We start from the raw sequence: 144,179 nt of genomic DNA, 5'->3' as shown, positions 1-144,179 counted from the left end.
CAAACACATACTTTGTTTTCTTTCCAATCCTGGCAAAAAACGTGCAGTGCAAGAGACCAAATACATGCACTACTTTTTATCTCCATAACTGGCAGCAAGGACAAGATTTTCTTTCCAAGAAAAGGTCCACATGAAGAAAAGGGACAAGACTTGCAGAAGAGAGACACGTGAGTTATGTTTGCACCAATCAGCAACCATAAGATTTCCTTAATAAGGAAATAGCATCTGGACGCATGATCTGTCCACACTTGGCAGCACCAAAAAGAGAGACACGCTCCTTCCATAAACAAGTAGCACCGAATTGAGTCTTCCCTTTTCAGTTCTCTTGCAATCATGTACGTGAGAGGGGTGCCGTGACATTGAGTGCAAGAAATCCGGAAATCATAAAGGAAAGAAATAAGGGTCAAATGTGGACGTGTGGAGCAGGCACCGTGGCGCATTCCTTTTAAAAATCTAGGAGTCATGCGTCTTGCAATATATTTATAGAGCGGTGTTCAGTGCATAAAAAGAGAAGGGAGAAGAGCCAAGGAGCACAGAAGAGCATAGAAGCGCAAAGTTTGAATTTTTATTTTCTTTGTTTTCAATTTGTGTTTAGTACTTTGATTATGAAATTTATTTTCATAAACATGAGTGGCTGAACCTCTAGCTAGGACTAGAGGTGAAGCCTAGTATTTTTATTATGTATTCTTGAGACTATGTTATTTGTTTTTCATAGATAAATGATTAAATTTTGGGGATGATTTTTATTTGAGAGTAATTTAATGAGACGAGTTTATTTTGATTCCTTATGATTTTTGTTTATATCAAATGCTTACTTTGTTTGATTTGATATGATTCAAAAATATATTGAATGCTTAATTTATTGTTTCATGTTTTTTGAAATCAAATTCTCAATCAACCCATGTTTGATTTATTTTATAATTTTTGTCTCATGAATATGTAATAAAATACTAGGTGGATCCTTGAAACCCTAGTCCTTTCCAATATTATCTTCCAAATCAAATTTATTTATTTTAGTTTCATAATTTACTTTTTGATTTAAATTATATTCCGTTGCTCTACTTTTGAGTGGAAACCAAAAGCAAAATTCCTATTTTTTTTTTCTTTTCTGCATAATAATAAAAATTATTCTCTCGTGTCTAATCATTCCTTGTGGATCGACCTCGGACTTACCATGATTTATTACTTGCGAAAACCTACACTTGGGTTTGCACCCTTTTTGGTCCAACACCAATGAATTGCAAATCACAATTCAAGTTCAACTTTGTTATTAGAAATAACATGATGCAAAATGCAATTGTTTCTCTATTTTTTTATATATATTTTAAACAATAGAAAATAGAAAAAACATAAAGGCAAAAAAACATTGTGCGCTTAAGCCTAATGGATATGTGCTCGAGCCCACTGTTACGGAAACAGAAAACAAAAGCCAAAAAGAAAAATTTTGCAAACAAACCTAAAAATCTTAAAAAACATTAAACAAATAAACATAAAAGCAGACAAACATGGTAATCCATACCCCCAAACATAAATTGCACATTATCCCCAATGTATGGGCATACAAGTATACCTGGAGGTGTTGGAGGGAGACTGTGCTAAATGTGCTCGAGCCCGTCTGGTGGTGCACTCGAGCTCACTGGCGATGTAAAGCCTATCTGCAAACAGAAACTAAAGAAAAAAGTAAATGGGACAAGGTGGGTTGCTGTCACGCCCCAACCACCGGCTGGGTCTCTCTCTCTCTCTCTTGCTCTTCTCTTTCTCTTCTTCTCTCTTTCTTTCTCTCTTTCGATCTCTACCTCTCTTGTTTCCTTAGACTGAAGGGAAAAGAAAAGAATGAAAAAGGAGGAGGAAAGGTAGGGGAGAAAGAAGAAGAAGAAGAAAAGGCGCACCTTGGCTGTGCAACTTTGAGAAGGCTAGTGCATGGCAGCAACGTGTGAAGAAAGGGTTGAAACGTAGCAATGGGAAAAAAATATTTTGAGGCACGTGTTGATGGCTAGATGAACACTTGTCCTAATGCTTAAAAAAGACTTTCTGATTCATTGTTCTAGAATCTCCACTACCACGTGTCTCTCTCTCTCTCTCTCTCTCTCTCTCTCTCTCTCTCACTCTCTCTCTCTCTCTCTCTTTATTATATATATATTGAAATTTGAAATTTGACTTCAAATATAAAGTGTGTGCATAAGTGTCAACAAAAATTAAAACACAGCGGAAAGTAAATGACACAGATATTTTTGTTGACGAAGTAGAAACTCAGTTAAGAGAAAAACCACTCCGGGGCAGCCAAACCCAGAAATTCCACTATTCAGAAGACAAAGCTAGATACAAGATAGTAACACTCACATGTACCGATGCAGTGGTCGTACCTTGATCTCTAACGTGTAACCCAACAAGAACGCTTCCCAACCAGGTTCACCTACCTGAAGGGGTCTTCAATGGAACTCCTTACCTGAGCCGACCTCTAAGATAGACTTCGGTTTACAGCACAGCACACTTGAAAAACGGCTTCAGAGGAAATATCACGTCTCTGAGCTCTAATGGAATTCACACCGAATTCTTGCAGCTCTAAGTGCCCAGAGGCCCCTATTTATAGGCTGGGGGTCAGAATGGGCGTCAGACAAAATAAGCCTATGAGCCGTCCGGACGGTGGACCATGATCGGTCCACCGTCCGGACGGACAACTGTGCGACAGGATTTTCCAAAATTTTCGCGGAGAAATCTTTCTTGTATAAGAACATCGTCCGGACGAGATGGGTCGATCGTCCAGACGGACGTACGTCCGCTGCAAGTAATTTCCATAACAGGCTTCGCGGGTCCGGACCAAGGGGCAGGAGCGTCCGGACGGCTAAACTTCAACACGCAATTTCCATATCTGATACGCGTGCGTCCGGACCATAAGGAGGAGACGTCCGGACAGTTGAAGTCGAATCGTCAGTTACCATATACGATGCACCAGCGTCCGGACCACAGCGTCCGGACGGTTGATTGATCTTCCCTTTCTTGAACTTGGAAAGAATCAGTGAACCGTTCGAGAACTGATAGGCGTCTGGACGTGCTGCTGAAACATTCGGACGGAGCAAGCTGGCACAGAAGCTTCTCGATACGATGTAGGTGTCCGGACGGAAGAAACACGTCGTCCGGACAAATGATGCTTGTCTGTCTGACGTCCGGACGAAAAGACACGTCGTCCGGACAGATGGAACAGTAGACAGATGGGTGTCAGGACGGGATGACACATCGTCCGGACGGCTGACAGGGAACTTTGAAATTCTTCTGACTTCACTCTGAATAGTGGAATCCCTGTTTGCAGCATCCTTACATATAAGTGATTTTGTCCAAACACAGAATGAGGCCAAAATACTAACAAACTCCCCCTTTGGCCATTCTGGGACAAAACTCACTTGACCGGTTTGGAAATACATTCCCGGTCCAAAATAAAAATTACTCCCCCTAACGGTCTCAGAAGGACCCAGGAAACAGAGTAATATATATCCAAAGCGTTTTAACCAAAAACAGAAATTGTCTCAAAATAACAAAAGAAAACAAATCTACAAAAACATAAGAGGGAATCAAACATCCTCAGTCATGGGTAAAATCCCATCTGCACCATCCTCATCATCACTGCTGCTAGGATGATGATACTTCAGGCACTCCTGAAGGTCCAACTGGTTCTGCTCTACGCTCCTGTTGATGGAGTGCACAACAAGCTGCATGGAACTCATAGACTGCTACATGGAGGACATAGACACCTGCAAGCTGCTCATCCCTCCCTGAAGTGCAGCAAGAACCTCCATAATCTGAGCATAATTGACCTCTGGCTCAGATGGCAGTACAGTATGTGAGGATGAAGCCATATCTGGAAAGCTGACTGCCATAGCAGCAGGTGGAGGCTCCTCATCATCGGAGTCATCTCTCCGCAGCTGCGCATTAGACTTCACCAAAGTCTGCTTGCTGATGGGCTGCTGAATTTTCATCTTCGGTTCGCCATTGACATTGATGCCCGACTGAAGAATAATCTGAGTAAGGAGGCAGCCAAAAGGGAGACCAGCAGTGCTCTCATCACTGGTTTCTAATATAACCCCCAAAATGTGCTTGCATAGGCAGAAAGGCAAGCGGAGGTGGATAGCATAGACAAACTGGGCCCGTTTCAGGATCAGATCACTGCGCCGGGCAATCAGCCAAATATTCTGCTGAACGATCTTGGCCAACATGCGGTGGGAGGATGATAGGGCACCAATCCTGATGGCAGTAGAGCGCTCCTCACCTTGGGGAACGGCACGAAAGAATTCCTTGAGACCATCCAGGGATGGAGGAAGCACCACCTCATTGTAAGGGCTGGCTGAAATCTCGAGCACTGGGACTCGGATGATGTGACTGATGACCTGAGGATCAATAGTGATGAGATGGCCTGCAACAGAGGACTGAAGTACTACTCCATGATCATCATCCTGCACCACCTCCAGGTTGGCATAGAACAACTTGACCAATCTGGTGTACACCACACAAGCACAGCTGTGGAGATATCCCCAGTTGTACGTCTGAATGATGTCAAGTTGTCCAGTGGTTTCACCATGATATCAGCCCGAAGCACGTTCCGCTCAGCAATGACGGAGCGGTCCATAATTTTGGCCTGGATTGCAGCCCTATCTTCCACAAGCCTCTGACGGACCCTACGGGGTGGACTGCCGGCAGACATGATTCTGTAAAAGATCCAACAAGAATTTCCAAAGAAAAATATTCCAAAAAATATTCTTGTTAGGATAACACAAATTTGGCAGAATAACAGTAGTAAAAGGACTTCAAAAATAATATCAACTAAGTCCAAGAAATTTTAGCATGGCAGACATATGCATCTCATATTCCAAAAATAAATAACATTCTAACAGCTTTAAAGAAAACTGAAGAGAGAAAGACTAGAAAAATACCTGAAATATGAGAGATATATGCAAAAAGCCAAAAACTTAAAGCCAACCTTACTCACAAACAGCCAAAAATTCTGATTTTGTGGGGTATGAAGAGAAATCGGCGATCTGGGCATTTTATAGCCGCTATGGAGTCCCCGTCCGGACGGTGGATTGATGACGTCCAGATGCTCGCTACCTCGGAAAGGAGCAGAAAGGTCGCACGCGTCCGGACGATATAAAGAGACCGTTCGGACGATGATGACAGAGCGCGTCCGGACTCCGTCAGGTCCTGTCCGGACATGTGGGCTCCATCTCCGTCCGGACTCCAAGGGAGAACCGTCCGGACCACCAGTCCGTCTGGACGTCAATGTAGACCGTCTGGACACTCCACACTGAAACACCAGAAAAGCTGAGAAGAATTTACAGAGATCAAATTTTCTCAAGTCAGTGTTAGAATACGCATGCATAATCAACTGATAACACAATCAGAGAGCATCTCAGAAATACACAGAGATATAAAAGGAAGTTGAGATTTCAATTAGCACACATAATTTTTCCTGATCATATAAAAATCAAATAGGCAACTCAACTCAAGCAATGCGTGTGTGTGTGTGGAGACTCTTTTCCCACAAGGTAAGACTATCCAAGACATGAGAAAATGCAACTAGATTTTCTAGACATGAGAGAAAATCCAAGACAGATTAGCCAAAAGTCAAACCTTATAGCTTGCTAGGGCCTAGACACCCTCATCTGATACACTCCCCCTAAGATACAACACATATAATATTTTACTTGCTCATAGAGGGCAAGGAAAGTTTAAGCACACAAGCAGTGATTAAGCAAATTTAAAGCACATAACGTTTTATGAATTACTGCTCGAATCTTATGGTGTTGCAAAAAGTAAGGAGTGCCAGAGTTTATAGATGCTAGGTTCAACTAGCCTGTGGTCAATTTGGCCATCCTAACAAGGACTTCTTCTCTTATCCAAATTTTCCAAAAGCAAAGAGTCAAAGAAGGAAAGATGTACCTTTAGGGGAGCCCGGGATAGTGCACATTTTCATCGCAAGAGGAAAGAAGCTATCCTACTTTTTGCATAAACAAGAAAAACACTTGGCTAGTATAGTCAAAAACTCTCAATTATATCTAGGCATATTTAATCAATGCAAACCAAATTGAGATATCAGGCAAGAATGCATGCAATATCTAATAAGCCAAGAGAAATAAAATCCTGCAAATTCTCCCCAAATTTTTATTTATTTTTTATTTTTTATTATTTAATAAAAGAAATAAACAGCATAACTAGCAATATGGAAAGCAACATCATATGCTAAGGTACAATCAAACCTGTGTGCGCTCAATGATGCCACTACAGAAAAACAGTCGCTCGACCTGCTTTTTCTGTCTTCCCTAAAAATGAACACTTGCAAAGTTTTCTCAAGAAAACACAAGGGGGCACAACAAACTGGTTCCTAGATAACTAGCACATAAATATGACAAGGGAAATATGCTAGCAATCAAACCTGATGCCTTAGGATTAGGAACCAAATCCTAGGCATGAACACCTGAATCCGATAGGTGCGCCTATTCCCCCTCCTGGGGTAACCGTCCTTCTCAGCCCAAGTTTGCCTTTTAGTGGGTGGTGGCTGACAAGAGTGCATCATCCACTCCATCATGTTTTGCATCCAAACAGGAGGCTCACCGATGTATTGCTCTTGAGGCCTTCTCAAATGCCTGGGTTTGCTCTTGTAAGTGCCACTCTGATTGGCTGGTACAAACCGCTGTTGAGGCCGCTGATGCTGAGGAGCATGAGACCAAGGGGCTTGGAACTGATGTCTTGGTGCTTGTCCCCATAGTGCCTGATGCCAAGGAGTCTGATGCTGAGCTGCAGGTACAGTGCCATAATGAGCTTGTCTTGGCACTTCTTTCTTGGCTTTGGCCTTTTGTACTTTCAAGAGGGAGCATTGAGGCCGTACATGCATACGGAGACCGCAGTGATGGCAAATAGGAGGTCTTCTGATGGAATGAGGCTGCTGGGTGCCTGGAACATCATCATTGACCTTTTCCTTCTGTTTTTCTTCAATAACTGGAGGAAGCTCTGGGACTGTAGGAGACACAAACACTGTCTTCGAGGAATAAGGAATATCAGAAGAGAAAGCTACATACCCGAGACCAATCTTGTCATGTGGGCTCTTCTGGATGGACAGCAAACGAGTCAACTTCTCATCAGTGACTCCCTCTAGCTGGAGCTGTGTCTCAAGTAGCTTTTCCTAGAGCTCCTGTATCTCGACCAGTAGTGAGCTTTTCTCAGTATGCAGACTGTTCAGATCATTAACTTGCTGCTTTCGGCCTTCCCTCAGCTTCTCAAACTCTTTGTAGAGAGTTTTGTATGCTTCCTTGAGCTCTACCTCATTCTCACTATGCTCTAAATAATATGAGTCTTCTTCTTCAACATAAGGGGCCACAAAAGCCAAAAATTTGTCAGACTCTGGACCATCTTCTTCGGACTCATCACTGAGAGTCACATTGTAAGCCTTCCCTTTGCCCTTCTTGAGATTCCCGCAATCGGCCCGGATATGCCCATAGCCTGAGCATTCAAAACATCGGGGTCCTCTGGGATCTTTCTCATCCTCTGGTTCAGCTTCTCTGAGAGGTTTCTTGGCTTTTTCAGAAAACTTCTTCTTGAACCGATCATCTTTCATTAGTCTTCTGAAATTTTTGGCAAGCATTGCCACAGCCTTTTCTTCATCCTCAGATTCTTCTTCAGAGGAGGCTTCTACCTTCTTCTTGGAAGCCTTAAGAGCAATGGTCTTTAATTTCTTGATCGGGGGTAGAGACAGCTCGTATGTCTGAAGAGATCCAACCAGCTCTTCAATCTTCATTTCTTCAAGATCCTTGCTTTCCTCAATAGACGTTACCTTAATCCTGAAACGCTCAGGCAAAGATCTGAGAATTTTTCGGATGAGTTTTACATCCGAGATAGGTTTCCCAAGACTCACCAAGGAGTTCCTTAGGTCACTTATTTTGGAGTAAAACTCTCCAAATGTCTCTTCCTCTAACATCTTAATTTCTTCAAATTTTGAAATCAACATCTGAAGTTTGGCAGATTTTACAAGTTTTGTGCCTTCATATGTTGTTTCCAAAATTTGCCATGCTGCTTTGGCTGATTCGCAATTTGAAATTTTGGTGAATTCAGATGGAGAAAGTGCTTGGCATAGAGCATGGAGGGCTTTGTCATTTGAAAGACGAGCGTTCTTTTGAGGGACTAGTTCAGATGTTGTGTCCTCTGGTTTAGTCCAACCAGTCTCAACAATACCCCAACAGTCAATAGATTTTAAAAAGAAACGCATACATGCCTTCCAATAGCCATAGTTCGAGCCATCAAAGGCAAGAACAGAATTAAGAGTTTAAGACATAATAAAGATAGAAGTCAAATATAAAAACACTCAAGAAATTAATCTTCTCAGAGTGTACCAAGCTCTGATACCAATTGAAAATTGAAATTTTACTTCAAATATAAAGTGTGTGCATAAGTGTCAACAAAAATTAAAACATAGCGGAAAGTAAATGACACAGATATTTTTGTTGACGAAGTGGAAACTCAGTTAAGAGAAAAACCACTCCGAGGCAGCCAAACCCAGGAATTTCACTATTCAGAAGACAAAGCTAGATACAAGATAGTAACACTCACATGTACCGATGCAGTGGTCGTACCTTGATCTCTGACGTGTAACCTAACAAGAACACTTCCCAACCAGGTTCACCTACCTGAAGGGGTCTTCAATGGAACTCCTTACCTTAGAGCCGACCTCTAAGATAGACTTCGGTTTACAGCACAGCACACTTGAAAAACGGCTTCAGAGGAAATATCACGTCTCTGAGCTCTAATGGAATTCACACCGAATTCTTGCAGCTCTAAGTGCCCAGAGGCCCCTATTTATAGGCTGGGGGTCAGAATGGGCGTTAGGCAAAATAAGCCTGTGAGCCGTCCGGACGGTGGACCATGACCGTCCGGACGGACAACTGTGCGACAGGATTTTCCAAAATTTTCGTGGAGAAATCTTTCCTGTATAAGAACATCGTCCGGACGGGATGGCTCGATCGTCCAGATGGACTCACGTCCGCTGCAAGTAATTTCCATAACAGGCTTCGCGCGTCCGGACCAAGGGGCAGAAGCGTCCGGACGACTAAACTTCATCACGCAATTTCCATATCTGATACGCGTGCGTCCGGACCATAAGGAGGAGACGTCCGGACGGTTGAAGTCGAATCGTCAGTTACCATATACGATGCACCAGCGTCCGGACCACAGCTGTAAGATGTCCGGACGGTTCATTTTGAACTGCGATTCTTGCCTTACGAAGATACGCGTTCGGACGGGATACCACATCGTCCGGACGGTTGATTGATCTTCCCTTTCTTGAACTTGGAAAGAATCAGTGAACCGTTCGAGAACTGATAGGCGTCCGGACGTGCTGCTGAAACGTTCGGACGAAGCAAGCTGGCACAGAAGCTTCTCGATACGATTTAGGTGTCCGGACGGAAGAAACACGTCCTCCGAACAAATGATGCTTGTCTGTCTAACGTCCAGACGGAAAGACACGTCGTCCGGACGGATGGAACAGTAGACAGATGGGCGTCCGGACGGAATGACACATCGTCCGGACGGCTGACGGGGAACTTTGAAATTCTTCTGACTTCACTTTGAACAGTGGAATTCCTGTTTGCAGCATCCTTACATATAAGTGATTTTGTCCAAACACAGAATGAGGCCAAAATATTAACATATATGATACAAATATTTTATACAATAGTTTTATAAAGTACCTAATATTATAACAAAAATCTTTCTATTCTCTTTTAATCTCTTCTAATCTCTTTTATTATTACTTAATCTTATAACAATTTTCTTTGGGTTATCATATAATAAAAGAAAATGCTAAATTTTTTGGGGTGTTATATCCTTCATTTCTTATAAAAATTTTGTCCTCAAAATTTGTCTATCTAATCACACAATATATATTCCTATAAAAACAAGAAGGATCATATATCTTTGTAATTATAGATCTCTGCAACGTGTATATGCATAACTTTTTAGTCAATCTAGAGCCACTGGCATTCTATTCTTAGCCTCAAAATCATAACTAGTCTTTACCCTTGGTTAACTCATATATCATTCATTCAAAGTCTACATCATCCTCTACAAGCCTACTCATAAGTTACTTTGTCAACTACGACCTTATAGGCATCACTTGTGTTTCTCTATATCTATCTTAAGTTCAAACCAATTTACTAAGTCTTCTCTCCTTAGTTCAAGACTCATTAGTTAGACTAATGACTTAGGACGGATCATACCTATTCCCTTCTACCATATACTTTAGCTTATCCTTAGCACCTCAAACATTTAGATAACTCAAAAATATATCTCCAAAAACTGCGGGCATGAAATTTATTCCTTAAGCAACCTCAATAGCATTTGATCGTATTATTTGTACGACTATGGAAAGTAACCTTCTCTTCTTTATGTGAATCGATCATTCCATATAAGTTCTACATATCATTTATTTTATCAACTCCTAGCATAACGAATGAGCCCTATAAATGTCCTCAATTGTGGTCTTCACAACATCAAAGCTCTTGTGTGGCCTTACTTAATGTCTCCAATGTATACCACTCAACCTATCCTTATATGGTACCATGACCTATTTCTTGATTAAACATAGGCATCACAATCCCCAAAGGATACATCATTTAGACCTACATTTTTAATCCAGCTTAACCCTGCTTTTACTTGTATCCTATTCATGATTTTTAGCTTATCTCCATAAATACTTGTCATTTAGATCTACTATCTCCTCACCTTTATCCCAACCGTCAATATTCTAATAACCTAAACTTTTCTAAACACATAATACGAAATCGGGAGCATACTATAACTCTGTTACTCCCCATAGATATCACAACTACTATTTACTTTCATAACTTATGTAGTATTTGTAGAACTCTTCAAGTACCAAATCCCATTTCTTCAAATTATTCCATCATATATCATGGAACAACAACAATCTTACATTAAGAGACATAAAATTATTAGCTATATCCATTTGAACAACTTCTACATGACAAAACCCATTGATGAAATACACCTGCTCTACTAAAATCCTATATTGCATATAGTATGATCATGAATTAGACCTTAACAAAATGTGTTCTCTCTCTTTATGTATATACCAACTATAGCCTCATCAACAAGTATACAATTCAATAGTTACTTAGAACCAATCAACTCTTTATTAATTTACCAATATGCTAGAGTGATCATAAAAAATTTTAAACTTTTCACACGGTCAAATATCAAACTCCAAATCCCCAAAATTAGTACTAACAATCCAACTTTTTAACAAAGCAACTCCCAAATACAATAGTCATCAACATCAAGACCAAGCCAGCAACTAGGAAATTAACATACTTACAAGTTCTTAGTCAAGAAACCAAACATCAACAATCACACCTCAATTGGTTAACCTCCATAATCATAACAAAATTTTCTAAATAACACACATCCACCCAAATCAAAGACTAATCACCCATCTGCAATTATTTATAGCAAAACAAAAATATAGTATACTCAAAACCTTCTCATATCAACCCAGTTTCTTCAATCCTTTAAACTCAAAAACTTCATGCTCTATTAGCAACTACCTCAAAATCTTCCAACCAAAATTTTAATTTCTTAATCACAATTTGGTCTTCTAACTACCAAAAGAAAACATTAATTTGCTTCAACTCTTGAAAACACTTCTTACACTCTTTGGTCCAGTCAACAGCATCAATGGACCGCTATATTGAAAAATCTTTTCACTATAATACTCAGCAAGACCTAAGAAACTTATAACCTTAATCACACTAGTTGGCATCGCGCAAAGAACCATAACATTCACCTCTATAGAAATTCGATCCATATCCCTAAAAGGTAACTTGATTGTGTTAAAATCTATATTTCTTAAAACTCGGCATTCAACTTCTTTTCTCTCAAGATTTGTTATTCCACCCTCAAATGATATCCATGCTTCTCTAAACCTTTAGACTACATCAATATATCATTTATAATCACTATTAAAAAAAAAATCACAGTATACTTTATTCATCAAATCCATAAATGTAGCTAGAGTGTTAGTAAATCAAATTTCATAACCAATCTATTCCCATCAAAACCAAACATATCCAATTGAATTCGCACATAACTCTTTACCATCAATGTTTATAGTACTAAATATAAGCACCAATTCCATTCCAGTATAATCCCCTATGGGAGTCAACACAAAGAATTCACAATTTCTAGCTAGTTGACCAAATCAAACAAACTTAGCACTAAAACAGAATTCTAGCAAGATTTACTCTTAAATTAAAAACGTACTGCTCTGGTTAAGATCAATATCGCTTGATATTACAATTGGCAAAAGGTAAACTGATTAAATCTCTATATTTACTTCAATTTGATTATGCCTTTACTTGTGCCTCAATTTCGGTGGATAATTAGGATTCTAGGTCATTACCAATCCCTTCGGTATACTACTGAAACTATACTATCTAACCTCAAAGTAGAGATCCATCCTAAGAAAGGAGTTTCAAGTCCATTACATCTCTAAACTCGTCACATTATTTTGTTTGTAATTTTGACGCACTTTGGAACTTCCAGCAATTTAATTGATCTGATACACTAGATCCTCAAAATATATCTTTCCAAATACTCCGAAGTTTATCGAGTGCGTATTAAACTTTAGTATTCACCCCTTTGAATCCTAAAGTTTCTTCCACTATGTGATATCAAAGAGTCAATAATTTCTATAAATTGATTTAGTCAGTTCATTATTCCTACACTCCATAAGTCTGCAAAAGTAATATGCACCAAAAGTCTACGATTAAATATATACTCCCAGAAAGTGAAAGTATCATTCTTGATTATACCTCAAAACATGGCACTAGATACCAATCCATCCTAGACAAGTTGGCCTATGACCGGCAGAATCTAAACCATTTGTTAGACTCTTTGGTAAGAAAAAAAAAAAGAAAAAAAAGAAGAAGAAGAAGCAATTTAACACTTAGACATACAGATCTTGAAACCTATCTCATTTTCATACTAACCATAGCCTATGTTCTTGTATTAATTCCAACTTCTAACTTAGATCCAAGAGGCTTCAACTTTAATAAGATTAATCTTGTGGTCCACAAACTCGATCCGCTTTGATACCATGTTGTCACGCCCCAACCACCGGCCGGGTCTCTCTCTCTCTCTTTCTCTTCTTCTCTCTTTCGGTCTATCCCTCTAATCTCTCTCTCTTGTTTGCTCACACCGAAGGGAAAAGAATAGAAAGAAAAAGGGGGAGGAAAGGTAGGGGAGAAAGAACAGAAGAAAAAGAAGAATAAGAAGAAGAAGAAAAAAAGGTGTGCGTTGTGCAACTCTGAGAAGGCTGGTGCATGGCAGCAATGTGTGAAGAGAGGGTTGAAACATGGTGATGGGAAAAATTTTCTTTGAGATACAGGTTGATGGCTAGATGAACACTTGTCCTAATGCTTCATTGTTCTAGAGTCTCCACTGCCATGTCTCTCTCTGTCTCTTCGTCTCTCTCTCTCTCTTTATATGTGTGTGTGTATATATATATATATATATGTGTGTGTGTGTGTGTGTGTGTGTGTGATACAAATATTTTATACAATAGTTTTATAAAACACCTAATATTATTCAAAAATCTTTCTATTCTCTTTTAATCTCTCTTAATATTACTTAATATTATAACAATTTTCTTTGGGTTCTCATATAATAAAAGAAAATGCTAAATTTTCTAGGGTGTTATAGTTGCCTCCTACGAGAGCTAAGTTTAACGTCTTCAATCAGACAAGTTAGAAAAGAAGAAATAAAAATAAAAGAGATAAAAAATGCGAACGACTCCTTTAGTCTACGTAGATGGGGTCCGTCAAGTCGACGAATTCTACATCTTCATTCCATGCAATGCCCTCTATGTAGGGCTTCAATTGTTACCCTTAGTAAATCTGTTTTTTACCTTCTTGGACCATTTTGAGAGAGTGTTACCTGAAAGCAACAGTTGAGACGTTCTTGGTATGGCCAGAGGAGGAACGTCTATTCTCACAGCAATATCACTGTTTTGTTGTGTATCAAAGTTTCCTAACATGAAATTAGTGACATCGGCCTTGAAGGAGTCCTTGTCTAGAATGCAAGGAGGTGACTCTGGTGCATATTTTTCTATGTTGTCCAGGAAGAAACACTATGTCTTATCCGGTGGTTGCTAGCAGGTATTGAAGATAGTCATCTTCACCTTCATATTCCTGAATGTGATCTTCATTATCCCGGTCCTACTATTGATGCATGAATTGGTTGTAGCTAAGAAGGGTTGATCGAGGATAACCAAAATTATCTTGGTAGGATTGGCAATTGGTTCAGTATCTTGAACATTGAAGTCTACGAGGAAGTAGAATTTTTCCACCTGAATGATAACATTCTCAATGATTTCCCACGGTTTCTTTACAAATCTATCGGCTAATTGCAAGATGATTGGTGTGGGCTTCAATTCTCCCAAACCAAGCTGCAGATAGACTAAATACGGCAGCCGATTCACTCCAGCCCCCAAATCAAGGAGGGCTTTCTCAATCTTGTGGTCCCCAGTGATGCAGGAGATGGTGGGAGCATCAGGGTTCTTGAACTTTGGAGGGAGACTATGTTGAAGGATAGAACTGATCTGCTCTGTGAAAAATACCTTATTCGAAGTGTGGGCCCTTGTTCTTAGCTTTTGAGTACATAGATCTTTAAGAAACATAGCATAGAATGGGATCTGTCTGATGGCATCTACAAGAGTGATGTTGATTGTAGTGCCCCAGCTTTCTAAGCAAGTTGTAAGTGTAATTATCTAAAATTACACGTAACACTACTACATAAAATAGCAATAGACTGATATTTTTTTTTTAAAGATCATATTTTTCCTCAAAAGTATAATTGTACCAAAGACTCTAATTAAAGTTTTCTAAAACTACCACAGGCAGCAGGCTACATCTTTTACAAGGTTATTAACAACAAACAATAGATCAAAAGTTGCCATAAGTGACATAGTAAAATACACACATTTAATATGGCTACTAGGAAACCATATGATAGACAATTTGTTACATAGTAATAAAACATAAATATATATCTTTCTTTGCATTTTCTTACTACATAATTAACTCCACATACATAATATGAAGCAATAAAAGAGTTCCTAACATGATGAGTAAAACATCAATTAAAATCAACAAACTTTAAGCACATAACATTGCAGAACATAACATATCATCATAACAATAAGTGAACTTATACTCCCACTTATCCTCAGGAGTTTGTTAAGTACAACCCCACTTAACCGCAAGGTTGCTAATAATTTATCCCTCTTATAGTTTAAAGGTGTTAAGCGTGTGACTCCACTTAACCGCTAGGCTATTAGGCAACTTTGTTTCCCCCTTCCTAACATCGGAGTGTTAGGGGCATAATCCCCAACTAACCGCTGGGCCTTTGCATGCATTCATACATAATTTCATATAATATTATCATTTTCACAAATCACATTTTTTTCTTCCAAAACTCAATCTCTTTTCATTTGAAAATACATTTTCATTCAATACATGTAAAACATCTCAAAATATGTTCATACGTGTAATCAAAATGACAGGGCTCAAGAAACATATAGAACATGCTCTTGTAAAATAATACAGGGTCAGTAAGTTTGAACTTACCATTTAGGCTTAAACTCTTAGATGATTTTCTGCATCTTCGAATACTTTCTACATTAATATTGTATCTTCATATTAGCGTATATTATTTGTTTCTCATTCCTAAGCCTTATTTTAAATCCTAAAAATTCGGGCAGCATAATGACATGTTTATAATGTCATAATACAACTTGGGCATCATAACGACATATCTAAAATATCTTAGTATTATTTGGGCATCATAATGACATATCTAAAATATCTTAGTATTATTTGGGCATCATAACGACTATGTAACATTTCCACGTATTATTCATATGGGCATTACTACGATATTAATATAATATTTTTTTAAACTTCTAGCATTACTTGGACATTACAATGGCACTATTGTAGAATAACTAATAATATTTAGACAGCACAATGACGCATTAGTAATTTTTAAAAGAATGATTGAATATAATATCCTTCCTTGAGATATTCAAAAATCACACTTTCCCCCAGCAATTTAGGCATTATATCGACATAATTTAAATTCTAATAATTATAATAGACATAAACTAAGGATAAAAGAATTATACCTAGCACTCTCACTTCAAGTAGCTCCAAAGCTTAATTTTTATTCTTAAATATTTTTCACTCTTTTTTTTTTTTTAATTTTTTAACTCATCGTACAAGAGAGAGAGAGAGAGTGTGAATTTTTGAGTAATTTTTTTTTACTATACTGTCGTGGGTGTTTATAGGCAATTGTTTTTTTCTTCGGACATAACTGAAATTTTTGAAATTGTTTAATCAGTGTTGTAGGCGCCATTTTCTAAATTTGTATCCGCTTGTTTTCACACTTTGCTTCAGACTGTATCTCACCTTTTAAAACACTAGAACTTTTACGTGATTCTCAGACTTTTTACCATGCACTAAACATAGAGAGTATTCTTTGTTTAAATAGTCCAATGTTTGAAAAGTCAAGAAAGTATTATTTTTCGGTTCTTTTTTTTTTTTTTTTTTGTTAATTAAAAACCTATTAGTTCATCTTTGTATAAGCTACATACAAATTTCACACTATATTAATTAATCTATTTTAAGTCAAAGTATTTAAATCTTTAAATGTAATGTTAAACTATCCATAATACGAATCAGAGCCTAGTTCGAACTATCCACTTCTCAGTTTAAATTGAGAATATAAAATTAGACATCAAATATATTTTCCAAATATATTAGATCCACCTTAAAACTAATATTTATACCAAAGAATTTTTAGTCAACCTAATAAACTCCTTGGGTGTTACATTGATCTTTACTTAATTGAAGACCTCCAGGATGTCGTAGATCTTCTCTCCTTGCTTCTTAGATTGAATTGAGCTTTTGAGGCGTTCAAGGAATGGAGCCTTCCGTTCATATGGCTGCTAAAGTGGTAGAGTGGTTGAAGCTAGCTCATCTTGTACTGCACCCTTGTCTTTTGCCAAAATACATTCTTTTGGCAGAACTGTTTCCTAATACTTCTTTTCCATAACTTGGTTGTCAATTTGTTTATCGCTCTGAAGTACAGTGATGGATTGGACCTACTCAAGATGAGAGCTTCAACCTGTATTTCCATCAACCAAATAGTGTCCCTTCGGATTGGCCACTGGTTGGCTTGGGAGCTTCCCCTCTTCTCTCCTGTTGAGTGTATTAGCTAGCTTGCCCGATTTGGGTTTCTTGCTTTGTAATGGACTGTGCCATAGAATTCAGTATCTGCAGCAACTTATCATCACTTGAAGAATTCCGAGGAGGAGGAGGGTCTAATTGATACTGCTGCTGAAAGGTTCTAAAATTGGAGGTTGAATTAAAGGCTCGATTGGTGGGTTGTTGTTGTTCTTGATTTTGCATTCCTTGAGGTGGTTCTGAATTTCCAGCAACTTGATTTCTCCATGAGAAGTTTGAATGATTCCTCCAGCTTGGGTTGTAAGAATTTGAGTATGGATCATTACCCGGTCGGATGAATGTTGCATTAACCTGTTCATGAGAGTTCTGAGAAAAGTGGTTACCTAAGGGGCAATCATTCGCATGATCGAAGGATTGGAACAGAATGCCCAGGCCTTAGGCTGATGGTGAGCCGGTAGTGGTTATATCTAATCAACCATGTGACATTACTACATCAGAGACGATAAATCTCGCAGCGGAAAATATGTATATCTTTTTTTTAAAAAAGAGAGGGACAATTTCCTTATAACATATCAGAGCTGACTGAATTAGCTTAATATAAATAAATATGATCAGGATGTTCTTACTTAATAAATACACACTAACGCAGTAACATATGTGCCAAATACGACACTGGTACTACGTTACTATAGTGTCTATACATTACAAACCTCAAGTAAGAATATTACATATTAAAGTAATGTGTAATAGTTAAGTTCAGCATATATAAAAGATAAACTAAGATAAATAGTCTATCATACAAAAGAGGCAGTAGATAACCTTATCCATAAATATTAGGATCGGCATAATGATCCTGACAGTTCTGTCCTTCCTCATTCATTCTTGCACAATCATCTATAAGACTGTAGGAATTACCACAATCCCATATACACATAAGTGAGTCAACTATTTCAATAATATAATAATTACTGATTTCTTTAGAGCACACATAATGCAAAGATGAGATGCAATGACAGTTTTATATGCAAAATCTTAATTATTTTCTTTCTTTCACTCCAGTAGTTAAGAGCCATTACTTGGTTAGCGACTGTTTACTGGAGTCATTACTCCCCTCCATTTGTCGTGGGACTTGAACCCCTGGTCATTATTAATTTACCTTGGGACTTGAACCCCTGGTCTTATTAATTTGAAAATAATTATTGACTTCTAATTTTAACCAAGTGTGTGTGTTTGTGTGCAAACAAATATCTTAAATGCGGAATTTAAATAAGACAAGATATTTGTTATGAAGTGGAAACTTTGTGAAGAGAAAAACCACTCCGGGGCAGCCAAACCCAGGAAATCCACTATCCAAAAACAAAGCTAGTTACAAGACGCTTGTACTCACATACCCTTATGCAGTAGTCATACCTCTAACTTTGACGCGAAGCCCATCTTGAACGCTTCCCAACCAGATCTTCCACCTGAAGAGGTTTTTGATGGATTCCTTTACCTTAGGGCCGACCCTTAAGATAGACTTCACATGAACAGTTGAGCACACACCGGCAACGGCTTGAGAGCTAGCAGATCTTTGATTCTCCCTAAACACCCTCTCAAAGCACTACGGAATTCACTGTCAAATTCTATACAAAACACAAGCCTAGGGCCCTCTATTTATAGGCTTACAGGAAACCTAAAACTGCTGAGATTCAAACGCTGGCTGGCGAGTGTCCAGATGGAAGTTAGCCACGTCTGGACGGTTTTCTACGATATCCTTTCAGAAACAGAGTAATTTTATCTTTATTAGGTTCAAGTCCGAACGGCTTGGTCGAGCGTCCGGATGGTCTTCGCTAAAATCCTTTCCGTGTTTGAATAGAAGTCTGGAATATTTTGAAATACTAGACATCGTCCGAACGTGTTGCCATGTCATCTGAACGGCTTGCAGAGACTTCCCAAACAGTGTCGACTTCTGAAATCCAACTCCTTGTTGAATACTCATTGACCTAGCATCCGGACGGTGTTGCTCTGACGTCCGGACGTCTTCATCGTTAACTGCTGGACACTGAGGGGTGTCCGGACGCCTTCAAAGGCCCGTCCGGACGGTTGCACAGGAACTAGCTATTTTGTCTTGAATTTCACAAGGACTCTTCATGGACATCTTCTAGAAGCTTGTGATCAGATACTTTCTTTGATTTGAACATTGTCTGAATACATGAAGATTCTGAAATGAAAACCAACCATCCTATTAAATTGCAACCATTACTTAAACTCTAGAAATGACCAAATTGCCCTTGATGTATTTTCAGGTCTAATTCAAGTGTTTTGAACTAGATTTCAACTAAGACTTGCAAATAAGACAAAACACTAAAACACAACAATACATTATATTTACAACACAAACTAGGTAATGTAAATTAAGGGGTCTTGAATCGAATAGTTTAAGACTTATCATTTATCCAGAATGTAGCCAATATAAAATACTAACAAACTCCTATTTTGGCCATTTTGGGACAAAAACACTTGATCGGTTTGGAAATACATTCCCGGTCTAAATACCAAAAATACTCCCCCTTTTTGTCACACAATGACAAAGGGTAAACAGAGTATTAATTAAAAACTATAAGTGTTTAATAACTACACCAAAATGTCAGCACAAGTTTAAAATTGTTCAACAACCAAAACAAGACAAAACATAACATAAAAAAACTCAATCATCATCATCATGCGGCTTTGGATGATGATATTTCAGGCACTCCCTTATGTCGATCTGGCTCTGCTTGACACGCTCTCCTATTAGATTGACTTCCCGTTGGAGAGCTGACATAGAAGTCATAAGCTGTGCAAAAGCAGCTTCAATGTCAAAAGAGGGAGGCACAACCTGTGATGATGATGCAGCTGCTGTGGGGAGATCTGGTGGAGGCTGAGGAACAGTGCCTTGAGCCTCATGCCACAACTGAGCATTAGACTTCATGAGAGTCTGTATGCCAAGGGGATCTAGGATCCGTGAGCGGGGCTTCGAGTCTGAAATATTTGTCACGACCTGAAGGCAAATTTGAGTGATCAAACACCCAAAAGACAGAATGGTGTTCTTCTCATCTCAAACCTCGAGTATAGTGTGCAAGATGTGCTTGCACAGGCAAAAAAGAGTCTGCAACACGATGGCATAGAGAAGGGTGGCCTTCTTGAGGGTAAGCTCACTCCGACGAGCTTGAGGCCAAAGGTTAGTCACCGCAATCTTTGCTAAAAATATTTGCATAGGAGAAAAAGCACTGATGTTGATCTAGAAGTGGGACTTGTCTTCTCTCTAGGGTCTCATCCCAAAGAAGTCATGCAAGAAATCAATGCTGGTCATCAGGAAAAGGAACTCCGAAGACTGGTAACACAGGCACTCCGATCACAGCACTGATAAGCTGTGGATCAATCTGTATCTACTGTCATCTAACCATGGTCTGCATAATGAGTCCTCTATCATTCTCCTGGAAGATGATTATGTTGCCATAGAACTCCTGTACCAGTCTGGAAAAGGCCGGGCAGGCACAATTGTACAAGTACTCCCAGTGGTTCTCCATGAGCATCTGAGCGATGGGGAGCAGAATTGGATCTCTCACATTTGCGCGAAGAAGATTTCGCTATGATAGGACCTGTCGTGATCGCATGCGATGCAATCTGTCAGCAACTGACTCTTCAATTCTTTGCTTGACACGGGGAGGAGAGTCATCTGAAGACATAATTTCAGGACTAAAAAAAATCACAGACACGAATTCATGAAAGCATTAATTCCTGTTAGTCCAAAAAAAAATTGGGCATTATAATGGCTGTAAAATGGACTATCCAGAAATTACAACATCAAGAAACACAACCCAAACAATATTGAGAACCAAATATGCAGAATCTCAACCCATATAATAAACAATTTTGAGCAATAATACATATTAAACTCAAATAATAGAAACCCAAAAACAACCTATTTTAAGCATAGAAACTTAAGATAAATTAGTAAAAGTGTATTAAAAACATACCTGGGGTGGAGATAAATTGCAAAGATGACACGTGCACTTGAGAATTACGCATAAAAAGCACAGAATAAATGCACAACATGACAAAAAGAACCAAAAGAGGCGAATGAGAAGGCTACAGCACGGGGAGAATGCGATTTAACCCTACAGGGTTTATCGTCCAAACGGAGTGCCACGTAGGAGATTGCAAAAACACATTCGTCCGGACGAATCAACCGTATCGTCCGGACAACCAGAATCACCGTTCGAACATACAGGAGCATCATCTAGACGTCCTAAAACACACCGTTCGGACGCTTCACACAAAAAATCTGAAAAAGAATGGAAAAAGAGCAGAGAAATATTTCCCAAGTAATTTCCAGAGAACGCATGTATATAACACTGATATCTCAGTTCAATTAGCATTTCAAAAATATCCCAAGATATAATTGAGAGTTAAGTTTTAATAAGCACAAGAATTTCCCTATAGAAAGACATTTTTCAATAGAAAACTTAACTCAAGCAATGTGTGTGTGTGTGTGTGAATGTTTTCTCAATAAGGTATGAAGTTCACTGATGACTTAAATCACCCGAATTTTTCAAAGAATAGGGAAAATCAATGTTAGATCAGTCAAAAGTCAAACCTTATTATGCTAGGGCCTAGTTACCTTCATCTGATACACTCCCTCTAAGCTTCAGCACTTTTCTTTTACTATGTCCTTTAGTGACCGTCTATTCACGCAATGATGTGGTCACTGACTATTTCTTTAAGGACAAGATCAAGAACAAATTTATAGCATAAGCAGTGGATCTTTTTATTTATCCATTTTTATTCAGTTTTGAATGCCATTTTTGGTGCTGCAACCTAGAAAGAATGCCATAATTTTTGGGTTCTAGGTTCAACTAGCGAGTTGGTCAGTTTGACCATCTTAGAAAAAAAAAATCTCTCTCATTTAAAATTTCCAGAAGCTAAAAGTCAGAAGAGAGAAAAAAATACCTTAAGGGAGCCTTTGGAAAGTGCACAATTTTTCATCGCATGAGAAAAGCACCTATCTATTATGGATGCCACTGGGAAACTTTGCAGATATCAAGAGAAACTCTCTGTTATATAAAGGCAAAAGAACAAACGGATCAAAAACTGAGACATCAGTTAAACATACATAAGATATTTGGAAGCTATATAATAGGACAATAAAACTCTTCAACCTTTAACCCCTTTTTTTATTATTATATTTTTTTAAAACAACAACCATGCTTCACAATATAGAGGATAATATAGACCTAGCATGTAAGGTAAAAACAAACCTGTCCTCAGGGAGAAAGGTTTAATAGTACCAAGATAAGAAAACAGCCGCTTGACGTGCTTTTACTGTCATCCCTATTTAATACCTACAGAGTTTCCTCAAGACAGCCCAAGAGGGAATATAGGGATAGAAACAATGGTTCCAAAACAACATGCAAAGTTTTTATAAGATGATAAAATAAAATAAACTATGCAAGTGTACCTGTCATGCTCTAGGATTTAGGAACCAAAATCCGGCATGTGTGACCTTACCTACTAGGTAGGTCTGCTCCCCCTCGGGGAGTGGGTGTCCTCGTCCTTGTCCTGTCCTTTCTTCTTAAGCTGTAGTGCCAGAAATCTGATCAAATCTTGCATGAAGGAACTAACAAAAGATGTTCCTTCATAGGAGATTTCCCTTCCTACAATCTTATATTCTTCCATATACAGCTTCTTGGGGACCCAAGTCTTTTTTGATTGAGTAGGCTTCTGCAGTTTGGAACATGATTTCTAGGCGGAGATCTATGCTGCCTGAGAGACTTAGGTGGAGGACACTTAGGTCTTATATGACTGCTAACTCCACATTGGTGACATATGGGAGTTTTAGGAGCCTACCACTTTTTCTTCCTTTCAACTTGCCAATGTGGGTAGTTAGGTCTGATGTGCCTTGGCTTGCCACAGTGATGGCATGTGAGAGGCTTTCTTCTGATAGGAAGCTTGGCAGGAGGCTGAGGGATGATAGGAACTTCCCCTTCCATAACAGCTTTTCCCTTATCCATTCTTGGGGGTGAACATTCGGGAATAACTGGCTTCACGAAAATGGTATTGGAGGTAGAAGGAGTATCAGAAATGGGAGGAACATACCCGAGTCCGGTCTTGTTAGTTGGACACTTCTAAATGGAGAGCATGTGAGTGAGCTTCTAGTCTGAAACTCTCTCTAGTTGCAACTGTGTCTCCAGTAGCCTCTCTTCTAAATCATTGATCTTTATGAACATAGAGGTCTTCTCTGTCCTGAGGCTGTTAAGCTCTAGTACCTGTTGTTTGTATTTCTCCCTCAGCTTTAGAAATTCAACATATTGAAGTTGATAGGCAGACTGCATATCTTCTTCTTCACTATTCTCAGAGTAGTAGGACTGAGAATCCTCCTTATCTTCATTTAGGGCTACGAAGGCCAGGAATTTTTCTTTATCAAGAGTTTCTTCTTCCTTCTTAGACTCATCACTGATAGTTGCATTAAAGGCTTTCCCTCTTTGTTTCTTCAGATTTGCACATTTAGTCCTGATGTGCCCAAAGTCTGAACATTCGAAGCACTGGGGACCCCTCGGATCTTTCTTCTCTGCTTCTTCTATATCAGTTGTGTGGGGAGCCTTTCTTAATCTATCAAAGAACTTCTTCTTGAATTTATTATTCTTCATAAAATGCTCAAAGTTCTTGGCTAACATTGCCATTGCATCTTCATCAATAACGGAGTCTTCGTCAGATGAGACTCTTGATTTCTTCTTGTATGCCTTAGATGCCTTGAGGGCAATTGTTTTTACCTTTCTAACTGGAGGTAAGGAGTATTCATATGTCTGAAGAGATCCTACCAGCTCTTCAATCTTCATCTCCTCCAGATCTTTGCTTTCTTCTATTGTTGGCACCTTAATCCTGAAAGACTCAAGGAAAGATCTTAGTATCTTTCCGATGAGTTTTACATCCGAGATTTGCTTCCCAAGACTCACCATCGAGTTTCTTTGGTCGCTAATCTTAGTGTAAAACTCTCCAAAGGTCTCTTCTTCTAGCATCTTAATTTCTTCAAATTTAGAAATCAACATTTGAAGTTTGGCAGATTTTACCAGTTTTGTGCCTTCATATGTTGTTTCTAGAATTTACCATGCATCTTTAGCAATTTCACAATTTGAAATTCTTGCGAATTCAGATGGTGAAAATGCTTGACATTGTACATGGAGGGCTTTATCATTGGAAAGCCTTGCACTTGTTTGAATAACAGTAATTTTTTCTGTTTCTTCTGGTTTAATCCAACCAGTTTCAACAATTTTCCAGACGTCAATAGATTTTAAAAAGAAGCGCATTCGGGCTTTCCAATATCCATAGTTCATCCCATCAAAAGGCGAAACAGAATAAAGATTTTGAGACAAAATAATCAGAAACAGAAGTTAAAAGGATACACTCAAGAAATAAATTTAAAACAGAGTGTACCAAGCTCTGATACCAATTGAAAATAATTATTGACTTCTAATTTTAACCAAGTGTGTGTGTTTGTGTGCAAACAATTATCTTAAATGCTGAATTTAAATAAGACAAGATATTTGTTACGAAGTGGAAACTCTGTGAAGAGAAAAACCAATCTAGGGCAGCCAAACCCAAAAAATCTACTATCCAAAAACAAAGCTAGTTACAAGACACTCGTACTCACATACCCTTATGTAGTAGTCATACCTCTAACTCTGACACGAAGCCCATCGTGAACACTTCCAAACCAGATCTTCCACCTGAAGGGGTTTTCGATGGATTCCTTTACCTTAGGGCCGACCCTTAAGATAGACTTCACACAAACAAATGAGCACACACCGGCAACGGCTTGAGAGCTAGCGGATCTTTGATTCTCCCTAAACTCCCTCTCAAAGCACTATGGAATTCACTGTCGAATTCTATACAAAACACAAGCCTAGGCCCTCTATTTATAGGTTTACAGGAAACCTAAAACTGCTGAGATTCGGGCTCTGGCTGGCGAGCGTCCGGACGGAAGTTAGCCACGTCCAAACGGTTTTCTACGATATCCTTTCAGAAACAACGTAATTTTATCTTTATTAGGTTCACGTCTGGACGGCTTGACCGAGCGTCCAGATGGTCTTAACTAAAATCATTTCCTCTTTCGAACGAAACTCTGAAATATTCTGAAATACTGGACATCGTTCGGACTTGTTGCCACGTCATCCGGAAGGCTTGCAGAGACTTCCCAAACAGTGTCGACTTCTGAAATCCAACTCCTTGTTGAATGCTGATTGACTTAGCGTCCGGACGGTGTTGCTCTGACGTCCAGACTTCTTCATCGTTAATTGTTGGACACTGAGGGGCATCCGAACGCCTTCAAAGGCCTGTCCGGACAGTTGCACAGGAACCGGCTGTTTTGTCTTGGATTTCGCAAGGACTCTTCATGGACATCTTCTATAAGCTTGTGATCAAATACTTTCTTTGATTTGAACATTGTCTGAATATATGAAGATTCTAAACTAAAAACCGACCATCATATTAAATTGCAACCATTACATAAAGTGCTTTTGTTTATCCAGAATGTAGCCAATATAAAATACTAACAAATTTGCATTAGGACTTGAACCTCAGGTCTTCTTAATTTGCCATGGGACTTGAACCCCCTGTCTTCTTAATTTGCCGTGGGACTTTAACCCCCAGTCTATCGGCAGCTGTTACTTCCAACTTTGTTATTAGAAAATTCATTAATCACAATAGTATGCACAATATGCAATGTTCCATTCACACACATACAATTAAACAAATCTGCAATCAATATATTATGGAAATCAGTATCACACTCAGTAATTAATTTATACTTACAGTCATTTCCTGCTTCAGAAAACCTTCACACAAGTGATCACTGCAATACAGTTTTGTACAGGTGATAGTGAATTACTACAAATTGCTAAAAACCTAGTTTAACATTTTCGTTACTTCTGACATCTAAATAACTTAACATAGTTTCCTAACATCGCTTAGATATTATAACGGCATATACAAATAGGCCGGTTACATGACCACATATTTTCATGTGGGTCTTATTACGGTATTAATATAGTTAATGCCTCAAATACCTATAAAGTAAAACAAACATTATAATAGCATTAGCTATGCTAAAAATGTAATATTCCTTTTATAAAAAAAGACATAACAATCCCATTAGTATAAATAAATGGGTAGGATATTTTAAAAACATATGAGTGGCATAATGGCATAAATATAGATAATTTCTTTTATAACCTTATAAAATTTGGCATAACAACGACATTGGTATAACTAATGCTTAAAAAACATTTTTATAATTTTGTGCAGCGTAACGATGCTTTTATAAAATATCCAATTTTATTTGGCCATTATAACGGCGTATTTGGTAAATAAATACACCACTTTGAAAAATAATCTTTTAAGCTTAATAAACATTTAAACAACCCAATAAACTTTAAAATTCATAAAACAAAAACCATGTTTTAGAAACTTACCAAATATATCTCCAAATGATTTTGGGATATATTTTTGAATAGAACTTCAAATTTAAACCAAGCTGGCCGAGAGATAGAAATTGAAAGTTGAGAGAGGGCTTCTATTTTCTTTTTCTGTTGAGCTGGCTGCGTCGGGTGAGAGATAAGAGAATTTTCTCCTCTTCTTTGAGCTACTAGCCACGTGAGAAGAAACATAGGAAGAGAGAGAGAGAGAGAGAGAGAGAGAGAGAGAGAGAGAGAGAGAGAGAGAGACTTTTTCTTGTTTTTTGCTACTAGCCGAAATAAAGATAGAGAAAATGAGTGTTTTTTATGCTTTTCTTTTTTGTTTTTGGGTTGTTGGCAGAGAGAAATAGAGAAAGAGAGGAAGAGCTTTCTTTTCATTCTAAAATACCTTTGCTATTCCAATTGGTCGAGAGAAAAGCAAAAAGGAAACTTGCTGCTGTTGATGTGAGAAAGAGAGAGGATTGCTTTCTTTCTGTTTTTCCTTCTTGTTGCTACACGGAATCTAGAAAGATATGTAGAGAAAGAGAAACAGAGAGACTGTTAGTATTTTATATTGGCAACATTATGGTTGACAAAAACACATTATGTAACGGTTGCTTTTAACAGGATTATCGGTTCTATCTAGAGTCTTCAAGTAATATGGACAATGTATCATTTCATGCCATGTGCATGGTCACAAGTTTCTAAGAAGAGGTCCATGAAGATTCTGTGAAATTTCCAAGTCAGAACAACCGGTTCCTATGCAACCGTCCCGACAAGCCTTTAAAGGCGTCTGGACGCCCCGCAGTGTCTAGAAGCTTTAGCGTTGAAGACGTCCAGACGTCAGAGCAACACCGTCCGGATGCTAGGTCGAGCTTCTCCAAATTCTACACGGAGTTGGATTTCAAAAGTCGACACTATTTGGGAAGTTTCTGCAAGTCGTCCGGACGACGTGGCAACACGTCCGAACTCTGTCCAGTATTTCAGAATATTCCGGGCTTCCTTTTCGAATGCGGAAAGGAGTTATGGCGAAGACCGTTCAGATGCTCGGCCAAGCTGTCCGGACATGAACCTTGTTATGGAAGATTTCAGTGCTATTTTGGAAAGGCGGTTGCAGTTGACCGTCCGGACGCTCGGTCAAGCCTTCCGGACACCCTTCAATATTTTGATCATAACTTGCTTCTCATATATCGGATTGGGATGAAATTTGTGTCATTGGAAAGCTAACAAAAAATGATACAACTTGACTATCTGGACGGCCAAGAGAAACATCCGGACACACGTCCAAAAATGTCCTGACGCGCGCCCAGAGTCTGAATCCTTGTTGGTATAGGCCTCCTTATTTGAATTGAAATAGGATTTGTAAAGCCTATAAATAGAGGGCTCTAAGCTTGTAAATTGTATGTATTCAGTATCGAATTCCATAGTGCTTTGAAAGGGTGTTTAGGGAGAATTGAAGATCCGCTAGCTCTCAAGCCGTTGTCGGTGTGTGCTTGTTCATGTGAAGTCTATCTTAGGGGTCGGCCCTAAGGTAAAGGAATCCATCAAAAACCCCTTCAGGTAGAAGATCTAGTTGGGAAGTGTTCACGATGGGCTTTATGTCAGAGTTAAAGGTATGACTACTGCATAAGGGTATGTGAGTACGAGTGTCTTGTAACTAGCTTTGTTTTTGGATAGTAGATTTCTTGGGTTTGGCTGCCCCGGAGTGGTTTTTCTCTTCACAGAGTTTCCACTTCATAACAAATATCTTGTCTTCTTTAAATTTCTCATTTAAGGTATTTGTTTGCTCACAAACACACACACTTGGTTAAATTAGAAGTCAACATTTAAATTAACAATTGGTATCAGAGCGGGTTCACTTGTGTTTGGATTTATTTCCTTAGTGTGATCCATGACTTGTTCTAACATAAATCATCCTGAGTTCTTTGAAGATAATTTTTATGATTTCTCTGAAGATAACATTTTGATAGGTAAACTCTTTAAGAAATCCAATAAATAACTCAAGAAGATTAAGGAAGAAAAAGAGTCTTTGATTTTACAATTATCTAAATCACATGTTTTGATTGACTCTTTGAAATGTGAGAATACCATGATTTTTGATACTATTGATGCACTAGAGAATATATTAAAAGAATCAGAGGATTTCTTGGAAAAATTCTCTAGTAATAATTTGAAAAGCATGCTTTGTATTCATACAGATATTTCTAGCAAGCCTGATTTAATTGTTAAAGATTTAAGTACTTCTACTTCACATGCTTCTGATTCTGAATTAGATTCTATTGATATTAAGCCTGTGATAGAAGATACAGCTTATTTAGATAATTCTTGCTTAACTATCATGTGATGCCTAACTCCAAGCAATCAGGAATACAAGGTAAGTTTATTCCTAGGTGTCATAATTGTCGGAAGATTGATCATATTAGGCCAAATTGTTATTTTGTTGAAATCCCACTGGCCTTGGATTAAGCAGGATGCTCTGAGGAAAAGTGAAGTTAAAGATTCTTCCTCATCAAAATATGTCCCTCCGCATAGGAGACATATAAAAGGTAAGGGCAATATTGTTTGTAAGAATGCTAACCATATTTCTGTAGAGAAAGTCAAGCAGCATTCCAACAAAAGAAGCCTGTCCACCTGTCATCACTGCGGCATCACCGGTCACATCCGACCCAAATGTCCACAGCTCCAAGCTCAAAAGAAGAAGGCTTAGAGGAAGTTGCCTACTAAGACCACATCAGGTACTCTACCTTCGGCGGGACATCAGGTTCCATGGCATCACTGGCAACAACAATGGTCTGTTCCAAAGAACACATCAAGACGCTACAAGAGAAAGCCGCAAAAGCCCATTAGTAACCATGGCTATGAAGGTTGCTGAGCCTAATGCAATGTATGCTAAGAAGAATGGACAACAAGAACAAGACCTGCAAACTACCGCCACGGGTCAAGCAGGTATGGGTCAGGAATGATGAGACCATTCACCCCTTGAGGGTGAGTGGACTCACCTAGTATAGGTGCAGTCTCACCATGCCTAGGATTTTGGTTCCTAAATCCTAGTGCATACCAGGTATGTTTGCATTGTATTGATTGTCATATCTTATATATCCTATTTTTGCCTTGCATTCTGTTTGAGGAACCACCTTTTCTATCCCTAGATTTTCTCTTGGTTGCTTTGAGAATTTTCTACAGGTACATTCTAGGGATGGCAGAGAAAGCACGTCACTGCTTTACTATCTTGATATAGTCAAACCTTTCTCCCTGATGTCAGGTATGCTCTTATCTTACATGCTTGGACTAAACTGTCTTCTTCTCTATGTAAGCATATTTTTGTTGTCTTTCTATCTTATTGTTTTCAACAAAAAATAAAAATAAAAAATAAAATAAAATTGGGGGAGAAGATGCATAATTTTTATTTTTTTTTAGATTTGCTTTTCAGATATTGTATGTTTTTTTGCCTAATATCTCAGTTCATTGTGCATTAATTGAGCATGCTTATATATGATTGAGAGTTTATGTCTGATATCTACTAAGTTTTCCTATGCATCTTAATACTAGATAGTTGCTTTTCTGATGCAATGAAAAATTGTGCACTATCCAAAGCTCCCCTAAGGTACATTTTTTCTCTCTAACTTTTAGCTTCTGAAAATTCTAATGAGAGAGATTTTTTTTGCTAAAATGGTCAAATTGACCAACTCGCTAGTTGAACCTAGAACCTATAAATTCTGGTATTCTTTTTAGGTTGCAACACCAAGTGATAAAAAGCATTCAAAATTGAATAAATATTGATAAATAAAAAGATCCATTACTTTTGTGCTATAAATCTGTTCTTGAACTTGTCCCTATAGAAATAGTCAGTGACCAAATCATTGTGGAAATAGACGGTCACTAAAGGACGAAGTAAAAGAAAAGTGTTGCAGCTTAGGGGGAGTGTATCAAATGAGAGTGGCTAGGCCCTAGTAAAATAAGGTTTGACTTTTGACTGATTTAACATTGATTTTCTCTGTTATTTAGAAAATCGGGTTGCTTTAAGTCATATCAGTGAAGTTCATACCTTATTGAGAAAGCTTTCATACACACACGTATTGCATGAGTTAAGTTTACTATTGAAAAATTTCTATCTGCAGAGAAATTTTTGTGCTTATTGACTCTTAACTCTCAATTATATCTTGGTATATTTTTGAAATGCTATTTGACTGTTTTATTAGTTATTTATACATGCGTGTTCTGAAGCTAACATTAGGAAATTTTTGTTCTGCATATTTCCCTCTGCTTTTCAGCTTCTAGTGTGAAGCATCCGGACGGACATGTTCTTGCGTCCGGATGTGCTCTGCTCCGTCGATCTCTTATCTGACAGCATGCCTTCCGGACGAGTATGCACCTCGTCTGGACGCAAGCTTTTTACTTTCTCTGCCAAACACACACACACTACTTTTTTCCTGTTCTATCATGTTGTGTTGTGTGTTTTCTCTCGGACTAATCCCGAAATATTGGTATTCTCTGCACATTTTTTCTCATTCCCAGGTATTTCCTTTGACTTTCCTTATTCTCTTAATCTTTGGTTCTTTTTAGAATATTGGAATCTTTAATTGATTATAATTTGAGAGATTATGCATGAATATCTTTTTCTGTCTTTATGCTGGATGGATATTACTAATCTGTGTCTTTTGGATTGCTATATCTACTTTCATATTTCTTTATGCATCCACTTGATAGCCATCATAATACCACATTATTTTTGAAACTAACAGGATCTAATATTTCCTTGTGGTGTTATTTTTGGATAGATTTCTGTTTAAATATTTTCAGGAATATGTTGTCTGGCGGCTTCCAACATAGTGTCAGACAGAGGGCTCTTTGAAAAATAGACCAGTGTTGAAATCATATGTTCCGGAGATCTCAAATTTTAGATGAGTTCATTCCCCCTGCTCATACAGAGTCTTCCGTAACCTTTTCCTCTAAGATCTGCACCAACTAGAGATTCAGTGGTGAATCTTCTTGCAAACCACTTGTCTAGAGGATTTCTTTCTACGGATGATCAGTTTCGGGCTAGAAGACTCAAGTGACTGAAAATTTTCAGTCTATGGTTTCCCGACTTCAGGAGCAAGAAGCCGAAGTGGCTCAAATTCAGAAAATGTGATATCTTGAGGTTTTTTGGTTTCCTCTTATGATAATTTGAGTTTTTGATGAGACACTTTACTATTATTCTTGTTGTTATGAATTTCAGTAATTATGGTTTTTCTCTTATACTCTGTTTACCCTTTGTCCTTTTGAGACAAAAAGGGGGAGTATTTTTTGTTTTGGACCGGGAATGTATTTCCAAACTGGTCAAGTGTTTTTTGTCCCAGAATTGCCAAAGGGGGAGTTTGTTAGTATTTTATATTGGTAACATTTTGGTTGACAAAAATACTTTATCTAACGGTTGCTTTTAACAGGATTATTGGTTCTATTCAGAGTCTTCAAGTAATATGGACAGTGTCTCATTTCATGCCATGTGCATGGTTACAAGTTTCTAAGAAGAGGTCCATGAAGATTCCATGCAATTTTCAAGTCAGAACAACTGGTTCCTGTGCAACCGTCCGGACGAGCCTTTGAAGGCGTCCAGACGCCCCGCAGTGTTTAGAAGCTTCAGCGTTGAAGACGTCCGGACGTCATAGCAACACCGTCCGGACACCAAGTCAAGCTTCTCCAAATACTACATGGAGTTGGATTTCAGAAGTCGACACTATTTGGGAAGTTTCTGCAAGTCATCCGGACGACGTGGCAACACGTCCGGATGCTGTCCAGCATTTCAGAATATTTCGGGCTTCCTTTTTGAATTCGAAAAAGAGTTATGGCGAAGACCGTCCGGACGCTCGCCCAATCCGTCCGGACATGGACCTTGTTATGGAAGCTTTCAGCACTATTTTGGAAAGGGGGTTGCAGTTGACCGTTCGGACGCTCTGTCAAGTTGTCCGGACGCCCTTCAGTATTTTGATCATAACTTTCTACTCAAATATCGAATTGGGATGAAATTTATGTCATTGGAAAGCTAACGAAAAATGCTTCAACTAATTGTCCGGATGGCCAAGATAAACGTCCAGACGCATGCCCAAAAATGTCCAGACGCGCGCCCAGAGTCTAAATCCTTGGTAGTATAGGCCTCCTTATTTGAGTTGAAATAGGATTTGTAAAGCTTATAAATAGAGGGCTCTAGGCTTGTAAATTGTATGAATTCAGTATCAAATTCCATAGTACTTTAAGAGGGTTTTTAGGGAGAATCGAAGATCCACTAGCTCTCAAGCCTTTGTCGGTGTGTGCTTGTTGTTCGTGTGAAGTCTATCTTAGGGGTCGGCCCTAAGGTAAAGGAATCCATCGAAAACCCCTTCAGGTGGAAGATCTGGTTCGGAAGTGTTCACGATGGGCTTCGTGTTAGAGTTAAAGGTATGACTACTATATAAGGGTATGTGAGTACGAGTGTCTTGTAACTAGCTTTGTTTTTGGATATTGGATTTCCTGGGTTTGGCTGCCCCGGAGTGGTTTTTCTCTTCACAGAGTTTCCACTTCGTAACAAATATCTTGTCTTCTTTAAATTCCACATTTAAGATATTTGTTTGCACACAAACACACACACTTGGTTAAATTAGAAGTCAATATTTAAATTAACAAAGACCAAGAGAGAGTTTCTATTCTGAAAATGAACGTAGAGGCTATCTCCCTTGTATAGAAACTTGAATGGTTGAGATGGCTTTAAGTCATACTGATCAATGGCTAGGAAGGATCCATCTAGTTATTGAGTCATCGTAGGTAATCATTAGTTACAAAATATCATAGGACAGTTGTTCGGTGATATCTGCACTCTGCAATTCTTTGGTGATCAAGTGTAAGGTAATGGGGGATCGAGCACAACATTCTATGGATCAAGTGCAACTGCAATCAAGCACTAGATTTTTGGGGATTGAGCGCACCTCAACAGACTAGGGTTTGTGTAATCAACAAATGTTTTCGCATCTTAGACGAAGTCCAAAAATCATACAATTCGAAGAGAAGATAGGGAACTACGAGTAGAGTTTTCTAGTTTTTGAATCAACTAAATCGGAGCTTGTTTGATCCTATTTCCGTCATTCTAAAGTTTACAGTCCGATAAACTTATCTAATGAATTTGGAACTATAAACATACTTCAAATATTAATGAATATTTAATCCTATAAATATTCATATAGACCTTATATTATTTGGATTTACCATTATTTATTTTTTCTGTCGTGTATATATATATATACTCGGGTATTATAGGTGGTGCTGAGATAGGTGCGAAGCCGGCTGCCATTAGTTGGTCCAGCTTCCTTGATAAGGCATCCACGTTGATAGAAACCTCTAGAGGATTACTTACAACAAACATACCTTCCGCTTGGGGGTCTTTGTGGCAAGTGTCAAACGACTTTATGAGGCATTTTTTTAGCATGAATGTACCTCCACTCTACCATTTGTCGTTGAGGTTGGGATGAGCTTCCACTTGGGGATAACATGGTGTGGGCACTTCCAGAGTAGACCGTTCATTCGCTCTTATGTCTCATAGAACAACTCACCTTTAGCTTGGGAGAAACTACTGATAGCTCTCTATAATTGATTGGTCTTTCAATGAGAAAGTACTTCTTTAGGAAAGACTGTTGAAGCTGACTCCATGATGTGACTGAGTTTGCCTCTAGGGAGTTGAACCAATACTTGACCTTCTCCTTGAGGGAGAAGGGGAAAAGCCGCATCCGTAAGGCATCCTCAGTGAAGCCTTGCATCTTGATGGTGGAGCAAATCTCCAGAAACTCATCGAGATGCTTGTACGGATCCTTGTTGTTAAGTCCATGAAAGGATGGCATCATTTGAATAATGCTGGACTTAATGTCATAATGGGTTGCCATAGTTTGCAGCAACTGGAGTCGTGATGGAGAGATGTATGTGGTCAGGATGTACTGATCCCGCAAAAACATTTGTGGCAATTCTTCCTTAGCCATGATCTCAGTAATATTTTCTTCAAACGTTCGCTCAATGTCTAGATCGCTAGATATGGTTGGTAATGATAATGATCGGTGACCAAACATTCACTGCATAAACATAGAGAACAAAACTAAATTAAAAAGGAAAAGAAATTTCAAGATTTTGCTGGCTCCAGTCAGTGCAGTAGCTTCAGTACTACTGCTCTGGGTAGGTGCGCTCGAGCTCACTACTGTAACAGAGATGTGCTCGAGTGTATTTGACAGTGAGTGCGGAACCTGACAGTGAGTGCGCTCGAGCGTATTTGCATCCACATCATTAACCACTTTATTGTAGGTATTTGGATCCGATTCAAGTTCATCAAGTATAGCCTCATGAGCTTCTCTTAAGAACATGAATATGTCAGGCGTCTTGACAATCCTCTTACTGCGACGTGGTATGATGGTACTTGGTATCTCAACAGTAGTAAGTTGTAGTGTCTTTGATACAACTACCTCATCTTCAGTAGCTTTTGAAGATGTATTATTTCTTGCATCTAGCATATCTTCTAGAACTACCTTACTCTTTTGTTTAAAATTGTTTATATAGTCCACCTCAAGAAACCTAGCATTTGTAGTAACAAACACTCTTTTATCCTCAAGACTATAAAACGAATAACCCCTTGTCCCTTCTGGATATCCAACAAACATCCGTGTATGATGGTTTAAGCATCACACAAAAAACCTATAAAAATTCTCTTGTAATCGAAATCATGCTTTAAAAACCAAAACTAATTTTAGGTCATTGAGCATCAACAAAAGATTTTCAAAACAATTATGCAAACATTTCATGCTCTTTACACCTAAACTTGAAAGAAGTATTTAAGGTTATCAAAACCTTATGAAAATGTCTTGTAAAATCTATCTTTTGTGTCATCAATATGTAGCAACAAGGCTACAACATATTCCATAATCAAACCAATGAATTCTCTTTGATTATGACACAAAACAAGATTTAATTTACAACTTAAACAAACTGCTAAAATTCAGGATTCCAAATTCGTTAACAAATGGTAACTGTATCAAAACTATTTCGGAATAAATCCAAAAAACTGATCCAAGCTTACCACTGCATCAACCGCGATCTTTACATGCAAAAACAAGTGCTTAAACAATTTTAGGACTTGTGTAACAGATCACAAAAAATCGGATTCCAAGCAGCTCTTGCTGTAAAGTTAAAACACTGTTTTGAATGCAAAATTCAATTAAAATAGCAAACGACCTCCAAACGACTTGAAATTGTCCAGTTAAGATCCAAACATGTTAAAGAACATGTTCCAGGTTTTGAACCAATTTTTTAGTCTCTGGAGTTGCTCAGAAAAATTTCGAATTTTAGCAATAGAAACACAGTAAAACGGAATTTCTACATTGCTACTATCTTTACTATGTTTTCTATAAGCTCGCTCTGATGCTACTTGTAGGGAATATTGCATAAACTAAAAATGAGTAGGAGAAAATAAAGATTCCCAAGCCATGATCGAACTTTATGAAGAACGTGTGAAGAACTGTGTTATTTTAATATAAACAATAAGAAAATGATTACCTACTTGTTGTACGGCCACTCCTTGGCTATATAGGGCAAAAAACATTTCTTCTTGCTCTTTCTCAGAAAATCGCGATTTGTCTCAAGGATCTTAAGGCCTTCAAATCTTCTCACTAATTAATAAATATAACCGAGAGAGTATGGGCTCTGAACTCACTCCCCACAATACTTTTTCTTATTCTTGAGAATACTTCAAGAATATTAAGTTCATGGTAAACAATGAAGAACTACAATGAATTGGTGATTTGTGAAAGCGACAGAGCTATCTATTTATAGGCTTAGTATACTGAGAGAAAAGCAATTCCAACTCATGTAGGACTAGGAGAAAAATGTACCCTAGCCGCACCCCAACTGTAAATCAAGGCCTAGGCTAGGTTTTTAATCCCAGCCCATGCGCCTACTCCTCTGTACTAGGCTTTGGTTTTATCCTCTAGCCCAAACTACTCCTTATACATCTCTATGCATTAATTCTCTCTAACCCAAATAAACGCTTGTACTGGGTCAATTTACATTAGCTTGGTGAGGGACCCAAAGGGAAACATAAAACTAGCTTAAGAGCATTCTCAATAGCCTAACCAGATTTTACTAACCAAAAATAGCTAAAAATCACATTTCTCTACTTTAGCTATCAACTTTTTTAAATCACCCCCAGTAGCCTTCCCATTTTAGCTATTCCATTTAAAGATTATTTTCAAAGATTGCTTTATTCTTTCTCTAACATTTTTATTTTGAATGTTTTTTTTTTTCCTAACGATCATATTCTAAATATTTGACTTATTCTAACGGTCATATTTTTGAATATTTCTCTTTTTCTAACGGTCATATTATTCAAAATGTGTCTTTTTATTTATTTATTTATTTTAACCTCCAGCTATTGTATGAATCTCGGGGAGGTCTTCTCGATTCGCCTGCTGCCCCTAGCTTCGACTTCTTTCATGCCAATCTCGGTCATCCAGCAAAAGGCTGGGCTCCCTCTCTCAGTCTCGGGGTCTTTCCTCTCCATCTATACGAGCTTCCTAATACCTCCGGGGTCGGTCTCGCCTTTCTCTATGCTGGAGATTCCGAACCGGTTCTTGCTGACCCCTTTGGTCTGTAAGAAACCAGACTAACTTCCCATTCTCAATAAACTTCTCAATTAGCACCCTCAGGTCTATACAAGTCTCGGTGCTATGGCCTCTTGAATCATGAAAGGCACAGTACCGATGTGTTGTTCTGGCCGGCAGAGTTCTGGATATCTTTTTGGGCTTCTCGTACATTGGGTCCTTCTTGATCGCTGTAAGGACCTCCTCGATCGGGGCATTAAGGGGAGTCAGTTGTAATCCTGGAATCTCTTCGTTGGTGGGTGCTCTGCAACACTCTGCCCTCCTCGAAAATCTTTATTTTTTTTCTTTCTTTCTTTTCTTTTCTTTTCTTCTTCTTCTTTTTTTTTTTTTTCTTTTTTTTTTTTGAAATCTTCTTTTTCTTCTTCTTAATTTCAGAACTTCACGTCCAAGCTGGGTCAGACCCCAGGAGTGCTCGGAGTGTCTCTTCCCAATTTTATAAACTCTTCAGCTCTTTCCGTAAATCCATGGAGATTATGCGGTAGCTTCCCCGCCGAATTTGCCATTAGTGGCCCATCCTTCTTGATTCCCTGAAACAGGGCACAGTACAACAAACTCCTCCGTCGGGTTTTTGGTAGCAATCTTCTCTTGGTTGAAACGCATGAGAAAATCCTTCAGCAACTCATCTGGGCCCTGATGTAGGGACATTAAGGACCCTACAGGCCTTTTCTTCACTATCCCAGCCATGAATTGGGTCAAGAACATCTTCCCAAGGTCATCAAAATTGCCGATAGACCTCAATGGGAGCATCCTGAACCAATCCCAAGCACTCACTGACAGCGTGAAAGGGAAGGCTCGGCATGCCACTTCATCTGGCGTCCCATGTAGATCCAGATGAGCTCAAAAATTATCCAAATGCTCAACTTGGTCTTCTAGTCCGATGTAAACCAAGATAACTGGGACCTTAAACCTTTCGGGAAGACAAAAGACGGCCATTTCATCGGTAAACAGGGAAGTTGTTTTCTGCAACAACTGGTCAAGTTTGGAACTCCTCCCATTATGTTGTTGGACTTTGTTGGACAGAAGGTCACATCGCTGCTACAGCTTCACAATCAAGTCCTTTAACTTCTTCTCCTCCCTTTTCACCTCTTTACAAGAAGGGACCTTTTGAGAGCCTACATCTCGACAATCATTCTTCTCATTAGAGCCCTCCTAGTTTTGGGTCGGACTCCCATCTTCCCTGTGTCGCCCTCCAGTGTGGCTATTGTGAGCCTCTTCATCTTCAAGTGGTGCTATCATTGAATAAGAAGATTCCGGCATGCGATCCTGCAAGGCATCATTCTTATTTGCTAAGTCTACCATATCTTTTTCCATTTGAGCAATCTTTTTTGTTGAGGAGAGCCATCATCCTTCTAACAGTTGGCTCGGGCTGTTCCTTCGGTGGTCCTCGTCTTCGGGTACTCTGCAAAATAGCGAGAACACGCCGAGGGTTCGCCAATGTTCCCCCTCCGATGCTTAAATCAGGGGAGTAGGTAAGAACAAAAGTAGAGAAATCAAAATCGATCAAATACCTGGGGAGTCATGTATTTATAGGCATTTCGGAGTGAGTGGAGGAACTATTCAAAAGACTGTGCATCCTGAATTTCTTGGGACCCCTACGTCCATCCCGGAATGGGGATGGGGCAGGAATCTGGATTTTCAAGGATCCAAGGATATCCGTCAAGTCTGACACCACGTGGTGTGGTCTGCAAATCTGGGGGGTTGGTAGACGGTATGGCTCCCTGTCCCTGCAGATCTTTGCCGTGTTAGAGTGGGTGTACTTTAATCCTAGGCGTCTCGGCAAGGCGATCGGGGTAAGAATCCCACATATCTTCCTTACATCCTTTCGTGGCGTCCTCGAGACATCCAATCACCGAACCGGAAGAGTGGAATATTCGAAGGCCTTTCTTGTGCTTGTTGGGGCAGAATCTTTTGAGTGGCAACACATTCTTGAACCGAAGGTAGGGCATTAATTGATTAAAGTAGTTCCTACCTTAACTTTAGATGTCCGACCAGATCGCATCAGGGTGGCCTATTTGACCCGACCATGGCTCGGTTACTGACCCAATTGCTCTGGGGGAATGGTAATTCCCCAACAATTTTGCTGAGGCTATCAGAGAAGGTTTTTTTTTTTTTTTTTTTTTTTTTTTTTTTTTTTGTAGTTTTTAGTGATTTGGTTTACCAAAATAGCTAAAAAAAAAAAAAACTATTTTGGTGAATAATAGGAATGCTCTAATAGGCCTATGACCCAGTTTTGTAGGCTACTATTTTTTTTTTTTTTTTAATACAATTAATCTCTTAGACATTCTTAGTATTGACATTTAATTCCTACATGAAATCTTCCATAACAGAAGTAAAGTCCATGACACTGTCACTTTAATTCTCTACCTCTTTATACTTGAGTAACTGATTTTATTTATTATTCTCGTATTTGAGAAAACCTTTTCACCATGTATATCAATATGTTTGTATTCCTTACCAAAATGCCTTGGCTAGGGACTGAGAATAATTCAATTTATAAAATCTATTTCAAGAGGAAATTTCTTATCTTTTCAATAAAAGACTTGGATTCATTCTTGAAAAAATATGTTCTCGCAATGTTACATGTGATCAGGGGCGGAACCGCGGGGCGGGTGGTGGGGGGGGGGGGGGGGTTGAGAGGAGGCAAGTGCACCCCCTCACCTCCCAATTTTATTTTTAGTACCCTATAATTTTTTTTTTTTTTTGAATATCCTTTTACCCCCCCCTCCTCAACCACTCATTAAGGGGCAAATTATTTTTCACAAGTACTAAGATTTATAATCAAGCCATTGAAGCTTAGCCAACGATTTATAGCGTTTTATTAAATTAGGCCGCTCAAGTATACGTTCAGATATCAGAATATCTCAAGGTTGAAGATGAACAATGCATTTAATTGTAAAACGCAATGTTTAAGCGTGTGGAAGGGTTTGCAAAACAAAAGTTTTGATTCAAAACACAACGTTTCATTTATTTGCTGGAGGCTAGAGTTGCATTTCGTCAAAAGGTGAACTTTTGTTTTGTTTTGTTTTTTTTTGTTTTTTTTGTTTTTTTATCTTTAATTTGTGAGAGGTGAGAGGTAACTAGTGAGAGGGTCTCGATGTTACTTTTTTATTATTATATATTATTATTAAAGTAATTTGTCATTTGAGTCTATTATGACTCGTACGGTGAGAGAGTGAAGGGTCAGCCTAAAAAAACAAATTGATTATTGAAGGGTGAACCTCTTTGTTTGTGAAAGGACAATATTTTTTTTTTTTTTTTTTAAAAAAAATCTGAACATAAAGTATTTTTTTTTTTTTTTTGTTTTTTTGAACATCCAGGTTAGTCCACGCAGGTACACCTACTTTTTAAAAATTAATTATTTATAAATATATCTAATTTTGTTCCATATTTTGATTGAATGAAATATATAATTGTAGTTGCTTGCAATTATGGAGAACAACAATGATTCTATTGAATTTCAAGCCTCCATTTAAATTCTGAACGAGCTCGTACTGAGGTAGATTTAGCGAATTTGCCAGCAAATCCTTGCTTAAGATAAAAAATTTTGATTATCGTTCTAGTGATAGAGATCAAATCCGAAGAACATATCTACAAAAAAGACCTTGTCAACCAATTGATCATGATTTTCTAAAAACACAAATGGAAAAACATGTCATTTTAATCCAGCATGGTTCATAGAATATGTTGATTAATTGGAATACAACATTTTAGAAGATGCTGTGTAATGCCTATATTGTTAATTTGTTATCTTTTCAGACTAGACACTGAACATCAAGTAGGAGGAGACTCGTTTGTTACTGAAGGGTTTAAAAATTGAAAAAAGAAAGAACTTACAGAACCATGTGGAGGCTCTCTATATTGTGTTAGCTATATTTTTTAATAATTTTTAATTAATTTTTTATGAACTTTAGATTCTTTTTCATTTATCAAAAATAAAAAATCTTCCCCCCCCCCCCCCCCCCCGAACCAAAATCCTGGCTCCGCCACTGCATGTGATCACCCAATACATCGAGAATTTTGACCGTAGTAAAGGTCTCACTCCTAAATGCATTATAGTGACTTCCACTTGACATTTGAGTTCCCAATTCTCTCAAGATTTAGAATCAATATCATAAGAAGTATCGGGAGTTACAGTCATTCCTTTTGACGCTATTTTTAAGGAAAAACAACTCCTATGATCCGTTCAATGCATTACACCTACACATCAATCCAAAGTTTCTAACTTCGCTTGATCAAGATAAATCACCATGATTGATGTGTAACAATCTTCGCAAATAGAATGCACAATTTCCTTACCGACTGCGAACAAGAATGGATTTAATACTACAAGGTTTATGGCTAAGACCTTGTATGATAACCCCTTTATTCACACCATTGACCATATTCAATGTAACAAAAGGACCATTCACATGCACAATATAAGTAACATAATAAGCATGTAAAAGAATCATATGCTAGATGCTCAATAAAATATATCAGTGCATAATAACTTTATTCATTACAAACTATAATGTCATTCATAAAATATTGAAATTTAGGGCATAATTCCCAACATGTTAGGGCTTGTAATTTTGCCTCATGGTTGGAAAGAAGATGGGGTCTATTTTAAAAGGTTGTACAAAAGATATGAATAAAATAAGAATAAAAAAAAAGTAAAAAATAATGTTTCGATGATATACGGCAAGATAATGGAATATATTATGAAGTGTGTTTGAATCGAGAAGAAAAACTTAGCTTGGTTCCCTAAATTGAAAGAAAATCTAAAAGAAACGGCTACTAGTGCTCTAAGAAGTCCCTAGGCCTGGCGTTAGTAACTTAGTGTACTGAGTAAAGATAAGGAAAGATCCAAATTGGAAGTTTGTTGTTCAAGTGTAAGCTAATGGGTTAGCAAGTGCCCTTAGAGGTCCTCTAAGGACATTGGATCAAAGTAACAGCCTTGATTCGACGTCATAGCTACGGAGAATCAAGACAAGCCTAACATATAAGACACAAATTCATAGTTTTTAGTTTTTTTTTTAATTATTATTGTTATTATTAATTTTTTTTTTATAAGTACGACACCAATTCATAGTTATTTCAACGTAATAGCATAATGTACATCTATTTTTCTCAAGAGCAACAAATTGTACCAAGTAGATTTTCTTAAATCCCAACCACTATTTTCAAACTAAATTCTACTCCAGTATTAAGAGTACCCTAGTAATAATTGTTGAAGATTTCGATATGGAGATAGAGGACTTATAAGTTACAATACGAATTATATTATAACATAGTAGAGAATTAACTTACCAAATAATGTGGTTAGTGGGATGTAAAATATTTTCACTATTATCTCAATATAATGAGTTATAATATTTCATTAAAAAATTAAAAATTAAAAAAAAAAAAAAAAAAACAAAAAACAAAAAAAAACAGTAACATCGAATGTAACGCAGTTGGAGGTCTTACGTATAATCTAAGTACTATTAATTTAGGGAATTGCGATATTTTGTTTAGACAGTTATAATTCAAGTATATCTCATATTAACTAAATTTCAAAAACTCAAAAAAAAAAATAAAATAAAATAAAATTGTAGCCTCAAATAGGAAGTGTTGGTTCTTTTGATTTATCAATGAATAAGACATTGGATGATCATTATACCTTGATATTTTGGGTAACTAATATTGAGAATTGTTGAAACATTTAATTATCAATATAGAATCTACAATTTTCACATATATATATATATATATATATATATATATATATATATATATATATATATAGATATCCAATTTGGGGAGTGAAGGGATAAAATTAAGAGGAAAGTAGAATATCATCTTATTTAATCTATATGTATAGATGATATCTAATGAAAATGATTCACGCTTTAATGTGACAAATAAACCACGAAAAAAATGGTTTGTAGTGGAAGTCAAGCATTGCGAGCAGTTGTGCATCGCTGGAAGCAGTTGCCAAACGGAGTCTCGGGAACAGGAATGAGCTTACCAATCATGGCTAGAGGCCAGCTGTCACAAAAGGAAAAGTGAATTTCAGTAGCTACACATTATTTATGGGATATGATAAATAGAGGAGAATATAGAATTTCAATACCTCAAAACACCGATAGCAATGGTTATAAGCCATTGCTTCCAATTGAGTTTTACTGTTGATGCAAATTTCCCCAGGAACTCAATGATGATTATCTACGTAATAATCGTTACAACTAGCATTTATTAGTACCAAGTAAAAAAAAAAAAAAAAATTAAAAAGTTGGTTGGCTGCTCTCACCTGTAGTACGAAGGTGATTCCAACTATTCCCATGAACAAGTAGTTTCTGGTAACTCCAGTGAAAACATTTATTTCATCTGGCTTGCGAGCATTGAACTCGTTGAATATCTGTATTTGACAACATTACCAAACAATATTTTCCATATCATAAAAATACTTCAAATTAGGATATTACAATTTACAACAGATATTGAGATAGTGATCATGAAATCTATGAAGCTCTCGCACTGAATCATGAAGTTGTTGAATCAATTACTTACTTGGCAGAGGACAAATGCATTGAATATCATAGTATTCTTCACCTCAACTGCATGTGCCCTATTGTCATGATTCAGATGAAGAATATTCCTGCCCCAGAAGTTGAGGACAAGGAGGACAATAACTTGATACAAAGCCTGCAATGACAAGTATACAGATAATATTACGAAAGCAACACAGAGAGATATTACCCATTTTCTGTGGTGATCTCTTCCACTAAAATAAACCTCCAACTTTTACTTTTAGTACAGGGTACCTGCACGAGTATGTTCCTCCACATGATATTTGTTACAAGAGGTTCCCTAAGAAAACAGACACGGGATCATCACTCCACATCATAAATTTACATATAAAGCATTCAAATCTATACACAAAGCTCTTCAATTTCAATTTACCAAAATGGCCCTAAACCCCATGGTTCTAAGGCAAGCATGAATTACGAGAATGAAGAAAGGGAAATATAAATGTGCAATGAACAACAGGTCATGACTCTGCACCCCCTCCCATCCTTTCCTAAAATAAAAAGCACTCGACTTAACAAGCCGCTAAATAGAGAATGATGAAAAGTGCGCATTTCTCAGAGTGGTTGAGAAAAACAAGTCAACATCATCAAAACAGCAGAAGTTTGTCGTATCGAACATTTTTCATGTCAATTCAGCCATAACGTCAGTTTCTAAAGAAAAGTGACTAAAATCCCTGTTCCTCTTTACTCCAGAGTACAGATATCCCCAGAATCCAGATTAAGTTCTTTTATCATATAGTTCAAAACAAAGATAATATCAACCCAGATAACAGAAGAAATTACAGTAACCAACATTATGTGTCGACCCATCTGTCTACAAATATTTGAAAGAAAGGAATCATTCTAGTATTTAACAAGCACAAGCAAAAAACGGTATAAAGTGACAAAAAGATGAACAAACATTATAAACAATAATGGCAACAGCCATAATATGTACAATAGCATGAGACAATCATTACATATAACTTCATAAGTACTGAATCCATAGCTATACTACAGCATAATCAGCAAAGACCACTAGTGCAAACCTTCTGCCGACGGGTGATCTATGCATAAGGTGGTCCGTTGGTGGTTCTGTAGCCAAAGCAAGTGCTCCAAGAGTGTCCATTATAAGGTTTACCCATAGAAGCTGCAACAAGAAGACTACGTGACAAATCCGTACTTGGTAACTTAAAGGGACAGTTGAATGCTATATTCTTAAAACTGGCCAACTGCAAGGAAATAATTAATCCTACATCCTGAATTGAGTATCATTGTATGTGTGATAGCATCTACTATACCAGGAATATCATGAACCCATTAAGTGCCAAATGTTGCACTCTTCGAAACTCTACCAGAAACAGATAAACAAATCAAAACCTGTTTTTTTTTTTTTTTTTTCTCGAAACATACAACATTTGATGCTTCAATTTTTACCTAGAAAGATCAAGAAACATTAGTTTTACTCTAGGACGGGCCTAGGTATATCGTATGTGTATCTCCTAAAAATTCAAGATAAATTTAAAACATCGATTCTTCCATCTCTTTAGAGAGAGAGAGAGAGAGACATCCAAATTTTAAATCTATTGCATGAATAATTAGCCACAGGCGCTACAATTTATGGACATCCCAAAGATCCTAGTCCCTAATAGACAAGGATTTAGTCAATTGCAAACAAAACTACTTGCCTTTAATGCACAAGGATTCTAAATATTGCAATTATGAACTTTCTAGTCCATAATGGGCAAGGATTTCATTTATAACAAATAAAGGCTCCTAATCAATGGATAAGGATTCCTAATTCCTAATTAATAAAGATAATATTAATTTTCGAAACGAAAATTCCTAAACAAGGATTTATATCGTCCCCCCACCCTCAATTTTGGCCTTATCCTCAAGTATCAGCATAAATAGACTCCAGAAATTTCTCTTTGAGTGTCTGATATGGTTTCATAGTCGCATCTTCAACTGATAGATTAACCCATTGAATAAGTTCAGTTACTATTTGATTATTAGGCTTAATGGGTTAACAATCCGAAATAGCTTCAAGCTGAAATCGAATTTCTCCTGTAGAGGAAACAACCGGTAAATGATGTTGGGTTGAAACATGTTCGCCTAACTTCAACTTCAAGCAAGACACACAAAGAACTGGATGTATTTTGGATCCTACTGGGAGATTGAGGCAGTAAGCAATAGGACCAATACGTTCTAACACAGCTTCAAAGGGAGTAGTAAGCTTGGTCAATGAGTGGTAATACTAGACCACCATTCAGCCTAAGGGAACCAGTGCACCCACTCCTTTGATCAATCACCAGTGAAGCACCGAAGATAATTTTCTAGGCAATGGTTGATTTGTTATGATTTGTCTGATTTTGTTGATTTATGTTGTCAATCTGATCTGTCTAACTCTGATTTGTTTGATTTATGTTGTGGATCTGGTATGTTTGATCCAATCAACTAAGCCGATCAATTGCAGACCAAAGCTGCCAGTGTTGGAGTCAGCCGGTTTCAGCTTGAGGTCGGCTGAGTTTTTTGACTTCCAATCCACTTTGGTCCGGACATCAGGGGTATCCCATTTCCAATCCTGGTCAGTTACACCCCTAGCAAGTACTGCAGTGGTTGTCATGGCATCCTTCAAAATATTTAAAACTCCTGCAGCCTCTGCAGTTGATTGAAAAGCATCCTTCCATAACAAGGCAATGAGAGGTGCACTGACTCTAACATAGTCCTATATAAACACAGTAGAAACCAATCAATCCAAGAAAACCTCGCAATGTCTTTATCATCTTTTGTATAAGCCACTCTACCATTGCTCTGCAACTCATTTTCTAGAAACATTATGGCCAACATGCTCAACCTTAGGCCTTGCAAAACTACACCTAGACTTCCTCACAAATAAAAACTGCTCTCATAGGAGGGTGAGAACATGTCATAAATGACACACATGATCTTCGGAGGACAAGCTATAAACAAGAATATCTTCAATTTTTTTTTTTTACAAACTTACACAAGGTTGGAAGATATCATTCATGAAACTCTGAAAAGTGGATGGTGCATTAGTTAACCAAAAGGCATTACCAAGAATTCATAATGACTCATGAGTCCTCAATGTTGTTTTTTGTGTATCTTCTTCATAAAAATGAATATGATGGTACTCGGAGTGTAGGTCAAGTTTAGGGAATTGTTGTGCCCCACCAAGCTCGTCTAGTAGCTCATCTATGACTGGAATAGGATATTTATCTTTGATAGTAATGCAATTAAAAGCCTTGTATCAACAAAAATCCACCAAGAACCATCCTCTTTTGGAACAACAAGAGTAGAGAAAAATAAAGACTTATGCCAGGTCTGATAATACCTGAATTTAGCATCTCCAGGACTATTTTCCCAATTTTTGTCTTTCGAATAGAGGGATAACAGTATGGTTGAACATTAGTTGGCGCACTACCTTGCAATAAGGGAATACAGTGCTCATGTGACAGTTTTGGAGGCAATCCTTTAGGCTTAACAAAGATATCTGAAAATTTACACAAAACAGACTCGAACTCCTGAGTTTGCATATATGGAGTTTGGCTCCTCACTCCTAATCTGCACTAAATACCATTGATGCTCCTTAACAATTTGCAGGGTCTGATGCCACGTCGGCGATAGCTCTAATGACGTTGACCGGCAATGCTATGATTGGACCGAAAGTGACTCCATATTTCGTATGCTGATAGAAACCTGAGGATTTGGGTCTTACGTCATTGGTCCACGGAGCTGATTTCTGCGATTACATTTTTGTATACTTATTTTACTCAATTTTACTTGCTAAAAAAAAGAATTGCTTCATAAGATGATTACTAACTGTAGTAATATTACCGCAATGCTTCCCTTAAGATTCACCTTTTTCCCATTCAGCATAAGCTTCATAACCTTTCCAGCAGTAGAAAAAAAAAAAAAAAAACAATTTTTAATTCTTGATCTTGCACAAAAAATTTTATATTGGAACACTTTCCTTGACAGATAAAGACCCTATCATCTGCAAGCTTCACCTCAAACTTCTCACATTTTTCTGCTGGATAAATAATGTTTGCTTACTTGTTCAGGGGTTCTCCTCGCCAAGTCTTTCCTTTTGCATCCATGAAAATAGTAGCTGTCGTAGTACACAGTCTATATGCTTTGACTTCACATCAAATGTCAGTACAAAGACCCTCAATAAGTGTTCCCACAAACTGCCGTTCCATCCAATCACAAGCTTGATTAGATAGCAACTGAGCGAATTTGATACTTGTTGTAGGGTTTGCATGGGAAGAAACTAGAGGAAGAAGAGGCTGTGTTTCCAACGTTGCCTCTCTCACCCAATAATATATATATATATATATTGTAAAATTAAATACAACGACCAAAATACCCCTGTAACAAATTCCTATCACCAAGATACTCCTTTAACCCTAGAAGCTCTATTAATACTCCCCCTCAAGCTGGAGCATATATATCATTTAAACACAGCTTGGACAAATATACTCTAACCTCTTTCAACACAAGAATTTTGAAAGCATATTAGCTAACTGGTCTCCAAACTTTATGAATAGTGTAGATATACACCAACTAAGTATCTTGTCTCGAATAAAATGACAATCAACCTTAATATGCTTGGTCCTTTCATGAAAAAATGGGTTAGACGCAATATGTAAAGCAGCCTGGTTGAGGATCCAATCTCCAGGAGAAAATTTTGTAACCACGTCAACTCACTGGCAGTATAAGCCATTGCCCTGTATTCTGCTTTGGCACTAGATCATGCCACTACTATATGTTTCTCACTTTTCCAAGTAACCAGAGTATCGCCAAAGAATGTACAATATCCTGTAGTAGATCGTCTATCTAAAGGAGAACCTACCCAATCTGCATCAGTAAAACCTTCTACCCAGAGGTGTCCATTCGACCTATACAATATCCCAAGACCAAGAGCTATTTTCAAATATCGTAATACGAGTAACAACTTCCCAATGTGAAACCCTATGAGCCTTCAAGAACTAGAGGTATATTCTTTGGCATTATAATAACGCAAGATATGGATTTTCTGAGCAAATTGAGTGGAGTGGCTGATACATGTTTTTCTCCATACAGATGGCCACAACTTGATTGTAGTATTCGTCCACGATCTATGCACCGCGCTCAAGCCCCAAATATTGTTTACATACCTCATAAGTCCAAAAGATATTCTTGATACCAGAGTACATATGAGTGAGATGATTCCAAATATAAGATAAATACACGATGATCCAATGCGAGGCTCAATAACATTCAACATAAGAGAAATAATTTAATTATCTTCTTGTTCCCAAAGGCTAGTGGAAATAATTTAATACCATTTCCTTTAAGAAATACTTTGACAGATCGTGACCTATAAACATAATTCTTCCCGTTCAGCTCAAAGAAGTCATAAGACCATTAACTAGGGAAGCCGAAGGAACAATATCTGATTTAGTAGTCATAATGTTGACTGAACTCACCAATCAATGTAACAACAACAAGAAATAAGCTAAATAATCCATCACATTAATGCAACAAACAATTACCCACAAAAACCAATCAAAATAATCAGAAACCCCCACAAACATTACTGGAATAGGCCAAAAATAGCTCCAACCGAAGAAAATCAGCCAAAATATTGTAGAAAGAGAGAGGAACCGGTTGAAATACTGATAAACCGGCCTGAACCGGCCACCAATCAAGGAAAACCGGTCTTGAACTGGACTAGAAACAATGCAAACCTCTTGAACCGGCCGAAAACTTGAGGAACCTGAGAACAAATTTAAACCGGTCGAGAAACACAGAAAACCAGCTGAAGAACACTAAAAATTAAACCAAACAAAAGCTATCCTTATCCTCAATAAGGATATCCTTCAGGAACAGCGAGCACCAGAAACCAAACAAGGATCTTCATCTCCAACAACTCGCGCGGAAACTTGCTAGCGACGATCAGACCTTGCTGGACCGGACTGAACTTGCTAGAGACACCAACTACGACCGCCACAGAGCCAACCGAAAACGATGAAGCAACTTTTCAACGACAACCCAACCTACCGCCGAAGTACATTAGCCACTACAACACAGCCATCATTAACGTCACCGAGCACCACTGAAACAACCATACACCCTGATTGATTGTTTCTCTATAGGGTAGAAATCATACCACAGCAGCCACAATACCGGTTCTGTCGTTTACACTAAAACTACTGAAGATGACGAAGCTAACGGCGGGGATGACAACGACATCACACAACTGAAGACGGGGATATCAGCGCCATCTACCCTGAATCACTGGCATGAAGCCTAAAGTTCAAAAGTCTTTGATCAGTAGCAAAAAAAAGGAAGAAGCATAGAGGAACGGAAATAGTGAGAGGGTGTTGGATGTAATCAAACCCCAGGGTCTGATACCATGTTGTAGGGTACTAGGGTTTGTATGGGAAGAAACTAGAGGAAGAAGAGGCAATGTGTTTCCAACGTAGCCTCTCTCGCCCCATAATATATATATATATAATATAAAATTCAATTAACCCGAAAGGGTTGGCTCAAGTGGTAAGGGCCTTGGTTTTAGTGGCATTTCCATCAAGTTTAAGGTTCAAATCCCCCTATATGCAAACAATTCCTTGGGGCCAGCCCACTAATGAAGCATAAGTATTATTTGATCTGTGTGGAGATGGCTCTTTGCACGGATCCGAGGTACCCGACAAAGGTTGGTACACGAAGTAACCATGCCTTTGAGCGGTTTCTCATCATTCAAAAAAAAAAAAAGAGTAAAATTCAATACAAAAACGAAAGTAACCCTTGTAACAAATTCCTATCACCAACATACTCTTATAACCCTAGAAGCTCTTCTAACAATACTCAAGGATTGTTCTTGTTCGCCGAATTTTGGAATGATCACCATCTATATTCTCGTATTCGGAAGGGCCAAAGCGAATACAAGATCGTTAACAATCTCCCCCCATTGGTACTCCACAACAAAATTGGAACGAATCATGCCATTGAATTACATCCCCATAGAGGTGAATAGCTATTTCAGCTTTTGAAGCCTCTAGTATTTGATACAAACGAAAAGAAAAAATTCTGTTCGTGAAATCGAACATGCTGGATCTCCTCCTTCCTACTAGGGAAACTCCACCTATATGCCAAGGAAACCTTGATCATGATCAGCAGGAGGACATCATTTTTGCTGGTTTTGAGAACCACGCCCAAGTTGTTGAAAATGGTTAGTAAGAACTCCAGAACTGATTTTCTTGACAACTTTTGGCAAAAATTGGGTGATCGAATCTTGAATAAATCCTTGAATTTGCTCCAACTTCTTATCAATCTGTGCTGTAAGCCTTGCCTCAATCTTTGACTCGAACCGAGTCTCATCATCAATTTGGGAATTGTTGCCAAGAGCCATTGCATATCCATCAAATAAAAAATGACACACATAATGGTTCAATTAATTATAAACAAAGACTCTCAGTATCTAATGGACAATAATTTCAGATATTACAAGTATGGACTCCCTACTCTCTAACGGACAAGGATTTCATTTATTACAAAAAAGGATTTGTAACCCTTAATCAACAAGGATTCTAATTATTATTTAACACAGACAATAATAATTTTATTTTTCAAAACAAAAATTCCTAAATGACCATAGTTTGTATTAGTTTTGAAATGTACAAGGTAGAAAACATCAGAAGCAGAAACCATATTAAACTGCTCAGGCCTAAAGTAGTGATAATAGTGGATATTTTGGACTTTCTATCGCATGAATCTGCATCCTGCCTACATATTCAAAATTTGAGAATGTTCCAACGTATGCAACGTTAAGGTTCGAAACAAGTTCATACCCAACTATATATAATAACATTCAACATCTGCCGCAAAAGAGAGAGAGAGACAGAGAGAGGAACCTGCACTGCATTTAAGGGAACATCACCAGATGATACTGCTGCCACAACATTAATCACAAGAGCTGCAACATTAACTGTAAGCTGGAATTGGATAAATTTCTGAATATTTGCATAGACAGAACGTCCCCAGCGGACAACCTACAAGGAGTAAACAACAGAAATCCTCAGAAACAAATTACAATATGATTATAGGGGACTCAATATCAGTTTCTACACCATATTCAATCACAAATGAGGAGATGATGAATTATTAACAAACTATTCATTCAAAAAACAAAAAAAAAAATTAAAAACAAACTGTATCTACCACAACCTATTATTAGTCCTATAGAACTACATGGATATTTGTACTGGAATAACTTCTAGTCATATATAACATTAAACAGCTTGCCTGTGAGAGGTGTACAGATCTTCCTGTCAAAGTGGCAGCTAGTTATTCCTTAACAGGAAAATATATACCCATCAAACTCAACTAAGCCTTAATCCAGATGCTTAGTCTGCTACATTTTCCGCACAACCACTCCAATGACCAGACAAGGGGTCCAATAGGTTGATGGTCAAATGTAAAACCGTCTTAACCTGGATGCTTTATATAAAGGAATTGATAGGAGAATTTCATTTTGAAAAACAATAGTGAATAACTTTCAAGCTTAGTTATTGAAAGTGGAAGGTCAGGCTGATCGAACGAATAAAGCAAGGTTTTGAGTTCTCCGGCAACTTTTGTGGTGTTCTGAGGTGTCTTTGGCAAGGTTTGGTCGTCGCCGGCGAGTTTCCGGCATCTTGTGTGGAAAAAAGACCCCTGTTTGGTTCAGTCTATTGTCGTTCCCGATCCTAGATAAGGATAGCTGGAGCGGTGTTTGGTGTTCCCTATCCAATAGCTAGGGGTAGTGTTTCGGCTCTGTTGGTTCAGCCCTAACGGTTGGGCTTCTCTATATTGGGCTCCTCATAATTTGATGGGCTGTCACTTGACTTGTGGGTTGTGTTCTTTGAAAAAAGAAAAAAAGAGGCCTAGATTTAATCCAACCTAACCCGATTTGCTGGATCTCGGCCGGTTCAGATGGTTTTCTTCTGGTCTAGTACATATTTTACCCGGTTCGGTGGTTTCACATCCGGTTCACTTTATTTTTGGTCCGGTTCAGAGTCTTTTCTTAACGGTTCACTGGGTTTCTTCCCGATTCAGAGTATATTCTGACCAGTTCAGGAATTTTTTATCTAGTTCAACAGATTTCAGGTCTGGTTTAGTGGTTTTATTACTGGTTCAATGCCTTTTAGAGCCAGTTCAAGTGTTTTTTGTCGTTCAATGAGTTTCCTGCCAGTTCAGAGCATATGCCGGTTGGTTTGTATTAGTTCAGGTGGTTTATCGCTCAATTGGGCTACATGGAACAACCATCAGGTTTGTTGCTCAGGGGGAGTACTAGAGTAGTGCTTACAAGTTGTCGTTGTTAGGGTATTGATGATAAATAATTTCTTTTTAATCTCCCTTGAGCTTGAGCCCAAGTGCTTTTGTATTGGAGCTATTTAGTTGGATGTTTGAACTCACACGAAGATGGGGATAGAGAGTTAGGTGACCATAGTAAAAATCCGACCCTCCACACAAGAATGAGCTATTTAGTTGGATGTTTGAAACTCACAAAAATGGGGATAGAGAATCAGGTGACCTCCCATAGTGAGAATCTAACTCTACACACATGAGGTTCAAGATGTCTGGAGACTTGTTAGAGATTCCGTTGCCGTCCTACAAGTTGAGGGGGTCATTCGAAAGATATCATCTTGACATATATGAAGACATGAGAACAACTTGCAGATATCTTAAAATGGAGCGTCTAGCAGTGTTTTATGCAAGCTGAGCAGACATCCATGACCCAACTTGAGGGGGAGTGTTGGAGATGGAAACAATGTATACGATTTGGTCCTCCTTGATTTATGCCTATTATTATTCTGATTTTATTCTGATTTGATCTTATTGTAATATGTCATTATTTCTTTTCATATTAGTTCGTAAGTCTCTTCTATTTAACCTATGTAACCGTATGGAAAATATCAAGGAATAATAATATCATTCTCTAATTCTCTCTCTCCTTCGTTATTATTCTCTATTTTTCTACTTATGTAAACAGTACACTAGTTCCGATATGTATCTGACACAGATATGGGGACCCTTTTGAATTATCCTCACTTCCTAGGTGCAAAGAATTTTTCAAACTATACAATATATGTTAAGAGTAACATAATCTCCAAAAAGCCACATGCAATAAAAACAACAGCATATACATTGAATAGATAACTGAAGTATTAAGAGATGTTCAGTTTACAATTGCAGAAAGGAGAAAACGTATTCACTATAAAGATGGTAATGCTGAAAAAACCAACAAAACTCAACCACCTCTCCCCAAACCCCTATATAATACCCTAACAAAACACAGAGACACACACAAAGGCTTTTATAATATGCTCATATAATTGGATAACATGCTTACTGACCTTTACAACTGAAGCAAAGTCATCATCCAAGATAATAATATCCGAGCTTTCTTTCGCAACTTCAGTTCCTTGAATGCCCATAGAAAGACCAATATCTGCCTAAAGTACAAATGGTAAAAATGCGATCAACTATGACTAGGAAATTCTAGAAAATAGAGGTGTTCAACAAAGACCAATATCTGCCTAAAGTATAAATGGTAAAAATGCGATCAACTATGACTAGAAAATCATTGTTAAGAGGACCAAAATTCTAGAAAATAAAGGTGTTCAACATAGAAGAGGCAGAAAAGAAATTGTTCTCACATAGGCACATAATGCAAAAACACAAAGCATAATTCCTCACGCACTTTGATTAGTCTTTAGAATTATATCAATCTCAAGTTTATTTATCATCTATGTTTGCGGATGCACCAGGACATTTTCGCCAATAACTATTAACTGGTATACCATACACACTAAGGTTCTCCCATTCACAGAGAACAATATGTATTTATAAACATAAAACTTTAAGTGCAAGCACAGGCAGAAAAGTGCATGTAAAAAATCATTTACTTGGCATATATCTCGGTATCCACGTCCATAGGACATAAATATTTGAAAGTCTCCAATTGAAACACATCCGAAGGACCCTAACACAACCATGTAATATGCATTAAGACACGTATATGTCAGACTAGCAGACTCTTCCTGAACCATTCTGGTGCATGTATCTTTAAAGTTTTAACCCAAAAAATAAAAAATAAAAATAAAAAAAATAAAAATCCAAAGCTTCTGAATTCAATATATTGATAAAGAAAACAAACCTCGTGAAGTGCAGGAGCATCATTAGTGCCATCTCCTGTTACAGCAACAACTTCTCCACCCGTACGAAGTGCTTGGACGAGCAAGAGCTTGTCGTTAGGAGAAGACCTCCCCATCACCTATACACCAGTCATAAATTAACCATTAATAGATATTATATCCAAGCAAAACATGTACATATTTCTATAAATTCATACTTAATGAAGATCCATAGTAAACACATATAGACCTAAAAAATTATGCTGTTTGAAGCATACCGTGACTTTCTTGGCAACTTGTTCTCTTTCTTTCTCAGATAATTCACGAAATGCTCTTCCCTCAATGATTGTAGGCTCAGTAGCCTCTTCACTTGTAGCAAGTATCCCACACTCCAAAGCTATTGCTTTTGCTGTTCGAAGATTGTCTCCTGTGACCATTCTTACCTATATATGTTAAGAAAAAATATGGTTGCCAAAGGTCATTTTTTAAATATTATCATGAAAAATAATCTCATGGAAATACATAAGAACCCTAACCGTAAAACAGGAATCATAGACACATATGCAGTGCATATTCTTAACATACAGCTTAGGCCATGCAAATGGATGCCTTATAGATAAGTCATTAAGATTAATTTCAAGTTGGATAGATACAGGAAGCACAATATTTTTCTAATTTAACAGCCTTGTATCCACTTTATCATATCTTTTAGGGCATTGGATTGTGGAAGGTGGAGGCTATTACAGGAACATGTATACAGTAGTTCAAAAGACACCAACTTTCTTGTACATTAGAAGTTACTCAGGAATGAAGTCCAGTTCGCGTACAGGAGCAAGATTAAGATCAGTGGTAGCAAAATGACAAATCATATGCCATAAGAAGTCAAATAATTGATGCTCAGGTTTTCTGAGATTCCAGAACTTCATGTAAACCACCTAGTATCCTAGGGCTGAACATTTTTATTTACCCTTCAGCAGTTGCACTGCACATGTCCCTTTCCTTAATTGGAAACATATCACTACAAAATAGAGCTATTAACATATAGAACCATTTAGTCAATCAAACCTCAGGCTTAGAAGCAACTTGCTCCATTAACATCGATCCTGAAACAGAAGATGTCCTTACACTGACCATAGATTGAATATCAAAGTAATAGAGAAGCAGCTAGATGATAAATAAATAAAGATTGGGGAGATTACCACCAAAGAATAGAACAATAGCAATTCTAGCACACATGAAAAGCAGGGAAGAGTCCACAATGGTTATCCAATAGTTCATGGAAATTTAAGTCCTTCAATTACAACAAATGTAGTACTCAGCAGATGGTCTAACGCCAAAAGTCATTCTCCAATCTATCTAGGCTATACAGAATTAGCCTTTACTCTTATAGGAACTTTTATGGTTCTAAAAATGGGAAGTGATTGACTAACATATTTTAGAGAAAGATCAAACTTTTCTATTCAAACAAAAACCAACATTTTGCACACTTTCAGGATAGAAAGACTAACTACAACAGTCTTATTGTCTCGATCTTAACAGATAGAAGGTGTTGAAAGTTTAGTGCCGCATACCACGTCCCCTATTCTATACAGAGAAAAATGAAAAGCCCTACTTCTTTCATTATGCTATGGGGTGCCTCAAACACAAGGCAAGCCTTAACCCCAAATTTTCTAACTGTGTGTAACAGTGCTGCATGAACCTCATACATTTTGTTTTGTGGTCGGAGGAAAAAGCATTCCATGTCGTTCAAGACTTAACAGCTGTAGTTCCCCATTTTTTATGAAGAACAAATGAAGAAAGTATCATGAGAGCCAGCCAAGACCATAACAATAGAAGATATTTGAGAAAGGGTATTTCATATTGCTTCAAAATAGCGTGCACCGTTTCGTTTGTTATTACCAGCAATACACATATGTTACCATCAAGGGACTTTTTTATGCAAAACAAAAGTAGGGGTGGGCAAAAAGCTGCCCACCCTACTTCTGATATAGCACTGACCCGCTTCTGATCCGAGCAGCTCGGTTTCCGACAAAAGCAGCTCGGATGTCGGAGGTCTTTTTTTTTCTGTTTTCTTTTTTCTTTTTTCTTTTTTTTTTGATAAAAAAACTATTATAAGCACCATCTTATCTTCCTTTTGCCTCCATGGGTCTCTCTAACTCTCTCTCCCCTCTCTTGAATCTACAATCTCCCTTCTGCCTCCATAGGTTCCCTTCAATATCGCTTCATCTTCATTCGTCTGAAAGTTCATCTTCGGAAGCCTAACTCTTGAAGGAAGTGTTGTAACCAGGTTAGCTCACTAGCAGTATGAGTCATCGCTTCGTATTCTACATCTGCACCCGACCGAGCAACTACACTTTGCTTCTTACTTTTCCATGTAACAAGATTTCCTCTCAAAAAGATGCAACACCCCATGGAGGACGTTCTATCTGAAGGCAATCCTGCCCAGTTTGCACCAGTGAAGCCTTCTATCTTGAGATGACCACTATTTCTAAACAATATGCATTGACCTGAAGCTCTCTCCAGGCATCCAAAGATATGAATAGCAGCATCCCAATGTGACAGTCTTAGGGCTACTAAGAACCAACTCACCATACTAATTGCATATAAGATATCCGACCTTGTGATAATGAGATAGCTGAGCTTGCCAACTAATCGACAATATGTGCTAGGATTTGGAAATAAGTCTCCTTTGTCTCTCAAGAGTTTCTGATTTGGATCCGTAAGAGTGTCAACAGGAGACCATCCAGCAATCTAGTCTCCTCGAGGATATCAAGTACATAATTCCTCTGAAATAAATTGATGTCTAACTTAGATCTTGCAACTTCAATTCCCAAGAAGTATCAAACTTTGCCAAGATCTTTGTTGGAAAGTGTTGAGGTAAGAATTGTTTCAATCTGGTGATGCCTCCAGTAATCACAATGTTATCCAAATAAACAACTAGTATGAATCCAACGTCAGTGTGTAAGTGGAAAACTAAGTGATCCGCCTAACAACGATCGAAACCAAAATCCATTACAACCTCAGAAAACTTCCCAAACCACACTCTCAATGACTGCTTGAGACCATATCACGCTTTCTACAGCTTGTAGACACTGCCCCGATACTACCCTTGAACAACAAACCCAGGTGGTTGCTCCGTATATACCTCTGCAAGTAGATCAACATGAAGAAATGCATTCTTGACATCCAAGTGCCAAGATTGGCTGCAAGTGATATCAAGACTCGAACTAAGAGATCTTGACCACAAGAAAATGCCCTCTGCAACAAATTGAGCCTTGAGGAAGTCAATAGAACCATCAGGATGGAACTTAACAGTATACACCCATGTACAACAAACAATATGTATCCCAGGTGGTAGGGGAACAAGATCCTAAGTCCCATTCTCATGTATAGCGGCCATCTCCAACTCCATGGCCTGCCTCCAACCCAAGTCAAAGAGTGCATCCTAAATAGTTTTAGGGATGGAAACACCTGAAAGTGTGGAAATAAAACAAGAAAGAGAAGGAGACAAACGACTGACAAGAAAGAAAGTTACCAATGGGATACTTAGCAATGCAGGAATGTGGACTTTTCTGAAGAGAAATGGGAAGTAAATCATAACCATTACATGATGGAGGAACGACAGACTATGGGGATGATGGAGGGGGCACTGAAGCTATAGGCCATGGACGTCTGGTATATACATGTTATTGAAGATACGCAGCTGATCTGTGTCAAAGATATGCAGTTGATCTGATTTTATTTCCACATATTTATCATTAATTGTGTTTACATATTAGTATGTATCGTTCTTTTATATAAACGCATGAAATTGTATCCATGGATCATCAAGACAAATAAGACTATATTTTCAACTCCTCTTTCTCCATTTTTTCCTTCTTCTCTATCAAATTGGTCTCATAGCTACTTTGTTTTTCCCATTTCAAGGTTGTTTTGGTTCGCATTGATGTTTGGCATCCTTCACGAGTGGTCTCTTTATCTGGTCATCAGTCATTTGTATCTTTTAGTATTGATTTTTCTCGAACCACCTAGGTCTATTTGCTAAAAGAAAAAAGTGAGGTGTCCTCTATTTTCAGATATTTCACCACATGATTCAAACCTAATTTAATGCCTCTATCAAAATTGTTTGTTTTGATAATGGGGGTAAGTATCTGTCTAGTAGTCTAAGTGCTTTTTTCCGTGAACATGATATTATCCATCAAACCACTTGTGTTGATACTCCCCAATAGAATGGGGCTGCTAAGCACAAAAATCACCATCTTCTTGAGGTAACTTGGTCCTTAATGATTGATATGCATGTCCCTAAATCTTATTGGGGTGATGCATTACTCACTATAGCTCATCAATAGGATGCCCTCATGTGTCTTAGAGTTCAAAACACCTCTTGAAGTATTGTCCCCACCTTTCTCCACTTCCAAACGCCTTCGGTTGTGTCTATTTTGTTCACATTCATGGTCAGACTCGGGGTACATTAGATTCCCACGCTCTCAAATGTATTTTTGTGGGCTAATCCCCTACTCAAAAGGGGTATAAATGTTATCATCCCCCTTCTCGGAAGCGTCTTGTCTCAATGAATGTTACATTTTTTGAGTCATAACCATATTTTTCATCCACCCAAACTTCACTTCAGGGGAGAGTCCGAGTGAAGAGTATAGAATTACATGATATTTGTGATAATCTGCATGCCTGAATGTATTGCAGTATGTACATATATATAGAGAACCGAATCATCTAGATAAACTCTAGATGTGATTTACATGAAGTTGACTAAAACGGAAACTCTCTAAGTTATCTTATAACTCTAGAGACCTAGTTTATCACAACTCAACTAGTCTAGAGTTTATCAAATAGAGAAAGACTCCAACTCTAACTCTGATACTTCGGTGTTATCACTAGCCGATAAGTCTTATACATTATCTAATCCAATACGCCCCCTCAAACTCAACATGGGAAGTTGCACATTGAGGTTGGATCGAAGCATGTTGAATCTAGCAGCAGCAAGGGACTTTGTAAGGATGTCGGCTAACTGATCTTTCCCAGAGATGAAGCAGACTTTTAGAATCTTCTTGGCAACCATATCCTGGACGAAATGATAGTCAATTTTTATATGCTTTGTGCGAGCATGATAGATAGGATTTGAAGCTAGGTACGTGGCACCAATGTCGTCACAATACAATACTGGTTGCGTTGGAGACGTAACACCAAGTTCATGAAGTAGAGTTTGAATCCATGTTAATTCAGCAGCTGCATTGGCAATCGCTTTGTGCTCAGATTCAGTACTGGAGCGTGAAACCGTTGGTTGATTCTTGGAGCTGCATGAAAGAATATTTTTACTAAGAAGAACACAATAGCCGGAGGTGGAGCGCCTGTCATCCGGACAGCTGGCCCAATCTGAATCTGAGTAGGCAGTGAGTTGCTTGGAGGAGTTCTTGTGGATGCAGAATGTATGAGAGACTGTGGACTTCAAGTAGCACAGGATATGCTTTACTGCAGACCAGTGAGAGTACCTAGGATCTTGCATAAATTGTGAGACCTTGTTTACGGCGAAAGCAATGTCAAGTCGAGTGAAAGATAGATATTGAAGAGATCCTACTGTGCTCCAGTATGAGGTCGGGTCTGTGATGGTTGAGCCTTCAAACCTACTAAGAGTGGTGGAGGCCGACAAGGGAGTAGATATCGGCTTGGCAAGGAGCATACTTGTCTTTGTGAGAAGATCATGGATGTATCTTTGTTGTGAAAGATGAAGACCATCCAGGTGCCATGTAGCTTCAACACCAAGAAAGAAATTGAGACAACCGAGATCCTTGAGAGCAAAGGAGTCGTGAAGATCATTGATGAGCTGAGATATGGTGTCTTGATGTGAACCGGTAATGATGATGTCGTCAACATATATGAGCACAAAGATGGTGATCCCTTTAGCTTTGTAGATAAACAATGATGAATCTGACTTGGAGCTTGTGAATTTCAGATCAATCAACCGAGCACCTAAGCGCGAAAACCATGCACACGGTGCCTGTTTTAAGCCATAGATGGCTTTACGTAGCTTGCAAACAGCTGCTGGATATTGAGGATGCTGAAATCCAGGGGGTTGAGCGATATATACAGTCTCTTGAAGAAGACCATGGAGAAAGGCATTGCTGACATTTACTTGTCGAATCTCCCAATCTACAAAACAGCTATGGACAGCACAGTACGAATAGTGATAAGTTTAACGGACTATATGTTTCTGCAAAGTCAATCCCGGGTTGTTGATGAAACCCTTTGGCTATTAGACGAGCCTTGTAGCGTTCAATATCCCCATTAGCTTTCCTTTTAATCCTAAAAACCCATTTAGAACCAACGACATTCATTTGTGGGGAGAATGGAACAAGGGACCATGTTCCATTTTTGAGAAGAACATCAAATTCGTTGTTCATTGCTGCACGCCATTCAGGATTTTTGCTTGCTTGAGTATAGCAAGTGGGTTCATCTTCATGTGCTGCTATAGTGGCTGTAAAAGCTTGAGGAGGTGGATACTTCACTCTGCCATCAGTGAATGTGTAAGGTTTATGAATCAAATTCTGAGACCGTGTGGTCATGCCGTGGACTCGAGCTGGAAGGATAGGCAGGGGTTCAAGTGAAGGAGCCGACTCAGAACTAGAGGGAGATTCATAATTGACTGTAGGTGTAAGAGTGGGGGAGGTAGTGATAGGATCTGTGGGAGACGATGCAGAGGGTGATGAAGGTGGAGGAGTAATACTGGGTGTATTATGAAAGGACCCAGAATCTTGAGGAGTTGATGAAGGGAAATAAGGAACCGATAGAGATGAAGGTATTTGAGGAGAGGAGGAGGAGTTATTTAACTTTGAAGTTAAGAACAGAAAGTTATTTTCATTGAAGACAACGTGTCTTGCAATGTAAACTTTACCGGAAGGGATATGAAGGCATTTATAGCCAAGATGGTTTTTGCTATATCCAATAAACACGCAAGAAGAGGAACGAAAGGAAAGTTTGGAGGAGTTATATGGTCGAAGAAATGGCCAGCATTCACAACAAAAAATTTTCAAGTATTTGTAATCGGGAATGCTGTGAAAAAGGCACTCATAAGGAGACATTTTCTTTGTGACTTTAGAAGGTAGTCGATTGATGAGGTAGGTTGCTGTTTCAAAGGCTGTGTCCCAAAAGGTAAATGGAACACTAGCCGTACCAAGAAGAGATAATCCAGTTTCAACTATGTGGCGATGTTTCCTTTCGACGGTTCCCATTTGATGATGGGTGTAAGGACAGCTTAGCCTATAAGAGACTCCCATGGAATTGAGGGATTTTTGAAGTGGGAGAAATTCACCACCATTATCACTTTGAACAGATTTGATTGTGGTGTTAAAGAACGTTTCAACAAATTGTTTGAAACAGAGAAAAGTAGCACAAACTTCAGATTTAGATGCAAGGGGTAAAAGCCATGTATATTTGCTGAAATCATCAACCACACTTAAATAAAAACGGTTGTTATTTACAGAAGTTACAGAGGCAAGGCCCCAAACGTCAAGAAACAACAATTGGAGAGGACTATTTGAAATTGAAAGAGAATAACTAAAATGGAGACAGTGAATTTTGCCCTGTTGACATGAGAGCATACGGAGGAAGACTTTGATGGAGACACGGGTAGCTTGTGGAACTGAACTACTTGATTGACAATGGGAGATGCAGGATGACCAAGCCTGAGATGCCACTGATCCAAGGGAACCTTTTCACCAATGAAGGCAGCAAGACTCCTGGAAAGGGAAAGAGAAGAGGATGGCCATGGATAGAGGCCGAGTTTACTCGGGCCTTGGAGGAGGAGCTGCCGAGTTCGAAGGTCCTTAACATAGAAAAAAGTAGGATGGAATTCAATGAAGACATTAGTATCACGTGTAAATTGATTAACAAAGATAAGGCTTTTCTATATTTGAGGAACATGAAAGAGAGAAAATAAATGAAAGTTACGTGATGGAGTGGGTAAGAGTCCACAGCCAAAATTTGAAATGTGCAAACCTTGTCCATTGCCTACTCGAATATAGTCATCGCCATTGTACTCCTCCATATGCATGTTGAGATTGGAGAAATCATTAGTGTAATACCCCGTATTTTTTTTAAATATGAATATAAATATTTATTTACTAAAGAACTACTAATATGTATATGTTCTTATAATGAAATATAGCCATGCGCTATTCCTGGGAAATTGTGTACATGTTTTAAATTATAGAGATGTTTTATAGCTCAAGTTTGCGTTCCCCTTATATCCCAAAACGGGGGCGTGACAATTAGTGAGGTGGACATTGGAGCCAGTGTCATGATACCATTGAGAATTTGATGCAGATGAGACAACAGCCAACTTGCCATTCATTGGGGGATTTTCTGCCTGATTTCCTTGCTCAAATTGATACCAACAGGTTGCAGCCGTTTGGCCTTGCTTGTGGCATACCTAACAGATCGGACGTTGGAACTGGCCAGGACCAAAAAAATGTTGCTGAGGTGGTCCATGACCACGGCCACGCCCCCTGCCCCGAGAGAAGTTGAAGTTGCGATAGCCCGAATTGAGGCCACAATTGTTCAGTGGATAGGATGGGCTCTGCCGTTGAGCCATGTTGGCAGTAGAGATGTTGACTTCAAGTGCTGATTTGTGTGCCTCAAGACGCTGCTCATAGGACAGCATGTAGCCATAAAAATCAGTTAGAGGGATCGAGTCTTGCCTTGTAGTGACAGAGGTAACAAGTGGGTCATAGTCGACACCTAGGCCAGCAAGGATGTGAGAGATGAGTTTAGAATTGTCAATTGGCTTGCCAATAGCGGCCAAGAGGTTGGCAAAACCTTGAGCTTTCTAGAAATAGGCGGAGACAGATTGAGCACCTTTCTTCAGATTTGAGAGTTGCTGCTTGAGTTGGAGAATACGAGATTGAGACTGAGCAGCAAATAATGTTTCCAATGTAGGCCAAACATCACGAGATGTAGTGAGGCCGATTACATGGGGTAGGGTTTCTACGGACAAGGTGGAGATAATTGCACCAAGGATCATTCGATCTTGATGATACCAGGATAAGTAAGCAGGATTTGTAATGAGAAGGCCAGAGGTACTATCGGGAATAAGCTTGGGAGGCTGCGGAATTTTGCCATCAACATAACCGAACAAGTTTTCGCCTCGAGGAAAGGAACCATAAGGAATTGCCATAGGATATAGTTTTCTTGGGTGAGTTTTTCTGAGATATGATGGTGAACATTTTGGATATGTGGTGATGATGCAGGAGGGGTAACAATGATGGAGATAGGAGGTGGGGTTGAGATTTGGGTGGATTCGGTTTCAGAAATTGGGATAGCCATAGACGTTTGTCTTTCAATGGCTCTGATACCATATAGCATTACATGATATTTGTGATAATCTGCATACCTGAATGTATTGCAGTATGTATGTATATATAGAGAACCGAATCATCTAGATAAACTCTAGATGTGATTTACATGAAGTTGACTAAAACAAAAACTCTCTAAGTTATCTTATAACTCTAGAGACCTAGTTTATCACAACTCAACTAGTCTAGAGTTTATCAAATAGAGAAAGACTCCTACTCTTAACTTTGATACTTCAATGTTATCACTAGCCGATAAGTCTTATACATTATCTAATCCAATAAAGAGAAGTCTTCTATGAGTAGCCCTTTACCTGTCCCTGCTCCTATGTCAGCCAATGAGTCTCCTACTGATAAGCCGTGTGAGCTACCGCTAGCGACAAAGCTAAGAGTTTACAGCAAGCGCCAGAAAAGTAAGACTATTCATGATGCTACTTGTTGAACATCTAACCCAAACTCAAGTAATAGTACCCCTACGTCAAATTTAAATTCAATACCTGTTGTTGACGATATGAATCTGCCTATTGCTCAACATAAAGGGGTGAGATCTACTCAACACCCTATATCTAACTTTGTATCCTATTACAATATTTCACCATCATATCGTTCCTTTTGTATCTAAATTTGTGTCTATCCTCGAGATTTACAGGAGGCAATTAGTGATCCAATTTGGAGGGGAAGCAATGCAAGAGATGAGAGCTCTACACAAAAATAACACATGAGAGCTAGTTGAGTTGCCTAGTGGAAAAAGGACGGTTGGATGCAAATGGGTGTTTACAATGAAGCATAAGGCCGATGGGTCAGTGGAAAGTATAAGGTCAGATTGGTTGCTAAAGGCTTTACACAAACATATGGTATAGACTATGAGGAGGCCTTTGCCCCGATAGCAAAGATGAATTCCATTCGAGTCCTCCTTTACTTGGCATCAAATTTAGATTGGCCGCTTCAATAGCTTCATGTAAAAAATGCATTTCATCATGGAGATTAAGAGGAACAGGTTTACATGGAAAATTCTATTCAGCTAAAGGTAAAGTTTGCAATTGAAGGCCTTATGTGGGCTAAAACAATCTCCAATTGATTGGTTTGAGATATTGATTTGGCTATAACCAAAGTTAGACGAATCATACACTATTCATCAAACATTCTATACAGGAAAAGGTAACTGCCATGATTGTTTATGTAGATGATGTCCTACTAACTAGCAATGATAATGAGGAAATACAGAGATTGAAAAACATCTGGCCAACGAATTTTGGATAAAAGACTTAGGCAATTTGAAATATTTTTTGGGCATTGAAAGTAACGAGGATGCTCAACTGAGATCAGGACATGGTATCATCCTCCCCCAGCAGAAATATGTTCTTGACCTACGAAAGGAAACAGGGATGCTCAATTGTAAACCTGTTGGCAATCCAGTAGAGCAGAATAAAAAGTTAAAAGAAACTGATGAGAGTTCTCTAGTGGCTAACTGCAGGTAAAAACGATTGGTTGGCAGGTTAAGTCACACACTCGTCCAGACATTGCCTGTGCTACAGTAGTTATGAGCTAGTTTATGCATTTGCCCAGGGAGTCTCATACGGAAGCAGTTTATAGAATACTTCGATATTTGAAGTTTTCACCAGGAAAAAATTTGTTGTTTGCCCGACATGATCATCTAAAAGTATAAGGTTATAAATACGCGGATTAGGTTGGGTCAGTCACGGATTGAAGAACTATCTCTGGATATTGCACTCTTGTGGGAGGAAATCTTGTTACTAGGCGTAGTAAGAAACAATCAATGGTTGGTAGATCTAGTGTAGAAGTTGAATTGCGAGCTATGGCCCATGGTATGTTATTATGGTTGAAAATTCGACTAAAAGAACTTGGGTATGATTGCAAGGACTCTATTAGCCTATACTGTGACAATAAGGCCGCGATCAATATTGCTCATAATCTAGTTTAGCACAATCAAACTAAATACATTGAAATTGATAGAGATTTTATCATGGAAAAATTGCGTGCAAGATTGGTTTGTATACCCTATGAGAAGTCAGAGGAACAACTTGGGGATATTTTAATAGAGGGAGTGTCCAGTAATTTTTTCATTCAACATTGTGCAAGCTGGGCATGCGAGATATCTTCGCCTCAACTTGTGGGGGACTGTTGAAGATATGCAATTGATATGATTTGATTTCCTTTCCATATTTATTCTCATTTATTGTAATTCCATATTAATGTGTGTTGCTTCTTTATATAAACAAGCTTAGATGTATCATTTGAGTATTGAGAAATAATAAGAAGCTTGATTCGTGGTGAGGGTGGATGGTCCTAATGCTGGGGTGGAATCATTCTTGGAGAAGGCCTGATTGCAAACCTCTGGGTTCGCCATAGAGGTCCCAATAATAATCTACCAATGATTGTTGCGGCCGCAATGCATGCACTTCTTAGATTCCCGGTTTCAATTGCGCTCGCTTGCCCTCAAATCACGTCTACCATGCGTACTACAGCTACCTCAACTATTATAGCCTCCTCGTGATCCACCAGAAACACCACGTGAGGCAACAGGAGCAGAGTGATCACTAGTACCAGTGTCTATATCCCAAAAAGTAGTGTTGAAGTCAGGGAATAAACCCATAGTGAGAGGGATGATCAAAGCTACACAAGATTTGTGCACGGACGGGCTCATACTTGGACTTCAAACCACCGAGAAATCGAAAGACATCCCTATCCTGACATTGCTTCTCCATACACGTGATATCAATCTTGAATGGTTGATACATGTTCCTCTCCTCAAGGACACCCATGACCTGAGAATAATACTCCACCAAACTTTGATTGCCTTGCTCAAGAAAAAAATATTGCTTTCATACGTCATGCAAGCGAGTGACATTCTCTGATCCAAGTAGATGTGGCAAACGCTCCCAAATAGCCATCGCAGATTGAAAATGCATCAAAGTGATCCATCCAATGCTTGGTTTTATACTGAAAATCATGCGAGACATGATCAGTTTACCTCCCGATCCCAAAGACTTGCTGACACAGTTGAGGTAACAGAAATAGTTGTGCCATCGAAACTAGTCAAATCACTTCCAGTTGTAGTAGTAGTTGAAGAGGATTTTGGCTTGTCAAATAAGAGGTGATCAGATAATCCCTTTCCCTAAGAATATTGTTGGAACAATTTCCGGTATGGTGACGTGTCAGCTCTGATTGGCCCTTGCAAAGGATTGATATGCTTCTTCTCTGGCGGGTCGAACTCCCGAGTAACCTACAAAACAACAAGGAAACACTGGGGGTTGGCCGGCAATCTTCCCTTCGATGCTTAAGTCAAGCCGATAGTAGGTTAGAGTAAGAGTTCAAAAAAAAAAGATCCTTTCAATACCTGGTGACCTGCTATTTATAGGGTTCTTGGAGTGGTTGAAGAGCATGGAGGTTATGACCTGATTTGACCCCACTAAGTATTTGCTTCGATGGAGATTATAGGATTTGACCACCAACCGTGCACCATATCTGATCTAGTAGCCCGACCACTGAATCCAGCAAGTTTTCAATTGATATCCGAATGGTATGTATCTGACTTGACCGACCGTTCAGGTATGTGTCAACTGTGGGTCCACTCAGGTCGGGGAATGATAATTCCCCAACAAATATTTCTATTGATCAAGCCCAATAAAAGTAGTTCTTACCATTAAATTTAACATATGTCATTGGAGAATTTGAAGTAGACATAGAGGAGATGAGCTCACGTCTAGTAGCCATTGTCCACTAAGAGCATTCCCAGCAACTTCCCAACCATTTTCCCTAAATATAGGGAACAAAACTACTTTTTACTTTCCTATCAAAAAATACCCCACAGCAGCTTTCCTTCATCTTTCCCTATATCATTAAAATATTATTTTTTTTTACTTTTACTTTAATTAAAAGTAGGAAAAAGAAGATAAAATAGGAGAGAGATAATATATTTTTGGATTAAACAATTGAATGGGAAGTGAATAGTGCTTCCCAATCCCAGGGAAACGAAAATTTTAGGGAAGCTGCTGTGGAGGGGTTTTTGTAACTTTCTTGAAATTTTTACTAAAACTTAGGGAACAGATCCCCTTTAGGGAAGCTGCTGTGAATAAGTAGAAAACTCAAAATTTCACGCAAAGCAGAAAAAGTCAAGAAACGAGCTCAAAATGCCTCTGAATGGACTACATAATTCCTAAAAAATGGTTGGAACCGGCAGAAAATGCCATGGAACTGGCCGAAATCTTGCTAATTGGCCAGAAAATGCACTATACCGACCGAAACACCACTGAATTGGGTGAAACTCAATACATACCAGCCGAAAAATGATTGAACCGACCAAAAAAGTAACTGAAGTGGCCACCAGGATCCTGAACCGGCCAGAAAACCAACAAATCAAATTGTATTGGCCAAAACGTACCGCGACGTGCCACTGACGATGAGTCGGGTTAGATGTATTGGTTTGACCCAAGAGGGAATGGCTTGGATCCAACTTGACCCAAGTTGGTTTCAGGTTGAATGAACGATCCAATTGAAACTAGATCGAGTTGGGCTACGTCTAATCTTGACTGAAATTTTAGAACACGAACCAAGTTGATGATCATGACTGGGCCGATACTTTGGAACCATAATGAAAGTTCTGGAAATGCCAAAACTGATCGGAAACCGCGGTGAACCTCCATAAATCAACCAAAAAACCCCACAGACAACGCCGACCAACTATGAACAACACCCTGAGTAGTATGTTCTCATTAGGAAGCAACAAACGCACCAGCCGAGGACATGGTTCTGCTGTTCCACAACCAACAAACTGTGACAGTGATAATGGTGAAGAAGACAGCAGTGCTCTCTAACGTATTCATACACCTCACAACATCATTTAAATGCCAAAAAAAAAAAAAAAAAAAAATCAACCTAAATCGACCAAACAGAGTAGTCAGAAAATGAAAGATGGGGGAAACTAAAAAATAAAAAAAGAAAAAAGAAAAGGAGGATGACAGAAATGAGAAGAACCAGAGGCAAGAGAACAATTCAAATTCCAAGCTCTGATACCATGTCAATGAAAATAAGAAGAGAACGTATGAACAGGAAGAGTTGTTTCTATTCTATATCAGCTCTCACTCTATCCATTTTCCATTCCATATATATAGGAGAAGCATTTACAATATGACAGAATACTCTGGAAAGAGACAGCTGGTAGGGACACCTCATCGGCTATCTACCAGAAGAGTACAACAAAGCATAGCATTCTCTCTCTAACAACCTGAGACTAGAGAACAGATACGCCAAATAATATACAAGGATACATGTCCAAACATTCTAATTACAGTAAGCATAAAATAAATTAAGATTTATTGACTGTATTAGACAAAATATAAATCAGTTATTGAAAAAATGTGACAGACTACCTTTACACCAGCTTCTGTGCAGACTTTCACTGCTTCTTTGACACCAGGGCGACAGGGATCCTACGTGCAGTAAAAATGGGAAAGTTCAAGGTCAAATTAAAACATTTGATGAAAACACAGAGCCTGAGAGTATGATATTACTCCCGCATGCAGTCAAAAGAATTGTTTGAACCAGAAAGTAAAAAGTTAATATGAATAAACAATAACAATAATAATAATAAGAAAAAGTATCCATCTTGCAAGGATTTTAGCATTATATACGCAGATTTAAGGGCTGGGAAGCATGCTGCATATTCCCAATTTTCTTTGCATGACTATCTCTTTAGGGAAATCTCTACGTGATGACGTAATTCGTGAATTATATTCCAGAGGAGCAACAGGTCATTTTGAAAGAGAGAAGATTATTATTATTATTATTATCCAGGATTGAAGCAAGATGTCGTAAGAGTTGTCTCCCGATGTCGCACTTGTCAAACATCACAGGGAATGAAGAAAAATATAAGCTTATACATGCCATTACCATTCCTCCCTCATGAATCATGGAGAGACATATATAATTATTGAATGTCCTTGGGTTCCCAAAAATCCGCTGGCATCATGACTATCTTTGTGATTGTGGATCAATATTCAAAGATGACTCACTTTATTCCTTGTTTGAAGGCATCTGATGCTGTCCATAACTAAGCTCCTCTTTAAAGAAGTCGTTCAACTTAATGGGCTGCCTTAGACCATCATCTCGGACCATGATGTTAAATTATGAGTAACTTTTAGAGAACTTTACGGAAATTGCTAAATATAAAACTGAAGTTATCTTCTTCTTTTCATTCCCAAAATGATGGAAAAACGGAATTATTAATCGAAATTGGGAGATCTCCTTTGATGCTTTGTTGGCAATCACGCTGCAAGATGGGACCAAATACTTCCTATAGCTGAATTTGCTTATAATAGGTCGAATAATCAGTATGCAGGCTGCAACCCCTTTGAAAATGTGACAGGCTTACTTCCTAGGAAGCAAATTGATTATGTTCCTACCAATTAAGACCTGTCCTGGTGTTATAATCGACCACGACAAGAGGACTTGGTAAACACATCAGCAAGTTCATCTCCAGATTTTACGAAAGGTGCTGAAATATCTACACTCAATATTTTATCCAGAATGAAACAATAATCAAGGTCAATATGCTTTGTTCAAGGTAATTTAAAAATTTCAATTTTAGAGACAGATAACACTCTCCCAGTCATTATTGCTTATTACTTAACAAGAGGTGATGAGAGTAGTTTGTTAGGACTATTAGAAGAGCAAAAAGAGACCATCGAGGTAGAAAACTTCCTTGAGTATTCTCTTCATTTTACTCCAGTTCATAATTCATTTCAGGATGAGAAACTGTTTGAGAATACTCAAAGGGATCTACCTCGATATGCAAACATTCGCAATTACCTTTCTATAGGTAAAATTTATTCTCTTTGGTCCAAGAGAAGAAAAAATTGGTGCTTCAAATTTAAACTTAAAGGTCAAAGAGCACTGAACGCATCAAGGATGTGGATTCCGTTAGATTGGCGGATCCCACATATTTTGACTAAATGAGTCAGTTTCATACGTTCGAGCACAGGCCATGTGCGCTCGAGTCTTCCATCAGGCCAAGGTACATGATTTCCTTCCAAGTTTATCTTCTCCATTGTTGTTTCATTCTTAGTAAATATTTTTACAACAATGTGTTGCACTTAACAGGTATTTGGTTGGAGTATCACTCTCTTTTTCAGGATGTGTTTTTGAAATCAAATTTGAGGATATGATATAACCCACATCTACTCATTCAGGTATTCTTATCATCTTACTGTTATGTTCAGTTCTATACACACATTGGGGACAATGTGTGATTCAAGTTTGGGGGTATGAAAAAACTAAACATTATCCAATATTTTGCTATGTTATCTCTAAGAATTTGGTTGAACTTCAATTCTGATTTGTATTTCATTGGTGAGCTTAACATGATGAACACATGATCACTTGACTAGTGAATTTAGAGTTTTGTTATTTTCTTTGGCAGCATAAGATATTACTTGTTTCAATTTGATTCTCATAAGCACACTAGCACGTAGTCTGTGGAGTATGAAATTTGAAATCAGTTATGTCTGTTATCAATATCTTGGATGTAGTTGGGTAACTTGTTGGAGGAATAACCTTGGCATTAAAAAAAAAATGAAAAAAAAAAAAAGAATAATATTGATCACTTTGAACTTTTCACTGAGTAACTAAATCTCTTGCCTTATTAAGCATTGAGTATTCGCATCAAAAGGTGGAAGCTTGCTTTGATCGATAAAATGGCCATGTTTAGCTTCGTAACCTTTTTGACTCAAGTTAGTAAGTCTTTAGGGTGTTTTACACCTAGCACCCTAAAACCATCTAGTTTGGGAATCATTAACATAACACTCGTTACATGGGTCAATTAAAAAGCTTAAGGAAGCTAAGCATTGCACAGCCTACATATAATAATAATAATAATAAAATATGCCGTGGTTGTTTTATCTAATGGAGAGTCTAACAAATTTTGAGTGTTAAACCATTCATGATTGAGATTAGTTTTTGAAACCACATGACTGTGTTAAGTTCACTTTACACTAGTTGAATCTTGTGATATCTCATAATGCCATGTTAGTAGCATAATTTTTAATTCCTTGGAATTGTAAAGATTGAGTTTATTGTGTTAAGCATGTTAATGAATAAGAATCATTATTTTTGTAACACTTCAATCTTATGAATAACATGGTAAGAACAATGTTTGTGGGTATCATTATTGGAAAACCCTTACGAGACTTTACTCGTCCACTAGGGAGTCCTAAGGTTTAAAAGACTTGTTGCATACGCTAAATGCAATCGTACATCCCACGAAAGAATGATTTATCTTGTTGTTTTTAAGTTTTATTTCTTGTTTTGTATTGCTAAGAGATTAGCAATATGTAAGTTTGGGAGTGTGATAAGTGGTGAATGTTTCACATTCAAGCTCCTTAACTTGCATATGTTAATTCCTTAGCATTGTTATTTGTTTGATTTTGTATTGCTTTATTGTTTTCAGGTTTTAAATGAAGATACAATTAATTCCAATGATCTTGAGATTAAATCACACTTTGAGAAGACCTAGAAGATATGACTAAGCTTAGCCAATCTTAATAAAAGACCTATATGATGTGGTTAAGTTTAATCCAATCAAGAGAAGAATTAAATCGGAATTTCTCTAATAAGAGTCAAAATCGGATTGGATTCAAATTTGGATTCTGCACACGTCTCACTGTTTTGATCATAACTTTCTGATTAGATCTCAGATTGCAATGAAATTGATGACGTTGGAAAACTAATAAAAAATGCAAAGAAATATCTTTTTCCTAATTCGGACGTTTATTATGTCAAAATCGCCCCACAATAAAAGACCGCAGATCTGGACGAATTTGAAATCATTTTCCTACTTAGATTGAAATTTCGATCTCTTACTTGGACTAAGAGACTAAGTTCTGATTTTTCTTGGATTCCTAGGGCTTTCAGGCCTCTCCTAGTCTCTATAACTAGACCCCTAAACTTCAAGAGAATGTGTGCATAGCTTTAGATAGAAAATTCATCTTGGAGGCTTAACAAGTTGAAGAGAAGAACATCGCGGGAGGTCATCCCAGCACCACGATGAGCGGCTAAATTCGTAATAGAGTGTTGATGTAGCCCTTTCCAAGTAACAATAGTTTAATTGTATTTTAATTTGGAATTTTCTATATGCATGATGGTTGTATAACTGTGAGAATTGATCTTAATGTTTATATTCAATCATTATGAATTTCTTATCTCGTCTTAGAAAGTCTTTTATATTGATTGAACTCAATCCTTCATATTTTCTGTGATTATGTGAATGATTTTTATACAACAGTTTTAATTGATATATGATCAAGAGGGTTAAATAGGTCATGCCTAAGGAAGACAGATTGTACTACACCCTAGTTTAGTGTAATTTAGATAGACAATTCGTATCAACTGAAGATGGATTATACTATTCCATTGATTGTGTGTATCTTATTAAATACGTAGCTAATCCATACCTAGGGAAGGCGGGTCGTACGGCATCTTAGTGGTTAAGTGGATGGTCCGTGCCAACCGAAGATAGATTATACTTATTCTTTAGAGGTAATTTCTTGACTACTCGAGTGAGAAGAGCCCTATATCATGCATAGTATAAATTTTCCTAGTTAATTTATGATTGACCATTATTATGCGGTGAGTAGTGAAATCAATCCCCTATTCTTTCTCTCATCACTACAATCTTTATTTTTATGTTTTTAGTTTTATGCATTTAACTTAGTTATAAACAAAATCAAATCAAACTTTTTTTAAATTAAGTTATATTTAATCTTGAAAAACTTGATAGCAATTCCTACGCAGTCCTTGAGGTTCAACACCCCCAATATAGCTCTATCTTACAATGATTCATACTATTGCGAGTGAAAATTTTATTATTAATATCTTTGTACACAAAACAACCACATCAGTACCTCATCAAATGGATGGAACGTCCACTTTCTAATTGTACTTGGATAACTAATTATAAGTTCCAATGCCTCAACCCCATCTTCTATGAATAGTTCCATGCCTATAACTAGCCGAGGTTCAGTTTTCTCAAGCCTGGGAGAGATTAGAGATAAGTGCAGCGTCCTTATCAAGTTTATCAAAGGCATGGAAAGATTTAATTTGGCATGTATTAGATGACGTGACATCTACCAAGGAGCTTGCATCATTTAATTTCATGTGTATTTTGATTTTATTTTTTATTTTCACATAATAGTAGCGTTGCGTTTTATTTAAGGGTTTTACAAGTTTTTTGGTTTGGGCTTACTATTTTTTTTTTTAGTAAGTAATTCAAATTCATTAAAAGCGTAGAGGGGCACAGCTTTAGTGCAGAGGGACACAACCTTAGTACACAAGAAGTATAGAAAAAGGAAAAACAAAACTTAAAAAACTCAGAGAATTTAGATACCTATATATATGAATGTAATGTTTTTCCTACGATTATTGAATAAAGAAAACAGCTATCAGAATTCCAACAACTATTGCTTTATTGACTATGTAATGAAACCATATCCAAGGTATGATGCCGAGGAACCCTAGGTATAATGCTTAGGTTTGTCTTTCTCATCTATGTTTTCCTTCTGAAATTCCCAGCAATTTTCTCTCAAATCCCACAAATTTATTCTCTCTTTTTCTTTTTTCTAAAATCGTAATCTTCAAGCCAAATCCACCCAGCCGTCATAAGATTCACATACAGAAACTACCATTCACAGTATCGCTCCCAGCATTGTTCACACATCATTTGTGCCAGATCAATAGGCTTATCTTGTGAAAGTTATTGTTGTAATTTAGAGGTTGTATCTCTAAAGTATCTAATGAAGGAAAACCTCAGTAGGAAATTGTACTTTTACTCCCAATTCTCAATCTTATTTACTATTTTCCAACATAACAAACGAAAAAACAAGAGCATTATACATCAGATAAGTCACCCTTCACAGGGTTCTCAAAATCAGATAGTCCAAAAGAACCATATAAACTGATAGTTAATGCACAAAAATGAATGATCACCAACAGAAAGCAAGAACAATAACGCATGATATCGTAAGAATTTTATTTCTTGATGTTTACCTTTATACCAACAATAGCAAGCAAAACAAGGCCATCTTCAGGTAAAACCCATTGAGCTAAATGCTCCTCATCAGTAGGAACCTTGTCCAATTCATATGATCTGTATGCAATGGCAACACACCGCAAACTGCTTGCAGCCATGTCATCTATAGCTGCCTTAAAAACTTCCTGGAACAAAATGTTTGTGCATAGTACCGAAATTTTACTATCAAGTTTGAACACACAATAAACGACCCTCAACGTCAACAAGAATCATATCATTCAAATGACAGTTTAACGGATTGACTAATGCTAAGTCATTTCATGCAACACATCATAGTCACCACAGTTTTTTTATTCAGACTTATAGTCCAATACAATGCTGTAAAAGTAATGTCTTGCATGAGCTCTCTCAATGATCACAAAAGATTTGCAGTATAACGACAGTTTACATCAATTGTCACATAACTAATGCACATAGCATAATATACCAATTCACAGCAAAACCAAAAGTATTTCTCACAACAAGATTGATAAAGGATTTTAGTGAGAATTAAAATTGATGTAAGTTCTTTATTATTTGATATTACCTTGACAATCATATATGTGGCATTATAACCATTTTAAGGACAATCATCTGTTCAAATATTTTAGATTATCTTATGATCTTGTGACCTTAATATACATGATCTATGCAAACCATGCCAACGTATTAACAGCAACTTGTACCTCAATTGTAGGGGCTCATCAATACAGTAACTGATACCAGCACCAATAACCACGATTCGTGTACATAAATAATTTACTGGACTCTTCACCCATAACTTCTTGAGTTTAAGTTTTTTTACTTGAATTTATATCACTTATGACATGTAGTACCTTTGTTTTTTTATATTTATTTTTATTTTTTGGTTTTCTCAGAAGCTTTCAGATGAGGTATAACTGTTGTTCAGCGAGCAACCACTGTTCCTGACCTTATCTTCTTCAATGGACTGCAAGCAACCACTTGAGTCAAGATACCCTGTGCATGAGGCTAGAACAATCTCAGCTGCTCCCTTCCAGTGTATATGAACTTCAAAGTCATTCTGCCATAAAAGTTATCAGCATAATCTCGTAAGCCAAGAGCAAATAATGAGGCAAACAAGAAAGATGTTTAATGTATAAAAAGTAAACACAGTCTGTGGCATCTTAAAAACACAACATATAACGAACATTGACACAATTGTCACATGCAATGATGCTAGTTCAAAATATGATTTTAAATCCTCTTCAATCTTCCATGAACTTCCATATATAACCTCACTTACGGAGTTGCCAAAGTTCCAGCCAAAACAATTTGGAATGAGCATATGAGTTGGCTTTAAGTGAAAGAGTTCAGGGCTCGTACCAGAGACCTAATGAATTTGTAAATACTAAATCTTGAGAAGTTCGATACCATATGGAGCTTGTGTGACAATTTAAATTATGTGAATATTATTAGATAATGAGAAGTTTTTTGAAGTAGTACTACTAAAAATGAGAAAAGTTTCACAAGTAAATAGTCTCTTCTCGAAGCAATTTATGGCTCTAGGTATATGCAGCTCTATGTATCTCCAGATGCATACACTTAAGCATACAAACTATGTTTTTGTGATAATTAAAAAAATTTAAAAAAAACGTAAAGTGCCCCTACGTACACAGGCAGTATACAACAGGAACACCTAACAAGAACGAGCAAAAGAAAGACCCAAACAATCCAACACCAGACAGAACCCAACAAAACACCAAAAAGCCCTAAAACCTGAAACCCATAGAATGCTCGCCACTAAAATACAAGAGGTTTGCCTTTCCCACACCTAGAGGCCGCGCGTGTAGTATCATAATTTATGGAGAATTCTAAGTTCAAAAGCTCCCTTTTGCCTCTAGACTTAAAGTAGGCACCCTTTTCCTCTTGAGAATGATCCTCTTCAATGGCTGTCAAGAGAGCCACGATCTGATCCTCAAGCCCCTCACACGAGAACCCCACCACAGGACAAACGTCCTTAACACAAAACAAAGCCCAATCCAAGGGAGTGACAAGGGGAAAACAATCGAGAGGGGAGGGAAAATCCCCATCATCCTAATCCCTATAAACGCCTCCCTTACCCCTCACAAGCAAATATGCCGTACTTATGTCCCCCCACCCCCCTTATCCACCACAACGAAAGGTGCCGAAGAAGACTGACCAAGCTGGGGATGGGCTGGCTTAGGCAATTCTGGACCACACCAGCATCCACTTGGCTCGTCGAAGAAGATCCAATATGCCGGATCAACAGGGCCGGGTTAGAGACATCCATCGGCGTGACCACCTGCAAGCCATTAGGCTCAAACACCGAAAAAAGCCTAGAAGATCCACCAGGAACCGTGCACTAGCCGCCTACCAAAGGCAAAATACCAGGTAGGACGCTAAAATCCTTTCCCGCAAGAAGGCCCAAATCCAACTTCAAATCCTTCCTAGCCTTGTGATTGCAAAAATAAAGTTCATGGGCTTAGGCGTAATCAAGGGCAAATTTCTTCATCCAACAATTAGTATAAAGAAATAAACATGTGATCAACTATGTCACAACCCAGGACACGCTAATCACAACTACACAATACCCAAAAAAGACTAATCAGAAATGATGCTCCATGTTATCACTTGCATAACCTAATTTCACTAAGTAAATAACCAGTGTAGGACTAAACATATGCCCATCAACGCTTTCATAATCCAATCCAATCCAATCAAAATGGGGTTGAAAAACACTATGCCAAAAACATGAAACCTTGGGATAAATCAATTACCCGTTTTACAGCAACACCGCCACGCTTTTTCTCTGAGTTGAAAGGGAAGACATGTAAAACCACTGACTCTGATCTCACAAGATCAAAATTCATTCCCAGCTGCAAAAAAAATTCAATACTAAAATTAATTTCACTAAGTAAATAAGTACCAATTGTAGATACAAAATACACTTGACAAGGATACCTTGATTGCCCAAGAAAGGATAGCCTTTTCCGTAGGAGATCCAGAAACCTCCATATCTCCACCGCCCTACAGGGAAAAAGAAAGTCAATGGCAGAATTTGATGCTATAGAGGCAACCACACTGAGAATCAGCAAAATTAAAGATCAAAGAGCACCCGGATAAATTCATGGAACCACAGATTAATCCAATGATAGAAGAAAACAAGAACAAACTTAAGGACCAAAACTAATGCTAATTCCCTTTGAGAAGCAAGGATAGAGTAAGAAAATCATCTGGGTGATTAGTAATAGAGATACCATCAAATTATACTGCCATAAATTGTATTTTGTAAGAGGAAAAAAAAGTTCTTAATTAACCCTTAGCCATATATTAGGGCCTATCTAAAGACAAAACAAGCTATGTTGGTTTAATTCCTGCCATAACTATGAGCACCAGAGGAAATAGCTAGATCAATTTTTATCAGTTGTTCTTTTGCAGTTATCAGGTCAAGATCTTGTAGAAAGCTCATGGTTCTTGGGCAGATAAAGTTCTGAAATTTTCATGAAGTTAGTCAATGATTAAAAACTTCCAGTTTTGTCGCTTTAATTATATTAAACATTTAAAAGGCTTCATTAAACGTCTGTAACAATACATCACCATATTTCATTGATGTTGAGGTGGTGTAATTAAATGATAAATTTGGTCCAATGTACTTTTTCAGGAAAATTAATTGTTCATTTTATTTTTCACCAAAGATGATGTTCCTCAGAAGATTAAAAAATCAACATGATGTTTATACAGCATATTTTTTCCTATCTTTTGAGTTTGTCAAAAATTATTTCAAAAATTCCTTAGCTCCTCCCGCTTCTGCAGTTTTGAAAAAACAATTAAATCTCATGCTTGATACGTTTAATTCAAATAGTATGCTGTTGAAAACAATTCGGTCCTTTTTTATTACAGGAAAATCAACTATAGTGCTATTAATATTTGCACATGTATGTTTGAATACATATGCATTTCATATATTCTCTATGTTTTGTAATTCTTTTTTCTTTTTTCTTTTTCTTTCTTGATAAATCTATGTTTTGTAATTCTTATCATAAATTAGAATCATATTCACAAAAATTGGTGAAATCTCCATGATGAATGCTATATTCTACTGAAAGCAAATGAAATTACTTGATATATTAGCTAATACAGTAGATCTCTCATACAAATCCAAATTTCCTTGAAGTATAGTGGAGGGAAACTAGAGCCGATGTTAATATGCATTTAAGATGATCAATCATACAGAAATTTAATACGATATTACCAAATCCCCATAAAGCAATGAGTCATACCATACAAGCATTTTTATATTTAAATTCTACAACTCAATTGATATCAATAGCAGTAACATTGACTCATCTCCTCAAGTAAAGAAAAAATATGGGCAAGCTATTTGGACATTTTCAAAGCCATAATTCATTAAGATCTATTCTTACCCCCAAAGTACAGTCTCCAAAGGTTTACATGAGTAATTTGACCCATCTTCTACAATGGTATTTTTTTTTTTTTGATAAGTAAAATATATTGAAAAGGCGCAAATGGGGCGCAACCCATAGTACACAGGACGTATACAAGAAGCCCCTAATTTAAAGAAAAAAGAGAACACCTATCTATAAAATCAAAATAAGAACATTCATGCATAAACTGAATTTTTTCTCTCCACATAAACAACGTTATGTGGAGAGCTTCTACAATGGTATTGAGAAAGCTTCTACAAACTATTTCTAGATTTGGAATGAACAGGGTAGTAATTCAGATTCTGGGTTTGGAGAGTGGACATATGAAAACAAACATCACTTAGAAGGGAGCCAGACATCATGGCTTTTTTTGTGAAAAAAATATAAACCATGCCAAAATCCGTTTTGCTGGAGTATTCATCTTTTTAATGCTTTTTAGAAGTTAATAAGATCAGCCCATGTTTTCATAACGGCGAATCTAAATGCATATTTAGCTTTTAATATCCAGAAAAGGGATGGTACATCCAGGGAGATATGCAGGTGTAATTCTGGGGCCAACTAAGAGGAATTGTAGGTTCTTCTCAAGCTTCAACATTAATACCCACCGAAATTAGATTTTTTTTTTTAAGTAATTCAATATCACTTAAAAGCACAGTGGTGCGCAACCTTAGTATACAAGAAATATACAAGAGAACCCCCTTATCAAGAAAAAAAAAATGAACAAAAGTTAAAAAAATCTGCAAAACTAGAAACAAGCAAGCTATGATGTGATGATATCCAAGTGTTGACCATAATACTTCGTAGCTCATCACCAAAATCTCTATATCTTCAAAGCTCCGAGCATTCCGCTCTCTCCAAAGGCACCACATTAAACACAATGGAGCCAACATCCATATAACCATAATATTACCACACCCTATCTAACCTCCCCAACTCATCAACAAATCTCTAACCCTTCCAAGCATAACCCAATCAACACCAAACAAATTAAGGATATAGCTTCATAACTCTTTTGCTACTTCACAACGAATCAGCAGGTGATCAATGGACTCTCCACTCTTCTTACACATGCAATACCACTCCACCACCACAATATTCCTCTTTCTCAAATTATCCAATGTCAATATTTTCCCTAATGCCACTGTCCACACAAAAAAAAAACTAATTTTGAAGGAGCTTTGACTCTGCAATTACTCTTCCAAGGAAAAGCGACATTAGAACTAGTTAACACTTGATAATACGACTTCACTTCAAACTTGCTCCTTTTGGAAATGACTCCAACAAATTCTATTCACATCTTGCTGTCTTACTCTGAAAGAACACAACCTCTAGCAGGAATTTGAGAGTTTATCAAATTTGAAAGCTAACCCCCACAAAAGTACACTTTTCTGTTCTGGAACTTCCCAGGTTGTGAGCAATGAGATTGCTAGCCGCTTGCAGATAAGGGAGGGTAAACTACATGTCCGATACCTTGGTGTTCCCCTTATTTCTACCAGACTGAGCGCTTCTGATTATTCTGACTTGTTGGATAAAATTGTTGGCAGAATTGACTCTTGGCTTTCAAAGAAGCTCTCCTTTGTTGGGCAGCTTCAGCTTATTTCTTTTGTCTTGTACAACATTCATGTATATTGGAGTAGCATTTTTATTCTGCCAAAGAAAATAATCAAAGCTATTGAACAGAAATTTAGTAGCTTTCTATGTAATGGAAAGGTTGAGGGTGTTGCTAAGGCAAAAGGTGTCTTAGAAGATACTTTGTAATCCAAAGAAAGAAGGGGGCTTGGGACTTTAAAAACTTGTTGATTGGAACCATGCCTCTATGATGAGACACATTTGGAGTCTTTTTGTGAAATTGGGGTCCCTTTCGGTTGCTTGGGTGAAGGAAAATCTGTTGAGAGGAAAAAGTTTCTGGCAGATCAGTATTCCTCAAGCGTGTACTTGAAATTGGCCCAAAATTTTAAAGCTGAGATCAGAAGCAAAAAAAAAAAAATCTAAATAAATAAACAAAATTGCAGGTTGAGGTGCGGGATGGAAGGGATATTCACCTTTCGTTTGACCATTGGCATCCACATGGCAGGTTATTTGAAAAATATGGTTACAGAGTGGTTTTTTAAGCTAGGAGTAAGCTTGATGCTAAATTCTCCTCTGTTATTATTGATGAGTCATGACCACTGGAATTGGCCACCAGCTAGATCTGAGGAGCTGGTTTACATTCAAAGTAGTCTTGTTAATGTGGAAATTGGGGAACAAGATTAACCGAAATGGGCGATTTCTAAGGAGGGTAGATATTCAAGCTCAGCCACATGGGACGCTCTAAGGGAAAAACAGGAATTGGTGGACTGTTATCAGCTGATCTGGTTCCCTCTTGCCATTCCTAAGCATTCTTTTCTCTCTTGGCTTTACATAAAAAATGCTCTGGTTACTGGTGAGAAAATGCTGTAAAGGGGATTTAAAGGGGAGAGACAAGTTGTGTGTTTTGTAGGAATGGTGTTAAAGATAGAAACTACATGTTTTTCCAATGTGGTTTCAGCAAACGTTTGTGGAGAATTTTGATGGACAAATGTAATGTTGTTGATCCTCCTGTTTTTTGGGATGATGTTATTGCAATGGGGTTGCAGTTTTGGAGGAAGAAAAATCTGCTCGCTTATGTGTGCAGATTAATATCTGGTGCAACCATTTATCATTATGGAGAAATAGAAACGAAATTCGGCATGGTGGCCTTCCTAGGACTGAAGAACAGATTTTGCAGAAAATCCAGTTTGAAGTGCGTGCTCAGGTCTTAGATAGAGGGATGTTTAAAAGAACTCCAGGTAATATAGAGATTTGCTGCAAATGGGGATTTCATATGTCACATTGTTGTTATAAGTTATTCATCAAAAAAGAAAAAAGAATACAACCTCTCAAAGAAAGAAATGACCACCTCTACCTCCCAATCCTATACTGGTCCAGTAAAAATTGCATTCCAATGAATTTTCTAATCTTAAAACTGCATATTATGGATGTTTTTGCAGAATTTCATGCTCGAGGCAAGTTTGAAAAGAGTTTGAATGCTACCTTTGTCTCTTTGATTCCTAAGAAGACTGGTGCCATGGATGTCAGAGACTTTCGCCCTATTAGTTTGGTGGGGGGGATTTACAAGATTATTTCAAAGGTTCTAGCCAACAGATTTAAGTCCGTTGTGGGCAAGATTATCTCCAACACTCAGAATGTGTTTATTGGAGGTCGACAAATATTAGACTCTGTGCTTATTGCAAATGAATGTGTGGATAGTCATATTCGATCGGGGGAACCTGGACTCCTGTGTAAGTTAGATTTGGAGAAGGATAAGATCATGTGAACTGGGATTTCTTGCTCTATTTGCTACAAAGATGTGGTTTGGGGGGAAAATGGAGGGATTGGATACGTTTTTGTATTTCCACGGTGAGATTCTCTATTCTTGTAAATGGAACCCCATTGGGTTTCTTTAGTAGCTCTCGTGCATTGCGACAAGGAGATCCTCTTTCTCCGTTGTTGTTTGTGGTGGTTATGGAGGCTTTGAGTCGGATGTTGATTGCCGCATTGGATAAGGGTAATTTGACAGGGTTCTCAGTGGGTTCCAGAGATTCTGAGGCCTTAGTTGTGAACCACCTGCTGTTCGCTGATGATACTTTGATTTTTTGTGGTGCTCAAGAAGAACAAATTCGACATCTGAGATGTATCTTCTTATGCTTCGAGGCAGCTTCTAGTTTGAGAATTAATTTAGGAAAATCAGAAATTGTTCCAATTGGTGGAGTAAAGGATGTCGAAAGGTTGGCTAATCTTCTTGGATGTAGGGTTGCCTCTTTGCCTATGACTTACTTGGGTTTGCCGTTGGGTGCTTCTTACAAGTCCAACTCTATTTGGAATGGTGTTATTGAAAAAATGGAAAGGAGGTTGGCGGGTTGGAAGCAGATGTACTTGTCGAAGGGTGCCCGGTTGACTCTTATTAACAGTACGCTCTCCAACATTCCCACTTATTACTTATCTTTGTTTCCTATTCCAGTGAGGGTGGCTAATCGTCTTGATAAAATTCAAAAGGATTTTCTTTGGGGAGGCATTGGTGACGAGAAAAAATTCCATATAGTGAATTGAAACAAGATTTGTACACCTTTGTATGCAGGTGGGTTGGGAGTTCACAATCTCATCCAGTTCAATCGAGCGCTCTTGGGTAAATGGTTATAGCGTTTGGTGATTGATGCCAAATTTCAGAGTCTAAAGGGTGGGTGGTGCTCGAAAGAGGTTTCGGGTTCTTTTGGAGTGGGTGTATGGAAACATATAAGGAGGTGGGAGAAATTCCGCAATTTTATTCGTTTTGAAGTGGGGAGTGGATCTAATATTAGTTTTTGGCAAGACTGGTGGTGTGGGGATAGTTCCTTGAAGCAATGCTTTCCAGCTCTTTTTTGTATAGTAAGGAACAAAGACGCGTTGGTGGCGGATAATTTGGTGGTCCATAATGGTGTAATGCAGTGGAATGTTCTTTTCACGCAACAAATCCAGGATTGGGAGATGGATATGTTCCTTTCTTTCTTCGACCGATTATATTCCACTTCGACTCGTCATGGAGAGGGAGGCAGATTAGTGTGGAATCCCTCTAAAAAATGTTTATTTGAGATGAGATCCTTCTACAAAGAGCTCATTAGGAAAGATGGCCCATCTCTTCCATTTTTTCCTTGGAAGAATATTTTGCGTGTTAAGGCTCCAACAAGGGTGGCTTTCTTCGTATGGTCAGCAGCTTTGGGCAAAATATTGACGCATGATAACTTGCGTAAGAGGAATGTAATAGTAATGGAGTGGTGTTGTTTATGCAAAAAGAGTGGAGAGTCTATTGATCACTTGTTGCTTCACTACGGGGTCGCCCGGGCTCTTTGGAGCTACGTTCTTATTTTATTTGGAGTTGAGTGGGTTATGCCACGAATGGTGTTGGAGTTATTGAATAGTTGGGGGGCGGCAATTGGGAGTGGTCATGCTAAAGAGGCTTGGCGGTTAGCTCCTCTATGCTTGCTGTGGTGTATTTAGGGGCAAAATGCTCGCCTGTTTGAAGATGTAGAGACACCTATGGTGGAGTTAGGGAAGCGGTTGCTCAATACTTTATATTTTTGGATAGCGCCACATCATAGTTTGAGTGTCTTTAATTTTGTAGATTTTTTAAATTTATTTTCGGTTCGACCCTTTTAGGAGCTCTCTTGTATACTTCCTGTGTATAAGGGTTGCGCCCCTTTGCGCTTTTCAATAAATTGCTATTACTTATCAAAAAAAAATATATATTATCCACCACCAACGCATCCTTACTACGTGCAATACTTAACAATTCCAGATAAGATATCTTCAATGGTATATCCCCACACCACACATCATGCTAAAAACTTACCCTTGACCCATCACACACCTCCTATCTAACAAAATGTGAAAACGCTTCACACCCACTTTCAAGAAATTTCCAAACTCCAACTCCAAATGGCCATGTTACCTCCTTAGAGCACCAACCTCCCATTAAACTATCATATTTAGTTTCTATTACCAATCTCCATAAAGCCTCTTTCTCTGTAGCATACCGTCACAACCATTTTCTCAAAAGAGCTCGATTAAACTGAATCAAATTTCTTACCCCAAACCACCAAATTTCATCAGAGTACAAACTCTCTACCATTTCACTAAATAAAATTTAAACTCATCCCCAATTCTACCCCATAAAAAATCCCTATAAAGTTTTCTCAAATGTATTAGCCACAACCACTGGAATAGGAAAAGGACACAGATAATAAGTAGCTAAATTGGAAAGCACACTCCTGATCAGAGTCAATAGAGCTTTTTCCATCAAGCCAACCAAAGTTCTATTTTTTCAATAATACTATTCCAAATAGATACAGCCTTACAATCAAATACTTCATCGGCAAAGAAGATACTCTACAACCAAGAATACAAGCCAACCCTTCTACATCACCACTCTACCTGTAGGACCAATTTTTTATTTTGCAAAATTAATCTTCAATGCCGGAACAGCTTCAAAACATAATAATAAAGGTTACCTATATGGCTCTCTATCATCAATGTCTGATAAAGGTTACATATATGTCTCACCCTCAATGTTATTGTCATTTGTTCTTCATATACCAGATTTTGCAGCCAATTTATTGTCCATTGCTTGTATTACGCGTGAGTTAAATTGTAGAGTCATCTCTATTATGATTACTTTTTTTCAAGACCTAGTCACCGGGAGGGTAATCGGCAATGGTAGCCTAAGAGATACTCTGTACTATTTGGATTGTCAGCCCACACAAGCTCGGCTCCCACAAGCTTATCACACCGTTTGGACTGGGGACTCTGCCAAAAAAATTTGGCTTTCACATCAGCGGTTAGGGCATCCTTCTTTTCTGTTATTTCCCTCCTTATTTTTGCATAATCCTATTTCTAAGTTTCAATGTGAAACTACTTGCTAAACGTCATTGGGTGACATTCTCACCCTAGTATAACCAAGAGCAATGTGCCTTTTGTTCTGGTTAAATGTTTGGGGTATCTGGCCAACGGTGGTTTATATACTTTATTGTTGATTCCTCTCGAACCACTTGGTTCTATTTTGTTAAAAGATAAAAAGTGAGGTGTCTTCTGTTTCTTAGATATTTCTTCGAGTGATCCAGATCCAATTTAATGCCTCTATCAAACTTGTTCATTCTGATAATGGAGGTGAGTATCTCTCTAGTAGTCTCGGTACCTTTTTTTTGCGAACATTGTATTATTCAATCAAACCACTTGTGTTGATACAACCCTGCAAAATGGAGTCGTTGAGCGGAAAAATCAACATCTTCTTGAGGTAACTAGGTCCTTAATGATTGATATGGATGTCCCTAAATCTTATGGGAGCAATGCCTTACTCAATGCAACATATCTCATCAATAGAATGCCCTTAAGTGTCTTAGATTTTAAAACACCTCTTAAAGTATTGTCCTGGATCCCAGTTTGAATCTAGTTCAGCCTGAGACAATTTTGGTGGCTGTATCTGGGGTGGATCTGGGTCTGTTGACTTCCCGGGGCTTTGAAGTTCAACAGGTCTTCATCGGTGGGTGCGCTTCTGATCCAGCGGACAATTCCCTTCCCTCCATGTTGTCTGCGTCGGAGGCCGTTGCTCAACTTTCATAGGAGCTCAAGAATCCAGTTGTTTCACGTTTCTTCTTTCTCCCCTTGCCGACACCAGAGGTGTTGTCTTAGGTGTCTCTAAATGCTTCTCATAGGTCTAAGGGGATTTCTCCGGCACCAATAAGCTCTGTTGCTGGCTTTGGTTCTTTCGGTACCTCTCCTCCTTTGCAAAGTTATTCCGGTGGTGCTTGTTTGGCCCCTCAGTTCAGACCTGAGGTGTCTTCTTAGCCCATTTTTGCCCCTTCATAGGTTTCTCCTTCAAGGGTAGCTTAGTTGAGAGAGAGGCTTTGTTCTTCTTATTCTGTGTCTCTAATATCTAAGCCTTTCCAGAAGTACTACCGAAAGGCAAGGGAAGGAAGATCAATGCATTTGGAAAAGGATTTATTTGCAAAGTCTATAGCAGCAATGAGGTTGCCTGTCAGGTTTTCAGCCGAGGAAGCAGTTGTAGTGCTTCCAATGATGGATTCTGCGAGAGTGGCTGATTCCGTGAAGGATATTTTTAAGCCATCTAATTCGAATAAGGGTTTCTTTCTGCGGGGGTTTCTCAACCCGAGCTCGGCTGTGAAAGTTTCTACTCCTCATACCTCGCTTTTAGAGTCAGTCGATTCGTCATCGACTATGGATGTTAGGGAAGCTAGGGTGGTGGGGATTCCGTCCCCCTTGAGTGATTGCGTCACTCCTACCATTGGAAAGGATGATGATTTCAGGGTGAATGGTTTGTCCCAATCTCAAAAGTGGTCAGTAGGTTTTGGTCCGTCTAGGGAGGTGGTTATATGGAAGCAGGGAGATTAGATTTGGAATGGGGAGGATGGAGATTCCCCTTAGCCTTTGGGTGTTCTTCCTCCCAACATGGCATTGAATTGGGAAGTGGATAGTGTTGAGGACGAAGATCCGTCCTTCGCGATTCTGGATGCCTTTGAAGAGGACTTTCTTTGGGAAGTTAAGGTTGTGCGCCCGAAGACCAAAGGCAGGAAGGAGATTTTGAATTTGGTAACCTCCATCAACTACAGTGATGCAAGCGCGTCCACTCGACATATGAAAGGAAAGGCTCGCGTGATGTAGCGGGGAATGCTTCTTGAGGGTTCGGGTTTGAGGGAATTTGGTTTTTAAAGGTTTGTTGGGTTTCTTTCTTTTTGTGGGCTGCTTTTGTTGTTAATGTGTACTTAGGGACGTTTTTCCTTTTTTTAATAAAACTTTAGTACTTATTAAAAAAAAAAGGTATTGTCTCCACATTTATCTAGTTCTAAAGGTGTCTCTCCAAAGGTGTTGGCTGTGTCTGTTTCGTTTACATCCATGGTTCGACTCAAGGTAAATTAGATCCTCATGCTCTCAAATGTGTTTTCGTGGGTTATTCCCTTACTCAGAATGGGTATAAATGTTATCATCCTCCTCGAAAGCGTTTTGTCTCGATGGAGGTTACCATTTTTGAGTCACAACCATATTTACCATCCACCCAAACTTCTCTTAAAGTGAAGAGTTTGAGTGAAAAGAAGTTAGCTGACAGTAGCTCTTTACATGTCCCTGCTCCTATGCCAATGCATGACAAACAGCATCTACTTGCTGATGCATCTGGAAGCAGTTGCATTTGAAGTCTGCACCAGGGAAAGGGTTGTTTTTTGCTTGACATCATTATCTAAAAGTAGAAGGTTATACAGATGCAGAATAGGCTAGGTCAATCATAGATCGAAGATCTACTTCGGGATACTGCACTCTTGTGGGAGGAAATCTACTTACCTAGGATGGTACAAAACAATCATTGGTTGGTAGATCTAGTGGAGAAGCTGAACTCCGAGCCATGGCCCATGGGATATGTGAGTTATTATCATTGAAGATTATACTGAAAGAACTTGGATATAATTGCAAGGAGGCTATGAGCCCATATTGCAACAATAAGGCCGCAATTAATATTGTTCATAATCCAGTCCAGCATGATCAAACTATACACATTGAAATTGATAAACATTTTATAAAGGAAAAATTGCGTGCAAGGTTGATTTGTATACCTTATGTGAAGACATGGGAGCAACTTGTGGATACTTTAACAAAGGAAGAGGCCAATAATGTTCTTCATTCAACATTGTGCAAGTTAGACATGCGAGATATCTTCGCCTCAACTTGAGGGGGAGTGTTGAAGATATGCAGGTGCTACGATTTGATTATGATTTGATTTCCTTGCCATACATGTTCTCATTTATTGTAATTCCATATTAGAGTGTGTTGCTTCTCTATATAAACAAGTGTAGATGTATCATTGAGGTATTGAGAAATAATAAGAATTCTTCCTTCTTATCATTCATCATAATTAGCAATCAGAACGGAATCCAAAACTTTTCTACCGCTGATTATTAGAACACCTCTCGCACAAGACTCAAAGTCCCAGCAGGAGTCTTGTGCGGCTCAATCTGTGGAGGTGTCCAACCGGGACTCTACTAAGAAGTCATCTACTTCTATCCAAAAGCCGAGACATGTTATAGAGTCCTAATGCAATAGTATCATAGCTAGATAAAGATTTCTAGTGTTATAGTTTGAATGTATTTAGAGGTAGAAACCGGTTGCTAGACTAGAGTTAGTATTTAACTTAAACTCTGTAATGAAACTCTATATATGATCAATGAATGCTCGGTAAAGAGCAAGGTTTCAGCTTCCATAATTTCTATGTTCTATCATGGTATAAGAGCCATCTCAAAGACACACGTCTTGAGTTATGGCTCATTCTGATTCCGAATCCGGTGCTTCTGCCAGTTCGGTGGCTTCCATAGCCACTCAACCTCATCTCCCACCTCCCCAACCGCAACCGGTTGTCTTTACCATACCCAACATGAATCCGAATCTTCATATCAAACTCACCAAAGGAAACTTTATGGCGTGGAAAACATAGACTCTCGCCTACATCAAAGGACAGTACGCCTACGGCTTTCTTGACGGTTCATCTCAGCCTCCGCCTCAAACGATTCCGAATCCTTCAACTGATGCTGGAGCGCCTGCCACAATTGTCAACCCAGAATTTCTTGCGTGGAACCAGCGTGATCAGATGATACTCAGCATCCTTATATCCACATTAACCAAACCCTACATGGTTCATGTAGTTGGCAGCGTCTCCTCGGCAGCTCTCTGGTCCACTCTGCTTTCCATGTTTGCATCTCAAGCCCGTGCTAGAGTCATGCAAATATATTTTCAGCTTGCCACAGTAAAGAAAGGTAGCAGCTCCATTACAGAATACTTCCAAACCATCAAGACTCTTAGTGACACTCTCGTTGCCGCCGGACAACCTCTCAATGACTTTGAGAGCGTCTCTTTTCTCCTCAAGGTCTTGGCTCCGAATATGACCCATTTGTGACCTCTGTCACCACCAAGGTTGATCCCTTATCCATAGATGAACTTTATGGTCATCTACTGGCTCACGAGATGCGCCTGGACCAGCAGACCTCTGCCCTTGATCTTCCTCGGGCTGCTACAAATTTTACAAATCGCTCCTTCCCACCTCGAGGCAGGGGCTACCGTGGCCGTGGAGGACGACCCTTCAACCGTGGTCGTGGCTATTTTCCCAACAATCGTGGCCGTGGCTCCTATTTTTCTCCTGATGCTGCTACCGGTTCCCGTCCTACCTGCCAAATTTGAGGGAAAATCGGCCATACTGTCTTTCGTTGCTACCATCGACAGGAGTCTATTCCAGATCAGCAACCTCCCCCTTCTCCACAGGCCTACTACTCAACACCAGCCCTACTAGCGGAGGATGTTTGGTATCTGGACACCGGTGCTACACATCATGTCACTAACGAGCTACAGCACCTCAACTTATCTCGTGAGGAATATCACGGCCAGGATCAGATCCGAGTAGGGGATGGAACAGGTTTGCCTATTTCTCATGTTGGTTCTGCATCATTCATCTTTTCTCGGCGTAAATTTATCCTTAACCAACTCCTTCGTGTTCCATCCATCTCTAAAAATCTTCTTTCAGTTCAAAAATTTGCCTTTGACAACTCTGTATTTTTTGACTTTCACTCATCTTATTTCTTGATTAAGGACATTCAAACCAGGCCATCCTCCACCAAGGGCAAACTAAAGATGGTCTCTATCCCCTTCTTCCGTCAACCAGTTCTTCGTCAATAAAACAAGCCTTTGTCGGTGAACGCACTTCTACAGCTTCATGGCACAAGCGCTTGGGTCATCCTGCCTTTCGCACAGTTCAGCATGTTCTTTCAACCTTCCAGTTTCTTCAAATAAGGCTTCCTCCCCTTGCTCTGCATGTGCACAAGCCAAGGGTCATCAGCAGCCATTTAGTTCTTCTAGTGCTTCAATTTGTAGTCCTTTACAATTAATTTACTCCGATGTATGGGGACCTTCACCAACATTATCAATAAACGGAAGTCGGTTTTATGTGTCATTCATTGATGCCTTTAGTTGTTTTACTTGGGTTTTTCCTCTACAAGCCAAATCAGATGTCATGTATGTCTTCCTTAAGTTCCAAGTTATGGTTGAACGGCTCTTAAACACAAAAATAATCAGTGTGCAATCGGACTGGGGGGGTGAATATCGTAATCTTCACTCTTATTTTCAATCTCAAGGCATCACGCATCGTATTTCTTGCCCTCATACACACCAACAGCAAGGGTGTGCCGAACACAAGCATGGACACTTAATTAACACCACTCTAGCCCTAGTGGCCGAGAGTTCTCTCCCTCAAAAATTCTGGGAAGATGCTTGCCTTACCTCCTGTTATCTCATCAACTGAATGCCAACTCCAATGCTCAATAATCAGTCCCCCTTTGAAAAATTATTTCATCAAGTTCCTGATTACAAGTTTCTTAAAGTTTTTGGGTGCGCGTGTTTTCCAAATCTCAGGCCTTACAACACTCATAAATTCTCCCAACGCTCCAAAGAATGCGTTTTTCTTGGATACAGTCAACATCACAAAGGCTATAAATGCCTTCACACAGAATCTGGCCGAGTGTACATCTCTCGGGATGTCATCTTCCATGAATCCCGATTTCCTTATGCTTCTCAAGGTTCTGCAACTCCTCCTAATTCCACTCTTGTTCAAGCTCCTATTTTCCCTCCTATTCTTTTACCTCCACCCACTCCATCTCCACCACAACCTCCTGCACCACCACCTTCTTCTTCCAATTCCTCTTCTTCCAATTCTGCAGAACCACACGGCTCTTGTTCCAGTTCCTATGAGGAAACTCCTCCTGCCCGAATACATCCCATGCATACTAGGTCTATGAACAATATCGTTCAGCCTAGACAGCTCACAGATGGCACTGTCCGATATCCTGCTCCTCGGGGTTTATTAACACAGCATGCCTCAGCCACTCAGGAACCAACCTGTTTCTCAAATGCTGTGAGTATTCCAGAATGGAGAAATGCAATGCAACTTGAGTTTAATGCTCTTCTCCATAACCAGACATGGTCCCTTGTACCTACACACGGCTCCCAAAATCCAGTAGGATGCAAATGGGTGTTCAAACTGAAAAGAAAAGCCGATGGTTCCATTGAGAGACACAAAGCTCGGCTGGTAGCCAAAGGATTCCATCAACAAGCAAGTGTAGACTATGGAGAAACTTATAGTCCAGTTGTTAAGCCCACTACGATCCGTATAGTGCTTTCCCTTGCATATTCTGCTAGATGGTCAATGAAACAGATTGATATACAAAATGCTTTTCTTCATGGTCTTTTGTCCGAGGATGTTCATATGGTTCAGCCACCGGGATTTACCAATCCTAACTTTCCTCATCATGTGTGCAAGCTTCACAAGGCAATATATGGCCTCAAACAGGCGCCTAGAGCCTGGTTTTCCAGGTTAAGTAACAAGTTCATCCAACTTGGTTTTGTCGGGTCCAAGGCCGACTCGTCTCTTTTTCTTTACAAAACACAGTCAAGTCACCGTATTTCTGCTTATTTACGTTAATGACATCATCATCACAGCTTCGGATCCAGCTGCCATCCCGGATTTACTTCACCTCCTTAATGTTGACTTTGCTGTTAAAGATTTGGGTGATTTACATTATTTTCTTGGTGTTGAAGTTCTCAAACTGAACTCAGGTCTTCTTCTCTCTTAAAGGCGCCATATTATGGATCTTTTAAAGAAGGCAAACATGCATGAAGCAAAGCCTATTGCTTCTCCAATGGCTTCCTCGTCCGTCCTCTCTGCCTTTTCAGGGGATCCAATGGAAGATCCGTCTCTCTATCGCAGTACAGTCGGCTCCCTACAATATCTATCTCTCACAAGACCAGACTTAAGCTTTGCTGTAAACCGCGTGTGCCAATTCATGCATCGACCACTTAAACCACATTGGCAGGCCGTTAAAAGAATTCTCAGATACTTGCAGTATACACTGTCTCATGGGCTCCTTCTTCATCGCTCATCTTCCAATGTTCTTCAAGCTTACTCGGATGCTAATTGGGCTGGATGTCCAGACGATCGTCATTCCACCGGTGCATATTGTGTTTTTCTTGGTTCAAACTTGGTATCTTGGAGCTCCCGCAAACAATCCACTGTCTCTCAGTCCTCTACAGAAGCAGAGTATAAGGTTGTTGCAAACACCACAGCTGAACTCTTATGGATCCAGGCACTCCTTCAAGAACTTGGTGTTCGGACCTCCTCTCCCCCAACTCTTTGGTGTGATAATATTGGTGCCACCTACAAGTCTGTTAATCTGGTATTCCATGCTCGTACCAAGCATGTGGAAATTGATTTCCACTTTGTCCGAGATCGCGTTGCTGATAAGTCCTTGGTGGTTCGGTTTGTTCCTAGCTCAAATCAGCTTGCCAATGTCCTTACAAAACCCCTTGTTTCGGCCAAGTTTCAACAACTCTGTTTCAAGCTCAGCGTGCGATCTCCCCCGTTGAACTTGCGGGAGGGTATTAGAACACCTCTCGCACAAGACTCAAAGTCCCAGCAGGAGTCTTGTGCGGCTCAATCTGTGGAGGTGTCCAACCGGGACTCTACTAAGAAGTCCTCTACTTCTATCCAAAAGCCGAGACATGTTATAGAGTCCTAATGCAATAGTATCATAGCTAGATAAAGATTTCGAGTGTTATAGTTTGAATGTATTTAGAGGTAGAAACCGGTTGCTAGACTAGAGTTAGTATTTAACTTAAACTCTGTAATGAAACTCTATATATGATCAATGAATGCTCGGTAAAGAGTAAGGTTTCAGCTTCCAAAATTTCTATGTTCTATCACCGATGAACACTTTGTGAATTAGAAATTATATTTCCCAACACCGATTTTAGCCTTTCTACTAAGACCTTGGAAATAATTTTATAAACACCACCCACTAAACTAATCGGACAGAAGTCCTTAATGTCTACAACACCTGTCTTCTTTGAGATAAGAGAAACAAGGGTTGCATTAAAACTCTTCTCAAACTTTTGTTGACTATGAAACTCCTTAAAAACTGCCAGGATGTCCTCTTTCAATACCTCCCAACACTTCTGAAAAAAAGCCATAGAGAAACCATCCCAACACTTCAGGACATTCGACAAAATACCCACCAAAATTAGTAGAGACCACATATACAAGAGGGGCTCCTAGCAAAATTTTCTAGCAAGAAATATGCATGTAAATTAACATATTGAGCAAAGGATCATTTCTTCATATATATATTTTTCCTAAACAAATTGATCCTCTCAAACAATAGCTTCTATCAAAATCAAAGGTATCCATTGAAAGGGCCAACTCAGAATTCATGAAGAATGTAGGATATTTTGCTTTTGAGAAACCGTCCACACAAAAACGTTAAGATTACAACCTCTTTGTAAGCCCTCTCCAGATTCTGTAACAACAAAAAAGAGGGTAGCTAACCTTAGGCACAAAAACATTGCCAATGGTATTCTGTGCAATTCCCTCAACAAGTAGAGAGGATAGCACTGGATGCAACTGCCAAGAGTCACCAAGTGGATTTATCCTCTTTCTCCCAACATATGCCTCTACTACAGTCATCTGCAATGCAAAAAAAAAAATAACTAGAAGTAAACAACCATTTAAACCTCAACAATTGAAGGTTTTTTTAACAATTGGCTAAAACATTTGCAAACAGCACAAAAGTAGGAGAAAAAAATCTAAATATCTGCCCATAATATATTTCAAAAAGAAACATAAAAGATTAGTAGAGAAACTATGAGGTTAGAAGAAATTCAATGGTCAACACTAACTGCTTTTGGTCCCAAATTTTTTGGGTTGCTTTTAAGTAGGGCTGGCAAAACGGGTACCCGACACGACCCGTTAAGACCCGCGACCCGTTTAAGCTAGACCCAAACACGACCCGTTTATGTTAACGGGTCGGGGCTCCAGACACGACACGGCTATTTCACGGGTCACCCGACACGACCCGTGAAACCCGTTTAACATAACGTTTTAACAGAAATAAAGAGGATCCATACGCAAATGAATGAATGATTGAAGAAGAAAGCAAGAGAGTTTAGAGACTTAGCAGTCGTACACATTTTCGGATGTAGTGGAAGAATAACAGAAGCCAATCTGATGCAGTGGCTCAAGAGAAATAAGCAGAAGAAGCAGATCTGATGGAGTACTGTCTCTGGTCAAGAAATGTGAAAAAAACTTTCACAAGCTCCCGAAAGGCCGAAACGTTCCGGCTCCGATGATGGAGAGATCTGGGTTCTATACGCGGGATTACACGGCTCAAGGTCTGAATGTTGCTTTGAAAGCAAAAATGAGAAGAAGAGGACGTGCAAATGAGGAAGAATCTGGAAGATGGAAGATTGAAGATTGGGAAGACAAATGATATTGATGTCAAGTTAATAGAAAAGATGGTGCACGTGGCTCAAGAGGGTTGCTTTGATTGTAGTGTAACTGTGTCTCCAATGCCTCAGAAAATTTGAGTCAATTGTTTTTCCATTTTGCCCTTCTCTACCTAATCACTGAAAACGTCTGAAAAGTTGGGGATAAGGGTAAAATAGAAAAAATAAATTTGACTCAATTTGTCTGAGGCTTTGGAGACGTTGGGAGACGTGGCTTGATGGACTGAGGTGACATGCCATGCCGCAATGCACAGTGGCTGCAGGACACCATGAACTCATGAAGTCGCTTGCATTAACCGATGCCACACTAACCTTATTTATAATAGTGATATCAAAAGGTTTTTTGGCCGGTGATCTAGAAATTATATTTCCGATGTACCATTTAGGAACTAGGAAGTAAAGCTGTGGGAGTCAGTGGGAGTTGTTTCATTGTTTGTCCTTTTCTACATTTTTTTTTTTTTTTTTTGGATAGATGTCCTTTTCTACATTAAAATTGTGCAGAGATTTCCAGTCTTTTTTCTCCTTTAACATTTTCAAGTCATTTTGTCCGTTAGTGAAGGTATTTTCCAACCGCCTCCGATCTCTATTTTCTTCTTCTTCTTTTTTTTCACTCGATGTAGAACATAAATGCTGTCTCACAAGGGACAACTCATTGAGGACTCTAAAAATTTGTACCTAGTTCTGAGTAAAACAGCCCGGTTAAGAATATTGTACTATTTGCCAAACTATTGAGTTGTTTCTTTAATTTATTTATTTTTTAATATTAATAAAATGTGATTGTGATTTAAAGTAGAAAAATGTTTGTAATTTTTTATATAGAAAAGTAAAATCACATTATTATTTTTATAATTTTTTTATTTAAATAATAATAAAAAATTATTAATTAGATCTAAAATGTGAAAAAAAAAAATAGAAATTGATTTATTTTTGAGAAGTGAAAAATGAAAATTATTCTATTTGAAATTTGAAATTCAGCATTAATTATTAAAGTAACTTCAACATACCATTTTTGAAAGATTATTCTATCTATAAGATTAATGAATAAATCATTATGAGATAGGACCATAAGATTAATACATTGTCATAACTTCCTTAGTATGATAGACCGATAGTATCTAATAATAACATTTATATTATATAATATAACTAGATAAGCATTAACATATTATCATTATAATTCGCATATATAGGAGATATAACTATGGGATTATTAGATTCTATAATAAATATACATTGTGTCATATGACATAAGATTTAATATCATATAAATTGTTAGATCATACTTAAATTTAATCAAATGAATTGTTCGATCATATCACCTAACTATTGTTCTTAGATCATAATACATTGTTAGAACTTGGATCACACTTAATTACACAATAATACAAAATAATTATTGTTGATATGATTATTAGATTATACATTGTGCCGTATAACATGAGATTTAATATCATATAAAATGTTACATCATATTTAAATTAAATCAAATGAATTGTTAGATCATATCATCTAGCTATTGTTATTAGATCATAGTATATTGTTATAACTTGGATCACACTTAATTATATAATAATACAAAATAAGTATTGTTGATATGACTATTACATTATATAATAAATATATAATGTGCTATATCACATAAGATTTAATATCATATAAATTGTTAAGGGTGCGTTTGGGAATGCGATTTCGTAGACAATAAGTGCGATTTTAAACCAAATCGCAGAACATAAATCGTTTGGAAATTGCGTTTTTAAAAATTGCGATTTGAAAACGGAGAAAATCTGCTTTTTCAAATCGCAGATAAGATGGTGCTTTTTTGAAAACGCAAAATTTTAAAGGCTAATTTGCGATTTTAAATGCTAAACTGCGATTTTGCCAAACGCTTAACTGTGTTTTTAAAAATCACTTTTTTCTAATCACACATTTTAAAATCGTGATTTTAAATCGCACTTTTTGAAATCGCAAACCCAAACGGATCCTAAATCATAAGCATTTCATATAAATTCTAGTGATAATACATACGATCATATGTACTTGCGGAGCAAGCCTTTTCTGGATGATTTTATAAAAGATCTATGATTTCTCAAATATATATATATATATATATATATATATAATAATTATACTTAATTTGTGATTATAAGAAACACATTGTTGATTTTAATGCTAATCAATTGATTTGGGATTATACCAATTACATTGTCATTGTATATGATATAATTATTTGAATAACACAATTAAGTATCAAGATTTTCATTAAATCATATGATTAACAATTTATTGTTAATTCAACAATCATTAGATATTTAATTATTAAACTTAGAGTCTTAGTCTCTTAGATCATATAAGATATAATCATATTAATTATCTTTTATAATTAAATTATATATTATATAGATACTTATAGATATAACTAATAATTATATATTGTATAACATTAATTAATTATTGTTAATTAATAACTGATATATTAAATAAGTTATTTTTATCAATATATATGCATATATTTATTAATAAAATATATATATATATATATATATATATATATATATATTAAAAAAAAAAAAGGTAATCGTGTCTGGCGGGTCACCCACGGGTGACCCGTGACACGACCCGTTTAACTGAGATAAACGGGTCATAAACGGGTCTCTCAAATACACATTAAGATGTTGACCCAAACCCGTTTGAGGTAGATCCAAACCCGCTAATTTCGTGTCATGTTCGTGTCGGGTTGTCGTGTCATGTCAAAATTGCCAGCCCTACTTTTAAGGGATGTAAATGTTTCAGATGATTCTTGAATGAACTTATTTCAATCACCAAAATATTCTTTGAAAATGAAAAACAAAAGAAACATACTCATTAAAAATGACCTAAGAAATTAAGGGCATGTTTGGGTGACAATTATTTTTCAAATACTATTTTTTAGAATCCAAATTCTACTCAGATTTTGTCCAACTTTTTCTAATTTTGTCTCAGGTATTCAGTCATCCCAACCATAATTTCAAAAAACAAATTCACTCGGTATTCGCAATTTTGAATATTTTTAAAAAAAACCGCTCACCGAAAAGAGCCCCAAGTTGCAAGGATCAATCCAGAAAACATACAATCTATGTAGAAAGATGGTACTAATACGGGATATAACACAATTCTAATGCAAAATTGTGACCTTCAATAACAATTTAAGCACCATTGGGTATGTTGCTAATCTATGCGAGTGACAACTATTTAAAAAGCGAGAACTACGAAAAACCATGGCTTTTTTTCCTCTTCAACATGGTGGTATTCACTGTTCTAAGGTAGTTAAAGGTAGAAATCAGTAACCATCATTATACCAAACTGATATGCAAACCATGTGCTCTCATTTGCCACACATATACATACATGATCTTGAACTGCTTTCAATTAGAGGCCTTGGATGCTATAGATATGAGCTCAATGAATGACTTCTCCTTAATAATTACTTGGGTGTTTTAGACATTATTTCAATTCCACTAGCTTTCAGCCTCAGATCACCATCATTTCTCTTCCTCTCTTTCTTCATATAGCTAGGCTGAACTGCACGAGTTGGATCTGCTGTCGGTGTCGCTATTTAGAGACAAAGAGGATATGGGAGTGGCGGTGAACTGCTTTGACTTGGAGGAGAAATTACCGTGGTTAATGGAGAAGAAAAAGCAAATCCGGAGTCATTGCAGCGGCAAGGTTAGGAAGATGAAGCTAGAGTTTCCTAGATTTTGGAAGAAGCTTCTCGGGCTCCTCAAGTAAGACTTGGACCGGGTTTCAATCGTGCTCCAGTTCTTTGGGCTGGACCTGAAGCCCAAACTCTCTCTAGGTGTCAGGAAGGCTCGGGTTGGGTTTAAGCCCATTCTAAAGAAGGCTAGAGGGTTCGTAACTGCGGGGCGTGAGCTCATTTCTGTAGTTTCGAAGTCCGGTTTGGGTCCGGGTATGGTTTCAGATCCGAGTACAGGTCTACATGTGGTTTCGGACTGGGGTTCGGGTCCAAGCACCGATTCTCTTCTTATTCATTTTCCAGCTACTTCTGGGGATTCCTCAGCAGCTATTCAGGAGGAGATTCTCGCTAACCAAACGGTGATTAACCCCCCAGGTACACGGTCATGTGGATTTGGGGGGTGGGCCGAGGACGTCAAAGCCTCTAAATTTCTACTTCCGCAAGTCCAAGGCTAAAAGAGGTCCGAAGGTGGTTGTCAGATACTCTAAGCCTTACGGGTATGCCCCCTCCAGCAGCTCAGGAGGCTGTGGCGTTGGAAAATGTTGATGCTAGGTGGTGGAAGAGGAGGGAAGCAGGGTTGGTTCTGGGTGCTGGTTCTGCTTTGGGTTCTATTGGTTCAGGGTTTTCTCTTTCCCAATCTTCGCCTAAGGTGGGTTCGCCTGAAGGAAGGGCTCCTCCAATATTTTTTTTTTTTTTTTTTTTATAAGTAAGAGAAATATCATTAAAAAGTGCAAAGCGCAATCAAGTACACAGGAAGTATACAAGAAAGGCATCTAAGACGAAGAAAAAAACAAAACAAGGAAATCATTAAAACTAATCACTAAAGGTGCGAGGAACACAGCCGACCAAGAGTATAAAGAATGAAAGAAAAAAGAAATGAGTTCCTCAATGATTCTTTCTTTGTCCTCGAACTGTCTATCATTGCGTTTCCTCCACAAGCACCACAAAAGGCAACAAGGGACCATCTTCCACACGACCGCACTCCGAGAGCGACCACCCGTCCACCAGCAAGCGAATAAATCTACTACCCGAAGAGGCATTACCCAAGACAGACTGAAGCAACTAAAGATGGCGTTCCATAGAGCGCATGCAACCTCGCAATGGAGAAGAAGGTGATCCACCGACTCCCCATTCATTTTGCACATGCAACATCTATCAATCACAATGACACGCTTCTTTCTGAGATTGTCCAAGGTGAGGATCTTCCCTTGCGCTGCCGTCCAAGCAAAGAAAGCCACTTTCAAGGCAACTTTGGTCCGCCATATACTTTTCCATAGAAAATAAAAAGCCTCTTTGCAAGCAAGAGCCTTATAGAAAGATCTAACATCAAATTTCCCTTTGTGAGAAGGAGAACACCAAAGCTGATCTTCCCCATCACAATCCACTCTGGTTGAGTACAGCAAAGAAAAAAATGAGGCCAAAACATCCACCTCCCAGTCGTGGACCGCTCGAAAGAAGCTAACATCCCACTGATGGGACCCGCTTACCACAACCAAATGGTCTGCAACATGTGCATCCTTGTCACACGCTATATCATACAAAACTGGGAAAACTTCCTTAAGGGGCACCTCACCACACCACACATCGTCCCAAAAACGGATCCTAGATCCATTTCCCAAAATAAATCTGGTATGGCTACAAAGCAAACTCCACCCCTTCCTAATATTCTTCCAAAGCCCCACTCCATGTGACCCAGGGGGGTCTAAAGAACACCAACCAGCCCAAGTAGAACCGTACTTTGCATCCACAACAGATTTCCACCAAGCCTCTCTCTCATGGGCATAACGCCACAGCCACTTCCCTAATAGAGCCTTATTGAAGATCCTCAAATTCTGGATGCCCAAACCACCATTTGAAATAAGAGAACAAACCTTGGACCAATTAACCAGATAAAATTTGAATTCTTCACCTATGCCACCCCACAAGAAATCTCGATGCAGCTTCTCTATACGACTAGCAACACTGGAGGGAATAGGGAATAGCGAGAGAAAGTACGTAGGGAGATTAGAGAGAGTGCTTTTTATAAGGGTAACTCTGCCACCCTTTGACAGATACAGCCGCTTCCAGCTAGCCAGCCACCTCTCAATCTTACCAACTACCTCATCCCAGCTGGACTTAGCCTTAAAAGGAGCCCCCAACAGAAGTCCAAGGTACTTTAAAGGAAGAGAAGAGACTCCACAGCCCAAGATGCCAGCCAAATCCATATTATCCACATGACCCACAGGAACCAAAACTGACTTAGCCAAATTAATCTTCAAACCTGAAACAGCTTCAAAGGACAGTAATAACATACGAAGATAAAGAAGATGATCAGCATTAGCCCCACAAAAAACTAAAGTGTCGTCTGCAAATAACAGATGAGAAATGTTGATCACTCCATTGCAGCCAGAGCCCACAGAGAAGCCAGAGAGGAAGCCCCTTTGAACAGCAATAGAGAACAACTTACTAAGGGCCTCCATCACGATGACAAACAAGAGAGGCGACAGAGGGTCACCCTGTCTAAGACCACGAGAGCTGCTGAAAAAAACCATAAGGGGTGCCATTCACCAAGACAGAAAAACGCACCGAAGAGATACAATGCGCTATCCAAGAACACCATCTCTCCCCGAAGCCACATCTTCTCAACATATACAATAAGAAATCCCAATTGACATGATCATAAGCCTTCTCAATATCCAGTTTACAAAGTAACCCTGGTTCACCTGATTTGATACAACTATCCAAACACTCATTAGCTATAAGAACAGAATCAAGAATTTGCCTTCCTATCACAAAAGCATTTTGGGGATTCGAGATAATCTTCTCCACAACCCTTCTAAGTCTATTAGCAAGAACTTTAGAAATGATCTTGTAAACACCACTTACAAGACTAATAGGCCGAAAATCTTTAAGATCCACAGCCCCAAGCTTCTTTGGAATTAAGGCTATAAAAGTGGCATTAATGCTTTTGACAAACTTGCCATGAGTGTGAAAGTCCTGAAATCCCCATGAGATCAGTCTTGATCACATCCCAACAGTCTTGAAAGAACGCAAGAGTGAACCCATCAGGGCCTGGAGCCTTATCACGATTCAACCCTTTAACCACCTCTAAGACCTCCCTTTCCTCAAAAGGAAATTCTAAGGAAGAGGGCTTCACCCGCATCCAATGTGTCAAGAGCAAGGTTATCCATCCTAGGCCTCCAACAGAAAGGTTCTGCAAAAAGAGACTTACAAAATTGAGCAACATGATCCCTAATAACCTGCTGATCGGAAGAAGTAGAGCCATTGACTGAGCGTGACTCTATGGAATTGGACCTCCTATTCGAGTTGGCTACCCAATGAAAGAATTTAGTGCATTTATCACCCTCTTTAAGCCAAAGAACCCTAGACTTCTGTCTCCAACTAGTCTCCTCCTGTAAAATAGAATTCTCCAGATCTCTGATGACCCACATTTCCTCACCTTTTCTTCGGGAGTTAAGCCACGTTGTTCCTCCAAACTATCGAGAGCACACAATTCTTCCATATGGATTTTTTTGCAGAACTCCACATTACCAAACTCCTGTTCGTTCCATCTTTTGAGATCATTCTTTAAAGCCTTAAGCTTTTGAGAGAAGATGAAGTTGGGCGAGCCTTGAAAGCGATAAGACTCCCACCAAAGACCTACCCTATCCACAAACCCTTCAGCCTTTAACCACATATTCTCGAACTTGAACGGTCTAGAACCCCAATGAACGCCACCACAATCAAGAAGAATAGGAAAATGATCAGAACACAGTCCTAGAAGCCTTCTCTGTAGAGTACTTGGAAACTTGACTTCCCAATCTGGAGAAACAAGAAATCTATCGAAATGAGACCAAGAGGGAATCTCCTGATTATTAGACCACGTAAATGGCCCTCCCGCAAGAGGAAGATCCATAAGATCCTGCTCGAAAATAAAGTCCGAAAACTCCATCATAGCGGCATTAAGACGAACGTCTCTAGATCTTTCAGCAGGAAAGCATGTGACATTGAAGTCACCCCCAATGTACCAAGGTAGCTCCCACCAAGAAGAAAGGCCAGCCAACTCATCCCAGATAGAACTTCTGGGAGAGTCCAAGTTAGGACCGCAGACCCCAGCGAAAGCCCAAAAGAAGTCATCAGCAACGCTTCTGAAAGAACAGGTAACAACAAACTCACCCACATACACATCAATCTTCTCTACAATCCTTCTATCCCACATAATCAAAATACCACCAGAGGCCCCGCGAGAGGCTAAGTAGCACCAATCAACAAAGTGACAACCCCACAGACTTCTCACTAAACTATTAGAAATAAATTCCAGTTTAGTTTCTTGCAAGCAAATAATATATGTCTTCCATTGCCTTATTTCGTTTTTGACTTTCAACCGCTTGTCACCCTCGTTTAACCCTCTAACATTCCAAGAAAGGATTTTGGGCTTCATAATAAACCTCCAAAAGCCCTACCTTTGCACCTACCATGAGAGGTGCTGCCACTATGCGCGTCATAATTAACAAAACAAGTTAATCTGTTTAATTCCCTCGTACCTTTGATGCTCAACCTCGGGCTTGAACCCGCTACCTTCTTATCAGTATTGTCGATGATAGCCTCAAACACAGCCGAAAGCTGACCTTCATAGCCATCGCACGTAATCCCCACCAAGTGGCTATACGCTAGAACCGCCTTCAAAAAACCCCCTGGAGTCTTCTTACCAGAAACTCCCGAAACCTTGTCAATAAAAGACAAAGGTTCAGGCTCTGCCTCTAGGATTAAAGCAAGTTCCATCCCATTCCTGAATCCCGAACCAAAAGAGGGGATGTGGGTCAACGTAGGATCAAACGAAGGAACCCGAAGGAACCATAGAGTCTGAAGGACCCGAACCAGCCCAAACAGTCAACGCATCAACTGAATCCCTCGAAACTTTGGCAGAAACAACCGGGACTATGGGAGAAACCTCCGGAACAAGGATGGGCATGTCTGGCCCAGAACTCAGAACCAAAGGGGGAGAAACGCTTACTGGAACAAGGACTTCAATGGCGAAAGGTGGACCTCCGGTGACCTCCGGCAACTTTGAAGACAGACCCATCTTCTCAAACGAACCCGTTTCCCCCTCCAAAAGTACTTCGTCAAAAACTAGCCGTGAACCCCGCTCAAAATTAGAATAGTAAACGGCAAGCTAGCTCCTCGGAGCAAGGGTACCGGACGACGGAAAACCCAACCCACTAGAGATCTCTGGTGTTGCCGGAGACTTATCTAAACCACCAATGCCCTTCACCGGCGACAAACCCTCCACAAGAAGCACTACCCGATCTTTCAGGACAAAAGCGTTGGGCTTCGGATCTTTCTGAACCCAACGAAGCCTCCTCTTTTTCTTAAGTTTATTCTTTCTCTTCCGCCCATTTACATTCGGCTTCAAGCCAGGCCCAATCTCAAGAAGCCCTTCACAAACCCTGCTAAGAGCTTGGTCCACATCAGCCTTCAACTTCTCTAGCTGGCTTTTCCAAATCAAAAGAGAGGAATAGATGTTCATCTCTCCTGTCAGCTGATTTCCTGCCAAAATTTCCCCATAGAAGTAACCTGTCTTGTCTCGAGCAGTAGAAACCATCTCAGCCTTCACAAATTCTGAACCACAACAGTAACAATGGTCCTTACCCAAAGGATTCACTTGAGCAATCGGCAGCTTCTGCTCCTCCGGGCGATCACCACGATCCTTAGCCAAAGGAACCTCTGGTTTAGACAGCTTCCTCTCCACCTCGAAGCAGCTGGGACCTGAACGCAAAACTTCAACGAAGGAAGGCGCACCATCTTTGCTGAATGATCTAGCAGAATCTACAGGGTCAAACCCTCCAATAGCACCATCACCATCCCTCCTTGTCTTCTCTCAAACTGTTGCAGGACGAACCACTCCAAGCCTAAGACGGACTTTAAGGAAAGCACTGATCTTACCTAAATCAAGGACAAAACTCCTCCAGCCCCTCCCATCACAACCTTTTGGAATGAAAATAATTCCTCTCCTACCGCCCACACCAGACTGCCACTTCAAGAAACCTTCCAGCTGCATTGCCACCTCGTCTAACGATGAGTACCTTAGACCCCTCCCTGAAGGACCTGATAAAGTCCTTCTCCCCCGGAAACCACTGCAAGTTCTCCATTGTCGAAGCCAACCACCCTATGCTTTGAGCATTAAGAAGAACCAACCCGAAGAAATACTTCCTCCTTTCTTCCAATCTCACCACCGAGGCTCCTTCTAGCACCGTGAACACAAAAGTCTTGGCCTCCACGCAACACCACCTCTCCATAGCTCAAAGGAGAGAGAGAGAGAGAGAGAGAGAGAGAGAGAGAGAGAGAGAATTCCTTCAATATTATCCTTGGAAGATTCAACGCCTAACGAAATTTTTTAAATCAAAAATGAATATTTGCGAACACTGTGGACATCATTTGAAAATGAATAGTTCAGATAGAATCGAGCTTTCAATTGATCCAGGTACTTGGGCTCCAATGGATCAAGACATGGTCTCTCTGGATCCCATTGAATTTCATTTAGAAGAGGAACCTTACAAAGATCGTATTGATTCTTATCAAAGAAATACAGGATGAACTGAGGCTTTTCAAACAGGCACAAGTCAACTAAATGGTATTCCAGTAGCAATTGGGATAATCGATTTTCAGTTTATAGGGGTAGTATGGGATCGGTAGTTGGCGAGAAAATCACCCGTTTGATCAAATATGCTACCAATCAATTTTTACCTCATATTTTAGTGTGTGCTTCTGGAGGAGCACAAATCAATATAACTAGACTTGATCTTGACCTAAGACGAAATAGGACTCCTACTTGCTTGCCATAGCCTCTTCCTCGTGAGCTACGCCCATTCCAATCGGAGTTTTTCCGTTTTCCCGGTCAAAATGGCATATCATACGAGACATCAAAATAGTGCAACTTTCATCAACCCCCGGGATTTTTGGTTGTGACTCAAATTCCTTTAATAAATGGGAATTAAATCATGCAACTTTTCATCTCCCTCTACTCTGAGTCAGTATAAGCGCAAATGCATGGACATGAGGAAGCCGAAGTTGATTGTGGGTCAAGGCCAGCACGATGATGTGGGCTTTCTCAGGCAAGAGTTTCTCAAGTCAAGCTTGTCCTCTCCTTTTCTTGCAAATCGCGGTGATTATGAGTCATCCCACCTCTCTCCTTCATTGCTTGAGGTTCCTTCTGCGGGTGGTGTCCAGCCTCTCTCTCCTTTGGAGTGGTCTCAGTCATGTTCAACGGTGGGGTTCGGGTCCAAGGGACAAGAGGATAAGACTATGGCTTTCCTCTTTGCCCTTGATGAGGAGCATATTCGGGAGGATAAGCTTGTGGGTTGAAAGCTTTAGGGGCTTAGGGGTTTGGTTTGTTGTGTGGGATGTTGTTTGGGGCAGGTCGGTGTTAAGGTGTTTGTTTCTCGTATACTTCGTGCATACTAAGGATACCTTACATTGTTATTTATAAAATTTGCATTTACTTATCAAAAAATTCTCCATGATTTGATTGCCAGATCTTATTCCTATTTATTTCTGATAGTAATCTGCAATAAGTACCTTTCTATAATAGTTTGTAATTCTTTTCTATTAAACCCATGTAAACGAATTAAGGATCATAGTGGAATAAAACAGTATTCTTTCCTCCTTGTACCCAACTTTTGTTCTTCTTCCAACTTGGTATCAGAGCAACTAAATCCTTGCTTTCAATCTAGACCACTATGTAAAAACATTGTGTCGGTTGCTAACATTAGCATAGAGCTGAATTCTTCAGTCTTGGCTCCGTCAAGGGCATCAAGCAAGTGGAGGAGACCTGGAAGTGGTGGAAAAGATCTACAGATGAGAATGAGATATGGGTTGTTGTTTGTTGAATCGAGTGATAAAGATAGAAGTTTTAGGGTTTTCGATTGTTTTGGGGTGCTTTTTGAGCAAAACTGAAGTGTTCTATGCCAGCAGTCTAATCTCTGGCAGCTACATGCAACGGTTCTGATTAGGGAGAAATATGATAGGACGTTTAGGGTTGAATGGAAAACGACCAATCGTATAGTAGTAAGTGTAACAACATGTCCTATACCATTCAGCAACGACAAGTCATTTATCAATGCTCAAATGACAAGTAAGGCCTATAAATGACAAGTCATTTAGCAGCAGCAGCAGCAAGACAAAACAAACAAACAAACAAACAAACAAAAAAAGAAGAAGAAGATGCCGCTTGGTGTTTGAATTGACGTTTGAGTTCTATCTATTTTGGTTTACTACTCTTTAATTTTCTTGAGCCCGAATGTTGGGTATTGGAGCTATCTCGTTGAATGTCTGACTCAAGATGTTAGAAAAATGATTTAGACCTCTGAAACTCACAAAAAGAGGATGAAGAGTCAGTTGAGCTCCCACAATGAGAATCTAACTCTCCATACATGATGTTCAAGATGTAGGGAGGATTGTTGGAAACTTCGTGTTTGTCCTACAAGGGGTCGAGGGGGCCATTCAAGGGTGGAACCAGACTTCAAGCCAACCATACTTCTATGGTAGAGAAGACTGTTTCCACACTACATTCTAGTTCTACTCTGTTGGTACGGGTGTTTTAATCAATGAAGAAGTAGCCACACTTCGTCCACTTATGTCTCAACTGGAATCATCTGCTACTGCATCCTCCATCGCTTATACAAGTAATTTGGTCACGGCTATGAATGCATCTGATACTCCATTTGACCATTCTTGGGTCATTGACTCAGGAGCTTTCGATCATATGATTGGTATATGAAGACAAGGGAACAACTTATGCATATTTTGACAAGGGGAGTGTCTAAAAATGTTCTTCATTCAACTTTATGCAAGCTGAGCATGCAAGTCATCTTTGCCTCAACTTGAAGGGGAGTGTTGAAGATGGAAACTTACGATACGTTGAGTTAATACTACCTTATTTTACTCCTCTTTATTTCTAATTGTAATCTACAAACGTACCTTGTTAAAGATATGCGGATGATCTGATTATGATATGATTTCACAGATTTGATTTCCATATATTTCCCATTTATTGTATTTTCCATATTAGATGGTATTGCTCATATTTATAAATGCATGTAATTGTATCCGTAATATCATCAAGGAAAAATAAGATTGTTTCTTCCCCTACTTCTTCATCCTTTTTTATTCTCTTTCAATTCCAACTTTCCTTATGCAGTTTTCTCTCTTTCAATTCCAACTTGGTATCAGAGCAATAAAATCCTTGCCCCAATCCAGCAAAACACAGGGGAATATTGGGCCATACGGTCTCTAATGTCAGTCATACAAATGTCAACGTCAGCATTAGACCAAATCCTTCAAGCGCTCTGTCAAGTGCAACAAGGGCTCCTGTGTAGACATTTGAGTGTTTCTTCGTTGGGGTATACCGTAAAGTGCAAGAGGCAAAGTAATGGAGGAGACCCACATTATGTCAAATGCAGCCTACGAGCGATGCAGGAGATTCACAAATGAGATGTGAGATTTGGACTGTTTTGGTTGTATCAATCGATAAGATAGTTTTTTCTTCGTTATTCAGCTAGTTCTAGGTGTTTTTATGGGTGGATTTTTTACACACGGCTTTGAATGCATCTGCTACTCCATCTGATGATTTTTGGATCGACTTAGGGGCCTCCGATTGTATGACTGTATACCTTCCTTGTTTTCTTCTTATAATCTTTGTTTCGACGAGGGAAGGGTTAGAATAGCCGATGGTTCTTTATTGTTAGTGTCTGGTAAAGGATAAATTCATGTCACACCCTCCATGGTATTGTTGTTTGTCCAAAATATACCAAATTTTGCAGCCAATTTACTGTCCATTGCTCATATTACCCATGAGTTCAATTGGAAAGTCATCTTCTATTCTAATTATTCTTTTTTCTAAGACCTAGTCACGGGGACAATAATCAACATTGGTAGCCTGAGTGATAGTCTATACTATCTGGATTCTCAGCCCACAACACAAGGTCAGCTCACATAGGCTTATCACATTGTTTGGTCAAATGACTCTGCAGCAAGGTAGTTGTGCCTAAATGTTTTGAACCCAAATTTTGCTAGTGGGGTTACGCATCTTGGGGAAGATTTTAATATTGTGAATGTGAAATATTTGACTATGGTAATTTGAATGTCATTGGGTGATAACTTTTTATGTGACTTGCATATTTTTTAAATATCCCAACATTTAGAATTTTATTTTTGATAATTTTGTGGATGAATTTCTAGATGGTCAAAAAGGGGTTATTTTGATAATTACAAAATTCTGAAGGGTTGCTTCATTTCTTTACTCTTCTGTTCTTCGCTTCTTCCTCTCTCCTCTTCGAGTATTGCAACCTTATCTTGGGTTAGGTTTCTGATGTACAAACACAAGTGCATGTCAACTCTCTTTTGGAGATTGTATGGGAATGTTGAAACTCTAAAATTAATATCGAAATGAACTTTTAGCTGAGGTTTATTTTCAAACCTTATTGTGGAAACGGTATTCTGTTTAAATTTCTTAGTTTGTGTTGGATATGGAAGTCAAGAATATTGTTCGATGTACTGTAGAAACCTAGAACTCCAGCTTGTTTAGTGAAAAATTGAGTATGCATTTTCTTTTTCTGTGAGAAATGTTGCATTAATAGCCATTATCATGTCCATCTTTGGTTGAAAGAAATTTTGCAGAATAAATGGTGTTGTATTGTGGGCAAATATTCTACCTTGATAGAATAGTTATTTTGGAAAAAGTTTACAGAATTTTCTTTAAAATGAATGTTTTTAGCACACACCATGCCTATTTGGGGTTTAGGGCATGCCAGAATATCCATGCTTGCTAGTAAGAACACACCTGATTCTGGGTCAATGTTCCTGTCTTATCGCTGCAAATTGTCGTTGCAGAGCCCATGGTTTCACAAGCTGAAAGCCTACGCACCTGCACATTTACAGGTGTCAAAAAGAGGTACTATAAAGGTACAATTTTATAATAATATATATATATATATATAAGTAAAGTATATTTCAAAAAGCGCAGAAAGCGCAACCCATAGTACATAAGATGTATATATAATACCCCTAATTCAAAGAGAAAAGAAAGCACATATCTATAAAATCAGAATAAGAACGCTCAGAGATAGACTGTATCTTCACTCTCCACATAACCAAGGTTTGTATCACCAACTTTTTCAAGTTAATCAAACCAATCTCACAATCTTCAAAACTGCGTACATTCCGTTCCCTTCATAGACACCAAATGAAACACAAGGAAGCCATTCATTAAATCAGCATCAACGTCTGGTTGCCCTTTTGCCCCCTACAACTCCCCAACATCTCTTTCACCGATCGCGGCATTACCCACACAACACCAAACAGCTGCAAGATCGTACTCCACAATTTGTAGCAACCATACAATGCAGGAACAAATTATCAATGGACTCTCTAGAACTCTTACACATATAGCACCACTCCATCACAATAATATTCCTCTTTCGTAAATTATCCAAAGTTAGAATTTTCACTAAAGTCGTCGTCCACACAAAGAATGCCACTCTCGGGGGAACCTTAACTTTCCAAATATATTTCCACGAAAAAGAAGACTGTATAGGACTAGATAATACGTTATAGTAAGACTTCACTTCAAATAATTTTCTTCGCCCTGGAATCCAACAAATTTTATCCTCTCCTTCACACCTTACTTTAAGAGAAAACATCTCAAAAAATCTAGTAACCACCTCCACCTCCACCTCCCAATCATGTACAGGTCGAATAAACAAAATATTCCACAAAATTGTGCCATTTTGTCTCTGAATATTCTCCTCCACCCATCCTTGCCACATGCAATAAGAAACAGCTCTAAAAAAAGTCTTCAAAGGTAACTCCCCACACCACACATCATGCCAAAACAAGACTTTAGAACCATCCCCAACCTCATATCTCACATGGGCCACAAAAGCATCACATCCCCTCCTAATAGATTTCCATTCTCCTACCCCAAAAGAACCCCCAACCTCCTTTGAGCACCAACCACCCCTCATACTCCCAAATTTAATAGTAACCACCTTTCTCCAAAGAGTATCCATTTCCATAGCAAACCGCCATAACCCCTTGCCCAACAAAGCTCTATTAAACCGAATCATATTTCTCACTCCTAAACCCCCCAAAACCTTCGATGAACAAATCGTAGACCAATAAACCAAGTGGAATTTATTTAAACTCATCTTCAATACCACCCCAAAGGAAATCTCTCTGAAGTTTTTCCAAACAATTGGCCACTCCTATTGGAATATGGAAGAGAGACAAAAAATATGTAGGTAAATTCGAAAGAGTACTATTAATCAATGTTACCCTCCCACCCTTAGATAAATACAATCTCTTCCACCCCGCTAGTCTTTTTTCCATCTTCTCAATAATGTTATTCCAAATATTAGAATCCTTATACTTTAACACCCAACGGAAGACCCAAATACTTTATAGGAAGCAAAGCCACACCGCACCCAAGAATGCTAGCCAACTCCTCCACATCCCCTACCTCACCTACAGCAACAATCTATATATATATATATATATATATATATATATATATATATATATATATAAGAGCAATTTATGAGGAACAAAATTGACATGGATACTTGCCAAGGCTTTATCTGCCATCATTTTCCGCATCGAGTAAGCTAGGCTGTCATGGAGTTGAAGTACGGAGTCAGAATTAAAAAGAATCATAGAGATTAAGAAAATTAACGGAGTAGCCTTAGCCCTATTCTAGGTGCAGTGTGAAACAAAACGGTGGCTCACTTACGTCAAGGTAACAGCCAAAGGAAGGCCTTCAGGCACTGCAACAACCACAATGGTGACCTAATGGGTTCTATAATTAGTGAATCACAAAAGAAAAGAAAAACATAGTAAATGAAAAATTTTAAAAAGGCGACATAACAAAAAATTTAAAAATCCACTTACTGCAATTGTGAATATTTTAATGACTCCATCTACTATGCTACTAACGCTAGTCTTGCCATGCACAAATTGGGCTTTTCCTTCTGGATTTTTTGTATATCCAGTAAAGTACCTATAACTCCAGATCAGATTGTAGCCAGTAAAATGGCCTTCAACTCTTGTAACAGCATATGAACTATTTAATGATATACAATTTTACCTGACCAAAAGGACAGCAAGCACAAAAACAGCTACTGAAAGCCCAACTATGCCGATAAAAGTTGCAATTCCATTCAATCGTACCTATCACAGCTCACGAAAACATATATTGCACACAATTTCCATAAGGTAGTGAAAAGCAATAATATTTCAGGAGAAGGAAAACCTGTAACGGAGTCTCTTCACCAGTATCTTCCGAGATACTTGCCATCAACAATCCCCATTCCGTATTGATCCCAACACCAGTTACCTGCAGATAGCTTAAAAGGGTGAATCTTCATAGTCTTAAAGATGAAATTTGTTTTAGAATTATGATAGAGAAGCTACATCAGGATCAAAACGTTGAGGTAAAGATTACTGGATGGTCTTATGCAAGTAAAATAATACAAATATGCTACTGTAGTAATTACATACATGAACAACAATAATGACAATGTATTTCACTTTACACAAGGATCCAAAAGAATATGCAGAACATGGAGTAAAAATCAATTATATGACATTAGTCAAATTCTGTAAAAGAACATGCCCTACGCTTCAATGGAAACCATGTGAAATCAATAAATTAATAGGAAATTGGGAAAAAGAGTATGACACTATATTTACCAGCATGGTACCAACACCATCTGCTACTTTGCAACCAGACATCAAAAAAGGTGCTTTCTGATCTTTGTGGACCTGCACAAAATGCCATACATAAGAATAAAAAGGATTAAGAGTTTGATATTTAATCTACAAGAAGATTAAATTAGCTCACAGTCTTGCTTTCTCCAGTCATGCTAGATTCATCAATGGCCAGAGAATGACCAGCAATTAAGATGCCATCAGCAGGGACCTATGCAATCCCAAATAAGAAATGAATAAAGGATTAAATTCATTTTTCCTGCAGAACAAACTCAACAATTAAGTTCCTCACCTGATCACCAATTTTCAGAGGTACAACATCACCAACAACAATATCAAATATCGAAATCTTTACTGTTCTACCACCTCTCAAGACCTGCATATAGTTTCAATGTATATAATAAATTAAGCATCCCCGAAATGAACATTAATGTTTTCATACCATAACAGTACACACCTCCAATAGAATATTTTGCTTTTCCTGATTTAAATTTTGAAACTGAAGAGATTGTCGATAATCACTAACAGCTGGTTAACAGAACCCAAAAAAAAAAAAAGGATCATTAGTCTGGTAATAGAAGATAATGAAGAGAAGGAAAACTTGAAGTTTCTCCCATTTTTGAAATAGGAACCGCTGGAAAGAAGAACACCAATAGAGTTAGGAAAGCTTGGAACTCTAGTGCAAATTTGTCTACTCCTAAGCAACACGAATAAAGAACCTACCACAGTCAATCTAAAAATATCAGCTGCATATGCATTTTTTCCTCACTAGAACATAAAATAAGAACAATTCGATTTAGATGCCCAGAGGATCCTCAATTTAACTGAAATTAAGTCTTACTTTGAGTTTGAGTTTTGGTTATCAAGAGGATGAAAGAAAACAGAGCATGCATCTTTATAAGCCATTTAAGAACCCAATAGAGTCGCAAGTTTCATGGATTTCTGTACTTTACTTCCATCCAAATGGCAATCAGTTGACACATTTAACTAGGGAAAAATGAGAATATAAAATTCCATACCTGTGACTATTATAACAAGAAAAACAGCAAATGCAATGCTTCCCCCATCATACCATCCTTCTTTCAGACCCTGTGAGAAATATTAAAATACAAAATGCAGAATACCTCGGTTAAAGAATAAAAAATAAAAATAAAAATAAAAAAAAAAAAAAAAAGGGAGAGAGAAGGGTTAAAAATGCTAACAAACCAAGATGATTAGAGGAACAAGCACCATAAGAGTGAGTGAATGGAAAGAGGAGAGGAGGAAAGACAAAACGTAGAATTTGATTGTGACCAAAAAAAATATGAAATCATATTATACATAGGATATAAACATCCTACAAACTGAGTTGTAGGAATTCATCCAACCTAGTGTCTAAAAGTGTCATATGTCCCTTGAGCATATGAAAAGCACTTTTTTTTTTTCTTAATGCTATTAAAAAAGCATGTGAAAATCTTTTGTGGGCTAGCTGGGTGTTCCTATTTACACTTCCTGTGTACTTAGGGGCGCTTTTCGCTTTTTTAATAAAGTTTTCTTACTCATAAAAAAAAAAAAAAAAAAAAAAAGCATGTGAAAATCACATGCAATTAAAAAAAATAATAATAATAAAATGTGCTTCTCACATGCTAAGGGACACATGCCACTTTTAGAGATTGGTTGTTGGAAAATCCCTACAACACACTTTGTAGAAAATTTGTCCATACATAAGCATAAATTCAAGAGTAATAGGACCAAAATGATTTTATTATTGTGAACACTAGGTTTTAGGTCTTCACATGCATCAAAATGCATAGTGATAAGATTGATACATTCCTCAATCTGAAGATTTCCAATGTACAATGCCAGGTGCTTTCATTAGCATCCCATAATATGTCTAACAAAACTGATGTAGAACCAACAAAAATCACACGGTGAGAGTAGGGAAAAGAGCAGAGAAAGAAGCTAAAAGGGGAAGGAAGAAAGAAAGAAGAAGTTAAGAGGAGAGAAAGAGAGAGAAATATACTAACAACTAAACCCTAATCTAATTGACTTTGGGAAAAACCCATTTATTGAATTACAAAAACACCCTAGATGATTGAAAATTAAATAAAACATAAAACTGAGTAAAAATAAACCAATTAACTAATAGGACCTAAAGAAAACTACAGGAACCAATACTACCAGAAAATTTAAAATATAGAATTGATCTCTGAAATTAAATAAGACTAAACTAAAGTTAAATCCGTGTCTCGCCCCGTTGCATCAATCTCCCCTAGTTAGAGAAAACTCGACCTCAAGTTTTGAAATGTTGAAAATATATGCTCATTAAATTTTGGATCCAAACCCAACCTCTCAAGTCTCAAAAGTGTCCAATCAACCTCGGTCTGACATGTAGGCTATGCAGCAAGCATCCAAAACAACTTTTTTTTTCTACGCCAAACACAAACTACTAGTAACCAAACAGAGGCAAGATCTCTTCAAAACAACACAACATCTCGCGTCCAACTATCAACACAACCCTGGGCACCCAATTCAGCGCCTGCCGGCTACAGTGACAGCGCGAAGGCAGGACAGGTCTAGCAGGGGTTGGCAGCGCGGGGAACAAGCGGTACTGCCAGGTGCGGCTCTCATAATCACAACATTGTTGGTCGTCAACCGGCACGGTGGATCGTCGATCAAAGTGGGTCGGCAATGTGTGGCAACTAAGGAGGTCACCAAGGGAGGACATCGTGCGTGATGGTGTGAGACTAAAGGCTGTAAAAAGAGGACCCGTGACAGCGGCGCTGGCAAGATGGACATGTGACAACGCGATGGTGTGTTTGAGTGTTTGGCTGGAGGTACAGTTATGACAAACGAAAGAACCACCAGTGGCTGGCGATGTGGTAGGTTGCAAAGGGTCGATGGTGGATTGTGGGTTCTGAGTCGGGTTGATTCCGGTGTGGGTTTGTCAACAAGGTTGGGACTTCGGGTTGGGGTTTTGTTGAATGGAGGTGGTGATGGGTTCTTGACTTTGCACTGGGGATTTTTTGAGTTTTTTTTTTTTTTTACCGGTTGGTGGATCAGGTTTGTGTAGTGGTTATAGGTTGGGTGTTTAGGGCAGAGAGAATAATGGGCACTGGTTTCAGAGGACCTTGATGCTAGGGTTTGATAGTAGGGATATGTCAAAACTTTTCTTGGGTTAACAGCAGCACAACGTAATCAAAGGACTGAAGTTTGCTCTGATACCAAATTTAATGTAGAACCAAAAATAATCAAAAAATTCACACGGTAAAAGTACGAAGGAGAGGAGAAAAAGGGTAAGGGGAGGAAAAGAAATAAAGAGCAAGAATCAATTCCACATTTTTATTTCATCAAAGTCCGCCTCCATTGGAGTACAAAACACACTTAAATGGACAAACGCTAAACCCTAATCAAATTGACCTTGGGCAAAGGCCATTTATTGAATTACAAAAAAACTATTGACTCTCATTTTTTTTTTATAAGTAATTGTAATTCAATTCAATAAGAGCGCAGAGGGGTGCAACCCTTATACACAGGAAGTATACAAGAGAGCCCCCAAATGGGACGAGAAGAGAATAAATTTAAAAAGTCTAATTAAGTAAAATCATTCAAGCAATGATGGGACGCTATCTAAATATATAACATATTAAGCAAACGCTTCCGTAACTCCACCATTGATGTCTCTACATCTTCAAAGAGCCACGCATTCTGTTCCCGCCAAATACACCACGATAAACACAATGGAGTTAACCGCCAAGCTTCTTTAGCACGACCATACCGAACCGACGCACCCCAACTAGTCAGCAACTTCAACACCGTTCGTGGCATAACCCACTCTACCCTAAATAAGATAAGAATGCAACTCCAAAGATCACGGGCGACTTCGCAGTGAAGCAACAGATGATCAATAGACTCCTCATTCTTCCTACACATACAACACCACTCAATCACTACGACATTCCTCTTACGCAAGTTATCATGCATCAAAATTTTACCCAAAGCTGCTGACCATACAAAAAAAGCCACCCTAGTTGGAGCCTTAACACGCCAAACACTCTTCCACAGAAATGGTGGGCCATTTTTCCTAATAAGCACTCCATAATAGGATCTCACCTCAAAAAAACCCCTTTTAGAGGGGTTCCAAACTAACTTGTCGCCTTCTCCAAGTCGAACCGAAGTGGAGTAAAGCCGCTCAAAGAAAGAAAGAACCATCTCTATCTCCCAATCCTGGATTTGCCTCATAAAAAAAACATTCCATTGAATAACTCCGTTATGAACGACCAAGTTATCAACCATCATTGCATCTTTGTTCCTCACAATACTAAACAGAACTGGAAAGCACTGCTTCAAAGATCTATCTCCACACCACCAATCATGCCAGAAACTAATATGTGACCCATCCCCCACCTCAAAACGAACAAAATTACAAAACTTCTCCCATCCCCTCCTAATATGTTTACACACACCCACTCCAATGGAACCCGACACCTCTTTCGAACACCACCCCCCCTTTAGACTCTCAAATTTTGCGTTAATCACCAATCGCCATAAAGCCTCCCTCTCCAAACCATATCTCCACAACCATTTACCCAGAAGAGCTTGATTAAACTGGATGAAGTTGTGAACTCCCAACCCACCTGAATGCAAAAGAGTACAAATCCTGTTCCATTTCACTAAATGAAATTTGGCCTCATCTCCAATACCTCCCCAAAGAAAAGCCTTTTGAATTTTATCAAAACGATTAGCCACCCTCACTGGAATAGGAAACAGCGACAAGAGATATGTAGGAAGATTGGAGAGTGTACTTTTAAGAAGAGTCAGCCGACCACCCTTTGACAAATACATAAACTTCCATCCAGCCAACCTCCTTTCCATTTTCTCAATAACACCATTCCAAATAGACATAGATTTGTAAGAAGCATCCAATGGCAAACCCAAGTATGTCAATAGCGAAGAAGCAACCCGACATCAAAGTAGGTGAGCCAACCTATCGACATCCTCTACCGCACCAATAGGAACCACTTCTGATTTTCCTAAGTTAATCCTTAAGCCCGAAGCTGCCTCAAAGCAAAGAAAGATACACCTCAAGATGTCGAATCTGTTCTTCTTGCGCAGCACAAAAAATCAAAGTGTCATCAACAAACAGTAAATGATTCACAACTAAAGCCTCGTACTCCCTGGATCCCATTGAAAACCCTGTCAAATTGCCCTGATCCAAAGTGGCAATCAACATCCGGCTCAAAGCCTCCATAATAACCACCACAAACCAAAAAAGGAGAAAGAAGATCTCCTTGTCGCAAACAATGAGAGCTAAAAAAAAAAAAAAAAACCCGATGGGGTTCCATTCACAAGAATATAAAATCTCACCGTAGAAATACAAAAACGAATCCAAGCCCTCCATTTTTCCCCAAAACCACAACGGTGTAGCAAATAGAGCAAGAGATCCAAATTCACAAGATCATAAGCCTTCTTCAGATCCAACTTACACAGCAGCCTAGAATCCCCTTATCAAATTTGGCTATCCACACATTCGTTGGCAATAAACACCGAGTCCAATATTTGTTGACCACCAATAAATGCATTCTGAGAGTTGGAGATAATCTTGTCCAAAACTAATTTAAACCTATTCACGAGGACCTTTGAAATGATCTTGTAAATCCCCCTACCAAACTAATAGGGCGATAATCTCTCACTTTCATGGCACCAGCCTTCTTAGGAATCAAAGAGACAAAAGTAGCATTAAAGCTCTTTTCAAACTTGCCTCGAGCATGAGATTCTTTCAAACTATTGACTCTCTAAATTAAATAAAACATAAAACTAAATAATAATAACCCAATTAACTAATATGACATAAATAAAACTATGTTGACCAATATTACCAGAAAATTTAAAAAGAAAAAAGAAAAAAGAAATAGAATTTATCTCCAAAATTAAATAAGACTAAATTAAAGTAAATTTCGTGTCTCGCCCCTTGCACCCCTTGCATCCTTAATTGAAGTAGAGCTAACAAAACTCATAAAAACCACATGGTGAAAGTAGGGAAAATAGAGGAGAAAGAAACCAAAAGGGGAGAAAGAAAAAAGAAGCTAAGTGGAGAGAAAGAGAGAAAAAAGAAGCTTAGAGGGGGAGAAAGAAAGAAGAAGTTAAGGGGAGGGAAAGAGAGAAAGAACGAGAATCAATTTCACATATTTTTTATTTCATTAAAGTCTACTTCCATATGGAGTACAAAATACACTTAAATAGACTAACAACTAAACCCTAATCTAAGTTACTTTGGGCAAAGCCCATTTATTGAATTACAAAAACACCCTACTGAAAATCAAATATAACATAAAACTAAATACTAAAAACACAATTAACTTAGAGGACCTAAATAAAACTACATGGACCAATATTACCAAAAAAGAAAAATAGAATTGATCTCTAAAATTAAAGAAGACTAAATTAGTGTATAATTCATGTCTCACCCCATGCACCAAAAATTTTGTAGATGCAAACTTGTCAAGGTCTATGATGTGATTCAACAAGAATAACTTTCTCGGAATTTAGACGGCAAATTTGCAGTTGTATCCTTAGTGGTCTTGCACACCATTAATGATAAGATGGAAGTCAAATTTGTTATATTGATGCAGTAAATTTGTACTTGCACCTTTGGTGACCTTTCTTACCATTAATATTGTATGTGCTCTTCCAACTGATATTACTATAATGTGTGGTTCCTCCTACTTCTTTTTAGATCACTTGTCTTTTTGGTTTTTACAGTATCGCAGCCAGTAAGAAAGATTCACAACAAATTTAGGAGCTTGCTTGCATCTAGAGACACAGGCATAGTCCACACTGTATAAAAATGTAACATCTAAATAACAAAAATGGGAAGGTTAAGCACACCTCTGTTTTTATTCCAAGTGTCAATGACACAACTGCAGCTATGACCAAGATTATAAGGGTTAAATCTTGCCAAGCTTCCCACAGGAACCTCTGCAGCAAACAGAATGGGAATGAAGTGATAGCTACTCAATACTAAATGAAAAATATTTTCGGTTAAAAAAAAATCAGTAAAATACCAAGAAACTGCGCCCTTTCTTCTGAGGATAAGTGTTTGATCCAAATGATTTCCTCCTTCTTAACAAGTCAGTTTCATCCCCATTGATCCCTCTATCAAGATTTGTCTCCAGTAATTCAGATAAACCTTTAACCTGTTAGAGGACGTAACCATTGCCATGATGTAAGCTTAGTCTACAGAACAAAATTACATTAACAACGAAAAATAAATTCATAGATGACTTGCCCCTCCGTATTCTTGTAAAGCAGAAATATTATGATCCCTTGTCATAGAAGCAAGTTGTTCAAGACTGACTGCATAATCGCCAGTTGGAGTTGAGGTTGTTGCCGTGGGACCTAAAACTAGATGATTCAAACATAAGCTAAAACAAGGAACAAGTAACTTGGATGGCATGAGCAGCAAAATTCAAATATAAATCTATGGTTATAAAAGTCTTAAGAGTCAACGCCATTCAACTATAACATAAAGATTAAATTTGTAAAGAAACGTTGGCATAATAAACAAGAAAGCATAACTTGACCATTGATCATAATGCCAAGAGTGCTATAATAAAGTACAGATATAAATAGACTAAAGAATAAATATTAATTGGAAAACCATCATATACATGTTACATTAGCAGTGGTTTATTCATGAGAAGTGGTCTTTAGAGACAATGGTTCGAACATCTGCATTCTCATTTTAAACTGGTATAATGAAGCATCAGTGCATCAAATGCCAAGACTACTAATATGATAGCCTGAACAAATTCTTAGAAATTTTATATTTCAAAACTCATACTATATGTTAATTAAAGAATGAGAGAAACTAATAATAATAAAATAAATAAATAGAAAAGAATGAAAGAAAGAATTAGAGAAAACTACCCATATCAAAGTAGTCCATAGATGATCTCTTAGATCCAATCTCTGAACATAAGGTTTATTAAGCTATTTATTATAAAAGTATTATTTTACTCCACCAAAGTATATAAATATATGGAGAGGGAGAGGGCAACAGGTTAGTTTGGAACCCTTCTAAAAAGGGTTTTTTTGAGGTGAGCTCCTATTATGAAGTACTGATTAGAAGAAATGGCTCATCTTTTCCGTGAAGAGTATCTGGCGTGTTAAGGCTCCGACTAGGGTGGCTTTTTTTGTTTGGTCAGCAACTTTGGGTAAAATTTTGACGCATGATAACTTGCATAAGAGGAATATCGTAGTGATTGAGTAGTGTTGTATGTGTAAGAAGAATAGGGAGTCTATTGATCATTTGTTGCTTCACTGCGAAGTCGCCCGTGATCTTTGGAGTTACATTCTCGTCCTATTTGGAGTAGAGTGGGTGATGCCACGAACGGTGTTGGAGTTGTTGACTAGTTGGGGCGCGTCGGTTGGGTGTAGTCGTGATAAAGAAGTTTAGCGGTTAGCTCCATTGTGTTTATTGTAGTGTATTTGACAGGAACGGAATGCGCGGCTCTTTGAAGATGTAGAGACATCAATGGTGGAGCTAAGGAAGCGTTTGCTTAATATGTTGTATATTTGGATAACGCCACATCATTGCTTGAATGATTTTACTTTTGTAGACTTTTTTAAATTTATTCTCTTCTCGTCCCATTTAGGGGCTCTCTTGTATACTTCATGTGCATAAGGGTTGCGCCCCTCTGCGCTTTTAATGAACTGAGTTAAAATTACTTATCAAAAGAAAAAATATATATATCTAATATGTATTAAATCAGCAATTATCAAGAAATTTGAAGCTAATAGGAATTAGTAAATTTAATCATTAAGTAATATTCTAAAACTCCCCCGCATTTATGGGTTCAGGCTCCTCCTTAATAAGTGGAACTCAATACGTTGAATACTTAACTAAAATGGAACGTAAAGTGTGGAGTCAGAAATCAAATTCAAGAGTCAAAACTATTACTCTCATACCATTTATTTGAATTAGAAGTAAAGTGTAAAGTCAATATTCAAACTCAAGACCATCGTTTTGATTCCATATTAAATTACTTATTATCTCAAAAACTTTAACTGATAAATAATGATGAATTGAGCCAATTAACTAATATTCTAACAACACTCATTTATACATGTAGCATAGTTATTCCAAAATATGACTTTATATTGTGGCTAGCTTATACCAACGTCCAAAAACTATATGATCATAAAGTTTTAATCAAAATAGAAATAATTATATAGCTCTCAAAGTCATCAATGCATAGGAAGACATCAGATTAGGAAAAAAAATGAAATGATGCAGAGTAAAAAGTCCTTGGTGGACTCAAAACAAATGTTGGAGGATTTCGTTTTTTAGCCATGTATTTAAGATTAAAGTCTGCATATATACTGCAAAGTGGTAGTTAAGGGATGATTACAATTTAAATTTTTTTTTCCTTTTTTTTATGAATGATTACAATTTAAATATATGATTCTGTCAACAAAGAGAACTGATAATGGTTTGCAGTGCGAGGAGCAGCAGGTAATAAATTGTTCTTCTATCTTCTTTGTCTATTTCTCCATGTCATAAGTGCAAAAATTTCAGAGTCCCATATTCTCTCTGTCTTTTCCTTCTTTTTTTTCGTTTTTTTTTTTATAAGTAAATGAAATTTTATAAAAGATGAATATGCCTCTAAGGATAATGGAAGTATAGAAAAGGACGCAAAAACAGTGAGAGCAAAAAAGACGAGAAATAAGAAAAGAAAAAAACCCACAAAGACCCAACCACAGCAGAAAACCCAAAGCACCCCAACAAAAACCAAAAAACCCTCTATAACATTACATCACAGCAACCTTCTTACTTTTGCCCCAAGTAAAACCAAGACTCTTAGCATCATAATTGATATCGCACTCAAGGTTAAGAAGTTCTCTATTCCCTTTAACCTTAGAAGTGGAGACTGGGACCTCAAGATACTGCCCCTCAACCACTTGAGCCATGACATCCAAAAAGCCTTTTACATTCCCCTCAAAGGAAATCCCCACAGTTTGAAGGCACAACGCAGCGTCAAACACTGCCCCAGGAGAACCTACAACCTCTTTGGAAACACCTTCCCTCGAAGATTCACCCACCTCAACTGGCGGGGAAGAATGGCTGCGCAGGAGGAGGAACCCACGCCGACAAAAGCTAACTGGAGGCTCCCTAACTGCCACAGACTCCAAAGGTGGCGAAGGATGATGGCCCAGCGGAGAAGGAGAGGCCATGATCGCCGCCAAAGACTCAGTTAACAAAAACTTGTTCAGCTACGCATCATTTGGCTTCCGAGAATACCTTATCACCGATTGAGACTTCGAAGGATAAATAAGTGCCCTAGATTCCAACATCACGGAAGCGAGAGATGAAGTCGTTCACCTAACTCTTCTGCCCCTAAGAAAACACTAGGAAAAGCTAACCCATAGTCTGCTTTCCAAGCCTGGGGAGAAGCAGGAGAAGCTTGCTGCGAAGAACACAAGACCCCTAAGAAGTAACGAACAAAAACTAGGTCTGGGGCAAGTGAACCAAGGCCCTGGCTCATGAACTCCAAAGAAGAGAGGGGAGGGACTAGTGAAGAAGGTGCTGGACCTGATATAGGAGAGACCTCACCTGGCTTGGACAAAGACCCAGCAAGACCAGAAGCACCACCAGCGGAATCTGGAGACACCGGAGAAGACAACTAACTAGAGGACACTAACTGGGACGAGAAACGAAAACCCACTGAAGCAAACCCGATCGGGGGCGTCTCAAAAACTGCCGGAGAGGCCACCGGCGCACCAGACGACCGGCCTAGAGAACCCATTGCTTCCAGCACCGGAGAAGAGGCTGCTGAAGGCAAGGAGACGCCCTGACCCGAGAGATCAAATCCCACACCCATTAAGAAAGAATCGGAACTAGAACCCAGAACAAGACCCGACTTATTGGCCTTCTTAACACTAGGACTAAAGCCCCATTTCCTAGATCCAGCCCGTAACCGGGCTTATCCTCTCCTTATAATAAATTGTGCATTACTAAAAAGTAGAACAAGAACAAAAAAACAGCAAATCAGTTCTTTAACTAAGAGTAAATGACATACAACTAACTGCCATCAAGAACATATCAAAGTTAAATAACCATTCAAAGATAGCTGAAGAATTCAGACAGTGATATATACCGATTTGCCTTTCCCCAGCCAGTCTGAAAAGTAATGCTGCCTAATACAACAAGTAGTCATTGATTAGATAAAACAATCTGAAACACCAAACTAACACCTTTGCTAATATTAAAAACATTACTCTTATGACTTGTGCATGGGCTCTTATCATTCTTCTCCTTTGCTCTTTCTCTTCTTCCTTATTTAAGTCCAAAGTGTATCGGAATCGACGGGAAGCATTTAGCACCAGTGCCGCTTGCTGTAGAGGACCAAAGCTCTTTCAGTCCAAAGTACAAGCAGAAATAAAATAACTTTTTTCTAACCACAATACTAGAGTTTAACATGCAACAGCATTTTAAAAACTCTAAGTTTGGCATATGCTGCAAGGAAATATAAACAAATAAGAAATTAAAGTCAACAATGAACAGTTAAAACAGGCATTGCCTACAAGCAGAAACTCGTATGCTCATCATAGTCCAAAAAAGAAAAAGATAGCTGTCGAAGAATAGACTGTTTTAGGAGGCAGAGTTCATGATCTACTCATGTCTCCGAGTACTGTGCCCAAAATCTCACGATAGATCACCAGTCATATAAATGAGCAAGCATCATTCCATAAAAATAGAGAACCATCCTGCTATATGAAACAAGAGGAAGGACAGCAGTAACCAAAGAAACTGTAGGAACCTGTTTGGAAGATTCAAATAAAACCAAGTCCCGATCAACCACAAGCGAGCCCAATACCCACAGATAGCAAGAACTTGAATGATTACTAGACTCCAGTGTTTTGGCAAATGTCAAATATATCCATGTATCTTTCAACAAGAAAGTATGGAGATAAGAACCGCAAAAATTAAATCCTAGATAAAGAGGAGCTTAGTAGGGACAAGATGTGAAGGCATGGAAATGGGAATCCATTAGCAAATTATAAAATCTTTCCCCAAAGTGCTTCCTAAGATTCACGCATTCGTGGAGCACAAAATCCAGCAAGAAGACATTATTTCTTTGAGCAGCTTCACTTGTGAACGCAGTCTTGGTCAAGGAGGAAAAAGACACTTTATCATTTGACTGTGTAAATGCTTCACGGGGATAAGATGGTGAGTATTATTTTGGCATCTATCCCACAAGTTCCTCTGTCTCCAAATTGTAAAGTTGTCTCTTACCACTCATCTACCTCAAAAGTGTAATTTCAGCTATTATCATTGTAAGAGCACTTTATTTCTTAGTTGTCCCATATTTTGTAGCATAAAGCAAAGTGCTGACTACAAATCTCTTAACTATCAATTAGCAAAATTTCCTTTTCCAGGTTTACTTAAATTTAATTTCATCTGCATGTCATAATCCAATTTTTCTAGAATTTGTAGATCATAGCATCCTTTTATCACTCAAATTCAGCACTTTTTAACCCCACTCTGGTCTGATTGACTGAAATTGATGCATCCCGAGACTTGAATCCATCAGGAGATCTCTCCATATGCATGCATAATTAGTCCATACACAACATAATCAAAAATATATGAGCTCAATGCCAAAGACCCACTAATGGATCTTATAGGTCCATCACAGATTTAAAGTATAAAGACTAAAAGGTAACCTCATTCAACCCAGCTCCTCAGCGTTGGTTAAAGCCTTTTGATTCCCATCCCATCAAGTTAGGAATCAAATGCTTATACTAGCCTAGCCCTGATCAAGAGGAGAACAAGATATGTGTAGAATCCTTTTTGTCCAGGTTCAAGGATCAAAAATCCCTTATGTATGAGTCAAGAAATATTTCCAATAGCTCGTAAGCTTAAAGCAGAAAGCTAAATTCAGAGGAAATAACACAACACAACAATTATCTAAGAAGACTGTTTAGGTGGGAAACATCTGCTCCTTTCGTCCAACATAAGGGACATGGGACCAGCCTTGGTTATATCAATAAGTTATGAAAACTTCTAGTGACAACCAATTTATTTCCCTGAGCACCAGAACATAGCTTGCAATAAGTTGATGAAAAGGAAAGTCTTTTTACAAACATTACTATCAGCAAACTACATGAAAATAAAGTTCCCATATAGGATATCCCTAAAGTGAAAATAGAAAAATTTCCTAATGCACTTATCGTGTGGCTTAATCCACACATACATACACACACCCATAGTTTAACACTTTTTTCACCATTATAATATTGTTCAATACCGCTAAGCTATGCCATCATCACCAACACACATTCGTACCTTCTTGTGCCATTGACAGCCTATCTTCATATGTTCCAAGTCTACCCAACTGTAGATACTCTAATTCTTTGTTCGTTACAATGATTCCTGAATGCACAGGATTCTCTTATAATTTTACAAGAATGACCTGAAAAATGTCACTGATAATCTTCATATAAAAAACCACCCTCACTCCTTTCATTCAAATAACTTATTTTGAATCACCTGAACAAATCCGTCTTTGTTCTCCCTAAAGATGACTATTACCAATCTCAGGTGACATGAGAATAAAGTTTCCTAACAATTCAAACATCCAAAGAATATTACAAAACATAAATGCGTGGATGTCAGCATGTGAGAGTGAATGAAGATGGTAGGACCAGCACAGTTTAATACTCAAGAACACCAATCCTAAACAATACCTCAAGGTATGCCAGCACTACATAGATAAGTTTTTTAATTATCTTAAACACAAGAAGAATTACAAATCCTCCAAAACAAACCCACATATGCCAAAAGCTGCCAAGCTTTAAGAAAACAAAATCCTAGCATTCCTCAGGAAGAATCAAAACAGAAATCCATGTTTAAAATAGAGAACACTAATTAAGAGAATGCCAAATTAATTACTGTAGATGATCAAATTAGACATGTATGAACCAACCAAAATCCATTTAGTCTCCTGTAATAACAACTAGCATCACTTGAGTGGGTAGTGCTTCAAAGTCGCTCCCTATATTTAGAATGCATGGCACATGACACTGGATCTATATTACAGTCCCTTCTTATAATTGCTGAGGCAGAAATTATCACGTGCCCATTTTTTATAAGTAATTCATCTTGTTAGAAAGCGCAAAAAGGGGCAACCCAAGTACAAAGGAAGTATACAAGACAAATCCCCAATTAGGGAGAATAAGAACATGAATCCAAAAATTCTAAGAAACTAGAAAAACGAGAATTGTTATAAGCCGCCACCAAAATATAAAGAGATTTTAACATAATAGCTTTTAAGTCTAACATCAATCTCTCACAATCTTCGAAGTTCCGAGCATTACGCTCTTTCCAAATACACCACATTACTCCAAGCTTCTAAATTGCAGCTGTTGCTAAACTGACCTCTCCAGCTAGCCAACAACTCCACCACCCTTTGGGGCATGACCCATTCTAATCCAAAAAGACGGTAAGTCAATACCCACAAAGCTCTAACCACTTCACAATGGAATAGAAAATGATCTATGGTCTCCCTACTTTTCTTGTACATGCAACACCAATCCATCACTATAACGTACCTCTTTCTTTGGTTATCCAAAGTTAAGATCTTCCCAAACGTAGCCGTCCACACACAGAACGCCACTCTCGAAAGAACCTTATTTCTCCAAATACTCTTCCAAGGAAAGAGAGAGCCAACGAGGGCAAAGCACATGATAAACAGATCTAACCTCGAATGTCCACCTTTTAGAAGGGATCCAATAGATTTTATCCACGCCACCTCGTCTAAACCTGAGAGAGTACAAAAGAATAAAGAAGTGACTGACTCCACCTTCCAATCATGCACTGGCCTGGTAAAAGACATATTCCACCAAAGAGTATCATCATAAAACTTCACATGATCCGCCACCGAAGCTTCCTTACCGCAAGCAATACAAAATAACTACAAAAAAGTTGTCTGCAAAGTCTGGTCCCCACACCATAAATTATGCCAAAACTAGATCTTGAACCCATCTCTCACCTAATATCTGACAAATTTAGAGAAACCGCCACCACGTCCTAATGTTTTCCATACCCCAACCCCGAAGGACCCAACAACCTCTTTGGAACACCACCCTCCCCACATGCTATCATATTTAACTTCCACCACCGATCACCACACGGCCTCCCTCTTTGTGGCAAAACTCCATAACCATTTCCCCAAGAAGGAGCTCGGTTAAATGGAATCATGTTTCTAACCCCCTAAACCACTTGAGGAAAATGGCGTATAAATCTTAGACCAACTGAGTAAATGGAATTTAAATTTTCACCGACTCCACCCCATAAAAAATCCCGTTGAAGTTTCTTAATACGGTTAGCAACACCAACAGTGCTAGGAAAAAGAGACAAATAATAATTAGGCAAATTGGAGATAGTGCTTTTAATCAGTGTCAACCTACCACCCCTAAACAAATAAAACCTATTCCAACCCGCCAAACAACGTTCTATCTTCTCAATGATACCATCCCATATCGATTCAGCCTTAACGGCACCCCCACTGGAAGACCCAAATACTTTATAGGCAAAGAGGACACCCTACAGCTGTGGATACAAGCCAAACCACCAACATCTCCCACCATGCCAACTATGAATTCGATAAGTTAATCTTCAACCCTGAGACAGCTTCAAAGCATAAGAAGAGACAACACATATGATGGAGATGATCTAAATCTGCCTCACAAAAGATCAAAGTATCCTCTGGAAAAAAAAGATAAGCCACAAGAGTTTGTCATTATTCCTCGACCCCATCGAAAAACCTAATAAAAGCCCCCTATCCACAATGGCGGCAGCATCTACTCAAAGCCTCCATGATATCAACAAACAACAGAGGGGGTAAAGGATCCTCCTCTCTCAGACCACGAGAGCTATTAAAGAAAATATTGGGAAAACCATTGCTCAAAACAAAGAAACGCACCGTAGAAATATAATAAGCTATCCATTAGTGTTATTTCTCCCTAAACCAACATCTCCTCAATAGATATAGCAAGACACCCCAATTAACATGGTCATACGCCTTTTCTAAGTCCAATTTACATATTACACCAGGATCCCTTGATCTGGTACAACTGTATTGACATTCATTGGCAACAAGGAATGAATCTAAGATCTATCCCCTTGATGAAAGCATTCAGAGACAAGAAAATAATCTTATCCAACATTGTTTTCAACCTGTTAGCTAGGACTTTAAAGATGATTTTACACATGCCACCCACAAGACTAATGGTTCGGAAATCATTAATATCCACTGCCTCAACTTTCTTGGGAATAAGGGGGGGAAAAAAAATAAAAAGTAAAGTTGAGACTCCTTTCAAACTTATCCCGAGCGTTAAAATCATGATTAACATTCATGATATCTTCTTTAAGAACCTCCCAACAAAACTGGAAGAAAGCCATAGAAAAACAACTGGGGCTCGGGACCTTATCACCATTTAGAGCTTTCACCACTTCAAAGACCTCACTCTCTTCAAAAGCTTTTTCCATCCACATAGCCTCCTTAGCACCAACAGAATATTTTTTTTATTTAAATAATGTATATTCAATCAAAGAGCAGAGGGGCGCAACCCTAGTACATAGGGAGTATACAAGAGAACCCTTAAATCATACAAAAAAGAAAAAATAAATAAATAAATAAATAATTCCAAAAACTCAAAAACCAGGGATGTTTGACAAGTTTTTCTGTGGGAACCCGGGAAAATGAAGAATTAGTGGTGAATCATCTGTTGTTTGCGGATGACACTTTAATTTTTTGTGGTGCGCAGGCAGGACATGTTCGAAATTTGCGGTGTATTTTCTTATTTTTTGAGGCCGCTTCAAAGTTGAGGATCAATTTAGGTAAATCAGAAATTGTTCCCATAGGCGAGGTGGAAAATGTTGATACTTTGGCTCATATTCTTGGGTTTCAAGTTGCGTCTATGCCGATGACTTATTTGGGATTGCCGTTGGGAATGTCTTTTAAAGCTATCTCTATTTGGAATGGAGTTATTGAGAAAGTGGAACGCCGGTTAGCTAATTGGAAGAAATTATATTTGTCTAAGGGTGGTCGTTTGACTCTGATCAAAAGTACTCTTTCCAACATTCCTACGTATTATTTATCGTTGTTCCCCATTCCTGTGAATGTGGCTAAGAAACTTGAGAGACTACAACGGGATTTTTTATGGAGTGGCATGGGGGATGAGGTAAAATTTCACTTAGTAAACTGGCATACGATTTGTACTCCAATTAAGGAAGGTGGTTTGGGAGTTTGAAATTTGATTCAATTTAATCAAGCTTTATTGGGGAAATGGATGTGGAGATTTGTTTAGGAGCGGAAGGCTTTATGGAGATCGGTGATTGAAGTTAAGTATAGGAGTTTGAGGGGTGGCTGGTGTTCCTTAATGGCTGTGAGGTCTTATGGTATGAGTGTATGGAAGCATATTCGAAGGGGGTGGGATCATTTTTATGAGTTTGTGTGTTTGTAGGTGGGAGATGGGTATAATGTTCGGTTTTGGCATGATCTGTGGTGTGGAGATAGGCCGCTAAAGCTCTGTTATCCAGTTTTGTTCAGTATTGCTCGTTTTAAAGACGCCTGGGTGACAGATAATTTGTATGTGGTAAATGGAGTTGCACATTGGAATGTTGTCTTTACTCGCCTTGCACAAGATTGGGAGGAGGAGATGGTTCTTTCCTTATATGAGTATTTGTATTCTCATCGGATTTGGCATGGAGCGGTTGACAAGTTAGTGTGGAGTCCTTCTAAGAGGGGACATTTTGAGGTGAAGTCTTTCTATAAAGCCTTAGCTAGTCAAGATGTTGTCTCTTTTCCTTGGAAAAATATTTGGCGTGTAAAGGCTCCATCGTGGGTGTCATTTTTTGTATGGACAGCAGCCTTAGGAAAGATCTTGACGCATTACAACTTGCGTAGGCGTCATATAGTGGTGGTTAAGTTGTGTTGTATGTGCAAGAAGAACGGAGAATCCATTGATCATCTCTTACTTCATTGTAATGTTGCACGGGATATCTGAAGTTTTTTCTATTGTTTGTTCGGGGTGGAATGGGTCATGCTGGATTTGTTGAGTAGTTGGGGCGATTCGCTGGGTCGTGGTCAAGTTCAGAAAATTTGAAAGCATGTTCCTTTGTGTGTTATGTGGGGTCATTGTCGTGAGAGGAATGCACGGCGTTTTGAAGATGTGGAAATGTCGGGTTTAGAGTTGTGTCGTAATGTGCTTAATACGTTATTTGTATAGGTCTCGGCTCATAGCCCGAGTCATGTTACGTTTGCAAAGTTTTTAAATTCATGCTCTTTTGTTTTCTCTGATTATAGGCACTTTTTGTATACTTCTTCTGTACTAGAGTTGCGCCCCTTTGCGCTTTTTAATGATATGAGATTACTTATCCAAAAAAAAAAAAAAAACTCAGAAAAATTAGAAACAGGGAAACTATTCCATGCCACTCTCCATATATACAGGGATTGTAGCATCATCTTCTTCATATTTAGCAATCCATTCTCACGATCTTCAATGCTCATTGTGTTCCACTCTCTCCAAAGACACCACACTAAACACAAAGGAGCCAGCCTCGATATGATCAAAGCATTACGATTTCTCAATTGTCCCCACCAACTTCCCAACAAAAAGCAAAGCATAACCCAAGCAACACCAAACAACTAAAAAAGCACACTCCACAACTCTGTTGCAACCTCACAATGAAAGAGTAAATGATCTATAGACTCCCCACATTTCTTACACATACTGCGCCTTTCCACCACAATAACATTTTCTTTCGTAAATTATCCAAAGTTAAGATTTTCGCTAACGTCATCGTCCACACAAAGAACGCCACTCTCAAGGTGCCATAACTTTCCAAATACTCTTCCAAGGAAAAGTTCATCCTACATAATTAGATAATACTTTATAGAAAGACTTCACTTCAAATAGATAACACCTACTAGTAAGACTTCACTTCAAATAATTTCCTTTTACATGGAATCCAACAAATTGTATCATCGCCTCCATGCCTTACACTTTGAGAACAAAACACCTCAAAGAACCTAGATACCACTTCCACCTCCCAATCATGCACAGGTCTAATAAATATAATATTCCAATGAATGTTTCCATTTTGGAGCTGCATATTATCCGCCACCGATGCATCCTTACCACAAGCAATAGTGAACAATTCGGGAAATGAAACCTTCAAAGGTTGCTCCCCACAAAAAAAAATCATGCCAAAACAACACTTTATAACCATCTCCTACCTCATATCTCACATGATTAGCAAAACGGTCCCACTCCCTACTTATACATTTCCATATAGCCACACCATAGGGTCCCCCAACCTCCTTAGAGCACCAACCTCTCCTCATACTATCATATTTAATGTCCACCTTTCTCCACAAAGCCTCCATCTCTGTAGCAAACCTCCACAACCACTTACCCAAAAGGGCTTGGTTCAACTGAATCATATTTTTCCCCTAAATCCTCTAAAATTATCGAACTACATATATTCGACCACTTCACCATATAAAAATTAAACTCATCACCAATATCTTTTCAAAGAAAGTCCCTCTGAAGTTTTTCCAGTCGATTAGCCACTCCTATCAGAATAGGAAAAAGGGACAAATAATACGTCGGTAAATTAGAGAGTACTTTTTATTGAAGTTAAACTACCTCCCTTGGATAAATAAAGCCTCTTCCAACCTGCCAACCTATGCTCCATCATCTCAATAATGCCACTCGAAACGGTAGAAGCCTTATAATGAGCACCCAAGGGAAGACCCAAATACTTCATCGGCAACAAAGCCAACATCGCCTACGGGAAGAATCTCTGACTTGGACAAATTTATCTTCAACCCCGACACCGCTTCAAAAAATAAGAACGGGCATCTCAAATTTCGAAATTGTTCTACACTAGGCTTACAATAGATTAATGTGCTGCAAACAACAAATGTGACACAACCATCTCCTCATCATTTCTCGATCCCACCAAAAACCCATATAGAAGCCCTCTATCCACCATAGCAGACATCATCATTCTTAATGTCTCCATAATAACCACAAACAATAGTGGAGACAATGGATCCTCCTATCTTAATCCACGCAAACTACTAAAAAAACCCGAAGGCGAAACATTAATGAAAATCAAAAACTGAACCATAGGTTGCAGTAATCTATCAAACCTCGCCATCTCTCCTCAAAGCCACATCTCTTCAGCAAATATAATAGAAACTCCCAATTGGCATCTCCCAACCCCCACGCCTATGTGAGAGGCACAGAGAGGCTAAGTCTTCACCTCAACCCCACCCCAACCCCAGTCACAAGGACGAAAGACCCACCCCCCCCCCCCCCCCCCCCCATACCTCTGCCACCCTTTGTAGTGGTAGAGGGAGTGGATACTGGAGATGGGGAGGGGAGACCCACCTTCGGTGAAAGGCAACTTCCACCCTTGGATACCGGCTCCCCACTTTTTAATTTTTTACAAGTAACAAGACCAACCTCTACATCTGAGAAAGTTACCAAGTAGAAAATTCTCATGATTAGAGATCTGGTCCAAGACAAGATAAAATATCAGGTAGATAATAGCACTTCTATCTCTCTATGAATTGATAATTGGCACCCCTTAGGCCCTTTAGAGAGCAAGTTTGGAGATAGGCTCATATATGATTCTAATCTTGGGCGCAAGAGTGGCAACAGTTGTTGATGGTAAAGAGTGGAAGTGGCTAGTAGCTCAATCTATAGAGTGGTTAGAAGTAAAACAAGTCATCACATAGACTTCAAACCAGACAGTGAAAAAATGATACAATAATATGGGTGGACAATCCAAAGGGCTATTTTACTGAGCAGGAAACATGGGAAAGCACCCACACCAGGAGCTCGAAGATGGAATGGCACAAAATTGTGTAGTTTTATAAGGCAATTCCCCGACATGCTATGATTTTGTGGCTAGCCATTCAAGACGGATTATACACTAAGCATAAACTTCACTTACTTGACTTACTCTGAGATATAAAGTATACTCTTTGTAGACAAGCTCATGAATACTTAGATCACCTCTTTTTCTCATGTCCCTTCTCAAAGCGAGATCTTTCCTTCAAGTGGAATATTCAGTAGTCTAAAATATCTTGGAAAGGAATGTTCTTTTTATAGCTTAAAGGTTCAAGGACAAGTCCCCTTGCAGTCTGGTTTGAAAGTTAATGTTTGTTACTCCCATGCATTCCATTTGGAGGAAAAAAGTTACAAGAACCCATCTTCAGTTGCCCCGACATGTGTGTAATATATAATTCAAGATGTCATTTTTGTGTTAAGAGGAAGAATTAACAGTCTCCATGGCCTTAAGCCATCTCAGGGAAATAGGTGGCTTCAAAGATCATGAGGATTCTCGGAGGAGTTATTATTAGCCCAGTAGCCCTGCTTCATTTTTCTTTTTTTCTTTTTTCTTTTTTTGTGTGTATTAAGTAGGGGATTGAGCCCTCTCTCAACCAGGTTGCTCTTGTTGCTTTTGTATTCGTTATCTCTCCTATTCTTTTTCTTTTTGTTCTGGTGTATGCTCCTATGCTTTGTACAGCTTCCTTTGAAATAATACTCAAACACAAAGGAGCTCAAAAATTGAACCTCTGCCTCCTGTAATTTCTCTATCTTCCACCTTGCCTTAAAAACCCACCAATCATATTCACAAAACATATCCCTCCTAATCTCCAATTTATTCACGAAGATAGGTTCTGATTTGCTCAACTTCACTAGGCTTGGTTGAAGAATTTCGTCAAATGGTTGGTGGTTCACAAGGATAACTGCATTCTCTAAGATCAATGGTGTCTTCTTGAAGATTGCAGCTTCGATCTCGGTGGAAAAATTTAAAGCTTCATCATCCTGCTTAAGAACCGGATGTACTTTCTTCAACTCCATGGTTTCGATTTTTGGATATGGGTCAATAAACTCATCGTTCTTCAGTTGCCCATTTTTTGCTTCTTGAATTTCCTTACCATAAACTTCTTCTAACTTTCCAATTGTCCTTTCTTCAGAAAATTTGTTTATGCCATCCTCCAAAATTCCAGGTTCTTGAAAATCCCCTGATTCTTGTTCTTCTTCAGGTTCTTGAAAATTGCTGATTTCTCTTCTCCCTAGAATTTCATCTTTATATAGCATAGGCTCAAGAACATTGTCCAATTTGCAGGTTACCGTTTGCTGGTCATTGCTCTTCAATGAGTTAGGAATTTCAACTGCATCTTCTTGTGCAACATCTTGTGAATTCACAACACAGTTGATCCTTTGCTGAAGTACTAACGAAATTTTTTAAAGCACTCCAAATAGAAGACTGTTAGTCTATTTCATGTGTCAAATGAAACAGAATTATTTAAGCCATGAATACAAAACTCAAATTCAGAGACCTCACAAATTGAATAAAATTTGAACAAAACCATTTTTCCATAGAGCAAGTGATAGAAAAAATGCAGGCATACTCGCATACTAATACAACCTTGCATGCATATATGCTTGTATGAGTTAAGCAATTTGATGATAAAACACATATAGCACAGCACCATGTTGTCCACACCCTCATTTATATATATATATATATATATATATATATATATATATATATATATATATATATATATATAGAGTAGCAACACTAAAAGAATACCAGATTTATATACTTGCATCCAAGTAGTGGCTAGATTTATGAAAAGGGAATTGATGCACTGAATTTGTACAGACAACCATATAATCTAGCAACGCAGTCTCCGCATAACCCCCAAAATGCACTTCACACATACAAAACACACGTACATAGATTAGAAAGACACATATCTGAGACAACTATACATTGCATGCAAGTTCAAATTGACATGTAATGCGGATTCAATTTGAAATGCATGCACAATGGAATTGCAATGTGGGGAGAGTTTTGTTGTCGTTGGATTACCCTCCATCGCCTGAGCGTCTCGAGGGGCGCATTCTTGGTGTGGGCAATGTCGAAGGGATCGGAGGTCAGGGGGTCGATGCCGTCGTCGTCAAAGGCCTTGCCGGGGCCGGCCTCTTCGTCATGATTGGAGAGCGGAGGCAAAAGACCATTGGTGGAAGAGGTGGAACCACGGGAGGCCATAGAAATCACCTCCTCCTCCTCCTCCTCCTCCTCTTCCTCTTCCTCTTCCTATGTCGCAAGAGAGATGGCAAAAGCCGCAGCACAAAACCAATTACCTCGCCTACCCACTAACACCAGATCGATCAGAAAACCACGGAGAAAACGGAAACAACAACAGCTGTTATTTTGGGGAAATGACAGGGTGGCGGTGCATGTGGGCACCATTTGGTTGTTAAAATTAGAAAATTTAATCAGTGGTGCTAAGTGCTAAACGACTTACGAGTAGATGAAAACAAAAATCACCGCCACAGGAGGAGGCGGAGGACGACCCAAATGCCAAGGCACGCACGCACTTGCACAACTATCATCTCATCTCAAAGCAGGAGCGACGGAGAGAGAGAGAGAGAAGAATGAATCGAATGATTGTTGCTTCCACAAAGGATAAACCAGAACCCAAGGTAGGCATAAGCACTTCCAAGTTCCATCAAAAATTTAAAAAAATAAATAAATAAATATATTTTAGGAAATTTCGAAGAAGCTTCGCGCGCCCTGAGACTTTTTTGTCTTTTCATACGTGGGTTTTCAAAAGTCTTTTTCCTTCCTTATTTTTTTTATAAAAATGTTCTCATATAATATAAATATTTTAAAATAAACAAAAAATACATTAATAAAAAAACAATATTAATTACCCCCCTTAAGTTTTTGTCTAATTTTGCTTTATTCTTTAAATTTTCCTTTTTTAATAATTAGGTGGTTAAATTTTGATCATTTATTTCAAATAAGTCCGTCCTTTTTGTTTTATGTCCCGTCTACATCTAGATCGACCTCAAACGAAAGAAAAAAAAAACGCCACGTGAAGAATGAAAAAAACGTCTTCCTTCTTTTTTGATGTGAAAAAAAAAAAAAAAAAGTCTTCCTTCTTGTTCGTCTCTCTGAGCGACTGAGCGTCGTCTATTTGTCCCAAAACCCCTTCCCTGCGGCTGCGCCGTCCATTCTTCTTCTTCTTCAGCTGAGGCCAAAATTGCCAATATCGTCTCTGATCTTGGGGAATATGCCTCCTTCTCACGGGGGTGCAAGGAAAGAATTTAGCAATTTTCAGAAATCCAATCACAGGTTGTTCGGATCTGTGAAGAAATAGCAGGCAATGGCCAATCTGACAGTTGTGATCGATCCACAACTACAAGTTAATGAAAGTGATCTGACATTGAGCATAATTTAAAGCCAAAATATATATTAAACGAAAGGGCTTTAATGAGTTGAAACAGAGAGAGCAGGAACAGATATAGATAGACGGGGGGAATCAAACTTCAGGGTTCAGAGCATAGTGCCTCTGTAGAGAGAGAGAGAGAGAGAGACTGAGGCATTATGGACGTCTGATTTCACTAAATAATTTAAGGGTTTGGTCCTGTTGGGGTGAATGTCAATAACAAAATCACAGCGGAAAATATCTACCCCTCTTTGTGCAAATTAAATAGTCAATCTAGCTAGCACCAAAATATCAACTCACACAAGAACAATGCAGAAAAATAAATCCAGCAACCACCACAAGCAAGACACCAAAATTTTTACGTGAAAAACCCTTCGGTGTGAAGGAAAAAACCACGGGACCTAGTCCAGTTAAAACTTCCACTATCAACAATAATGGGCTTACAAATTTTCTCTAGAACAATATCTAGAGGTTATCACCACATCAAGAATACACACATTCTTGGATTAAAACATAAATTCATCACTATAAAGTGAATTCCAACAACAACAAAGAAAGGTCTCACCAAGTGAGGATGAACAACCGAGCAACTGGAGAGGAAGTCCAACGATCGACACCAGTCAATGCGTAGCCCTCGTCGTCAGGAACAACATACTGAAATTTCATCAAGATCGGACCATAGATGACCCTCCAATCTCTGATGGAAATGGCTATGTGAAAAACCACATTTTTTCTCCTCCCTCTCTGTTTTTGGACGAAGCTCACTCCCTCCAAAACTCTTATTTCTTTTCTCCCTCACACGGCTGTAAAACCAGCCAGCCTTCCTTTCTTTTCTCCTTTTTTTTTTTCATTTGGACACAAGTCACGCATTGTGCGTGACCTGTTCCTGGCCAACAAAAACAGAGGCGCAGCCTCTGTTTCTTTTGGCTCAAGGGTTGGTCCCCCCACGTAGGAGGGACCACCCAACAAATCTCCCCCTCCCAACTACGCGGGGGGCTCCACCAAGCCCGCTTTCCTTCTGCAAATTTCAAGCTTTTGCATAGGCAACGTTTTTGTCATCATATCTGAACCATTATCATCAGTATAGATTTTCTCAATCTGCAACAATTTCTCATCCAACGCATCACAAATCCAATGATACCTAACATCAATATGTTTGGATCTTGAGTGAAAAGTTGAATTCTTACTGAGGTGGATGGCACTTTGACTGTCACAGTAAAGCAAATAACTCTCTTGTTGTAGACCCAGTTCTTGTAAGAACTTTTTCATCCATAACAATTCTTTGGCAGCTTCTGTGATAGCAATGTACTCTGCCTCTGTAGTAGACAAAGCAACACATTTCTGTAATCTGGATTGCCATGACACTGCTCCCCCTGAATAAGTAATCAGGTACCCTGAAGTAGACTTTCTAGAGTCAATATCACCGGCCATATCTGCATTTGTAAACCCATCAAGCACCTGCTTACCGTTACCAAAGCACAAACATACCCTCGAAGTACCTCTAAGATACCTGAGAATCCATTTCACAGCTGCCCAATGTTCTTTGCCGGGATTAGAAAGGAACCGACTGACAACTCCAATAGCATGAGCGATATTAGGCCTCATGCACACCATGGCATACATCAAGCTACCTACTGCTGAAGCATAAGGCACTTTCTTCATTTCTTCATTTTCTTCCTCACTTGTAGGACTTTGCTTTGAACTTAGCTTCAAATGACTTGCAAATGGAGAGCTCACTAGTTTTGCCTTGCTCATGTTGAACCTGTCCAATACCTTCTCAATATAACTCTCTTGTGATAGCCACAATCTTCCATTTTTTCTGTCACGAGAGATCTTCATACCAAGAATCTGTCTTGCGGGTCCCAAGTCCTTCATAGCAAAGGACTTACTCAACTCCTCCTTCAATCTGTCAATTTTGCTAGTGTCACGACCAACTATCAACATATCGTCCACGTATAGCAAAAGAATAATAAATTCTCCATCTGAAAACTTCTTCACAAATACACAATGATCAGAAGTAGTTTTGTCATACCCGTGCTCAACCATGAAGGAGTCAAATTTCTTGTACCACTGTCTAGGTGCCTGCTTGAGTCTGTACAAGCTCTTTTTCAACTGACACACTAGATGTTCCTTACCTCTAGTTGTAAACCCCTCTGGTTGCTCCATATATATTTCCTCCTCCAAGTCACCATGAAGGAAAGCATTCTTCACATCAAGCTGTTCAATCTCCAAATTCATATTGGCAGCCAGACCTAGAACAACTCTGATAGAAGACATCTTCACCACGGGTGAAAAAATTTCTTCAAAATCAATACCCTTCTTCTGACTAAACCCCTTCACAACCAGCTGTGCCTTGTACCTTGGTTGTGATCTGTTTGGTTCAGTCTTGCATCTGAACACCCATTTATTCTTGAGTGCTCTCTTGCCCTTAGGCAGATCCACCAAATCATATGTGTGGTTCTCATGCAAGGATTTCATCTCTTCTTGCATGGCTTTTTGCCACTCATTTTTCTGGTCATGTAACATAGCTTCCTGATAACTTTCTGGCTCTCCCCCATCAGAAAATAACACATACTCATCAACTGAATATCTTCTGGAAGGTTGGCGCTCTCTGGTAGATCTCCTCAACTGAATCTCAGTGGATGGCTCTGAGGAAGCTTACTCTAGGTGCTCTTCTGACTCCACATTATCAACTGCGGGCACACCATTTCTACCAACTGTGTCAACATGTTCTTGTACATCTCTCCTATGTTCATCATACGTCACACAGGAAGGAACAACTGGACCCAAATCAACACGTTCTTCACAGAGAGACTCTGGCTTTTTAGTTTGTTCCATGTCTTCAATGGTTTGATCTTCAAAGAAAACAACATCTCTGCTCCGTATGATTTTCTTAGAAACTGGATCCCAAAGTCTGTAACCAAACTCTTCATGTCCATAACCCAGGAAGATACACTGTTTAGCCTTGCTATCAAGCTTGGACCTCTCATCTCTAGGAACATGAACAAATGCCCTGCAGCCAAACACTCTCAAGTGCTCAAAAGAAACATCTTTCCCTGTCCACACCCTTTGAGGAAAGTCACAATTCAAAGGAACTGATGGAGAAAGATTGATCAAGTCAACTGCGGTCTTCATTGCCTCACCCCAAAAGGATTTGGGCAATTTTGCATGAGAGAGCATACATCTGATTCTTTCACAGATAGTTCTGTTCATTCTCTCTGCTACGCCATTATGCTGCGGAGTCTTGGGCACAGTTTTCTCAAGCCTGATGCCATGGCTTTTGCAGTACTCTTCAAACGGACCTGTGTATTCACCACCATTATCTGCTCGAACACATTTCAGCTGCTTCCCAGTTTCTCTTTCAACCTTCGTGTGAAAGGTTTTGAACACATCTAGCACCTGATCTTTAGTTTTCAAAGCAAAAATCCACACTTTTCTAGAGTGATCATCAATAAATGTCACATAATAAAGTGCACCACCAAGAGTTTTATTGTTCATAGTGCAGATATCAGTGTGAACTAAATCAAGAATATTAGTCTTTCTTGATTGTGGGAATTTATGAAATGAAACTCTTCTTTGTTTTCCAACAAGACAATGAGTACAGGACATTAGTGACGTACCTTTGATATTAGGTAGGAGCTGCTTCTTGGCAAGAACTTGAAGTCCCTTCTCACTCATGTGACCAAGCCTCTTGTGCCATAGCTCAGTGGAAGTTTCATTCTCAACAACATTCACATCTCCCTTGACTAATCTTGCTTCAGTCTTGTAGTGAGTGTTAATATTCTTTCCCCTGGCTAAAATAAGAGAACCCTTGCAAAGTTTCCATTATCCACCTCCAAGGTAATTATGGTAGCCTTCATCATCAAGCTTCCCAATGGAAATCAAGCTGAAGCGCATCTCAGGAACATATCTGACATCTTTGAGAAGCAATTTGCATCCAATGCTGGTTTCTAACTGTATATCTCTCATGCCCACAATTTCACATTTTGCTTCATTTCCCATCCTGACCCAACCAAAGTTGCCACTGGTGTAGGAAGAGAAGAAATCTCTATGTGGTGTAATATGAAAGGAAGCTGCCATATCAACTACCCACATAGACTCATGACATGCGAGATTAACATAAGCATCTTCACAAACAACTAAATCATCACCATCAGATGCAACTGCTGCAGTGTCTTTTTCTTCTTTCGATTCTTCACCTTTTTCTTTCAACTGTTCCTTTTTAAATTTTCTGCACTATCTCTTCATATGCCCAAGCTTGCCACAGTGAAAACATTTTATCTCTTTTCTTGTCTTGGATATTCCCCTTGACTTGTCACGACTGTCATCACCACGAGGTTTTCTGCTTTTACTTCTCCCCCACTTTTCTGTAAAAAGTGCCTCTGTATGAGAAGAAATACCATGCTCTTTTCTTGTTGCCTCTTCATTGAACATGCTGTCTTTTATCATACCCATAGTCATTACACCGTTGGGAGCCGAATTGCTGAGTGACACTACCAAGGTTTCCCAACTGTCCGGCAAAGAACTCAACATTAGTAATGCTTGCACCTCATCATCTAGTACAAGTTTCATGGTAGATAACTCATTCAATAATCCTTGAAAATTACTCAAATGCTCCGTAACACTTTGCCCATCTTTGTACTTCAAATTCACAAGCCTTCTTATCATAAAGGCTTTGTTCTGAGCAGTCTTTCGCTCATAAAGACTCTCTAACTTCAACCAAAGTAAGTAAGCATCAACTTCTTTGGCTACATGATGAAAGACACTTTGGTCAACCCATTGCCTAATATGTCCGATGGCTTTCCTATTTAATTTCTTCCATTCATCATTGGTTTTGGCATCCGGTTTAATCCTATTCAACTCAATAGGCTCAAACAATTCTTTACAGTACAAAATATCTTCCGTCCTAGTCTTCCAAATTGAATAATTGGAAGCTGTGAGTTTAACCATGCTATTAGATGACTCCTCCATTTAATTTACACAGCAATTTCACAACCAAAGCTCTGATACCACTTTGTTGGGGTGAATGTCAATAACAAAATCGCAGCGGAAAATATCTACCCCTCTTTGTGCAAATTAAATAGTCAATCTAGCTAGCACCAAAATATCAACTCACACAAGAACAATGCAGAAAAATAAATCTAGCAACCACCACAAGCAAGACACCAAAATTTTTACGTGAAAAGGTGTGAAGGGAAAAACCACGGGACCTAGTCCAGTTAAAACTTCCACTATCAACAATAATGGGCTTACAAATTGTCTTCTCTAAAACAATATCTAGAGGTTATCACCACATCAAGAATACACACATTCTTGGATTAAAACATAAATTCATCACTATAAAGTGGATTCCAACAACAACAAAGAAAGGTCTCACCAAGTGGGGATGAAAAACCGAGCAACTGGAGAGGAAGTCCAACGATCGACACCAGTCAATGCGTAGCCCTCGTCGTCAGGAACAACATACTGAAATTTCATCAAGATCGGACCATAGATGACCCTCCAATCTCTGATGGAAATGGCTATGTGAAAAACCACATTTTTCTATCCTCCTTCTCTGTATTTGGACGAAGCTCACTCCCTCCAAAACTCTTATTTCTTTTCTCCCTCACACGGCTGTAAAACTAGCCAGCCTTCCTTTCTTTTCTCCTTTTTTTTTTTTTTTTTTTTTTTTTTTTTTTTTTAAATTTGGACACAGGTCACGAATTGTGCGTGACCTGTTCCTGGCCAACAGAAACAGAGGCGCAGCCTCTGTTTCTTTTGGCTCAAGGGTTGGTCCCCCACGTAGGAGGGACCACCCAACAGGTCCTTTGGTGGAGGGACGAACAAGAAGGAGAGTTGTGATCGGTGAAAAACAAAATTACACAATATTTCTACGACACAAGACAAATAGGATAGGATTCATATGAACATCAGTCCACTCTACGTGTTTTATGTTGGACCCATTTGGTAACCAAATCCCATTTAAACTCATTGCCTTTATGCCCATCAAAAACAGTAGACATGCGTGACATTTCTGAACCAAACTGCCACAGTCAGTCTTTTTGTTTGAATTTTCATGCCATTGAATGCTTGGTCCTCTCGCCCAGGTCAGTTCCTCCCGCCAAGCTAATGTGCGCCTCATCCCCTCTTCTCACGACTTTCCTTTCGTTCTTCTCTCCTCACGCCATCAACCCACCGACACCACCATCACGCCGAAACACGCTCAGTCCCCTTCCCATCTCCAGCTCCTCTCCCTCGCTTCTGAAAATTGATGCATACCTCTCTCCATATCCCCTCAGTCACATGCAAATGAAGAAAAAGCCTGTGAGATTCCCATTTTCGAGCCAAACGCCATCTCAGGGCCATGCTCTGTAATTCAGACAACGGGCAGAGATTTACGAGCGATACGGAATCGATTTTTCCCCTATCCTTCCTCACCTCTCTCCATTATTACCCCAACCACCAACTTAATTCCCTTCTACACTTAGGTCGACGAAAATCTATTTACAGGATCT

At 38.6% G+C, this 144,179-nt stretch overlaps 1 protein-coding gene, 1 non-coding gene and 1 pseudogene across 4 annotated transcripts; 1 reads left to right on the top strand and 2 right to left on the bottom strand.

Moving 5' to 3' along the window:
* Positions 1-43,185: 43,185 nt before the first annotated feature.
* LOC133863539 (calcium-transporting ATPase 9, plasma membrane-type) lies at positions 43,186-136,934 on the bottom strand. 3 transcript variants are annotated; one of them, XM_062299517.1, is made up of 34 exons: positions 136,756-136,934; positions 136,317-136,603; positions 124,625-124,741; positions 124,504-124,543; positions 120,633-120,748; positions 120,409-120,540; positions 120,233-120,322; positions 114,385-114,454; positions 113,823-113,893; positions 113,658-113,741; positions 113,499-113,576; positions 113,348-113,419; positions 112,908-112,991; positions 112,743-112,825; positions 112,547-112,655; positions 112,389-112,444; positions 112,226-112,268; positions 110,442-110,525; positions 94,940-95,077; positions 78,503-78,568; positions 78,319-78,417; positions 76,491-76,601; positions 75,538-75,705; positions 69,870-69,929; positions 55,396-55,560; positions 55,141-55,257; positions 54,338-54,436; positions 51,857-51,994; positions 44,990-45,090; positions 44,196-44,241; positions 43,942-44,076; positions 43,682-43,789; positions 43,505-43,596; positions 43,186-43,419 (listed from the first exon to the last, which is right to left on the bottom strand). In XM_062299517.1, the coding sequence occupies exons 2-34, from the start codon at positions 136,494-136,496 to the stop codon at positions 43,326-43,328; spliced, it is 3,246 nt and encodes a 1,081-aa protein (XP_062155501.1). In that variant the 5' UTR covers positions 136,497-136,603; positions 136,756-136,934; the 3' UTR covers positions 43,186-43,325. The 3 variants fall into 3 exon arrangements, with proteins under 3 accessions (XP_062155501.1, XP_062155503.1, XP_062155502.1); XM_062299519.1 differs by having other exon boundaries at positions 120,633-120,742; XM_062299518.1 differs by having other exon boundaries at positions 136,317-136,934.
* LOC133865130 (small nucleolar RNA snoR2/U65) lies at positions 47,565-47,717 on the top strand. Its single transcript, XR_009899655.1, has one exon. It is a non-coding gene; the product is annotated as a small nucleolar RNA snoR2/U65 (small nucleolar RNA).
* Positions 63,816-63,914, bottom strand: LOC133865112 (small nucleolar RNA Z247; annotated as a pseudogene).
* Positions 136,935-144,179: the final 7,245 nt, after the last annotated feature.

Source organism: Alnus glutinosa, chromosome 3 (genome assembly GCF_958979055.1).
Source record: "Alnus glutinosa chromosome 3, dhAlnGlut1.1, whole genome shotgun sequence".
Lineage (NCBI taxonomy): Eukaryota > Viridiplantae > Streptophyta > Magnoliopsida > Fagales > Betulaceae > Alnus > Alnus glutinosa.
The sequence above is the reverse complement of the archived record's forward strand: the minus strand, read 5'-3'. Positions and strand labels throughout refer to the sequence as shown.

What these genes read in the sequence shown, in the direction of transcription:
- LOC133863539 (XM_062299518.1), bottom strand. Translation starts at nt 136,496, where the DNA reads ATGGCCTCCCGTGGTTCCACCTCTTCCACCAATGGTCTTTTGCCTCCG. An exon ending in GTGAAGAGACTCCGTTACAG is followed by an intron (nt 112,826 to 112,907) that starts GTTTTCCTTCTC and finishes GAGCTGTGATAG; the next exon opens with GTACGATTGAATGGAATTGC. An exon ending in GGAGGAACATACTCGTGCAG is followed by an intron (nt 44,077 to 44,195) that starts GTACCCTGTACT and finishes TTGTCATTGCAG; the next exon opens with GCTTTGTATCAAGTTATTGT.